This window comes from Eupeodes corollae, chromosome 3 (assembly GCF_945859685.1).
Source record: "Eupeodes corollae chromosome 3, idEupCoro1.1, whole genome shotgun sequence".
NCBI classification, from domain to species: Eukaryota; Metazoa; Arthropoda; class Insecta; order Diptera; family Syrphidae; genus Eupeodes; species Eupeodes corollae.
In genome coordinates, this window is record NC_079149.1 from 108,821,326 (window position 1) to 108,954,680 (window position 133,355).

The 133,355-nt window shown below is 33.7% G+C and overlaps 5 protein-coding genes across 8 annotated transcripts; 4 read left to right on the forward strand and 1 right to left on the reverse strand.

Annotated features, from left to right (window-relative positions):
- The first annotated feature begins 911 nt into the window (after positions 1–911).
- On the forward strand, positions 912–51,996 carry LOC129949159 (plasmanylethanolamine desaturase). The gene is made up of 6 exons (XM_056060436.1): positions 912–2,285; positions 44,246–44,405; positions 50,195–50,406; positions 50,472–50,690; positions 50,755–50,924; positions 50,994–51,996. The coding sequence occupies exons 1-6, from the start codon at positions 2,166–2,168 to the stop codon at positions 51,082–51,084; spliced, it is 972 nt and encodes a 323-aa protein (XP_055916411.1). The 5' UTR covers positions 912–2,165; the 3' UTR covers positions 51,085–51,996.
- Positions 37,158–39,589, forward strand: LOC129949158 (uncharacterized). The gene is made up of 2 exons (XM_056060435.1): positions 37,158–38,885; positions 38,989–39,589. The coding sequence occupies exons 1-2, from the start codon at positions 37,557–37,559 to the stop codon at positions 39,469–39,471; spliced, it is 1,812 nt and encodes a 603-aa protein (XP_055916410.1). The 5' UTR covers positions 37,158–37,556; the 3' UTR covers positions 39,472–39,589.
- Positions 51,997–58,055: 6,059 nt separating the features above from the next.
- LOC129950731 (uncharacterized) lies at positions 58,056–59,015 on the reverse strand. The gene has a single exon (XM_056062654.1). The coding sequence runs from the start codon at positions 59,013–59,015 to the stop codon at positions 58,056–58,058; it is 960 nt and encodes a 319-aa protein (XP_055918629.1).
- A 3,005-nt stretch (positions 59,016–62,020) lies between these two features.
- Positions 62,021–87,198, forward strand: LOC129951239 (gustatory and pheromone receptor 39a-like). Of its 2 annotated transcripts, none has more exons than XM_056063313.1 (4): positions 62,021–62,843; positions 86,115–86,177; positions 86,245–86,334; positions 86,412–87,198. In XM_056063313.1, exons 1-4 carry the CDS (start codon positions 62,376–62,378, stop codon positions 86,517–86,519), a joined length of 729 nt encoding a protein of 242 aa, XP_055919288.1. In that variant the 5' UTR covers positions 62,021–62,375; the 3' UTR covers positions 86,520–87,198. The 2 variants fall into 2 exon arrangements, with proteins under 2 accessions (XP_055919288.1, XP_055919287.1); XM_056063312.1 differs by lacking the exon at positions 62,021–62,843 and adding an exon at positions 63,466–64,443.
- Positions 87,199–93,918: 6,720 nt separating this feature from the next.
- LOC129951269 (gustatory and pheromone receptor 39a-like) lies at positions 93,919–109,240 on the forward strand. 3 transcript variants are annotated; one of them, XM_056063352.1, is made up of 4 exons: positions 93,919–94,792; positions 108,632–108,694; positions 108,759–108,848; positions 108,922–109,240. In XM_056063352.1, exons 1-4 carry the CDS (start codon positions 94,322–94,324, stop codon positions 109,060–109,062), a joined length of 765 nt encoding a protein of 254 aa, XP_055919327.1. In that variant the 5' UTR covers positions 93,919–94,321; the 3' UTR covers positions 109,063–109,240. The 3 variants fall into 3 exon arrangements, 2 of the variants coding, with proteins under 2 accessions (XP_055919327.1, XP_055919326.1); XM_056063351.1 differs by lacking the exon at positions 93,919–94,792 and adding an exon at positions 103,482–104,413; XR_008782165.1 differs by lacking the exon at positions 93,919–94,792 and adding an exon at positions 108,212–108,330.
- Positions 109,241–133,355: the final 24,115 nt, after the last annotated feature.

Genomic DNA, 133,355 nt, shown 5'->3' on the forward strand with positions numbered 1-133,355 from the left:
CCAATTCCTGCCATCATATTACTTCTAACAAAATAAGATACAAGATACATGTTCTACTGACTTACTTGAAATTCCATTTTGTATCAACTCAAAAAATAAACTAGCTAAGGGTTGTTTCATTTTGGCCACACTGACACTACATTTGCCTGCTTCATTTATAGAGTTTTGTTGGTTTGCTATTTATCCGTCGTCGTCGTCGTAGCGTCGCGTCGTCGTCGTCGTCATTTTCATTCTTCAGTTTAACGCGTGGTGCTTCGCTTGTGCTTCTGCTTGGGCCGGCTATTGCTTAGCTTTTTAGTGTTGGCTCTTCGTTCTTTCTGAGGAGAGTCAGAGTATCTGAGTCGTCCGAGTGTAGACGTAGAGCTGGTGTAAGTCATATCGAGAAGACAGCGAGCAACAGCACCAAGCGACCAGAGTATAGTGTAGTGCCAGTAGTGGCAGTACGTTAGCCCCGCCGCGGTTCTGCGGATGTCAAAAGAAGCAATCTAATTTATTTTTAAATAAAATATACAAGAAAAAAAAAACGCTAATGAATTAAATAAATTAAAATTTAATAATATCACAAAAACAAAACAAAACTAAAATTAATTAATTTTTTCTTTTTCGTCACTGCATAAGTCGCGTATATGTATGTAACTAATTTATTGCTATTCAAGTATGATTATGCGGAGTTTTTGATTTTTGAATTTATACATATCGTTATTTTATATGAATAATTGTTGCACTCGTAATTTATAGATAAACTAAGTACTCGATGATGTAAATGTTTGTAATTTGTGAAAAAGATACAAAAATAAGAAAATAAAATTCAATTCAATATAAAATTTTTAATTGATTAATTGCATTGATGAGCACTTCTCTTGGCTCTCAAACCCTTCTCCTTATTGCATTCCATATTTGGGAGGAATGATGATCATGATGAGTGACAAGTGATAAAGCAAGTGAAGTAAAGTGAAGTGAAGTAACATATCGCATCATAGCCCAACAAAGTGTATAATTGTAATAACCGAAGGGAAATTCTTCCCCACTATCCCCCGAATATATAATTTTATAATTGTATTGCAAGTGTGACTAAGAAGAAGCTATATCATCAGCATCAGACGTCGACGTCGTTGGAGGTCGGCGGCGGATATTATCCGTTCTGTTGTCTTATGTTCGGAAGTTCGAATTCTCATCACATTTTTCATACCGAAAAAATAAAATAAAACCTACCCCACTTCCTCCCACCCTCTGACTGAAAAAATAAAACTGAATAAAAACTTAAAAAAAAAAAACAAAACTTGCGCGCATAGATAGTTCTTTCATTCAGAGTTTTTTGAAATTTGTATGTTTAAATATCGATTTTATTCCGCTTGAGACAAATACAGCTGAGTGATTAATTTCAAATGACGCTACACTGAAAAGCTCGTTTTTAGGTTAGCCGCTCTTTGCTTTGCGCCCCACGAATATTAACTTTGGGGTAGTTCAGAAGAAGTTCAATTCAAATATCGTTGTGCTGTTCTGTGCGCTGTGCTGTGCATACTATCTACCCTATCTATACCTCTGCTAAGCAGGGTTTAACACCCTTAGTCCCCATCAAAAAATATATAGTGGCCGTGTCTTCTTCGACGAGGACTTCGTGTTGCTGCTACTTGCTGTGGATTATTGTGTTATATCGCCTCATAGTGCTGTCATCCCTTAAGGATAAAGGTTTATGTGTGGAGTTTTTTTTTGCGCTGGTTGCTTTTTGAACCTTCGAGGAACTTGCTGTGTATAAATTAGTAAGCCGAGTATCGGTCGGTCGGTTGTTGTTTTTTTTCGTTTTGTTCATGCATAATACAAAAGACTACGACGACGGTAGCCACTTTGCTAATAAAGGCCGAGGAAAGAGCAGCAGCAACCCCTTTTGTAAATATAATTAGTTCACATTCTGAGAAGAAAAACATAAAATAAAATAAAATATGCGTGTGACATTTTTGATGTAGAACGACATCATTTTGTATTTGTCGCAGCAATCGTTGTTTATAAATCTAATATTGTGTCGGTAAATGAATTTGAACTAAACTGTTAATTGGAGACACGATTTTCAATTGTTTTTTTTTCTTTTTTTCTGTGGAAAGTTCTTTATTTATTGTGAGAAAGTTGTATTTTTTTTTTAATAAAAAAAATATCAAAAAAAGAAGAACATGGATATAGTATCGCATTGTACTATGAAACACGAGAATATGGGAAAACCAATTAATAATAAAATCCTATGTCAGACATCAGGACCGGCTATTAAAATTTCAACAACATTTTTAACAACTGTAAGTGGAAATTTATGTTTATATTTATTTATATGTCGATTTATGTTTAAATGCAAAAAACCTTGAGGTCTCAGGGTATTTTTGTTTACTTCAATTGTGTATTTCCTTTTTTATGTTTATAATTTTATTTATTTTTGCGAATGTGTTGACACATTATTGTCACAGAGTATATCTTTCATTTATATGACTATTTGATTAAGATAATGTGTTTTATTCTATATGTATGTATGTATGTTTGTATGTAAATATGTATATGAGTTCGTCAAATAGAAACTTTGATTGAAGAAATGATTAGCAAATGATAAATGCCAAATGGTTCTTAATTTGCATTTGAGTATGGTTTAGTTAGGTTTTTATAGGTATAGATAGTTTATTTTCAATAAAGGTAAACATACATAGATACTTAAAGACTGAATCATTGGTTATTACCAGTTCCTAGTTATATAGAAGTTGCAATTACTATTACATTTTGTTGACACAATATATTTGCATAGATTTATTTTTGGTAAAAAAGTACGTATACGCCTAAGTGACCGTTTAATATTTATATCCGCAGTTATTTTCTAGTTTGTAAACAAAAACTTCCAAAACTTTAGAATGTTATATTTAAACATATGTACTATTTGACAAATTCGCACATTTTTTGCTTAGTTCGTCGAAATCGAATTTGTTTCATGGCAGTTGATGAATTCATACAAATAAAAAGAGGCTTCGATTTCATTCACACTGACAACTTCCCATCCCGTCTGTCGATTTGTTTTGATTAAAGCTTTAACAAAATATTCATAGCAATATTTTGCACGAGGTAAATGAAGTCAAAATCTTTCTTTGTTCTCTAAATATAGGGTTATTTCTTAAAAGCCAAAGTTTTTGAAAAAAAAAACACATAAAATTCAGAAAAATGCATAAAATCTTTGTTTGAGTCGATAGTACGGTCCATACAAAACCGTTTTTTTTGGCATTCTATCAAAAGTACAGTAAAAATTTCCCAAGAAAACTCATCGGCAGTAGCCAAATGTTTGCATTTAAAAATTGGTACAACTGGTAAAAGACCTTTCAGAATAATAATAAAAAAAAAAACACAAATAGCAGAATGTTTTGTGAAAATCAAAAGTAAAAATTAACTCTAGCAAAAAAAAAAATAACTAAAACTAATAAAATGGACAATTTTCAAGAAGAAATGGTAAAAAAACATCTGGAAATTGAGATTCTAGAAAAAAAAGTTCATTTAACAACTGCAGCTTTGACATTAAATACGAACTTTAAGAAGGAGGTTTGTTCGTAGACTACTACATTAACGTGTGGTATAGAAGCTAGCTTGAAGCTCGTCTTAATTCTTTATATAACTGAATTGAATTAAAATGGGTTTGATTTGACTCGATTTCGTTCGGGGATCGGAGTTGATTCAGAATTTGTGAAGAAAAACCTGTGTGGAGGAGTTGGTTTTACAGATGCATTATGGTCTGTCTATTTGCATGCTTGTGTACAAAAAATATAGTTTTCTTTTTATCTTATAAAAAAAATCCACATGGTGCTGAACTATTCAGTTCTTCATTGTTTAACACATATCAAACTATCTCGCTTGAACTTTGTAAGAAACATCAAAACGCCATTTGCATTTTAGAAAGTGCTGTCAAACTTAATCATTTTTAAATCGTCTTTTAAGGTGGAAACACCAAAAAATGTATTCAATCTAAACTGAGATAAACCTTTAATGGAAATAAAGCAAAACTTAATTATCTTTTCTTTTGTTTTCACTTGCAAAATAAACCCAGTTAGTCCATTTTCATTAACAAAAATAAATAATATCAACATTAAGAAATTGATTTCTTTTCTCCAATGGAAACACATGATTCCAAATACACACCTACTTAACGAACACAGACATCGAGATACGAATGCAATATCAATCGTACCAACATTTGAGTACAAAAATACGTAAGATCCATTCGAGACTCGTATGAATGTCAAAAAACCCATCCGTAGTAAGATTTTACTATAACTTTTATCGGTAGTATTTCTACTATACTATTGATAGATTTTTCAACAAAACACGGGTAATTTAATGTTTGAAGCTTATTTCATGAAAATTTTGACCTTGACTGCTCCTAAAATGATCCATCCGCTTAGTCTAATTTTGGCATACTCTCTCCAACATTTCAGCCAGTATGTCACGAATAAATGCTTCAATATTGTTTTCCAAGGCGTCAGTTGACATAGCATAGCCCTACAAAAAATAGGCCGAAGGCATTAAATCGCACGATCTAGGCGGCCAATTGACCTGTCCCAAACGTGAAGTAAAATTTGTACCGAACTCACCTCTCAATAAGTCCATTGTTGCGCGTGCTGTGTAGCATGTGGCACCGACTTGTTGAAACCACATGTCATGCAAGTCAAGCTCTTGCATTTTGGGCAAAAAAAAGTGGATATCATCCAACGGTAGTGTTCACCATTCACAGTTATTATAGCTAAAAAATCACCCTATACTTGAGTTCTTGACTCGAAAACCATTTCCAGTTTATTGTTATTGCTGTAGGTTTTCGTATTTTGTTAAAAAAAAAAGTTTTCACTTGAATTTCTTCTAGAAATCAACACAAAATGTCCAAAAATATTTTGCATATGATGAAACAGTTTAATTTCAAAATCTATTTTTGTTGACAAGATTTTTAGTCGAAAACCAATTTCTAAACATTTTTGTACCATTTTTTTAAAGTTTAAATTTCTTTTATACTTAAATACAAATGCAGATTGTATTTTTCTACGAAAACTTAGCACAGAATGAAATGATTTTGAAGTTAATACCTTCATTTATTCACGAGCTATTGAGAATCGACATCAATTCTTACCAATTTTGTAGAACTTAGTTTTCATAAAAATCTGACTTTCGGATTTCTCTAAATATTTATAATGAAAGCTAAACACAATATTTTCTATAAGATGAAATTTGAAGCCAATATCTTAAATTTTTAGAAATATCATCATCATTTATTACCAACTTTTAGTAATGTGTTATTTTAGGTTTAGGAGAAACTCCTTGTTCGATTTTTCTCAAAATTTAACTGGATGTTGAAAAAAATAACGTTAGTTTAGAGTCTTTTCTGCATTGTTATGTTTATAACTAAATAAATTTGAAGTCGATATCTCTACTGGCTCTTAAGATGTGGAAGACTAAAAAAGCTTCCCAAACGTACGGACCTACATCTCTCTAATAATCTTTTATTTGGCTCTAGGAATCTTGAAACGTCGAGAAATGTTTAAATTTTCAATTCGGAAAATCGGAACGATTACAATAACTACGTTTGGAAAGTTAATAAAGAACTCAAATATCTCATGAACAAATAATTCTTTAATTGTAATTAAAATTTTACATATATGAACAAATAACACGTTTCATTTTTAAATCAAAAAAAATGTTAATAATAATTATTGTATGGTTTTCATATCCTTTACAAAAAGGAAAGATTATTAATATCCAGAAACTTCTATTTATGAAACATAAAAACTTGGTTTGAATTCTTTTCCATTTTTCATTGCTAAGTTATTTTTTTTGTTAATACATTTAGGCAAAATACTTATTTACTTAAGGTGGCGCTACAGTCCGGGGGGACCTGGGATTCTACCAACATGCGTGTCCAGCCAGCTCGGTCCCTAGCTAGCTGTCTCTAGTTTCGAACGCCAAGGGTCTTCACCCACCTGCTGGCGCCACCTGAGTCGCGGTCTTCCTCTACTGCACCGTTGCTCTGGATTGGATTCGAAGACCTTGCGGACTGGAGCGTTGATGTCCATTCACTCTACATGACCTTACCATCTAAGCCTTTGGACTTTAATTCTGTTAACTAGGTCAGTGTCGCTGTACAGCCCCTACAGTTCGTCGTTATATCTCCACTTTCCATCTATGAATACCGGACTAAAAACCCACCGAAGAATTTTTATCTCGAAGCATCCTAACACGCTCTCATCTTTCTTTGACAGGTTCCAAGCCTTAGAGCCATAAATGAGAATCGGGATGATGAGTGTCTTATAGACGGTGATTTTAGATGCTCGAGAGGACGGTAGTACTCAATTGCCTTCTAAGTTCCAAGGTCATGGAAACGCTAATTAATTATCAGCTCAAGAAATATCTCGAAGATCGAAAGCTTCTTAATGACCGACACTACGGCTTTCGTAGCAATAGGTCCACTGGTGATCTCGTGGTTCATCTCACCGAACAGTGGAACTAATCTTTACATAGTTTTAGAGAAAGTAAGATTTTTGCACTTGATATTTCAAAAGCACTTGATAGGGTCTGCCATCAGGCTCTCTTATCGGAAATGCGTGCTTTCGGTTTTCATGAATCCCTGTTTCATTGGATTAGTAATTACCTTTCGAATCGTTCAATACAAGTTGTATTAGATGGATTCAAGTCTGAAAACCACAAAATAAATGCTGGTGTGGTCCAGGGCTCTGTTCTTTCTCCAACACTCTTTCTCATTTTTATTAATGATCTCCTGTCTGCAACAACTAATCCAATACATTGTTTCGCTGACGATAGTACTCTCAGCTTTTCATATTCGTTTTCAGATTCACACCCCTCTTCTTCGGATGTGGAACTGCAACGACAAAATATGATTAGCTCATTTAATTCCGACCTAAACAGCATTGTACAATGGGGAATAAGAAACCGCGTGGAATTTAATGCTTCGAAAACGCAATGCTGTCTTGAACCGTTAAAGCGAAGTATACCCCCCTTGCCATTATCCATAAATGGCACTTGCATCGAGGAAACTGAACATCTCTATATTCTCGGTATGTGTATCACTCACCACCTTTTGTGGAACGATCACATACGCGATGTCGCCAAAAATGCCGCAAGATATTTGGGTTTTCTAAGGCGATGCAAGAAGTTTTTCTCCCCCTCTGATCTGGCTGTTATTTACAAGACTTATATACGTCCAAAGCTTGAGTATAACTCCCATCTTTGGGCTGGTGCTCCCGCAACTTACTTAAGCCTATTGGATAGTATTGAACGTAGACCATTTAGATTGATTGGTGATATTACCATCATAAGTTGATTTACTTCGCTTCAATATCGTCGAAATGCTTCTTGGTCACCCTCTTTTACCGTTATTTAAATGGTTTATGCTCTAGAGAAATAGCCAGTTGCATTCCTCCCCTTAAACAGTTCAACCGTAATACTCGCGCTTCTAGGAATGCTCATCAATATACCCTCGAGCCCAACTTCGGTCGTACTGTCAAGTACAGAGATTCGTTCTTAAGTCGTACTATGCGAATGTGGAATGCCTTGCCACACTCTGTCTTTCCCAGCTATTGCAATATTCAGGAATTCAAAACCAATGGTCACCGACACCTCCTTTCAACCCCTCTCTCCCCTTCCTAGTGCTCACACTGTGTCTACATAATAAGGGTAGTTATCTCTTTGAGTGTGCGCTTATTATAAAAAAAAGTCCAAAGAAGCAGCGATTTGCAAGAGTTATTCTTCGTTTGATTTCAGCGACTGTGTTGTTGTCTATGTTTATGCAAAATACCAGTTTAAATTAAGATGGGAGATAGGTCTTACCGCATAATACCATAAACCATAGACGCTTAAAAATTAAATAAAGAGCAGAAATTTCATATACAATATTACAAAACAATTTATACATTTGTACAATGTACACATTACCATAACTCCACATATATCGCCATTAATAATTCTTTATTGTGAGTTGAAATTGTCGCTAGAACAATTTAAATTTATTCGTATAACTTCTCCAAAAAAAAGCAACAAATGTTGGAACCTGTCGGACAGAAAAGTTGTGGAGCAGTACATCTTATCTATTTATTTATTTAATATCAAATAGAGCTTAAAATCTCAAATAAACTAACGAAATTTTTAAAATATACATTGAATCATAATAAAATTAAAGCTATATACAAAAACAATACAATTATTTAATTTGTTAAAAAATAAAAGTTTAACATATTTTTGAATGAGTTTCTACCCAAATGAAAATTTAAATCAATATTATTCGAAACATTATTAATCTCCCTTACGCTGCGGGTTATGGGAACATTAAACGCATAATTTACTCTATGAACGTTTTCCCGGAATAAGGTTCGAATTAGTTCTCTAGAAGGAGCGTATAGATCAATTAGCGATAATAAATAAGGACATTCAAAAAAGACCAAACGAATTACGAAAAATAAAACCCAACATAGTGTTGGCTTTGTTCACCATGAATTCTGTATGATGAACAAAGTTTAGCTTGTGATCAAAAATTACTCCAAGGTCTTTTTTTAATAGAAACTCTATCAAGGACATAATTTTGCATATTGTAATCGTACACGATAGGTATGTTTATGGCTAATTTGTTGATATTGTACCAGTTGATAAGATTCTTTACATCATTTTTAGAAGCGTATAGTCTGTTAAATTTTGCAAACGTCTAACATTTTTAATTTTTATTAAACCGGATCCTGAAAACGAAATGGGAAGAAGGGTGGGATGGTGTGTTTGACGTTCATAAGATTATCATAATGTTATGGATCCACTGGAAATAAAAATATTTGTGCCGAAATCAATAAATAAGTTACATAGCCACAATACAAAATGATTTCCCAGGAAAAGGATTTTGTTGAACTAAACAGTAAAACAAAAACCAACATGACTTAACATTTAATTGTAATGAAACCCCTCTATAATTATCTCTTAATATCATCTTAATTGTATTAAAGGACCCCTCTACTTAAACATGAACGAGTGGAGCCCATTCAAAAATCTGAAGCATACTTTTCAACAGATCGAAATCCCCTTTTTATAATTAAAACACTAGTCAACTTCTTCAACACTTTATTTTAAGTATGCACTGTTGTTTCTCATAATTTTTATTAAATATTTTGCAAAATGGGGAACATTCCCCCATTTGATATTCCTTTCTAAAATATCATACAAATAATGTAAACTTAACAGAAAAGTACAACCAATTAGAACGGCCATATTGTTTTGTGACATCTGTCAATACTTTTGTTTATTATTCAGTTGCTTATGCCAAATCATCATGGCAAGTTACACGATTGAACATCACGATCAAGTGATAAAATTTTATTATCAAATTGGGTGTTCGTTAACGCAAACGTTGTGCGCATTGCGCCTATTTTGCGGTAGACGTGGTGGCGCTTCACAGTCGACTTTTCAACGTTTGGTGGCCAATTTTGAGACGACCGGTTCAGTTAACAATCAGCTAACACCGGCATGTACAAGAAATGCAAAATCGGCGGAGAACATCAACGCGGTCGGTGGAAGGTTACAGCAGAACCGGAGGCACTCTAATCCCCGCCGTGCACAAAAACTCGGTCTTTTGCAGACATCAACTTTGCGAATTTTGCTTCTGCACTTGGGACTACATCCTAACTGACTCAGGAAATAAAAGTTCATGACCACAGACAACGCCGTTTGATCGTTGGCTAGGCTTCGAATCATTTGGAAGAGGACCCCAATTTTGGCCGAAAAATCATTTTGGGACCAACCCACGCGAGGTGGTGGGGTTTTTAGTATTAAAAAATGTCCATTAAAAAAAGTTTTTCTTGGAAAATTTAAATTCCATTTGATTTCTCAAAAAAACATTAATTTTTTTCAATATATTTATATTTATAAAATTTGTCAGTTTTGGCTAAAACAATTTATTTTGCACTTATTTAGAGATAATATACGTTTTACATTTTAATTTCGTACAAAAATAACGACCAATGGATGAAAAAAATTATTGAAATCGGTTGATTACTTCCTGAGAAAACTTAAAAAATAAGGGGTTTATGATGGGTACCCTTCTGAAGCCAAATGAAAAAATAACATTTTATATAAAATTTGAAAAAAAATCTATCAATTCGTTTTTGAAAAATTCGAATTTTCAATTTTTGACCAAAAAAATTGTGTTAGAACTGCTGTTATTTTTAGTCTTAAAAAATGAAATGAAAAAAACGCTTAACGCAAATCGGCTTAAAACTTTTATTATCTAATTAGAAGTCAACTGACCCAATGGTTTGGGCTGTAGGAGCGAGGACAGATAGACAAATGTAATAAGGGGGACCCAATTTTTTACGCTCTACCAGCGTAATGTCATGTTGTTTGATTAAAATATCGATTTGGACATTTTTTACGAATGCAATACAAGTAAAGTAGTACCCGTGGCATGATGGTTAGTGCGTTGGACTGTCATGCAAGGGGTCTTGGGTTCAATCCCTGCCTGTGCCACCTTAATTTAAAAAAAATTAATTTTCGCGGGTACTGCCTCTTGCGAGGAACTGACAATTCCTTCAAGAGTAATTCTTGTCATGAAAAAGTGCTTTCTCAAACTAGCCGTTTGGATTCGGCATAAAATTGTAGGTCCCCTCCATTCCTGACAACATTACTCGCACACAGGAATGGTTGAGAGTTGTAAGTCACTAGGCCCTGGTTCACAACGGACTGTTGCGCCACCCCATTTGATTTGATTTGAATACAAGTAAAAAGGAGTTGCCTTGAACTTTTGGAACTGGTCAATAGAAAGCCAGCTCTCTTTGACGTAACGCGGAAGTTTGACCAGTTTCTTAGATATGTGGGTTTTAATCTGGTAATATTTTTTTCAAAGTCGGTGTTTTCGACTTGGATGTGACCCACACTGATAGCTTCCCATTCCGTCTGAATATCGAAAACAATTACAACAATTTACCAAATTTGTTCGTACTATTTCTTATAGATTTTATTTTTTTATGAAAAAAAACGGACTTGGATTTTTATAAAAAAATTACTAAATATCGAAAACAATATTTTCTGTGAAATAAAAAGTTTGAAGACAATATTTTTAATTTTTGAAAAGCTATTTGAGTCGAAAATCAAATTTTACCAACTTTTGTTAAATTTTCTTTTAAGTTTTAATTTTTTGTAAGAAAAACTACCAATTCGTTTTTTCTCAAAATTTTACTTATTGTTGACAACAATATTTAAAAAAAAATAAAAGTAGTTTAAAACCAATGTTTAAAAGTTTTGAAAAGTTATTCGAGTCGAAAATCAGTCCTTGCTAACTTTTATTAATTTTTTTAGTTTTTTTTCTGTAAAAAAAAATGATTTTTCTCAAAATGTAACTGAATGTTGACAACAATATTTAAAAAAAATAAAATTACTTTAAAGCCAATGTCTTATAGTTTAGAAAAGTTATTTGAGTCGATATTCAATTTTTACCAACTTTAGGTTTTTAGTCTTTATAAAAAAAACTGTCAATTTGATTTTTCTCAAAATTTTATCAGTTATTAAAAACGTTATTCTTCGTTGCACAAAATTGTTTAGGAGATGAAATCATTTTTCATTCGTAAAATTTTCCAGGTAATACATATTTTTTTTCCAGTTTTTTTTTGCTTTATTAAAAAAATTGTTAATTGGATTCTTTTCCAAAAATATATTTGTTTGGTATCACCTTACAATGCATAATATAAAATCTAATTCAAGTCTCTAGCGTTATTGGTACGTGAAATATTTAGGGTTCACCAAAATATTCACCTTTTTTTAAACTGCTATGGTGAAAAAACCGGCCACGCAATTTTCCTGAGAGCCCTTTTTGAATCTTTCTGCCTTTTTATCTGTATAACAAAATGTACAAGTAGTTGAAGTCCATATCTCTTCTGGTTCTTAAGCTATGGACGACGAAAAAAAAATTCGCTAACGTACGGACGTACGTTTCCGAAAATCATTTATTTTGACTCTAGGGACCTTAAAACGATGACAAATGTCAAAATTTTCAACTCGACAAATCGGACCCTTTACAATAACTTCCTATGGGAAGTTTGATTCACATGGCAGATCGCGCACTAAGTCAAATATTCAGTCGATATAATTCGCCCAACAGATTCTGGCTTGTGTCGTCGACTTCGGGCTCATGACCTACAAAATCGTGAGAATTAACACAACAGTACAGTTTTTTGTGGAGATATTTGAAGTTGCTTGTCTAAACAGAAAAGCCCGAGACGATTGACCCCTTGGAAGAGAATGTTGAGAGCGTTATTGCTGACATACGGTCCAAAAAATGGATTAAAACCCAATGGCAAACCCTTTGTAATAAAGCTCAATTTTTGTATTTCTCCTTAAAAACCACATATCTAAAAACACCCTTTTGAAATACAATAGAGCTTCGATCAATTAGATAATAGGGCCATTCCTTAACATGTGCAAAAGAGCCAATGTTTGCGTTGGCCGGGTGGGAAGTAAAACCGTGTGCCACCCCTTACGAACAAAATTTCGAACTTACGAAATGTGGCGCCAGAAACTTGACTCAAAAATTAACATCTCGCGGTATGATCGGACCACCCTTTACCAATCCAAAACCGCTCTTTTCATTTTTAAATTTAACATCTTTCTATGAACTGCACTTTGAATAGAAATTTTAATTTTCTTGAACAAATCTCCCAAAGCCTTTGTTCCTCAAATATACTTTACTTGTTTACTTACTTTGAAGAAAAATCTTTTTAAATCTTAAATCAATATCATTCTAATAAATTCCTCTCAATCTTCTTTGGAGAAGCAATCATTGATTGACCTATATTAAAAACGTTTTTCTTTTCTTTTTGGATTTTTGCATACCTTCAAAGCTACAACTCAAAGCGATATCAAATCGCTCCTCTATATAAATTTATTATAAAGTTTGTTTAATCGATCATTTTATTTTTTTTTCTCCAAATTTAATTTAATTTTAAAATCCATAACCTTTAGACTTTCATTTTATTATTCCTTTTTAAATATATATTTATAGTTTATTCATTGCAAATAAATATACATATGTGTGTATAATGTATATGCTCATGATTGTACTTATTCTCGTTTTTAAGAAATAATTGCCGGTTTTTATTTTGCATGGAATTTTAACACAAACAAAATTTAATGCACGATGCCGCCCCACAGCCGCCATCTGACTTCATATAAATTCTATGAATGTTTGAAGTTATGTGTATTCATATTAGAGGCAAATGCTTTGACCCAATTGGCTTTTAAATTGAAGCGTGGGCACGAATCATCACATGCAACAATAGCCCCCTACACGACAGAAACAAAACTAAAATTAAAAAAAGAAACACGAAAGAAACCCTTGAAAAAGGACTGATTCTAGTATTTTATCTTGATTTGATTAGCGCAAAGATTGTCGGTTAAAGGAAGCCTTCAAGAAGAAGGAGGTGTGATGGTGGTTATGGTGAGGACGTCAACATAGATTCTTCTTCCAACGGACGACGACGATGAGTGAAAGTTACAAGTTTACTCGTTGAGTTTTTGTTTATAGTTATTTTGTTTTTGCATAAACGTCAAACTTGAAAGGAAAATAAAATATCCCTTGACTTAGCAAAATTGGACCCTTACCTACATACGTTATATTTTAATAAATGAAGTGATTTGTATGTTATGTGTTAGCTTGAGGCCGAAGCTGAGGCTGAAGGGACTAATACTTCAGTTTATGCTTAATTACTGCGACAGTCACGCAATTTTATTTCAGCCTCTAGCCAACTATAGAACTACAGTATTTAAAACCTCTCACCTAAAAAGAAGTTACGATACGATGAATCACAAATAATGGAATTGCCTTCGGTATGCAAATTTTAGGCGCATGACTGTGCTAGTGCCAAAAATAGGTATTTTTATGTGTTGCTCTATCGTGTATGCGAACGGACTTACTATACCCGATATAACTGAACTGAACTGCGAAGCTATACACTTAACTATGATGTGCTGGTGCATGGTTTGGATTTTGATCAAATTAAAACGAATTATACCCCAAATTGGGCCAAGCTATAGTCAGTCTAGTTGTTGTAAGTCCGTTTATTGAACTTTGAAATTAATGTCAGTATAGTTTTTTGTTTTTCAGTTTCTGGATTTAGACCAATAAACCGATAAAAGATAATGTGTCTATCATTTCTTTGTTACCTTAGTGAAAGTAAAAACATGGAACTTTCAAATTATTAGAAAATGATCCTTTGGGGTTGTTCCGTCTACTATTATTTTATAGTAACACAGCTCTATGGTTTAAATTAGTTTTAAGCAATCTGTAAGATTGAGAATCGATAGATGAATGAATAAATAAATAAAAAGGGGCACACTATTTACATATACATTTAATCAAAAAGGCTTTTGCTTTTTCAGACAAAATGTCCTTAGAAAAATTACAAATTATGGCCAAAATCGATGATTAAACATCAAATATGCTAATTTGAACTTCTCCAAAACTTAACCAACAGGTACCGATTTGTGTGACCTGAAAATTGTGGACATTTTAATAAGCAGTAAAATATATTTAGCCGAGAGTCTAACCAATAAAATATTTATGCGATTATGTATGTACTCGTATATTTCACGAAAGAGACTCCCATTCAAGTCCTCCATGCAAACAAAAACAAATTACAGCGATTTTGTATAAACTAACGAAAGATTTAAATTTTGCCGCCATTTATTCAGTAATGGCTGAAACACAAACACGTTCGAGGTTGCTTTGAATGACACTTCCAATATGGCATTTCTAAAATGGCACTTCTGTCATTAGCAGCTGTTATTTTTCCTCAAAATAAAAAAAAAACGAAAAAATTAAATTTATCGCGGAAGTAGTTTACACAACCTATAACATTTTGTTTGTTAACTTTTTTACAGCTGTTGAACAGTCAGATAAAGCAAATGTTCAGCAATTTCGAACTAGAGCTTCTGTTTGGAATCACATTACATAACATTACGTTATTTCCTTACGATTATTGTGAAATAAAACGTGAGGTCGAAGCTTCATTGTGATATCATGCATTGAATTCATATGGCTGAACTCGTAAACGTCAGGCGAAGCTGAAGATGAAGCGTGTTTGTGTTTCAGTCATAATGTTGACAGCTGACAGTTTAGTCTAAAGCCTAATACGCTGCTGATGCGAAACGAAAATTCCCATACAAAAATGACATGACGAAATCATAAACGAAAAATTTCGCTGTGCTTTTCGTTTTTCAGTACGCTGCTGAACGACGAAATGTAACATTTTAGTAGGTAGCTGTACTACATTTATTAGTACAATTCTCCACTCTTTTCGTTCTCAATTTAATTGCCCGGTATATTAATTGCTTGCGAAATTTTGACGTTTGATTTTTGTATTGAAAAAAAAATTGTTTACTCGTGACTTTCGGTGTTTTGACTTTGATTTATCTTTGATTTATAATAAAATTCTGAATCGGAAACTCAGGATGTTATTCGTGATGTCGAGAAGTGATGAAGACGAGCAGTGAACTTCTACTTCCAAAAAATAAGCCGAAGAAAAAAAAAACTGGCTTCGTTGGTCGAAGTTATTTGGAAGTTGGAGCATACCCTGCACAAAAAAAATTCAGCTGTTGTAAGCCTCTGGAGTAATATAGCTGCAGAAATGAAAAAAACGTACTTAATGCTCAACAAAATGATAACAAATAGAATTCTTTTCCGGTTTTGTTTACCAGCAGCTGAATGTCAGAACTTGTCAATTGTTTTTGACAGCTGATAGAACTCTCCACAAATATTTTTCCGCTGTGGTTTCCGTTTTCATTTTGCTCTGCACTTGGAGACCACCGAAAAAAGTCGTTTCACTTTAGCTGCCTACTATACATAAGTTAAAATTTAACGTTACTGGGTGAGCACAATGGCTGCGTTGTATATCTCACTTAATAAAATTGCTAAGTCTGAAGCATTGCAAAATAGGCATTCCGAGAAAATATTTTGTTTCACCTGTGGAACAGGATGAGGTTCTTCAACTTCAGAATGCTGGACACTAGACTGGAGGCAAATTGATCGTCTCCAAAACGAGAACAAAATAAGTCAATTTTGAAGTTTAAAAAAAGCAGATCATAATTACCTTCGGAGGCAAATAGCTTCTTCATTGTCTATTACGTACAGAACATCCTCAAATACAACTTCAACAATATTTTGTATCTTTTTGTTTACCAACCAATACAAAAAGCTGAAATTAATTTTCAAGTTCGAGGCAACGGCTTAGTCACTTATAAAGTACGGTTCCCATCGAACACCGAAGTCAGCATCAGTGCGCGCTGTTAGTACACAGATCCGGGACCGTCTCGAAACCTACCGCGTGCTCTTGTTGTGTGTTCTTTCTGTCCGTTGTTCCTTCTCTTCTGTCCTTCTGTCTTGTATTAATGTATTGTGCTGTTTTCACTTTATATAGTTTCAAGTTTCTTGAAATTCAACCATGTGTTGAATCAGCCTTGATACCCCAGACATTTTTGGATACCTTTGGATTCCTTTTTTGACATCACAGCTGTTATTGATCAGCTGTTATTTTACACGTAAAACACTAACAAAAAAGGTATCCGGATATTCTATCTGTCTGAGATTGAACGCAGCCAATGGATACGTAGCTTCAACAAGAATATCTGTCAAAATTTTCAATCCATTTCATAAAAAATATGGTTGGAACAGTGGTTTAATTTTTTCAACTGAAAAGACAAAGAGCCGATGGAGACGTCAAATAGACTGTCCATCCAAAAAGAAGTCGTTTAAATGTCAATATTAAAGCAGTGCGTACGAGTGTCTGTTATTTATTCAAAAAAAAATGTCTATAGGTTTGCCCAGGTGCACCACTGTAAACATTGTTTTAGGAATAAACAGAAAAATTGAAAATTTTAAGTTTCTCGAAGCTTCAAAGTCCCTAGATTCTAGATTATTGATTTTAAGAGAGATGTCTGCGTGTTTGTGTGTATACGTTTGTTCGAATTTGTATGCCGTACATTCTAAATAAAAATAAATTGGGTGGCGCAACAGTCCGTTGAGAACTAGGGCCTAGTGTCAGGAATGTAGGGGACCTACAGTTTATATGCCGAAACCGAACGGCTAATTTGAGAAAGCACTTTTTCAAGACAAGTGTTACTCTTGGAGAATTTGTCAATTCCTCGCAAGAGCCAGTGCCCGTGAAAAGACTTTATATGGCACAGGCAAGGATCAGACCCAAGATCTCTGGCATGACAGTCCAACGCATTAACCATCATGCCACGGATAGTACTACTCTTGTTACAAAAAAAAAATATAAAAACCTTAAGAAAAAACTAATGACAATTGGCACACATTTATTTTAGACGCAAATGTCTTGAAATCAAAGAGATATATTAAATTCAAACTTATTTTTTTTTCACACAAATATATCATTTGATTAATGGCGGCAATGGGAAGTTATTTGTGTGAGCCACACCCCAGTCTTTTTAATTAATATTAATTTAATTATACAAATATTTTCATTCAAAATGCCCGCCCTAATCTTCAATGTCAGCCCTTAAACGTTGTGGCCATTGACCTTTAGTGGCACGCACTGTTTCTATTGATACTTTTGATACTAGGTTGGGTCTATTTAAAGAATTCCATTGAGAAGTCTTTTTCGATTTTTACTACAGAAACTTATTTAAAAGATTCTTGGCTTTATTTGCTTCTTGTAGAAGAATCGATATATCTACAAACTCTATACTTTTTATATATCTGGTACACCTTTGTCAACCCTTTCCAATTTGTTTCCAAAATTTAATTCAAACCATTACAGAAGCGTGGTGCTGGCTACGTTTGACCTATAAAACAACAGTTCTAGTTTTATATGATGATGTCGTATATGTATAGTTTCCCTTGGTATAAACACCTTCAACGATGAAAATCTTTTCACTTAAAAAAAATTACTCATGCTTATTTCTAGCGTAAAAGTCCTTTGCATCTTTCCACCATATCTTTACGCAGTCTTGGTGTTATCAAATAATCTGTAAATAATTGTTTAGATGCTCCCTAATCAGGACACAAATGAATCTGGTGAGTATATCAAATTCTCTGGATGATATCCTCCTCTTTCGAAAAGATTAAAGTAGTATTGTTTCCGTAATTCTTAAAGAAGCGTTTGTGGCTGAAACACAAACACACTTCAGCTTCGGCTTCGCCTGACGTTTACGAGTTCAGTCATATGAATTCTACCTCACATTTAATTTGACAATCGTAAGGAAATAACGTAATGTTCCGTAATGTGACTGCAAACGAAAGCTGACAACTCAACAGCACTAAAAAAGTCAACAAACAAAATACATTTGCTTTTGGAGGGATGGTTCTGATAACGTAGGCCTCGAACGAGTTACGGGTAATCGTAGGCCAACGTCACGAAAATGATGATATGCTTGTCGACTTCTGCAACGCTCGTCAACTTGTGATTGGGGGTTCTTTATTTCCGCACAAGACCTGCCACAAAATTACCTGGGAATCTCCTGATAGTCGAACCAAAAATCAAATCGATCACTTTATTATACAGTAGAAATGGAGGAAGTCACTGTGCGATGTTCGTAACGGAAGAAAGGCTGATGCAGGTAGTGAACATCACTTGCTACTGGGTTTGCTTTGCTTACGAACAGCTGCTGTACAGCGTCGCTCAGAGGGTACCAAGATTCAACACAAGAGTTCTAAATGACCCTAACGTACGTCGTAATTTCGTCACCACACTCGGCGACAAAGCATCGAACATTCAAAATGCTGGCTTATCGGTAAATGCTCTGGGGGCCAAATTAAGAGCGCTTACATGGAAGCTGGAACTGAAACTATACACAGACAGACAAGAGCTAGAGATTCCTGAATATCCCAAGACAAAATCACATATCGAAGAACACTTAAAATTAGAATCAATTCAGAAAGTGATGCTCAGCGGAAATTGATTCTACGAAACGAGTATAGAGCACCTCATAAGACAGTGCAACGGGGTGTGAGACGTGACAAGGTTGGCCAAACTTGCGGAAAATGCGGAACATTCTGCATAAAGAGGCGACTCCAGAGAGCTGTATAAAAACACTAAGGACATTGTCGGACAGCGTAGTAGCACTAACAGCAACCATCCCGTGTTAGATTTGAACGGCAACCATTCAGTGACGATAGAAGATCAGCTAAAAAGATGGAAGGAGCACTTTGCATGCGCAAATCTTCTAGGGGTATTGATACCAGTCTCCCAACAAGTGCAGAGATAAGTAATGCGATACATCTTCTAAAGAAAAACAAAGCAGCTAGACTTGATGGTATTTTGTCTGGGAGAGTGAAACTTACCCAAGGGACTGGAAGGATGAAGTTATTGTAAAGTTATTGCAAAACAAATAACTGGCGCGGTATCACAGTTCTGTTCGTTGTTCCGAAGTTAATGGCAACAATTATTCTCGAGAGGATGAAGTCTAGGATCGAGTCTACCCTTAATAGACATCAAGCGGGGTTTCGCAGTGGCCGATCGTGCGTCGAAAACATCAACATCTTGTGAATCATACTCGAACAATCATCCGAGTACCAATCACCGCTGTACTTTATGTTTCTAGATTTTGAGAAGGATTTTTTTTTGGGTCAATCGTGAATTCATCTGAAGATCGCTTATTGCGCGAGGAATCCCTGAGAAAATTTTCGCTGTTATTAAAGAATCGTACAAGAACGCAAGGTGTTTTGTGTTGCACAATGGACAGCTTTCCGACTCCTTCGATGTGCGTTAAGGAGTGAGACAAGCAGGTGTCTTGTCACCAATTCTGTTTTTGCTGGCGATTGAAGATTTGATGACTGCCACGGTCGGTACAAATGAAAGACACGGTATCCAATGGAGTCTGTTTGACAAGCGTAGCCACGTAGATTATGCTGACGATATAACATGTCTCATGGCAAACAAGACAGCAGGCTTAAATGAGATGTTTTATTCACTGCAATTAAATCGAGAAGTGGCTGGCTTAATAATTGACTCAAATAAGACCAAAGTAATGACCACGTGCCAAAGCACACAAGTTATTCTAAGGCAGGGGACCATAGAAGAGGTCGAGCAGTTTATTTATCTGAGAAGTTTTATAGCTCTCGATGGCGGTGTTAACAGTAGAATAAATAAAGCCCGTAGTGCATTCGGAATCCTTTCTCTTGTGTGGAACTCTAGCAATATATCGCTACGCACCAAGTTGAAACTCTCCGAATCCAACGTCAAATCGCTACTGTTATATGCTTCTGAAAAATGGAAATGCTCTGCCAACATCTCTGAAGATACGGTGCTCGCAAACCATTTCTAACGTTGAGCTGTGAAATAGGACCGGACAGACAAAATTGGACGTATATATCATGCAACGGAAATAGCGTTGGAGAAAACCTGACGACATTATAGCAAAACAATCCGTCCAATGGAATCTCCAGGGTAATAGACGCGTTAGAAGACCAAAGACAACTTGGAAGTCATCAGTTTTTAAGGAGGCTCGATCTCTAGGTATTCAATCATGGCCACAGCTGAGGTCAGTCGCGGTGAATCGGGATAGGTGAAAGGATCTTGTTGTCGCCCTATGCTCAAGGAGGAGCGCTGCTGTACTTGCAACCGGACATCATATATTTTGGAGAGATTCGATAACGAACGATACATTTATTTTTTTTTCGATTGGAAGTGTTATTCAAAGCAACCTCGAAGCAGGCCCAAAGTAACGCAGACGAAGCCGAAGCTTAAGCGTGTTTGTGTTTCAGCCATTAATGCGGGCAATAACGCGTGAACGACTACTTTTAGGGCTGACATCTACTCTTGGGATATAGTGAACCCTTGGCGTAGAAACCGATACTTATGCTAATTATTGCGGGTTTTGAATTAAGAAAATTACGCAAGAACGGAAACGGTGTGAAATACTTTTTCTCAGAAATATGTATGACCAAAAATGCGTATGGCAAGTTTTGCAGTAGGTGGTGGAGAAATCGAATAAAGTAGTGTTCCCGTCCCTACATCAAAACCATTGGGTCGATTGACTTTAATATTAAGGTTTTTAAACAATTCGCGTTACGTGTTTTTTATTTTTCAGACTTTTATTCTTAAAAAATGTATAATTATAATTTATTATAAAATAACACAGCCTTAAAATTTAAACTAAAAATCAGCTTTTTCGCGCGCATGTTATCACAAAATTGCATGATAACTTTCGTGATAAAATGTTATTTATTTTTTTGATTTAATAATATTTCTCTGATTACATTTATTATTATATTATATTATCTTTATATAGTTTGTACCCTGTACTTTTGTAGTGTGTACCTATCATGGTTTGTAATTTTTTTTATTAAGGATGACTTTGCAAATAATGTCAACTTATAAGTCTGAAATATGTGAACTGTGTCTACATCGTATTCATCATGTGAATATTTCTTTAAGCTATGAGTTCGAAAATATGAAGTTCCAAGGTTTTCAAGAAATTAATATCAGATAAGATATTACGTTTTGGATTCTAATGATTCATGGACGTAATGTAAAATTCGAACAAATCGAAATATTGTTAGTAAGCTTTTTTTTTATTACAACTTATGTATGTACAAATGTACCAAAGTATCTAAGAATTGTTTAAAGTGTGAATTTAGATAGAAAAGTTAATTTTGATTAATTTGGTGATTGTAATTTATGTTTCAGTTTCTTTCTACCAATCATGAAGGTATTTTGTTTTTATTCTTTTCGCAACTTTAAAAAATGTTTACATTCATGTGAATATCGAAATAATTGAAGTGCTGTTAGCAGCGATTGACTCTTAGCCGATGACGAATATGTCAATATTGTGTTCTGTGTTTTGTCGTCAGTTTTATAAAATCGAACAAATCTGTAAAGACATTTTTAACTTCTGACACTTGATTTTGAATTTTCACAAGCTGTGCAGTAAAATTCTTAAGTGATGTGTGTTTGGTGTAAAAGTTGATGCCACTTTGGAAATATTATGTAATTGGCCAGTTTATAAATATGTGTTTATAAGAGTTCTGAGAATTTTCTCAGGCAAAATGACAGAGCAGGTGAATATGAGATCTCAGAGTAATAAACTGAATGTTGTTTATTATGACAGTTCTTCATAAATATTGAACAATCTTCTCAACTTAGTTCTATGACTCCTTTATTTAATCAGTTTGTATAAGGAAAATAATTCATATTCTTGTTTTATGTTCAAAGGAATAAAAGTGCTCTTCTCAATGTAATAGAAATAAGTTTGAATTTAGTGAAACAACATTCTTTAATTAAAACAGAACATGAAGAGTTGAAAAATTGCAATTAAATTAACAAAATTACATTTGTCATTATTATATTATGGCTTTCTTCGTAAGAACAAATATTTCCGAGGCTTATGAAACACAATGTTGTTCAAGTGGCGTATTTTGCTATTCGAACTTTGCAGGATCCAAAGTGGCTTGAATCGTTTCCAAATTCTTGAAAAAGCATTTGTTCCTCACAGTTCTCCACAAAAAGAAAGGTCAAAGAACACAAATAGCAGTTCCAAAACAGCCATTTGACATTGATAAGACGCCTGATAACATAATGGCTGAAACACAAACACGCTCGAGCTTCGGCTTCGCCTGACGTTTACGAGCTCAGCCATAGGTATTCAATGCATGCTATCACAATTAAGCTCGAATTGACCTTTAATTTGACAATCGTTAGAAAATAACGTAATTTTACGTTATGTGACTCTAAGCGGAAGCTCTAGTTCAAATTTACTTTTGTTTGACAGTTCAACAGTTGTAAGAAAGTCAACAAACAAAATACATTTGCTTTTGGAGGGATTCCCATTGGTTACTTAGACTGTGTAAGCTACTTCCGCGAAAAATTTAATTTTTTCAATTTCAAAGTCATTTATTTTTTTCATTTTGAGAAAAAATAACAGCTGCTAATGACAGAAGTGCCATTTTAGAAATGTCACATTGGAAGTGTCATTCAAAGCAACATTGAAACAGGCCCATCGTTACGCAGAAGAAGCCAAAGCCGAAGCTGAAGCGAATTTGTGTTTCAATTTTATGTAGGTGTTTACCGATCACAAAGTTGGTAGATGTGTTTTTCTAAAGTACTTCAATTTGCAAATCTGTAAAGACATACAATTTTCAATCATTTAAAATTGTTGCACTCCTCAAATGAAGGGTATTTTTAGACGTGTGGTGGCCGCCGCGCCGCCGCTGGCTCCAATAAATTCTAGCCTAGAGGCCCAATTTTTTACAGAATTGGCGAACTTTGAGGCCGTATGTTTGGCCGTATCACCACAGACGAATCTGACAAACGTAGACAAGTGATTTAACATAACCACACAAAAAATATATTCCAGGGGTGTTATATCGCATGATCTTGGAGGACACGCCCGCCACAGGCCCATCTTGCGAGATAATGCGCTCAACAAAAGTGTACCTCAATATATTGATTGTTTCGTTGGCTGTATGAAACCGGACCATTATTTTGGTAATAAATTTGCATGATTTGCAAATGTTAAGCATATACACCAAGTGACAGCTGTCAAAAACACTACTACAAAAAAAGTATTGCCAGACTGAAAATCACAGTTTTAAAAAAGACTATAAGTACATACTTCATATAAACATAAGAATATGTAAATCAATAAGAAATCAACTTCCAACAATATCTTCTTGACTATATTACATGTTCCTATTCCTACGAAAAAACAAATAACTCAAAATCGTAAACAAAGATAAGTCTGACCATAAATGTACTCGTTTGTATGTATTAATTGCTGTTGATTGTTGAACAATACTTTGCATTGAACTTATATCAATATTTGCTTTTTATGATATCAAGATATTGACTATTTTGTAATCGCAAAGGTGTACCCATGCACGTCTTTTAGGTCATAATTTACTTAAAAGCTTTTAAAAGCCACCAACAATATTCAATAAGCTAAAGTTATTCACCTCTATTCATTTGTTATCACTCACTACTCATACAGTGCAACACATTTGATTAGTTTCGGTTTTCTTTATCCTTTTGCAGTTTTGTAAAAAAAAAAACTTTTATAAAAATCCCTATAGGGACCATAATTCACATTAGAAGAACCAATGACCAAAAAATTAATAAATAATGGCTGAAACACAAACACGCTTTAGCTTCGGCTTCGCCTGACGTTTACGAGTTCAGCCGTAGGAATTCAATGCATGCTATCACAATGAAGCTTCGACCTCACGTTTAGTTTGACAATCGTAAGGAAAAGAACGTAATGTAACGTAATGTGACTCCAAACGGAAACTCTAGTTCAATTATCTGAAAATTTGCTTTGGCTGACAGCTTAACAGCTGTAAAAAAATGTCAACAAACGAAATATTTGCTCTTTGGAGGGATGAAATAATAGAAATGTCATTCAAAGCAACCTCGAAGCAGGCCTAATATAACGCAGACGAAGCCGAAGCCGAAGCTGAAGCGTGTATGTGTTTCAGCCATAAATGTGATTTTAAACAATTTATAAATCTAAATGCAAAAGCTTTTGTAAAATAAAAGATATTTATGAACACCAATCGTTCGTCGCGAATTGCAATCTGATTGTAACGAACTGTCAAACTCAGTTCGTGTTCCACATACGATCCACATTTCAACGAAAAAAACTGTTTGTGCGTGTCTAAACCTAAACATTTCTTTATAATCCTTGTTGTGCATCTGTAATGACAAATAAAAACATTTGAAACAAATGTCAAAATTTACGAATATTCGTTCATGTGAATAGTCCTTTAAGAATATTGCCCGTGTTAATATTCAGCCATTAAGCTGTCACAGAGAAAAATCATACTAACGGAATCGTCCGTCAAAAGCAAGACAACTTTTATGTATCTGAAAAGGGAATAATAAAACTAAAGACATATGGATTTCTAAAGATTTTTGATGAGCTTTGATTTGAATTTTTTGAATTATGAGCTTTTGATTTATATCTTTCAGATCCAATTTTACACTGTGAACTTAAGTTGAACGAAGTAAATAAATGCAAACGTTGATGTCTTATCGTTTCTTCTTTCTTTACTGAAAAACGTTAATTGGTAATAATTTTGCATTGATTTATTTTAAAATTTGACAAAATGTGGTTTAACTCAAAACTTAAAGAAAATACATAACTTCTTCTTTCGAATTCAATGAATGTTTGTAACCAGCTGCACCGGACTGTTGGCTTGATAGTGTAAACAACTTAAAATTAGCATACATATTGGTTCACAGATATTTGTGTTAATTGATGAAGATTGAAAATTATTTGTTTTTGTAATAAATTGTAATAAACTGCGATGATGATGATTTCGAATTTACATGTATGTATTTATAATCGTTTAATTTGGATTAATTCACTTTATTAAAATGGACTATTCTCACATTGTTATAGGTTAACTTGATCATATGATAATATTTTGATTAAACTTAAATGAATAAATATTTTATTTAAACTGAGTGAGAATATCAACTTTAGTTCAATTAAAAAAGTTTTAAGAGAATAAAATAAAATGTAAAAAAAATATGCGTAGGCAAAGAATCGAATAAAAATAGAACAATTTTGACGTCATCGCATTTCCGACGTTGATTGGTTCTTAATTAGGAAAAGTGACACCATCATACAAATTAATACAATTTTTTAGATGAACATTTAAAACTTCTATCATGATATTTTAGCATGATATAGTTAAAGAAATCAACATAATAATTGACTTAATAAATACATACATATGCACATTTATTCGAGATCATTTTATTTGATTTAAAGGTCATAGAACAAATCAAATATGTAAGTATGTAGATGAGAAATAAAATTGATTATTCAAAGTTTATTGAAAAAATTCAATCAAGCTTCATTAGAATGACACCTGGTTTCTCAGTTATTCATATCGTAAGTTCTAAACTCCTGGATTCGGTCGGTCCAGCAGTGGCTTTAATTACCGCTTACGATATTATATGTCAAAAAGATCAACAACCGCATTTGTAAAACACAATTTAGCTTTAAGGCTAAGCCACAACCACGTCTAATGTTCGTTGGGCTTTTCCTCTCACCGACTCGACTTAACGATATTATACGATATCATGTAACTTTAAAAATGGAGCATTAAAAAAAGCTTACTTAATGTACTTATTATTATTATTATTTTATTTGGTAATAAATTAAAAAAACAGAACGGAAGACAAACAAAATTGCAATGACATTGCAGCTTTCAGCTGTCAAAGTGCTGTCAAAATGCTTCATAAGAGATCCCATTTTTTTATATTCAATAGGCATTTTCTTTTTTAGTTTAGAGTAGAGCCTAAATTGTGTTTCTTTCTCATTCAATAGGCGTTTTTCGTTTGTAGTTCAGAGCAGAGCCTGAACTGTCAAACAAAGAATTGGATTTCTTTTCCACCTTTGAACGTTCAGAGCTTCAAATTTGTGTTTCTATTTTTGTTCTGATCGTGTTTAGAACGTGTTATATGGCTCAGGACAAAATAAATAAGAAAATTGAGTTGAATGGTGAACATATCCATTTGACAGGTTAAATTGAAGAAAAAAAGTCAGACAATAAAAATGTCCCAAGAAAATAGCCGGGCTAGTGCTGAAGGTACGTTTATATAAGAAATAACAAATAAAATATAATATTCGAACATGTTGTTTAAAAGTTCTGTCCGAAAACCTTGGAACAACATCCTCAGCATATTTTTCATTTTTAACAATATGTACAGTTTCAAAATCTTCATCCTAACTTTCTTCAAAAAAAGAAAAAAAACAAACCTAGTGCTTGTTTGATTATGATTAGTTTTTACATTTTTATTGAAGCTTAAGACAAATAAATTGAAATGTCAAATAGTGACAGCTAAAGTGTTCAGGTGTGTTTTAAAAATAGTTCTGAACGTCAGAACACGCTTTTTTCAGAGGACTCTGTTCAGAGCTCTATTCTGAGTTAAAAAAGAAAAACGCCTAATATGTCAAAGTCGGAGCGACCGAAAGCGTGATTGTGGTTTAGGTAATGGAATCATCAATTAAGAGTTCATGCGTGATTCAATCGTGCAAATTATTTTCATTTTAAATGTTAATGACCAGTGAAATCAGTATATATCCACTGTAAACTAGTCTTTAAGCCTTCAGTTAGTTTCTTTCTTTTTTGTTTTTTTAATTTGTGTGTCGTAAAAGGGCAATTCATAATCAAATAAATTAACATATTCATAAAGCCATGATAAACATTTCCTGCACTCTAATAAATATTGAAAGGGAGGGAAATTCTTTGTGGCTTCACTTCTCGAACTCGTGGCCATCAAGTAATATGCTTTGCATGCATCCATCAAGACTGAAAAGATATTTTCTTAAGAGGCTTCAATAAAGAGTTCATTCGATAAAACTAAAAATGTCAGTTCAATTATTAAAAAGTAGCCGTTGACAAATATTAGAGTAAAGTGCCTTCCACATGAGAGCGAACAACAAATTAACGAATGGACGAACAAACGTGATTTTACACATTTCAAAAAGTCAATTTCAATTAAAAACTCATTTAATTTATAAAAAACCAATTGACACTTATGTAAGGATAATAAAATTTGCATTTTGTTCTCTAAAACAAGACAATTTTATAAAAACAATTTGGTAGTAACGAATTGCAGTGTGGTTGTTACGAACTGTCAAACTCTATTCGCGTTCCACATACCATCCACACTGCAACGAATAAATTGTTCGAGCTCAACTTAACCTCAAAATTATACCACTCTTGACTTGTTTGTTGAAAAGGGTTATTATAAATTGACAATTCATCGCTGTCAGTAAATAAATAAATAAGAAATAAAAAAATAATAAATAATAAAATAAAGTTCATGTGAAAGAAAAGTCAAAATATGCGAACATCCACAGTTGGCAGTTCGCAGTTCGTAGCTCATGTGCAAGATGCTTAAGTTAGTTTTTAGAAAAAAAACTCTGGGAGGAAATTGATCTTTTACAAACAACAAAATTTTGTATGATTTTTAAATATTGTCTTGTGTGCCCTGTGTGAGCAAATTAACTCATAGGACTTATTTCCAAAGATCAAAAACAAAAAAATTTTTCATTCGAACTGTCAACGAAAACTATAATATTGAATCTTTATGTGACGCGGTCTCCTTGTAAACATCAACAAACAGCTAATTTAGATTATGATGAGATACTAATGTGACATAAACCGAAAAACAAAAAAAATATGAAATGTTTGTTTATGGAATCAAACTAGATGATGAGCAAGCGTTTGTTTTTATTTCAAGGTCAAATGTCCAAATCATAATTCAATTCTTACACTGAATGATGAGTGAGTATGTCCTATTTAATGTGAGTTCAAGTTCATATAAGTATGAATCACTTTTTTATTTCATTCAAATCTGTACGAAAGTTGAGTGTCAATAGAATCAGTTAGATATTGACTTAAAAAATCGATAAACCCTGCCACACACAATTTCGTTTTTCTTGCTCTTTAACCGAAAGTTTAAGCATTGGTTTCGTGGAAACAGTATTTGTAAATTTCGATTCCGAAAATTGTGCCTTATTTTTTTTAAAGTTTAATTTGAATGTCATTTTAATGTGGTTTCCATTGGTAAAACAAATCAATTTATTTTGTATTTAAATCTGTCAAAATGGTGATTTCCCTTTTGTCACATTTCATTGGTAAAAATAAATCCATTTATTTTTGATTTCAACTTAAATTTTAGATCTAAATTCACCAATTCTGTGAGGTGAATAATGTGGGTTTTGGTGATTTTCTTTTTTAGTTTTTGATTTGGTGAATTATGAAAACATAGTCATGCCGATAACAGATTTCAACGACATTTTCATTATGACAGAAATGTAAAAATTGACATTTGTCTCTCCCCGCAGTCTACTTATCGGATTCTGTAATAGACGGGAATATTCATTCGTGTTTTGGTATTGTATTTTATTGAATCGGAAAAAAAGAAGCAAGTTCGTACAATACAGTCGTGAGTCGTGCCCCTGAGCACAGTAAATTATGTCTTAATTATGCTAATGGATATATTGTAGACACACAACTGACACTGTACAAAAAGAAAGAAAAGTTCTTTCTTTGATGATAAATGAGGTGGCTATTGACTGTTAATGTTGTTTAACAATTTGTTTCAAATATGATATTTTACGTTTTCTTTTGTTGGTATATGAAAATAAAAATAAGTATTATTCAGTATTATTTTTTATTGATATTACATCAGTTTCAGGGTGGCATAAAGATGAAATAAGTAAAGACATTTATTAGGTTAACTTTTTACGAAAGAGGTTAACTATTAGGAAATATTCGATTTTTTTTTGTTTTAAATGTCAAAGTTCCGCGTTATTAAAATGACACACTCTCTCAACATATTCAAGTGTCAGAATCCGAATTATAAAAATGGATTATGGAAATCATGAACGATTTAAGGTTGAGCAAAGTTTAAAATTGTAAAAATAAATTCGGCATATCTAAACTGCAAAACTGTAAATTATAACAGCAAAATGTTGTCCATTTTGTTCAAAAGATGACAGCTTCAAAAATGACATCTGCCCAAATAGTGGAATATTTAAAATGAAACTTCGTATTAAAGAAGAACCCCTTAAAACCAAACTACAACCTTACAATAGGAAAAATTTGACTCCGCTTCAGATCGTAATTATCGTAAGCCCGACCGCACGCTCGAATAGATCGACTTTCTATTTAGAGGGCGCTTTGACAGCTGTCAACTGTGTTATCATTGCAATTTTGTTTGTTTTATTTGAGAATCTATGTGTGTAGCTGCAGTGTTGTCTCTTCTGTTGTTATATTATAAAAAAAAAATCAACAAAAATGTAAGTTAACTTTCTTCTAAACGTCCGTTGCTTAAAGGTTCTTAAGTCTCAAATTTATTATTTATTGAATTCGTTAAACAAACTAACGTTAGAACTTAAGACTTATATTACATTTATTCTGAGATTAATAGATTTACAATGCCTTAAGCTGAACTGAAGTATTGAAATTTTTACTTTTAAAATCATCGCTTACAGAATATACCAAAAAGTAATACTTGTTGTAAACTGAAATCAATTGGTTGAGGGGACTATTTTTACCATAGTTCGATGTGCTTGATATAGAACGTAAAGGAACTTGTCTTCTAATACTTGAATGGTTATAAATAAAGTTTAATTGTTCCAAAATTGATGGTGATATGACTAACCCATTGATCAATTATAATAAAGCATAGCTGAATGCACTCTCTGTGTTTAGAAAGCAATGGAAGATTTATGAGCGTGAGCCTATGATTGTAGGGTGGAAGTTCGAGCCTATTGGACCATTGAAAGAAACGGAGGCAGAAGCGCATGAATCTTCTTTGTACTCCTTCTATTCTGTTTATATGGACTGAAGAAAAGGGAGCCAATATTATGCAGCCATATTCCAAGTTTAAGAATACGAGTATAAGGGTCGCAAAAATCATGTGAAAACCGTTTGATTAATCCGAGTGTTTTATTTGTTTTTTTAATAATATAGTCATAGTTATTTTTAAAAGTTAATTTTAATTTAAGAACAATACCTAGGTCAGAGAACTAAGAGAGTTTAGTCAAATAAGAAGAGAATTGCTTTTTTAAAGTCAAAACATTTTGTTTGCGTGTAAAACACATTGATTTACATTTGTCTACATTTAGTAAAAGCTTATTTATGAAACACCATTCGCGAAAACTATTTAGATCATCTTGTAGGAGTAAACAGTCGTCAAGTGAGTCGATACGTTTGAAAATTTTAATGTCATCAGCGTAAATTAAAACAGATGAGTGTTTTATTATAGAAGGTATATCGCTAACGTACAAAATAAACAGTAAAGGTCCTAAGTGGCCACCTTGTGGTACGCCAGAGTTGGTATAAAAATATGATGACAGCTCATTCCTAAAAACTACACTGTATGATCTATTATATAAGTACGACGAAACCCAACTAACAAATTTATCGTTAAAGCCTTGGGATTTAAGTTTGGAAGTTAATGTTTTATGGCAAAATTTATCAAAGGCCTTACTGAAGTCTGTGAAGACACAACTTTCAGGAAAAATTAAAGATCTAAGCGATTCATCAAAAAAGAATATGAAGAGGATAGAATAAATAGGATGCGCATTTTTACGAACGATTTCATCTTCAGCGATCCAAAGAATAATTGAAATCAAATGAGGGAAATTTTGTGTGAGGGCCAATGACGCGTTTGACAGGAGCATCTTTGAAAAAATTTGGAAACATATTTGAAATTTTTTCAGAGTCATGTCTAAGTTCGTTGTTGAAAAACATGCAGTTTGGATATCCGTCAGTATTTCTCTTACTATTAACATATCTCCAAAAGTTTTTTGAGTCGGTTTCAGTACTTAAGATAAAGTCATTATAAAGAATATCTGAATAGTCAATAAACATATTTTTTAGCTCATTGTATATTACCAAGTCATTATCAGCTTTTGTTTTATTATATTTAATCCAGGCCTTGTTTTTTTTACTTTTTAAGTTTTTAAGCAAGAGTCAAAAAATGGAGGAGATTTAGAAATATTGCGTGGTTTTCGCAATGGTGTTGTCTCATAAAAAAAGTTAAAGAGAACACAGTAGAATTTATAGCACATGGCATTAATGTCACAATTCTCAAACAAATGATTCCAGTTAACATTACATAACAGGTTGGAAAGTTCATTAAGTCTGCATTTTTTAAAGTTAAATTTAAGATTTTCTTTGGAGCAATGATTAACATTACATACATTTAAATTAAAAGATAGGTCTAATGCTGGGTGATGTCGGTCTTCTTCGACAAGTAGGGTATTGGCTGAATTTACAGAAATATCTGCATTGAGTTTGTTCGAGAAGAATATAAGGTCCAATATTTTGTTGAAGTTTTTGGCACTCCCATTAAATTGGCTTAGTCCACATGAGGAAAGACTGTCAATTGTCAAGAACTCATTGGTAGAGGACAAATTAATAGGAGATAGATAGTTCTCATGTCTGTTTAGTCCGAATCAAGTTTGGAAGATTGAAGTCTCCTAAGACTAGTAGCTCATCTTGTGGCTCAATTTGATCGTTTATTTTGTGTATGCAATTAATAAAGTTTTCATAAACGTTGTTAGGAGAGTTTGGAGGTATATATGTGAGTGGCGATAATGTATAGCAGTCCTGTCACAGTTTTAACTTTTATGCAAATCATTTCTACATCAGATTGATGAAAGCCGTCAACCAAAGTGCCTATCAAGGAATTTCTTACGGCAAGCCAAATTCCACCTCCTACAGTGCTGATGTTATTTAAGCAGTGTCTATAACGTCTGTACACTTGATTATTCGAAACGAAGAGTTCCGTATCCAAAAATGTTTTTATTTAGCCAAGTTTCAGTCAAAATGATTATATCGTGTGGTAGAATGGTTATATTTTTGTAGACCTTATTGATCTTTGTCCGTAGTCCGTTGACATTTTGATAATAGATTAGAATTTTTTGAAGCTGCTTCTTTGATAATGTGGCATTGTCTGGATATTCTTGTGCTGATTTCCTTATTTTCAAATTCGTGGGCTATTTTACCACTAGGCCACATAGAAAGGGAGTTGAGAAGTCCAAAGATAGAGTCGGGCATTCTTAGTTTGAAAGATGCATATTTCGAATAGTTGCGGTGGATCAATTTCTCTACTTTCATGGTGGTCGAGAAACCAAACTTTTTTTGAATATAATTCTTAATGTCAAGAGCATTAGTTGAAGGGTCGAGTTTTGATATGAATAAAGTAAGGTGACCTTCGAATAGACAAAAGTATGAGGCAATCTAAAATGTTACCTCAGGCTTTGACTCCGCTTCAAATCGTAAATATCGTAAGAGAAGCCCTACCGTAACGCTCGAATGGATCTGTTTTCTATTTAGTTGGCGCTTTGACAGCTGTCAACTGTGTTATCATTGCAATTTTGTTTGTTTTATTTTAGAATCTGTGTGAAGCAGCAGTGTCGTCTCTTCTGTTGTTATATTTATATATAAAAAATAAATAAATCAACAAAAATGTAAGTAAACTTTCTTCTCAACGCCCGTTGCTTAAAGGTTCTTAAGTGGATAAGCATTAAAAATGTTTCTTTCTTGAAATATGTGCAGTTTGTTTCTACATTTTAGAAAATCGAGACCAGTAGAATTTTATTTTACTTAGCAACCCTTTTTTGTAATTAAAGTGATTGAAAAACATAAGTTTTCTGACTTGTATAAGTTCTATATAGAAGATAAGCCAATTTAAATAAATGATAAGACTTTATTACATGTTATAATGTATTCGAAAAGGGGGCATTTCGTATATAATTTGTGTGAATAAATACAAATGTCGTGGAATCAATTTAATCAATAATATAGATAATAATTAAAAAACGTACATTTGAGTAACATACGTATATTTTCTCATAGCAATCATTCAATATTGAAGTTAGATCGTAAAAAATTGTTTTATTTTTGAGATAAGTAGACATTTTAAATACATGTAATAAGTAATTACAAAAATTATAACTTTGAACTTTTTTAATACAAAATAATACATATGTACGCTCATTAAATATTGATTGAGAAGGTATTAAAAACTATTGATTTTCACACTCAATACCTAGGAAATACTTTCATATACATGATAATCTCTCATTGCCGTAACTTCAAGTGATGGTGAAATATGAAATTTGATTTTTTTAAATTCCATTCCTGGCTGAAAGTTGATAATTCAGAACTACATTTTGGCTACGAATATTTACAAACTTAACTACTATGGGATAACAATTTTATTCGCTTTCAAAAATCTTCATGTTTAATCTTATATTGGGAAAAGTAGTTTTAAAATCTTTCACATAGGAGCCAGTTATAGCTATCATTGGTTTTCATCATTGAAAACAAACATTTTAATTTTTTTGACAGGTCGTTTATAGCTTTCCTTAAAAATGTCTGTCATTGAAAAAAATTTCCTGATTGAAATCCACTGACAAATTTTTAGTGACAGAAATCTGTCATTGGAATTGCGTGAAATTGGAACACAAATCAGTGGAACGAATCTTTTCACTTTTAAACAAAAAAGTATCAGCTGTTCAGGAAAATGAATTTCCGACCGGAAAATTAAAAAATACAGTGTTAGAGAAAAATAAATTTGCTATTACACTTTTTTTCTCAAAAACATTCTTTGCGTGATTTCCGATCGATCGGTATACAATTTTTATTTCCAATCAAAGGGAAACACCGTCTGGGTCTATTTCAATGATATCTATAACTGGCGCCATAGTCCCTACCAGGGTTGTTGCGGATGTACAAATTCTGACATCCGTGGAAGCGGATGCGGATTTTTTGAGAATCATATCCGCGGATGAGGATGCGGATTTTAGAATTTGTTAAATAGAAACAATTTTAAGTCCGTAAATAAGGGAACATTTTATTGATTATCTTTGCGTTTAATAATTAAATTAAATTTATTAAGCCTTCTCAGACTGCAATCTGTTTCTTAGTGGATCGTATATTAATCCAGCTCCACTAAATAGTTGTTCGCTGGGAACACTGGCTGTTGGAGGTGATAAATACCTTAGTGCAACTTTGGAGAGCCTTTTAAAGTCTGTTTGATGGACTTTCCACCAATCAAGTGGATTATTATCCAATTCTAGTCTTTTTTTATTTCGGTAACATGCTAACTCCGTTAGGGTTATCAGATTCTCCTTCCCTTCGTCTTCAGTTGATGAATGTAGCATCATTGCCATATCGCTTCTGAAGCAAGCCTTGTAACTTAAACCGGACGTTCCTGGTTCCGAATGTAAAGTCTCATCCATTTTCTTCTTTTTTGTGTTGTTTCCATTTGTTTCCTACGTTGGAGAACTGGTGCTTAATGGATCATTTATCATCTTTAGAATTACATTGCTGCTCATTTTGCGAGTAGCTTCTTCAAAAGGTTTGAGTAGTTCAAGGCAGCTTTCAATTATTTTCCACTCTTCTGGCAAAATTGATTCAATATTGTTGTCATTGGCATAAAGACTTAATGCATCTTTTATCTTGAAAAAAAGCGTTAAAAACATCTGCATCCGCAACAAACTCCGCATCAGATTATGCGGATACGGATGCGGATACGGATGTTGGAAACATTGCGGATAATCCGCATTTGCGGATGCGGATGCGAATATTCGCAACATCCCTAGTCCCTACATATATTGAACATTTCAAATGTGCTACTTCTGAGTGTTTTGACGGTCCCTGTTGAGAATTTTTCGCTTCATTTTAAAGAGTAAAAACACATGGCATACTGGACGTATAGGTGTTTTATTATCTTAACTTTTCTTAAGTTGTCTGTGGAGTTGTAAGTCATTAACTTTTGTAGCTGTAGTCCAAAGCTAATTAGTTATAGTTTGCAGTAACTGCCAATTACTTTCTTGCAACCAGCCCAAATGATTTTTACTAGACTAATTTTATGTGACTGGTACTTAATGTTTTGGCAAAAATTCGATTTTTTTCAAAAACGAACCAATAGATTATTGATAAACTTTCTATTAAAATTTTTACTTAGCTTGGCTTCTTTCAATGAAAAAATTTGTTTGTATTGCTTCTTAAGGGGTTACCCTCCAATTATACCTTATTTTGTTTGTTAAGAACTAATCAAATAATTTCAATAATTTCCCTGCATAAGCTCATAAACTGTTTTAGAGATATTTGATGATCATAAATATTTTTTCTATAAAAACTGCATGCTTAAAATATTTTTAAACTAAAATTTGAACATTTCGTATACCAATTTAATACAAAAAAGGAGTCTGGGATGCGACCCACACTGATAACTTCCCATCCCGTCTGTCGATTTGTCTTGCTTAAAAGTTTCTCTGTATGTACTCGTATCAATTTTTACTATTTGAGTGCTATTTTTTGTAGATTTTATATTTTATGAAAAAAGGGACTGTTGGATTTTTATATAAAAATTACTGAATATCGAAAACAATATTTTCTGTAAAATAAAATAAGTTTGGAGCATTTATTTCAAATTTTTGAAAAGCTATTTGAGTCAAAAGCAAATTTTTACCAATTTTTGTAAACAATTCGAACAATTTTCGAGGTGACGGTGAAAAAAATGTCGCGAAGGTACGGATGTACGAACATACGTACACACAGACATCCTTCTAAAAATCTTTTATTTCGACTCTAGGGACCTTGATGGCTGAATCACAAACACGCTTTAGGTTCGGCTTCACCTGACGTTTACGAGTTCAGCCATAGGAATTCAATGCATGCTATCACGTTTCGTTTGACAATCGTAAGGAAAAGAACGTAATGTTACGTAATGTGACTCCAAACGGAAGCTCTAGTTCAATTATTTGAACATTTGCTTGGTCTGACAGTTCATCAGCTATAAAAAAATGTCAACAAACAAAATATTTGCTCTTTGGAGGGATTAAATAATAGAAATGTCATTCAAAGAAACCTCGAAGCAGGCCTAACCTAACGCAGACGAAGCCGAAGCTGAAGCGTGTATGTGTTTCAGCCATAATGGAGCTTTGACCTCACGTTTCGTTTGACAATCGTATGGAAAAGAACGTAATACAACGTAATGTGACTCCAAAAGGAAGCTCTACTCCAATTATCTAAAAAATTGCGCTGTCTGACAACTCAACAGTTGCAAAAAAATGTCAACAAACAAAATATTTGCTCTCTGGAAGGATGAAATAATAGAAATATTCAAAGCAGGCCCACCGTAACGCAGATGAAGCCGAAGCTGAAGCGTATTTGTGATTCAGCCATGAACCGTCGAAAAATGTCAAAAGTTTCAATTCGACAAATCGGACCCATTACAATAACTTCCTATGGGAAGTTAATAAAATAAATACAAAACATAGAAAACTAAAAAAAAACTTCATTAATTGTTTCGTCGTAAATATGAACAAGAATGAGTAAAAAAAGAAATGTATATAAAAAGATTTCATTTAAAAGAATAAATAATGCTTTACAAAAAAAAGTCAGTCACAATCCCAAGGCGAAATAACGTCTCTGATGGCTGGCTACATCAGAGATCAAATAAAACAACAACACAAAAGATTCCAATGAAAATGAACGAGTAGGTTAGGTGAGGTACCTGAACTCTGTCACTACAAAACGTCAAACGAATAAAACCAAAAGAAATCAATTTTCAAGTAACCACCAAATTTCCTTTTATCAATGTTTTCTTTCTACTTATTCATAGATTCTATTCGTAACGTCAAGTCGTGCACAGTGTATTCTTATTCGTTCGCATTAGCATTCGCTCCCACAGAAACAGAATTGTGAATGTGAGCGAACATTCAATCGATACGCGATAAAGTAGACATGCATTGTTGACTCAATGGTCTCGTTCTCTCAACTTGCATTTGAATGTGTTTAAAAAAATTCCTCAAATCAACCATTTCATTCACTCTGCATAAATTCTCGTCTGCATTGAAATGAGCGAGCAATAATTTTTCCATTCTTGTTCGTTATTTTAGTGTAAGTTCAGTTGTCGACTTTGACTGACGTCGACGTAGACGACGACGCGACGCGTCTGATTGCGAATACAATATACATCCAACCATTTTAAGATTTAATTAATAACAAATCAATGGCGGATCCCGATTATTTATCAAAAGCCACTAAACGAAAACGCTTCCATTACGCAAAATACGTTAATTACGATAAAGAGCGAAACATATCGGAATGCTTGGTGTGCCGCAAACAATTGAAATCTCTGTCCACGGGCAACATAAAGCGTCACTACCTGAAGCTGCACGACAGAAATCTCGATACAGATGCCGACAGCAGAATCCGGTCGTTTCCCCTTCGAAAATTTTGCAAATTCAAACCGAGCATGGGCATGAATAAGAGTGAATTCTTAACGTGCTGTGTTGGGTTGGTTGCTGTGAGAAATATTCCCATTTCATTGTTCGACGATGAGGATTATTTTAAGAAATTGTTTGCGCCATTCGAGGAGGAATTCAAGATGACGTTGAGTTCGAAGAATATCAGGGGCTATTTGAATGGGGCTGTGAGTGAGTTGAGGAGCATTATATCGGATGAGATACGAGCGAAGTTGGTTTGTTTAAAATTTGAAGTTGTCACTCGTGGGGAGAGGGGTTTTCTGGTTATGAACATTCAATACATTGAGGATTTCAAAATAGTTGTTCAGACAATTGGTGTGGTGGAAATGGTTAAGAATCAGGAGACAGATATGCAACATATCTTGAGGAATATGAACGAATGTGGTTTGGATGATTCGTTTATTTATTCAAGCTGTTCGGATACATGCACTAACCTCTATATCCCCGAGTTGAAGGGCGATGACAGTGCCAAGAACGACAGAGAGTGGAACGTGGAATATGAGAAGATGCATTCGAATATAACGGATATTGTGAAGTGTCCTTCGCAGACTCTTCATGTGGCAGCAAGAACTGTGATCGCAGATCTGGGAGATAAAATAGATAAATGTCGAAGAAGTGTGCTAAGCTTGCAGTCGATTTCTTCTCCAAACGTCGAAGATCTTCAAATGCCAGTTCTTGATATATCCACACGATGGTTGTCAACATTCAATATGATTGAATCGTTGTCTAAAATGAAGAAATTCATTGATGGTCTGGAACAATCGTTCGAAATTGATTGGACGTTTGTAGGGAAGTTTGCGGCAGCATTTAAGCCTTTAGTGGAATGTTTGGAGAAGCTCCATGAGGTGAACTATATTGTGGGTGACTTCTATCGTGATTGTCTTTGCTGTGAAATAGAGTTGGAAGAACTGGGTGGAACCAATATGTACGCCAATCTATTACTCAAAGAATTGAAGGCTGGAAAGGCAAAACTTTTGGAGAATGGAGCTTTTCTTGCGGCCTTATACCTTGACCAAAGGTTCAATTTCATAAAGACACCTTTTTTGACCGAGGAACAGCAACATTTTGCTTTGGTGAGTTACAATTGTTCAAAGGAATTTTATTCATTCGAATGAATTCTTTTGCGAGTGGAACTTTTAAGAGCGATATCTTTAATGAAGAAAATCTTTATTTCAGGAACACCTTATGACAACAGTTTTGAATCTCAAACGACCCACGGTCAAAGATGAATATTCCAGCGATGAAGGTGAACGTTCAATGGATGTCACAATTGACAATGATCCATTCGTCAAACTCGAAGAGCGAACAAAATCAATGATTGGCTCCTTAACACCATCAAAAGGCAAAACTATCAAAGAGAAATTAGATTGTTTGCGATTTGGGGAAAGACTTTCGTTCCATGTTGATATTTTAAATCATTGGAAATGTTTGACTTATGAAGATTTTGAAATGAAACAATTGATAGAAGTTGTATTGGCGTGTCCTTGTACACAATCATCCATGGAAATGACAATGAAAGAATTTTCAAATGTTTTACTAAATGCAGATGCAAATGTTTTATCGAATAAATCATTAACAAATATTTTAATGTCAAGACTTAATGCAAATATTTTGAATTTTATCAATTTGGATACAAAAAATGATGATATTAGTGGGTAAGGGGGGAAAAAGGGATGACATGTATTGATTAAATGTATTTTATTGTGTGTATTAAAATATCATACAATTTATTTGGTATTATTATCAAACAAAATAAAACAACATTTTGTAAAATTTGGGTCTTTTTATTCGTTACTTTCAGTCTTTAAGAGCTTTTTACTACCTGAAGTAAACCTGTAGTTCGCCATGAAAAAAATGCAACAGTGGTATAAGTACGCTATAGTATTTTGTGTCCTTTAAAATACAGTTTTGATAATTAAAAACAAAAGCAAACAATGTTTTTTGAGAATTGAAAATATTATGTTATAAGTTTTTGAGGGATTTTAAACGTGGGGGTTGCAAGAAGAAATCACACTCATATTATTTATTGTTATAGTCAGGAATACAGCTTTATTTAAAAATGATTTCAGGCAAGTGGCTTCCACGACTGAATCGAATAAATTCGGGATTATCTGCGTAGACAAACGACTTAACATCACCCTAGAAAAAATAGTAAAGCAATGCTAGATCACACCATCTTTGAGGTGTGTATTTAGTAGTAAATTTGCACGATTTTCAAACGTTGTTTAGACAACATACAGTGGTGGACACGAATTTAGCACATTGAAAAGAGTACAAGTGTTTTTCTACTTTCAATTCCTTATTACTTGCAAGTAACGGCTCATTTTTATGTTGTTACTATTGGTAATAAAAATGTGTAAATAATTGAAAAGTAAAATACCGTTTTGGAAAAAATGAAGATTGTTTGTGTATTGCGTTGTTTTTAGCTGGATATAAATTTAGCCCGTTTTTCAATCAAAGAGTGTATTTTTAATGTTTGTGTTTTTTTAAAGAAAATAATAATTTTTGAGGTAATTAAATATTCCTGTAATAATCTTTATTAAAAAAAATTAAGAAAAATGAATTATTCATGGCAAAAGGAAAATGATGCTCAAGGGAAAAAAGAAGTCTGATCTTGAAAAAGAAGTCAAAAGGGCGGACGGTAACAGAAATTTCTTAAGTTGTTAGAATGCTCCAGGAAGCTGGTTTATAATACCCTTCTTCATTTCAAAAAGTGATTAAAAACGTTAAACAAAACCCCGGCCCAGAAAGACAACTACAAATAAATATAGAATTATTTATAGGTTATCGACCAAAGACCCGTTTAAGACCTCCAGTGCCATTCGAACGAACTATGGAGTTAATATTTAAACAAGGACCATAAAACGCTGATTAAATGAAAACAATCTACATGGGTGCTTTGCTCGGAGAAAACCGCTTGTATAAAAAAAAATCTAAAATCTAGGATACAGTTTACCAAAGCTCACCTAGGCAAACCAATTAGTTTTTGGAAAAACGTCTTCTGGAGCGATGAATCCAAATTCTGCCAGTTCGGATCGGATGGGAAAAAATATGTATGGCGTTCAAAAACAGGGAATATGATCCAAGGTTCATCATTAAGACGGTAAAACACGGTGGAGGCAACGTTGGCGCCATCGTAAAAATTGACGCCAAAATGGACCAGAACGTGTACAGAGATATCCTGTTGGATCATATGATACCCTACGCAGAAGACAATATGCCGTTATTATGGCGCTTCATGCACAACAACGACCCTTAACGCACTTCAAAGTTAGTAAAGTGTGCCTTAGAGATGACTAAAATCGACGTTTTGAAATGGCCAGCACAATCACCCGATCTTTACCCCATCATGAATTTGTGGATTGATGTTGAACATCACATTGAGTAAAAAAATCAAACAATTTAACACAATTGTGACAAGAGATTCAAAATGCTTGGTATGCAATTTCAAAGTCACGATGTGAGGCTTGGGTTGAAAGTTTGCCAAGAAGAATTGCTTCTGTACTCCAAAATAAAGGTTTCCCTACCAAATACTAAGATAAAGTTAGAATTGATAACGGTAAGTACAATTTTGTCAAGAAACTGTTGAATGTGCTAAATTCGTGTACAGGTGAAAAATTGATGTTTCTACATTCTATACATTTTTCTTCTTACAGATGTTAAACTTATTTGATTAAGTACTTTGAAAACATGGTTCTATGTGTATGTAATGTAAATAAAATATAACTAATTTCATAACAAGAAAACAAATAAAAAATTAAATGGTTTTTATTTTCTTTAACAAGTGTGCTAAATTCTTGTCCACCACTGTATGTAAGGGACTTGAAAGTAAGGCATGCCTAAAATATCTGCAAAAAATTGCCTTCCAAATATGGCAACTTTATTCGAAAGTTGACAGGAAAATTGGACAGGAAAAATCTCCTTTAAGTCAAGCCTACTTATGTCACAATGGCAGTTTATCATGATTTTTTCATTCAACTGAAAGCCAAACTTTATTACTCTATGATTTATTTATTTTCTGCACAGTTTCATTTAAGGCTTTGCGTACAAAGATTCATTTTTAAATTCAAAAAGAAAGAAGTGATATTTATTTACAATACAAGTCGTGATGGTCTTGTACCATGACTAAGGAGTGCTTATATCACAGAGTCCCTTGTAGCGAGTTCAAGAAAATTTTGTTACGCTACGAATACTAATACATTAACATCATTAAGCCCCGAACGAAATCAAAAAATCATTGCCACAGAAATACTAATTTCGGAGTGTCAAAATCAGTTGATTTGCGTCAAAATAAGAAAAATAAATAAAAGCTCGTTTTTCATCTTTCGATTTAGTTCTATTTGTTTTTGTCTTTAAAAATGGATAATATTGCCGTTGCAATCTTTGCAATAAATGAAGAAATACACGAAGACGTTGAACACGAAAAATGCAGCGCAAAACTTTAAGGGATGCTTTTAACCAATTGGATCTTGATGACACAGTGTCTGATAACATCGAAACATCGGAGAGTTGATTCTCTTCACAATTCACAACCTTAATGGCTGAAACACAACCGCGCTTCAGCTTCGGCTTCGCATGACGTTTACAAGTTCAGCCATAGGAATTCAATGCATGCTATCACAATGGAGCTTCGACCACGTTTCGTTTGACAATCATAAAGAAAAGAACGTAATGTCACGTAATGTGACTCCAAACGGAAGCTCTAGTTCAAATTTGCTGAACATTTGCTTTGTCTGACAGCTCAACAGCTGTAAAAAAATGTCAACAAACAAAATATTTGCTCTTTGGAGGGATGAAATAATAGAAATGTCATTCAAAGCAACCTCGAAGCAAGGCCACCGTAACGCAGACGAAGCCGAAGCTGAAGCGTGTTTGTGATTCAGCCATAAGGTTCATTAGATTCTGAAAGCTCGGAAGAATTTTCGAATCCAAAAGATTGTGTATCTTTTATTCTTCTGGTCGAAGTTTCAAGGCCAGTCAGTATTATGGCACCTTCTTCGGGGCTGCTAAAAGAATGTATTCTATTTCCTCCGCCACCTATAGCTTTGCATTCTTTTTTGTTCTTAACCATTTTTCTCTTGATGTATGCTTTCCAATCTAACCACACCTAAGAATGGAATTAAATTATAAAAAAGTTTGGACTTTAAAAGTTAACTTTTCTTCATCTAGAGTTGTCCTTAGAAGATGGGCCTAGGCTATTTAACTCTGTTTTTACTGCTTCCCAAAAAAGAATTCACTTCCTCCTTAGGGATTTTCGAAAATAAAGCCTTGGGAACTGAATTTTATTTGTGATAACTTTATTTGCCCTACACAAAAAATAAAATAAAAAGTATAAGTAAACACTTTCACATTAAAACAATAGTAACACAATATTTTATTTTTATTTAATTTATCTTCGAACGCTTAATATTTTTTTTTCGTTTTCATTTGAACTCCGATCAAAATAACTGTTTTTAGAAAATACTGTCAAACTTCCTATTAATTCGGGGCTAGTGATACCACTTTTCACGAACTCCGAATTTCGTAGCAAATGATACTTTTTTTTCGGGGCTCGTACTACTAGTTTTTTACGACGGGGCCTGTGTTAAGGCTGAATAATGTTTTTTGTAGTAAAACAAACTGGTTGTCTTGGTCAAATCTCACGTTCAAAGAATGCAGTTGACTGCAAGTGAAGTCTCTTATAATTTTTGAACCAGCCCAATAACAAACCTAGTTGAGCAAAAATCAAGTGACAGCTGTTAAAAAGACCAATTCCGAAAAAAGTATAAAAGCAGAAAAAACATTATTTAATTTCTAACCGCCTGTTTTTACTTGTACGATGTATCTTATCTGACGTTTGAAACGGGAAATTATGAATTTTTGCCCCACCAAAAGCTATTGGAACTGCTTTTGTTTGTCATTGGATCAGAGTAACTTCGTGTGGCTTGGTAGTGAATCTGCTAAAAAATCTGTTTTGACATATCTAGATCAAAAATTAATTGATTTATTTTGCAAATAGAAAACTCCATTATTGATTTAAACATATGTAACAATCGTATTTCTGTTTCTTCTTGCCATGTGTAATAAATTTATCGGCTAGAAAAATTATAATGCTTAACTAAGCTTTGTTTCCATTCTCGATGAATTTTTTTGATCCAATAGTAATAGAATAATAGGTTCTCTCGCTGCAATGAAATTTGACAGGTTATTTCTTGTCAGGTGCGCAAAAAACTATATTTATTTTTAATTACACTGTAATCATAAGAAAATTAATGTGCAAGACCCTTGCAAATTTAAAAATTGCACTGTATTAAGATTCCAAAATAAAATTAAAAATCATAAGATTTTGAACAAAACGAGTCTTGATTTATCAAACCTTTTGAAATTATCGAACTATCGACAAAAATAATACAGATTGTTATTTAACTATTTCTCATAATTTTTTTATTTTAAGAATCCCATAAAATCGGATCAAGAAATATTGGAAAATTCTATGCTCGAAGATGATCCAAATGGAAATTCAACACACGAACAAACATTTAGTGAAAAAAAATCACCAAGATGGGGACCACAGCACAAAGGGGCACAAGAATTGGCCAATCTTTATAGTCCAGGTATAACATTATTTCTTTTTTAATTTAATCATAAATCAACAATTTTTTATTTATAAATCAATTTCGATCAAGAGTTTGACATTGACAGTATTCAAATAGTATTCAGCTACAGCTTTTTGACGTTTCATCATTTTATCTCGCTTACTCACTTAATTGTTTCTTTCTTCCCATCAATTGAGGGAGCAAGATAAAATAATTAGACGATCAAATGTATCGTTAAAATTTTGTCAGTTTGTCAGACGATTGATCTCGCATTGTTGAATGGACGAACAAGTAGTGACCCGGATGGACATTTAACATACGTAATAAATTACTGTCTCGTACGTGGAAAATGGCTGGAGGTCGTAGAAGATTTGAAAATCGATGAGCTGGTCTATTCAGAACACTTACCTCTTCTCGTTACTTGTATATGGCGTACAGACGAATCATCCAGCAATAACGCAGACATGAAATTGTTGCAAAAACTTAAGTGGAAAAATTCGCATTTAAATCAATACAAAAATAAGCTAGACAGTTTGGTGGCCTCCGTCTCTAAGAACGAGATTAACCCAATCCGGAACACAGACATCTTGGTTTCGTGCATAAACCAGGCAGCTCAGCCATTCCAATTTGCTCAAAATCAGAAATGGAAAGATCGATGGTTTGACAGAGAATGCGAAGCTGCAAGGAAAAAATCTTTTGGATATCTAAAACTGCTAAGTGCAACAAACTCTAACCTTGCAAAAAGCTTGTGCCGAGAAGCTAATAAAGCCTTCAAAATCACATGCAAAGCAAATACTCTCTGGAGCTAATGCGCAAATTATCAAAAGTAAATGTCAGCACCTCGCTCTCTCAATAGTATACTCTTCATCCAAAACATAAAAATTGATATAAACATCCTAGCACAACATTTTGAAAACTTGTTGGGCAAACCAACAAACCCCAACCAGTTGATGCTTCACGCTTCGCCACATTTGGAAAATGAAAGCTTGGACCATGTCTTCATCGTACAAGAAGTCCTGGATGTGATACACAGGTGTAAACGCAACAAAGCTTCATGTGAAGACCGTGTACCGTATGAGTTTCTCAAAAACGCGTCGTTAAACTTTATTGAAAAAAAAGGAGAAGTACCAGAAAGTTCTACCAAAAATATTATACTTTCCATATTTAAAAAAGGTGATAATAACGATCCAAGCAATTATCGGGGCATATCATTTCTGAACACCATAATGAAAATATTCACTGACGTCATTCTAGACAGACTCACAGCCTGGGTAAAAAGAAAATACTTTTGAGTGAGTTGACAACATCTTTTCACTAACGTGCATAGGTACTCGTAGATCTTATCTGGATTAAGGAACGAAATTATATGCTTTCTTTATTGATTTCAAAGCAGCTTTCGATTCGATCAACAGGGATGCATTTTTCTACAAGCTCAGTTGCCTGGGAATAGCCACAAAAATGTTGAAAATAATAAAATGCCTGTACGGAAACAATAAAACGGCAATTTGGGACGGAAACGAAGGATCGCCGTGGTTTCAAACGACATCGGGGGTTAAGGAAGGCTGAATCTTAAGCCCGCTTTTGTTTTCTATCTTCCTAGATGATTTGACATGAGCTCTGCCAGGTGGAATTAATTTTGCTGGTGTCGACATCAAAGCGTTGATGTATGGAGACGATATCGTCATTTTCTCATATCGTCGTCTCTGGAGCCCACCGGTAATACAAATAAATCAAAAATCATGGTCTTTAGAAATGGTACAGGCAGATTCGCAAGAAATGAAAAGTGGATATGGGAAAATATGAACTTGGAGGTGGTTAAGGAGTATAAGTATCTTGGAGTTACTATAACACCAAAGCTTTCATTCAACCAACATCTCAATGCAAAACTAACAGAATCGAAAAAGCTATCAATTGCAATTGGAAGAGGGTCCTCATAAGATGAGATCGATAATGTGCTACGCTGCCCAGGTGTGGGGATTTCTTCAATATGACCAAGTAGAAAAGCTTCTGAGATACTTCATCAAAAAAATATTGTGGCTTCCAGAAAACACCCCTAACTACATGCTACATCTGGAGACTAGACTTTCTCCGCTGTTCATCCTTACACTAAAAATGCATTTTAGCTACATTTTGAAAGTAATGGCTCTGCTAAGTCAGGATCCAGGATCATTGCACGGCATCTTCTTAACCGAAAATCGCAGTTTTGTAGATTGTGGTTGCTCTTAGAGCAGTCACATAATATTGAATTGCTAAAAAGTGGGACCGATACTTGGAACTGTAGCTTCGATACACTGCTTGCAAGGATTGAAGAAGGCAATGTCTGTAAGTTCACCGAGATGGCAGAAGGAAGCAACACGCGAAGTATGTACAATAGGGTGGATCGATTTTTTTTTTATTTTCGAGTTCGGCCATTGATAGAAAGTTGTTACCATCAAAACCAAACAAAATGACATAATTAAACTTTTCGAAAAAAAAATTTTATACCACCCCAAGCCTCCTGAAAATTTGAAAATAAAACTTTTTTGGACTTTTAAATTTTATGTGAAGGAATAAAGGAAAACATTTATTTCATTTTATATTCATGTTTAAATACGCTTTAAAGAACAAAAAAAAACAAGATTCTTATTTAAATTTTTTCTTTCAAAATCGTGTTTGAATATTTTGGTCATAAACAAAGGATTTAAAATAAGGATTAAGCAATTTTATAATTTTTTTTTAATTAAAAACAGGCATTATTCTGCGGGATTCGAGTGCAGTTCTGATGAACCCATCTCTTCTGATTGCACCGTATACTGCAGCTGGGGCCTCTGTAACAATTTTGATACACCTTTCCGTAGCTTGAGTGTGACAGGGAAATTCCTTCAGAATAGGCAACATATTTTTCAGTAGTGGTGGCTCGGTAACGTTCAACTCCTTCCAAGCAATGATGTCAATGTAGTCCTTTGAATTGAACGTAAATTCCGAAACTTTAAATATTCTTGAACCAGAATATAAAGCATCTCTGCATTTCAAAATCCTTCGCAAGGCTAACACGTTAATTGATTTCCTTTCGTCTGCCAACATCGTAAGAAGAATGTTTTCATGATGTCCAAAAAGCCATTCCTTTGAATTACAGGATCTATCACAGCTTTCAAGTGTTCCGGCATATATCTCGACAGAATTATAGTTTTATGCAAGTGTTTTGATTAATAGATGCAACTTGGCTATGCTTTAATGGAAAATCACATCGGAGTATACACTTTCAAAATAAAATTAACAAGGTGTAACATTTTTTTTTTAGACGGAGAATCTGTCGATACATACAACCTCAGAATTCTATTTGCAGTGGTAAGCCATCTGGAATGAACAATTTTTCCGGGGTTGTTTTTGGAAAGACTTTCCCTGCAATGACCAGAATTAATAGAGGCACAAATCTGAAACATGTACGATTGATCGGTGTTCAGATCTTTAGCATTTGATATATTTGGTAAGGTACAGATTATTGATTTAAAGACTACCAAAGGCAAAATCTCACAATCTTTTAGATCTTTTCCGTTGGTCCTATAAAGCTTCGTGGGCCAGTCGTAGCACCGTCAAGGTGCTCAAATAAGTGTCGCAATAATAGTTCATTAGCGTGTAGTTGAAAGATGAACCATTGCAATGGCCTCTGTAATTGTTGTTCCAGGCATCTTATTACACCTCCTTTAAATTCTGTATTGACAGCGATTCCATCACATCCAACTTCAACTAATTTGTTCAAGTCCGTACCCTTATTATTTAAGAAGTCTTTTATTTCATGACTTATGGTAAATGCTTTTCCATTTGATAAGGAAATGTGTCCCATATATTCTGAGGTTGGCTCTTTGACCAGACTTATATGCTTCTCGGAAAGCATTTTTCGTTTGGAAGAATCAGTCATGGAAAGTGTTTTGTCCTTTCGTCCATCAAAGTACACTCCAAATAATTCTTTTATTAACAGAGGCTTCTTGGCTAGAATACCCCTTTCTTTCTTACGGACTCGCCTTATTTTGTTTCGGTCTACTACATTGTCTGTGTCTTCTTTCGTAATAAGACCAACGTCTTGAAGTGTTGCAGAAACCATTGCTGCTGCAGCTCTGTCTGAAATACCGTATCTATCAACAGCATGTGCGACAGTAGACATCGATGACTTCAAAAGTTTCTTTGGTCCTGCCGAAGATGTTGACGGCTCCATTTCTGATGAAATCTCTTCTTGCATTTGATATTTTGATTCCTCTTCAGAAGTAAACTCGTTTTCAGAAAGCTGGGAATTTATCGACGTATGAGATTCAGGTTCATGGAGATTTGTTTGGTTTCTACTCTCATAATTTCTTTTTCGGGTCAATTTCTTCGTGTTCTTAATTGAAGTTTTAACATCTATGCTCCCAATGCCCATTTTACGCCTGGTTCGTTGGCCTATCAAAAAAGGTCTCTCCTATATTGGTACTTTTAGCTGTTTTTCACATTTACATACTATTAAATCATCACACTTACAAGCAGCTATATCGAATAAAGATTTTGCATCGTCCCTAAAAACCTGAATGCGCTTCTGATATGAATCCAAAGTTTTTCTTGATTTATAAGGCTTAGATAAATTCTTGTAACTTTCGTGGTACTGCTTTATCTTCCTTATAACTGAACGGTGTTCGATAGCAGGGATCGAAGCTGTCTGCCAGAGCTTTAATAATTTTTCGGAGATCTCCTCACAAGTGTTGGTAGCCAAATTTTTAAATTGATTGTGTTTATTGCGATTTACCCACAAGTAACATCGTATAATATCTTCTTTAGTCGGCAAGACATTAGATCTAAAATCTTGTCCATTACCAAAAACCGGACATAATAAATCACTACGGAGAGTAGACAAAGACATTTTCTTAAATTAAAACAAAAGCACAACACAATACAACAAATTTGAAAGGAATGAAGCATAATATGTTTGACTATTTTAAACGGGAAAATGCATTGCTACTGCGTTTTATTTGAATTTTTTTAAACGGTTTAGCCCCAGTGGAGTGATAGTTTGTAACGCAAAATATTGATAGGGTTGCTTGTTATAGGATTCAAATAAAAAAATATTAAGCCGAAAAAGACACATTTTCTCAAATTTTTTTTTTAAATATTGTCTGTTTAAATTTCAAGTGTCTTGGGGCAGTACTAAAAATGGTTCAATTTGAAAAATATTTTGGATTTGGTAATTGTATACATGGATAAAACTTTTGGACCGCGGCCGATTTCTTTTTGACGATTTTTTTTTCATATCGAATCGATCCACCCTAATGTACAAGGGTCTGCAGCACAACCTCCACGCCAGCAACTATCTTGGAGACAATCTCTGCTATCTTTAAAACGAGGGGAGAGTTACTACATCTGAATTACCGACCATATTGTGCAGATGATACTGCACTTCCTAGCAATGTGCCCTATTCGTGCTGCAATCAGAAGAGGACATTGGGGAAAATCGTCTTAACTTTAGATGAAGCCAAATGAATCCTGAATGGACAGGAGTAGAACGTGTTGAGCAGTAACGTCAAAACAGCGCTAAAATATCGATAACAAATCCTGAACGAAGCCTTCTGAACGCACCTGAGATCCACCCTACAAAACGAACCTGAACAAAATGAATCTTGATACAAATTTGTTTAGTCAATTAACTTAATACAACTTGAAAATATTAACAATATTGCACTTGTTTAGATTGTACTCTTTCTTCTCGCTGATGGTAAAAGCCAATGCTACAACTGTGAAATTAAAACAAAAATAATGAACAATTAATCTTATAAAAAAAATCACATTTTTTTCTACTACTACAGGAAAACGTGCTCAGGAACTTATCTGTGTCTACACCTGCATCACATTGATGATAATCAACTTAATCCTGATCATCAAACATTTTCGTATTGATCGTATCAGCGTAGCATGTGTATCTGCATTCTTTGGCATATTGACAGCTGACTTTGGTTCCGGTCTAGTTCATTGGGCTGCTGATACATGGGGCAGTGTTGAGCTTCCAATAATTGGAAGGGTAAAATTAATTTCTTATACCAAAGAGATTTTCCTTTTAATGATTACATTTTTTATTTTTTTTAGAATTTCCTTCGACCATTTCGGGAGCATCATATTGATCCGACATCAATAACCAGACATGATTTTATAGAAACAAATGGTGATAATTTTATGCTAAGCATTCCAATACTAGCTACCTTGGCCTATAACTTTATGACAAAGTCACCTCAGGACATACAAATGGACTTTGGATGGAGTTCCTATTTGTTTTTGTGTTCAATATTTGTTGCTTTAACAAATCAGGTAAAATAATAAATTAAATAATAACTTAAACAAAAAACATTGAATTGTATTTTTTTAAAAAAAGATACACAAATGGTCACATACGTATTGGGGTCTGCCTAAATGGGTTCAGTTCCTGCAGAACCATCACATTGTTCTGCCAAGAAAACATCATCGCATCCATCATGTTGCTCCTCATGAAACATACTTCTGTATAACAACTGGTTGGCTAAATTGGCCCTTAGAGAAGTTAAAGTGAGTTTCCTTTTTCTTAAAAAGTTCAAAGTTTAAACATTTAATAATATTTATGATGTTTTTTTTAAGGTTTTGGCCAGCAATGGAAGGTTTAATAGAATGTCTAACTGGATGCAAGCCTCGTGATGACGACTTGAAATGGGCCAAGAAAAGTGCATAGCAGCAACTAAAATCCATTATTCATCAAATGATGCGATTTTTATAAGCAATTTAATATTAAATCAAAGTTAAAATAAATTATTTTACACCAAAGCAAAACAAATCAAACTGAAAAAAATATTCACCTAAACCAGCACATGTTCACAATAAATAAATTTTGAAATATTTAAAACACAAATCAAATCTCAAAACGCAACGCAATAAATCAAAAATCATTTTAGAAAAGAGCTTTGAATTTTTGACACTTCTCTTTTAATTCAAAACAACGAAATTTTTATATTGAACCAATTTTCTTTAAAATCAGACTTTTTCTATGCAGAAAAAAATTGTTAAAACGAACAAATTTTTTAAATTATATAAAAAGGATATAAGACTTTGCGATAAAAATATAAATAAAAACAAAAAAACATTTTCAATTGCCTTACACAAAACCAAGAGCTGAGATTTTATATTTATGTAGTCATTTAAAAAATTAAAATTAAAAAAAAGAAACTAGTATATTTTTTAGTATTTCAAATTCATGTAAACTTATAAATAAATAAAATATCACTGAAAACACTTGCTACGTGCATAATAACAAAAGCAATATATTTAATAATATATTATTTGCTATTTCGTCCAAATCATCCGTTTTGTTTTTGCTCTTTTTTTTCCTTCGGTGTATTTCCTTAAATAAGTTAAGTTTACTTATACTCGTATGTTTTCAGTGTCTATACATTTTAAAATCATACATTAAAGCACGTTCCATTGTTTTGTAAATTATTATTTTAAAATTGCATTGTATACACCTTTATTTTAGAATAAAATACATAATGGTACATTAACAGTATGTTGCCTATTCGGAAATATTATAATAGAAAGCAAAATTATTTTTGAAATATAATTGTATGAATTTTTAAGAATTATTATAGAATTTCGTATTTTATTTATTTTGTTGGAACATATCTTAAATTTCTGGACTATTTACACCGTTTAAAGTTGAGTTTTTAACTTTATCATACGTACATATCTACAGAAATAGAATATTGAAATAAAAATTCAATGTTTCGAAAGGTAAGATAAATGTAATGGGGTTTTCCTTGGTGAAAAATAAATCAATTTGTTTTTGATCTAGATCTGCCAAAAGACAGATTTCCACTATTTTGTGTTTTGATTTAAGATCAAATCTTCAGATCTGAATTTTTCTGCAGTTTATCTCTTTTGGAAAATTGACAGCTCTATCGCAATTGTTAACAACAATTTTAAATTTGGTAGAAGTTCCACAAAATGACATTCGTTTCCTAAAAACTTCACTGAGTGGGAACTAAGTTCCTCAGTGGAGTAAGTTACCGGGGAAATTGTTAACACGTAGAGGAAATGTTACACTAACACAATTATAAAAAAAAGAGGCTGGGATGCGACCCACACTGATAACTTACCATCCCGTCTGTCGATTTGTCTTGCTTAAAAGTTTGTCTATAAGCACTCGTATCAATTTTTACCAAATTTGCGTACTATTTTTTGTAGATTTTATTTTTTATGAAGAAGCGGACTGTTTTTATATAAAAATTACTGAATATCGAAAACAATATTTTCTGTGAAATAAAATTAGTTTGGAGCCAATATTTTTAATTTTTGAAATGCTATTTGAATCAAAAGTAAATTTTTACCAAGTTTTAGTATTGTTTTTTTTTTAGAGTTTTATTTTTTTGTAAAAAAACTGTCAATTCAATTTTTTCAAAATTTTATCGAATGTTGAAAACAATATTACTTATAAGTTAAAATTAGTTTGAAGCCAATATTTCAAATTTTTGAAAAATCGAAAAACAATTTTAACCAACTTTTGTTAAATTTTTTTTAAGTTTACAATTTTTTGCACAACAACTGTCAATTCGATTTTTTCAAAATTTTACTGAATGTTAACAACAATATTTTTTGAAAGATAAAAGTAGTTTAAAGCCAATATCTACGATTTTTTTAAAAAGATATTTGAGTCGCAAATCAATGTTTACCAACTTTTGTTGAATTTGCTTTTAAGTTTTAAATTTTTGTACGAAAACTGTCAATTCGATTTCTCTCAAAATTTGTCCTAATGTTGAAAACAATATTTATTATAAGTAAAAGTTAGTTGAAAGTTATTATCTCAAACTTTTTAAAAGATATTTGAGTCGAAAATCATTTTTTACCAACTTTTGTTAATTTTTTGTTCGGTTTTTAATTTTTTGTAAGAAAAACTGTCAATCCGATTTTTTCAAAATTTTACTGAATGTTGACAACAAAATTTTTTGAAAGATAAAACAAATTAAAGCCAATATCTCAAAGTTTTGAAAAGATATTTGAGTCGAAAATCAATTTTTACCAACTTTTATTAATTTTTGTAGGTTTTTATTTCTTGTAAAAAAACTGTCAATTCGATTTTTCTCAACATTTTTCAGAATGTTTGAAGCCTAAGTTTTAGGGTTTTGAAAAGATATTTGAATCGATATTCATGTTCTACCAACTTTGAGTAATGCTTTTTTTAGATTTTTATTTTTTATAAAAAAACTGTCAATTCGATTTTTCTTAAAATTTTTTCAGATGTCAAAAACATTATTCTTCGTTGCACAAAATTGTTTTGGAGATGAAATCATATTTTAGTCGTAAAATTTTGGAGGTGACAAATTTTTTTTCAGTTATTTTGATTTATAAATAAAAACCGTTAAATTGATTTTTTCAAAAAATATATTAATGTGATATCACGTTACAATATATTATATAAAATTTAATTCAAGTCTCTAGCTATTTTGGTTTGTAAGATATTTAGGGTTAACCAAAATTTTCACCTTTTTTTCAAACTGCTATGGTAAAAAAACCACCTACGCAATTTTCTTGAGAGCCCTATCTGCATCTTTCTGCCTTATTATCTGTATAACAAAATCTATTTGAATTCGATATCTCTTCTGGTTCTTGAGCTATGGACGACGGAAAAAACGTCGCGAACGTACGTACATACGCACTCACAGACATCTTTCTAAAAATATTTTGTTAAGACTCTAGGGGCCTTGAAACGTCGAGAAATGTCAAAATTTTCAATTTGACAAATCGGCCCCATTACAGTAACTTCCTATGGAAAGTTAAAAAGAGGCTGGGATGTGACCATACTGATAACTTCCCATCCTTTAAGTCAATTTGTCTTGCTTAAAAGTTTGTAGGTTTTCGTGTTGAATTATTCTTAAAAATTTTTAAATTACCAGCAATATTTTTTGTACATAAAGGAATAGTTTAGTTTAAAAGTCTAGTTTTGTTTAATAGATTTTTAGTCGAAAGGAAATGTTTACCAACTTTAGCAGCATTTCTTAAATTTTACAAATTGGATGGATGAAATTAATTTGAGAGATATCAAGAACTGAACATCAATTTTTACCAAATTTTATTTTTTTCTGAAAAAAAACGGACTGTTTGATTAATGGATTAAAAAAAGACTACTAAACGTCGAAAGAAATATTTTCTGTGAAATTGAATAAATTTGAAGACAATGGGGCATATTCATAGAAATATTATTGAACGTTGTTAGTTGTTTTTTTTTTCTATTTGAATGACAGCTCAAAATAACGAGTTTGAAAATATAACAGTATCTTTTTCCTTTGGCCTGTCATTTAAAGTATAATTGTAGTAGAATACAACCTTAAACTGGGGTTTTACTAAAACACATAAGGAAAATTGACTATGAATAAGAGCTGTGTTTATTTAATCAACAAGCCTTAAACTTTAGATCAAGAAATCACGACTTTAGTAATTCTCTATGAATACGCCCCAATATTTTTAATTTTTGAAAAGCAATTTGAGTCGAAAGTAAACTTTACTAAGTTTTAGTATTGTTTTTTTGTTAGGTTTCAATTTTTTGTAAAAAAAACTGTCAATTAGATTTTCCTCAAAATTTGACTGAATGTTGACAACAATATTTTTTAAGATTAAAGCCAATATCTTAATTTTTTGAAAAGATATTTGAGTCGAAAATCAATTTTTACCAACTTTTATTAATTTTTTTGTAAAAAATACTGTCAATTCGATTTTTCTCAACATTTTGCAGAATGTTGAAAACAATATTTCTTATAAGCAAAAATAAGTTTGAAGCCTTAATCTCAATTTTTTAAAAAGATATTTGAGCCGAAATTCTATTTTTACCACCTTTGAGCAATGTTTTTTTAGGTTTTTATTTTTTATAAAAAAAAACTGTCTATTAGATCTTTTCAAAATTGTAACAGATGTCAAAAACATTATTCTTCGTTGCACAAAATTGTTTTGAAGATGAAATCATATTTTAGTTGTAAAATTTTCGAGGTGTCAAATTTTTTTTAGTTTTTTTGATTTATAAAAAACCGTTAGTTGATTTTTTTTTAAATAAACATGTTTGGTATCACGTTACAATATATTATATACAATTTAATTCAATTTTCTAGCGTCATTGGTTCGTGAGATATTAAGGGTTAGACAAATTTTTTTTTAAACTGCTGTGGTAAAATAACAACACACGTAATTTTCTTAAGAGCCCTTTCTTCTGGTTGTTGAGCTATGGACAACAAAAAAAACATAGTGAACGTACGGACCTTGACGTAGGGACCTCGAAACGTCGAGAAACGTCAAAATTTTCAATTTGACAAATCAGACCCATTAAAATAACTTTCTATGGGAAGTTGACAGTTCCAATTGTGCTTCCTTTGCTAGTTAAAAATAAAATGTTGGAAGAAATCTAAATTAAAAATCAGAAACAATGTTTGAATATTCAAGTTTTTGAATTTTTAGAGTCAAGAGGGTTATGACAGTTGTTGTCATAAAAAAGAACGACCTTCGTTTTAAAAGTTATAAAGTTAAATTGTTTCTGAATACAATATTTTTTATTTTTATTTTATTTTTATTTTAATATGTAGCTAACAGTTCAAAAAACCAATTACAAGCTACAGTCAACATTAGATTAATAATATAACATAATTCTATCTGTTTAAATTATAATTTAAATTCATGACAAAAATCTGAAAAATATCAAAAACAAAAAAAAGCAAAAAAAATGTTTAAAGTTAAAAATTAAAAAAAAATTCATCAAAAGTAAAAGCAAAGTTTAGGTAGTAAAGTAAAGAAGAAAGGCAAAGGCAAACTAGAATTAATAAGATGGTTATGACTTCATGAGGAAGAGTGCGAAGAAACAACTCTCAATAACAGTAATTTAACATTTCTTTCACTGAGAATGTGAAAAAGAAACAAGATTAGACACCGTCGATCGACCTCGCACAAAACCGTGCTGGCCATCGCTTAAATATGGAAGGATGTCAGGTATTATTGAGGTGTACACACACTTTTCAAAAATTAAGGACATGGCGTTCAAAATTGATACTGGACGGTAATTCTTAACATCAGAAGGATTCCCATTTTTTAGAATCGGAGTAACAAATGAATGTTTAAGACATGATGGAAATGTTTTGTCACGCAAAGATTTGTTGAATAGCATACATAAAGGTACAACAATAGATTCTTGACAGTTTTTATAAAATAAGTTTGGAACACCATCAGGACCTGCATTTTTTGTTGTATCAAGACTATTCAAAACACAAGCCACGCTACCTGTTGTCATCATAGGAACAAGTATATCTGTTAAATGTAGATTTGAATTGTTATTCAAGCTTCTGATAGATAATGCATTTGTATGGCTGTAGTTAAGTTGAAAATGCGAAGAAAAAGCTTCTGTTATACTTTGATTTGTGGAATGAATTTCATCATCGAGAGTCATTGTGTTGGGAATCTTATTGGATTTCCGTAGCTCCTTAGAGTATGACCAAAAGAACTTGACATTTGTTTTAATATTATTTTCAACTTCCTTTAGATACTGAGCATAACATTCATTGATCTGCTTTTTGACTACCGTACGCAAATACTTAAAAGTAATTACATCATCTGGCCTGTTAAATTTTCTTACCTTACGCAGCATTTTGTTTTTTTCTTTTATTGAATTGATAAGGTTGATAGAATACCATTTGGGATAATTTGCATTGCGCACTTTTTTAAGTGGCACATATAAATTAATTCCATTAAGTATGACATTAAAAAAACTTTGGAATGCTAAGTCTGTGCCTAAAGTATTGAGATAAGACAAGTTCACATCCATTAAGAATAAATTTAAACTTTGAAAATTAGCCCTATGAAAATTTCTTTGTTGAATAACAGATTCTGACAAAAATCTTTCCACATGAAATTTACATGTTATTAACAGTGGTGGGTGATATGTGTCAATTTTGGAAAGAACTTCATTTGTTGCAGAGACCGTAATGTTTGGAGAGCGCATTGTTGAAAAAACCAAGTCAAGTAAATTGTCATCGCAATTTCTAATTGGGTTATATTGTGAGAAATTGCAAAAGGATGTAGACATCAATAGCGATTTGGCTTTGCGAGACGTATAGTAACTTGGTATTAAGCTTTTAGAGATTGAATCGAAAGTCCATATGATAGTCCGGACATTAAAGTCACCTTAATAGATTACTTCTGCATTATTTGAAAGCGATAGAAAAACTGAACAAAGATTATTGCAAAATTGATCATATACATCAGCAGTAGTTTGAGGTCTAATATAGTTGCAACAAATAAAAATTTTTCTCATGTTAGTTGGATTTGTTAAACATATCCATAAATCCTCAAAACATGTCTCCAATTTTGAAAATCTAATCGCTGGTATATGATTTTTTACGGCAATCAAACAACCACCTCCCCCGCATGACTCAAATATTTCATTATTTCTATCTTTCCGGAATACATTATAGTTCAAAGGAAACGCTTCATTAGATTGAATACAATCATTAAAATTAGTTTCGCTAAAACATATGACATCAAAATCATTACATAATATTGCTTTCTTGATATCGTGTAATTTGGTTACAGCTCTATTAATGTTTTGGTAGTAAATATTTAAATTATTCATTATATGTTTATCTATGTTATTGTGATTTGTAATTGCTTGTTTTTAAAGTTTTACTCTATCAAAGGAAAATCAGTAAGTGATGAAAGTTTAAAAGTTTTGCTCTCGTCATCCTTCCTCATGAAAATATTGCCATTTTTTTTCCATAAATACTTAAAATTGTGCTCAATCTTGTGTGCCTTTGCTTTCTTGTACAAAATAAGATCTGAAATAGGAATGTATTCATTGATATAAATAAGTTGATCATTAATTGAATTAGATATAGAAAATGAAAGAGAATTTTGATTTTGTGATACATTAATACGGTGTAGTTTAGCTGCAGTCAAGAATCGTTTGCAAACGTGAGTGTTCTTCATTTCAATCAGTAACGGTCCCGGTTTAGCTGTTTTGCTAGGAAGCCGTCTTATATCAACGACGTCATCATCTTTTAATGGAACATTGGACAGAACTGCTTGAACCTGCGTAAAGACAGCTCTTAAGTCGATGTTCGGTTTATGATTTGGAATATTATATATCATAATTTGCTTCTGAGCTTCTTTTTGCTCCAGCTGGTGTATGCGTTGATGTTGCGAGACGATTTGATGCTTAAGCTGTGTATTTTCAGACTCGAGGTCATCGATTCTCTTCTTGTTGTCTGAAATTGCGGTAGCCATGCTCTCGATCTCTGAGAGTTGTTTGCTCACTTTACAAACTGAGTTCGTGAACGCCAATTGAGTGGCCTTGATTTTTTCGAGCTCCATGTGTATTTTTTTAATTGATTGATGAAAATCAATATCTGATTCGGAGTCTGTTTCCCCCATATTTAAGCTGGTGTTATTGAGGTTATGAGTTGTTAATTGAATGCGACAAGATTCGCACTTCCATACTGATATTTCACCAGATGCTAGTTTATGGAATAGCTCCTTATCTATTTTACCACACTTGGCATGGAAATGTTTATCACAGCCATAGCACAAAATTCCTGGATAATTTCTTGACACATTTTGCTTACAAGATATGCATTTAGCCACCATGATCACAATCACGTGAATTTGCAAATGTTTGTAACTAATTCTTTTTACGAGTATATTCACAGAATTATATTAATGTTTATAAACCAATGAAAGTATTACTTTTATCACAATTAGTAAATAAATGTTTTTTAATATTTTGCGTTTATTTTATTGTTTAAAATAATTTTTATCAAGAGCTTTGTTAAAATGCGTGTTCTCAGTTTGACAGATAGACTTAAAAAAAAAAAAAATCAAAATCAAAATAGATGAATACTCTAAGACAGTATTAATTTTAGATTTGTTTTGAGGAGATTTATAGTTTGACATCCCTTTTATCTCGTTTCCAAAAATGCACTCAAATCTTTTATTTAAAAATCTGGTTAGCATGCAATCACTATTTTTACAAGATAATCGAATCGATTGAGGTTTTATTTCGATTTGACACAAAATTCATTATGGCAACAAAATAGAGTCAAACATCCAACTAACTGGTGTTAGTTAATTAGGTGTTTAAATTTGGAGTTGGTCTTTTTGACAGCTGTCACTTCATTTAAACTCAATTTTGTTTACCATTCCATAACGAATAGAATTTTTTCTGAATTGCGTGTTTGCCAGCGGTGCAAATTTATTACCAAAATAATGTTTCGACTGCTTCCAATTCTTAGTTCAAAAAGATTATCATAAACATTACCACATTCAATCTAAACAATTTTTGAACAATTGTTCACGAATTAGTAAACTCCTTCTTGTTCAATTGTTAACTATTTGGGCAGTTTATGTTTCAAAGATCTCAGAAATTTCCGTGTTCTCAGAAATATAGCAACATTTCTCATACAAATTTCTCACTTTCATTGTCAAAAGTCTGAGAACAACATTTTATTATTATTATATTTCAAGAATTCTCTATCGCAAATTTCCAAGAATATGAAAAGAAATGAAAAGCTAGCGATTTCTGTTCATATTTAATTCTCTTTTTCTGTCAATCTACCTGAAATTTTTTAGAAATCTTAAAAATATAAACTATCGAATTTTTCTTGTCATATTATTTTTCATACTTCAAAAGTCATTGGGAAGGTTCAGACGACAAAAGTCACTTGAAAGTTAGGCAAGTTTCTAGTATCTGATTGGCCAGCTGTCAAAAAATTACCTTTAAATTAAGGCAACTTTAATGGAAATTTGACTGGAAAGTTAGTCAAGAAAAATGACAGTTGATAATGTTTTTTCATTCAACTGAAAGCTGAACTTTATTACTCTATGATTTATTTATTTTTTTCACAACTTTATTTTATGCTTTCTGTAAAAGGGTTCCTTGTCAATTTGGAAAAGAAATAAGTAATATTTCAAACAATACAAAATATCAAATTGTGATGGACTTGTGGCTTGCCTGTGGATTGTTTTGTAAAAAGTAATTATTTTGGTACTTTTTGCACTATGAACCTAAAGTAGAGGTTCGCGAAGTCAAGTTCTGAATTTAAAATGCATGACACTTAAAAAACTAACTATTTGCCTTGATCAAAATTGACGTTCAAAGAATTAAGTTCACTCCAAATGAAGTCCCTTATGTTGCTTGAACCTGCCCACTACGAATCAAGCGCATTATTAAGGAACGACTATTGTTAGATATTCTTGATCTGTCAAACTCAAATAAGAAAAGTGTAAGTATAGTGTGTTTTTTCGGAAATTTGAATAAAAACAAATTATAAAAATTTGCTTCTTAGTTCATTGTTTTTTACTAAGCCAAACAAAAAATCCTTGTTTGTAAACAAATTTTTCACTTTGACAGTTAAACATTTTCTACTCATCCTCTCAAGCTGAGTTGTGGATTTGTTAGTATTTGACATTTCAACAATGATTTAAAAAACGATAAGATAACGTAACCGTAACAATAATATCGTTTAGAAACGACAACAGTTTACCACTGTTAACAACAATTACATTAGTTACATTAAAAAAATCATTGAGGGATTAAGGTAACGAATTAACTGTCAAACTGACCTGAGATATTTGTGTAAAGAATACATAGTATTATCATCATGGAACAATATTTGTTTACCTTCGCCATACTCGCAATGTGAAGTTGGAGTTTTTAAATACAAGGGTTAAGGCAAAAAAATCTGCATGAGCTAATGCCACCATAGCTTCTAGGTGTCGCACGCGTAGGGCCACCCAACGTGTTGAAAGTGTCAGAAATAAAGAATAGGCTTAGGTGACGTAAGGGACCTTATACGCAGTAAATTATGTTCTTTAAAAGCAAACTAGGTGTGTATCCAATTAATCTAGCTGATTACAGAATTTAGCGAATGAATTCTGAATCGATTTGGAGTGAGTTTTTGACTCTCTACGGATTTTATAATCGGTGTGAATAAATCAAAGAGTAATAAAGTTCTGCTTTAAGTTTAAGACAAACATATATCTGATCAGCTGATATTTTGACACTTGATGGTAAGAGAGTTATTTCTTGAATAAATTTCTAGTCAACTATCGAATAAAGTACCTTTAGTTGGAAAGGAAATTTTTTATACCTCACCAATCCTGACTGGAAACTTTTCTTACCTTTAACTCCCATATGTCGTCTGAACATGCCTTAGCCTAATGTCAATTCAAGTGACCCCGAGCTATCAGTTAATAAAATTAAAGAAATATTGAAATGCAAGAGGTAATGGATCCATAATTTTTTTTGCTAAACATTATATTATGGAGATTTTAGCTTTAATTTATGTCAGTTGTCTACAATGATTTCTATGCAAGAAAATTTGAATTATTAACAAAGCTATTAATTTAACTTGATTGGTGTACACTTTATTTCGATGACCAACAAAAAGAATAAATCAATTAAATTAATTGAATTTGGTTATAATATTGGCGTTTGTGTATCCAATAAAATTTTCATTAAAAGAACTTTCCTATAATCTTATTAAAATGTTAGTTCTTCGAGGATTGCTTCTGCAAATCAAGTGCCTGGAATTTTCCGGATTTCTACCATTCTCCTACAGAAATGACAGTTTTAATTTATCCAAAGTATTCCCAACGAAAATTCAGCGTATTCTAATTCAATTGGTTTTTGTTTTATCAAATACAGTTCTGATAACCAGTACCATTTTTTGTGCAGTTCAACCTGCCAGTTTCGAAATATATGGTTATAATTACACTAATTACGCATCCGATTATATCAATTTTCTTCTAACTGGTTGCATCCATTTAACGGTGAATGTGTACTTATTTTTCGGTAAGGACTTCAATCTGACCATAGTTGACAAGATATTGAGCTTGAAAATCCGATATTCTTCAACAAATGGATATAGTGCTTCAAAGGATCCAACCTTGCACGTTTTCGTACGCAACATTCTTCTCTACATAATTTGTATTTCAAATAATTTTACAATGTGCTGTTTTGTGGGAGCAGGATCTAAGACATTACTAATTTTGAGATCAGTGATTTACATTTTTGAAGTTTATTACGATGGAGTTATTTCTACATTTTATCGGTCGCTGGTTTATGTTATGGAAGAAATAGTCATCACAATCAATGAAAGAATTGAAAATGTTTTGAATTCAAATTATGAATTATTTGATTTATGTTCTGTGCAAAAATTGTTGAAGGATCGCCAAGAAATAGTTCGTTTGTGTGAAAAAGATTTAAGTGGGTTTTATGGTGTTGCTATAATTTTATTAATGGTGCCAACACTACTGCATGCAGCAACCGGACCTTTTTATATGATAACTTCTTGGGATAATTTAGATTGGAATTTCCGTAATGCTATGTTAGTTATTATAAATGGATCTTTTATTTGGATAGCGCCTTCACTTGTCTTTCCTATAATGATATTTAAACAGAATCTGGAAAAAGAGGTAAGTAGTAATAGTAAAATATTTTGTTCATAGAGGTCGTTGGTATTGAATATTGAAGTTTTTAGTCTGTCATTTCGCTGTCATTTTTTGTATGGAGTAAGTCAAGCAATATGTTAATGTAGTTAATGAACTAATACCTCGTTAATTCTGATAAAAGCGTCAGTCAGCGTATAATCAACGTTGAGTGGACTACTTCCACTTTCAAAAATCTTAGAAATATAAACTGGCTTATTCAGTTTATATTCCCAAGATTTCTGAGAATTTTCTCAGGTGGATTGCCAGAGTAGGAGAATAAAACATTAACACAATCCATTGTTCATTCTCACCTAACAAACAGTTTTTTATTTTTGTTCTAAAATTTCTGACAGCAAAAGTGAGGAATTGAGTTTTTATTGAAAACGGATATCTCTGATATCGTTGCAATCTAAACTGACCGAATTTCTCGAGGCTTTATTTACTGTCAGAGATTATGCAAGTACACATTTCAAATTCACAGCAACATGAATAGTAGAGTAGACAATAGACATCCGACACAGATGTCAACGAGTCATCAAAACGAACAATATCACAAGAATATTTAATCAATCTATTACAATTAATTTAATTACATTGGATTAGATGTACAACCAGTTAATTTTCACTATAAAGTAACTTGAATGATGAAGTGTCAAAATTATTTAAAATGTTACCCTGTAAAGGATTAATTCTACAAATCAAGCGTTTGGAATATTCGGGATTTTTACCTACAAATAAAACTCGACAAAATCCCTCCAAAGAATTGCAATCGGAAAAACGTCGAATTATTATTGCTCTAGTTTTTATATTTACAAATGGACTTTTGACAGCCTCTACCATAATATGTGCTATAAAACCTATCACTTATGAATCATATGGAAACAACTACACTAGTTTTGCATTCGATTACCTAATTTTCCTTTCAACTGGATTAGTCCATATTGCGATAAATATGTTTTTGTTTTTTAATAAAAACTTCAATCTGACTATTGTTGAAAAAGTTTTATGTTGGAAAAGAAAATATCCTCTGAAACACAAAGTGAATGATTCAACTGTGAATTTGTTTTTGCTTAATATAGTCATCTTAATTATTTGTTATTCAAACATCATCGTATTGGTTTGGTACACGGATGATGACGTTTCCGCAATATCGATATCATCGAGATGTGTCGTTTATGTGGCGGAAGTATATTACGATGGATTGATTTCTACGTTTTATCGGTCGCTTGTTTGTGTTATCGAAGATATATTCACTTCCATGAATGAACGAATTGAATTCATTTTGAATTCAAATAATGAATTATTTGATATAGTTGTTATTCGGGAAATTCTTCAAGATCGACAAGAAATAGTTCGTTTGTGTGAGAAAGATTTAAGTGGTTTTTATGGCGTTCCTATAATTTTATTAGCGATACCAACATTATTGCATGCAGCAAATGAACCATTTTATATAATGACAGCTTGGGATAAGTCAAATTATAGTTTAGATAGATCTTTTGTAGTTTTAGTAAATGCATGCATAATTTGGGGAATACCCTGGTATGTTTGTTTTGTAATGCTGTATAACCAAAATGCTGAAGAAGAGGTATGTAAGTGTTTTTTATAGTAAACATTTTATTTTCTGCTCTGCAAAATTAAATATTTCTACATTTATCAATAAAATAATAACGAAAAAGCTGGAATTCAAATATAATTTATGTGGATAAGCGAAAGTTGTGGGTCAATAATAATTACATCCCAAAAAAGTATCGGGTACCTTTGCAAATATTCTGCTATAACTTCTAATTCTAAACTATTACACAGTTTGAAAGGTGCCAATACTTCGTAGTGTCAGTTGTTTTGACATTTTCGTTCCGATTCAGCTCAACGTATGTATGATAATAAATTGGCCAGTTCAAATGTGTAAGATTTCAGAGAATTTTCTCGAACGGATTAACAGAATGTAATATCAACATAATTTACTATTTATTTTCACCAAGCAATCAAATAAGTTATGCTTTTCATTGGGTTATTAACTTCCCATAAGAAGTTATTGTTAGGGGTCCGATTTGTCAAATTGAAAATTTTGACATTTCTCGACGTTTCAAGGTCCCTAGAGTCGAAATAAAAGATATTTAGAAAGATATCTGTGCGTGCGTGTGTACGTACGTTCGTACGTTCTTACATTCGCGACGTTTTTTTCGTTGTCCATAGCTCAAGAACCAGAAGAGATATCGATTTCAAATACATTTTGTTATACAGATAATAAGGCAGAAAGATGCAGAAAGGGCGGTTTTTTTTACCATAGCAGTTTAAAAAAAGGTGAACATTTAGATGAACCCTAAATATCTTACGAACCAAAACCGCTTAACGACTTTAAATTTTATATAATATATTGGTGCATGCTCCTAACCAACTTATCTCCAGCTGCTTCAAAGAGCTCAGCATTCAAGCCATCCGCTCCAGCTGCTTTATTAGACTTCAGCTTAGATATGGCAATCTTTACTTCGTTTAAATTGGGAGGCCGGGATTGTTGGCTATCGTCTTTTATGATAAATGGATCATTCTGCCTGACAACGGAATTCGGTTCGTCGTCGCTGGTTATGCAGTCTGCAGAAGTTGTCCTTCCATATCCTCAGCATTGACTGCGGTTCCACTATGATGTTTGCACTTTCGTCTTTGCAGCCTTCGGTTCTAGGTTTATGTACCTGTGAATTTCGTTTCACCTGTTCATAAAACTTTTGAACTTCATTCCTGCTTTTAAACTTCTCAACATCTTCGACCGCAAGCTTCTCTTGCCCTCTCTTTTTCCTTCTGAGAAGTAGTTGTTCCTCTCGCCTCTTCTGCTCATAGAGCTCATGAGGAGCTCTCGTCCTTTTATGCAGCGCGGATTTGCGTTCCTGTTGTTTGGCTGCATTTGCCTGCCGACATTCCTCATCAAACCAGGGGTTCCTTGTTGGTGGCTGCTTGAAACCCAGCACATCAGAGGCGGCTTCTCTGATTGCATCTTGTCATCATCGATACATTGTTTGGCGGCAGAGAACTTCGAGAGAGGTTAATTGTAACTCAGTCGGAAAAGGTTTTGGCGATCTCTGTCGATTGTAGCCATTCGACGTTGTGTCCTCTCCCAGCACCTCCCTGTTTTGCCTTCGGTCTGGAAACCCGAAGTGCTAACTTGACTAAAACGAGGTAGTGGTCCGAGTCGATGTTAGCTCCACGGATAGTTCGGACTATCTTAATAACGTAGCTAGGACACTGATCATATGTTCTGTCTAGGTGCTCGAAGAACATATCTTTGGTTGTCATCTATCTCTTTTGTGGGGGCGTGCGCGCATATCAAGCTAATGTTACCGAATTTAGCCTCGATGCGTATGGTTATAAGGCGCTCATTAATGCACCCATAGCTCAATCATTCTTGCCTAAGTCTGGCTCCAATAACAAAGCCGCATCCAAATAAGTGCTGTTGGTTTTCGCGGTAGCATTCACCTTAGTAAATATAGCAGTTTTTCATCCTCTTTTTGCCTGGCCCAACCCATCGTTTTTCTTGGATGTCTGCTTGATAGCAGTCTAGGGCCTCCGCTAATTCTTCGTCCGCTTGTGGCCTGTTAAGGGATCTAACATTCCAAGTGCATATCCGTAGTTCGTTGACCTTAATTCGTTTGCGTAGGTTGTCAACAGTAAATCCGTCCGTATCCGACGCTTGTTGGTGCTTCGCAACTATGTTTTTACGTGGCTAGGCAGTCACCCCGACGGCACAACCCCCAACCTGGAGGGCCAGATCCTTAGTATAACTCTAAGGACGGGGAGCCGGAAAAAAACCGCGCCTAATGGACCTGGGCTCTGAATAATTCGTAGATGTCCTATTAAGTGTTCACTAAGTAGTTCAACCTTACTGAAACTGTAGACGCCACCATTGCTTCCATCTCGGGAATTCATCCGCAGCCGTTTGGATTAGGTGAGGTGCTTAGTGGAAACACCTCTCCCCCACTCTCTCGTTTGCATCTGCTAAAATTTTGAGAAAAATCTAATTGAAAGTTTTTTTTACAAAATATTTATTTCACAGAAAATATTGTTTTCGATATTCAGTAGTTTTTTTTTATAAAAATCGTCTGTTTTTTCCTTAAAAAATATAATCTTAAAGAAATAGTACGCAAATTTGGTAAAAATTGATGTTCGGTTCTTGATATCTCTCAAAATAATTTCAAGCAATTTGTAAAAAATTAAGAAATGCTACTAAAATTGGTAACAACATTTTTTGGCTAAAATCTATTTAACAAAATTATATTTTCAAACTAAACTACATCTTTATATGAAAAATTTTGTTGGTAATATTAAATTTTTTAAAAATATTTAGACTAACAGCTTTTTAAACCTAACACTTCTTTGAAGAAAACTAAATACAAACTTTTAAGCAATACAAATAGACAGACGGGATGGGAAATTATCAGTCGCATCCCAGCCTCTTTTTTTTTTAATTGAGTAATATAGAATTTTTGAAAAATCGAATCATAAAAATTCTGTTCTCAGATTTCTAACAGTGAAATTGAGAAGTTTGAGAAAATTTGTTTATATTTCTGTGGCATAATCAGAATATGGATTTTGTAACGTAATAGTAATGGTAACGTAAGCACTGACAGAAACTGTTTGAATTCGTTTCTTTAAACAACCCTTTTCATGCTATTCATTTTGACGTTTCGTGTCTACAGAAACAAAATAAAACAACACTGATTTCTTGTCATTTTTGTATTGCATTTTTGATTCGTGATGTTAAGCTGCCGAAGTATAAGCAATCACTTAAAACATGCATTTTAAGGAAAAAGTTAACAGCAAAGGTGTTGCACGTATACTGAACGAAATTAATGCCTTATTTTCCTATAAATTATGTATGAAATTATAGAAATGTCATTGATTGATACACAATCGAGGAATCAATAGCGGCTGGACTACCAACGTTTTTTCTATTACTGATTCGTGTAGCCCCAGGATTAATTAAGCACTTTCAATTTACATTTATATAATTATTAATATCATACGAGCATAGGAAGATTATAACATAACTGGAAAATTATGGGAAATACTAAGTTGTCATTTGTCAATGCGCAATCAAACAAACAGAATCAACAAGAATAATTAATCAATTTCTTCCAATAAAATTAATTAAATTTAATGCCATACATGTGAAGCTATGTATAATAATACATATATAAATGTCTAGTAAAATCCTTGTAACTTACTGGGATGAGTGCTAAAAGTTAAAACAAAAATAGTAAAAATGTTAATTTTTCAAGGATTACTACTTCAAATCAAGTTTTTGGAATGTTTCGGATTTCTACCGTGCTCCTACAGAAATAACCAAAAACATCTTTCCAAAGGGTTTCAATCAAAAAGTCAGCGCATTGCAATACCTTTAGTTTTCATCTTGTCAAATGGACTTTTATTAGCCAGTACTATTGTGTGTGCTGTTCAGCCTGCCAGCTTCGAAGCTTATGGTTATAATTTAACTAGTTTCGTATCCGATTATATAGTATTTATTTTAACTGGTGTTATCCATATTACTGTAAATATATATTTGTTTCTTGGTAAAAATCTCAACTTGATAATGATTGACAACATTTTGTGCTTGAAAATAAAATATCCTTCCATAAACAACAAAGTGAACGAATCAAAGGATTCAACGGTGAACTTATTTGTGTTCAATATATTTGTCTTTATTATTTCTGTTTCGAATATTTTATTGGTGGTTTCGTTGATGGGAGAAGGATCTAAAATACTGATATTCACGAGATGTGTGATTTATATATTTGAAGTTTATTATGATGGATTGATTTCTACGTTTTATCGATCACTTGTTTGTGTTATTGAGGAAATAATCAGTTCCATTAATGAACGAATTGAAAATGTTTTGAATTCAAATTTTGATTTATTAGATGAAGTTTCAATTCAGGAAATGCTTAAAGATCGCCAAGAACTATTTAATTTATGTGAGAAAGATTTAAGTGATTTTTATGGTATTCCCATTATTTTTTTAATGATACCAACATTAGTGCATGCTGCAAATGGGCCATTTTCTATAATAGCTTCTTGGAATATGATAACGTGGACTGTCTTTAATGGTGTTTTATTTGTTTTGAATGCATGCTTGATTTGGGCAGCACCTTGGTTTGTGTTTCCTGTAATGCTGTTTTCCCAGAATCTAGAACACGAGGTAAGTGTTTTTTTTTGTTGGGTGTTTGATTATTAAAAATTATAGGAAGAGTTCTATAAAATTATAGGAATATACGAAATACAGATACGATAAGGTAATAAAGATTCAATCACAAAAAAGTAGCAGATAACAGTTCACATATTCTCCTATAATTATATATCAATTTTGTTCATTGCGCGTTCAACGATGTATAACAATTATATTTTCACTTCTATTCACCCCAGGCTAAACGTCAGGCTGGGCCTCAACAAGGGGAGTCATTCTGCAATTTTCAAAACGATAATCGTCAAAACGATTATCATTGACGATTTCGTCAATAATTTGCTTCACGTAACTTTGGCACTATTGTCTCGTCTATCGTTTTCAGTATAAGCTAACTGAAATGTCAAAATTAACTTAACGAAAGACAACGCTTGTTTGAAAACTTGAAAATGTTATTAAACTTGGTTTTTGTCTATGGGAAGTTGTGAAAATTTGCAACTAATTGCTTTTTACCAAACTTACCAACTATTTTGTGGTGTTTATTGTTATTTTTACTGCTACCGTTTTTATTTTTTGCTGCCGACGATGTTACTATAATTTATTTAAGTCTGATATTATTTTGACGATTATGGTCTTAAATGAAGTGAGACTATCGTCAAAACGCTATCGTTTGACGATAATCGTTTCACGGAATGACCCCCAAGCTTTTTTTAAAACGAAACTAAGAACATCTATCATTATAAAATTTGATAAAATAAACCATATACAAAATAACAATTTCTAAAAGTTTCTCCATATTTCCGTTAAACCTACAGAAGGATTATAGAGAAGGGAATCGATGATATCAACTTGAAGTTGGCTACTTGTGGACCGATCTTGATTACATTGAACTCTTTTTAGGGGATTCATTTTGACATTTCATTATTTAACTCCTTCTTCGTACTATTACAAAAAAAAACATCTAAATGTCCGTCTTACTTTTTGATCTCTTTTTCGCCATCAAATGAAAGCGAAGCAAAATAAGGAGACCTCAAAATGAGTTGCCATAAACAAAGAAAAATGATGAGACGTCAAAATGAGTCGAATCAACTAATCGCATCACCTGGGAAGTTATAGGAGATATATAAGGAGTGCTCGGTTTACAAACAAAATCATAGAAATCGAAGCTTTATAAATTTTACAAAAAATGATAAAATTTAACTCTACTGTGGTTTAAAGGGTTGATAAAAGTCAATTAAATTTCTGATTTATCCAATTTAATCGAAGGTTAAATTGCTGTCAAAAAGGTATTGAAAGTTTACAAAACTAATTTGAACCAAAGTTATAGAGCCTTATTGTTAAGTATATAAGAGAAAGTTCAGAAATCATTAAAGTAACAACTATAAATATGAATTATGCATAATAAGCATTACGAACAGGGCTAGTGTTGAAGTACCATAAATTTAAAATTTTGAGTAATCGAAAGTAATCAAGTAGAATGCAATCGAAGAGATACTTTTGTTGATGTTTCAAAATAAAAGTAATTGAATAAAAAAAAATAAAATAAAATAAAATAAAATATAATCTAAGTATAAAAGTTATGTTGCAAGTTAACTTTAAAAAATTGAGAATGCAAGTTTTTAAAGGTATACTGCTTCAAATTAAGTGTCTACAACATTCAGGACTCCTGCCGTCCTCCTTCACTATTACTAAAAGAAATCTTTCCAAAGTGTTCGAAACAAAAATTCAGCGCATTGTAAACCGATTAGTTTTTATCTTGTCAAATGGGATTTTGACAGCCAGTACTATTGTTTGTGCTGTCAAGCCTATGAGTTATGAATCGTATGAAAAGGATTTAATTTGTAGCTTTGCATCGGATTATCTCACATTTCTATTAAATACATAGTTATATATTACGATGAATTTATTTATGCTTTTTTGAAAAGATCTCAACTCGACCTCGGTGGAGAAGGTTTTGTATTTGAAAACAAAATATCCTCTGAATGACTCGAAGGATTTTACAAAAAATTGTTTGTGTTTTATATTTGTAGCTTAATTTATTTGTTTTCAGAATATTACTTTGGTACTCATGTTAATTTATATCAATTTTTAAAATGGGCGCTTCAATCCATGATAGATAGATGCTTTTTGACATTGACATTTCTAGTTAATTATTTATGGAAACAGAACTTCTTTAATAAACTCTATACTATTCTGTGACCAGACCATACTTAAAATAATTATGAAATAAAAGAAAAAAACATTAAATTAAATTCCAAATGACAAAAGGTACGATGAGACAGTCAATGCGTTGCCTCTCAGACATTTATGCCTAAATAACAAACACGGTTCGGCTTCGGCTTCGTCTGCGCTACGGTGGGCCTGCTTCGAGGTTGCTTTGAATGACATTTCTATTATTTCATCCCTCCAAAGAGCAAATATTTTGTTTGTTGACATTTGTTTCCAGCTGTTGAGCTGTCAGACAAAGCATATGTTCAGATAATTGAACTAGATCTTCCGTTTGGATTCACATTACGTTTTTTTCCTTACGATTGTCAATCGGAACTTGAGGTCGAAGCTCCATTGTGATAGCATGCATTGAACTCCTATTGCTGAACTCGTAAACGTCAGGTGAAGCGTGTTTGTGATTCAGCCATTACGTTTTTGGGATGATCGATCATTTTGGGTATTCAAAATCCTCCATTGGATTTTAGGTCAAGCGCTTTTCAACGGAATGCGAAAAAAGAGTAGTGCAAATGAACGTTACAGAGATTAAGCCCATGTTTGACTCAGATTGACGTTAATTTTTTTTGGAGGCTTCGCCTGACGTTTACGAATTCAGCCATAGGAATTCAATGCATGCTATTACAATAAAGCTTTGACCTCACGTTTCATTTGACAACCGTAAGTAAATAACGTAATGTAACTTAATGTGACTCTAAACGGAAGGTCTAGTTCAAATTTGCTAAACATTTACTTTGTCTGACAGGTCAACAATTGTTAAAAAGTCAATAAACAAATAAAATTGCTTTTGGAGGGATTCCCTTTGGTTATTATAGTCTGTGTAAGCTACTTCCGCTATAAATTTAATTTTTTCGATTTCAAAATTCATATTTGTTTTTATTTTGAGAAAAAATAACAGCTGCTTATGACAGAAGTGCCATTTAAGAAATGTCATATTGGAAGTGTCATTCAATGTGTCCTCGAAGCAGGCCCAACGTAAGGCAAACGAAGCCGAAGCTGAAGCGTGTTTGTGTTTCAGCCATAAAGTATTTTTCACGTTTGATCAATTAGAATCAATGTTAAGACCATAAGCTCACTCTAAAATATGTAATGTTCTTTTTTGATGTTTATTGGTTTAAAATTCCTTTGAATTTTCCTACATAGCCTAAAAATAAATTTGGTTTCCATACACTTTACTTTGTCAAATCGTGTGATCGTCAATATTTTGTGAGTCGACGCGTTGACAGAAATAACTAGACGTTACGTTGCGTTAGATACGTGTCAACGCATTTTGGGGCAGTTTTGACCGGAGAGTGTTATTCATGTGGTAAACTTAATAAATTGGGTAGAGCGACAGCCCATTGAGAACTAGGGCCCTTTACGCGTACGTGAATTGACTGTTATAACCGTCGTCCGTTCGGTTTGCTTCACATTTTTGTGTGGAAGACAATTTTTGCCAAAAAACCGTTCCAGTTTTCTTCTTTCTGAGAAAATTTCTTTCTCACTCTTCAAAATTTCACAGAACATTAACATCTGTCAAACAATCTTGTGAACTAACCTAATTTTAACACAGTTTGTCCCAACAAACAGTGGGTTCGTTCTGACATTAATTTAGGCTTGTTCAACACTTGAATTAAGCGAGTTTGTTCCTTTCTTACATACAGATTTAACAAGAATTTCGTTAAAAGAAAAAAAAAAGTTTACCACTCAGTATAAAGGTTATATAAAGCACAATTGGTTACCGCAGCAGGTATGAAATAAAAAATTAATTCAACAATATGTCAACCACCTGTAAACTATGTAAGTATATCAATAAGGGTAATTAGGTTACTTTTCTAAATATATACAAACCAAACCACTTAAATTTAATTAATTAGATATGTCTGTAATAATTGATTAACTAAGCAAAAAGTTATGACCAAGTTCAGTTGAATCTATTTTCCCAACCCTGACGAGAAAAGGACAATGTTTTTCATTGATCTGAGCTTACTCATTCAATTTAAGTGCCTCAAATACTCGGGTTTTCTACTTTTTTCTCCCAAAAAACATCGTAAAAAAGTTCAGTCTTGCATTGTATTAGCAGTCTTTTACACATCCAATATTGTGCTATTTTTCAGTACCTTTATTTTGTGTTTCCTGATACCCTATGACATTGAGGAATTAAATTACAATAAAACTGGTGTTTTCTTTGAATATTTATTTTACTTTGCAGCAGGGTTTTCACAATTAACTATTAATCTATTGATATTTTGGGGTAAAAATTACAATTTGTGTATTATTGAAAGTGTCTTACGTTTGAGAAATAAATATTGTTCTGTTTCGAGTTCGAAAAATCAAACATTCAATTTACTTAAAGGAAATCTTATTGTGTCTGTTTTGTGTTTCTTGAACACAATAATCGTTTATAGTTTTGTTCTGAAATGGAATCTGTTTTATTCCTTACAATTTTTTATTTATACATTTCAACTCCTTTTCACTGGAATTATTTTCACTTTTTACATGTCCCTTATTTCAATAACTAAACAAATCCTAACTACTATTAATGAACAAATTCAAAAAAGTGTTATTGGCAATTCGAAAACATCTTCGAGTGTGTATTTCTTAAGAGAACTCCTTGCAGATCGACAAGAAATGATTCAATTATGTGAACGAGACCTAAGCTATTTTTATGGTATTCCCATAATTTTAATGATGATACCTGCAATATTAAATGCACCAACTGGACCATTTTACATTGAAACAGCTTGGGATATATTGGATTGGAATCTTCAAAATGCCATTTTAATTATTGTTAATGCATCTGTCATATGGATAATTCCGTCAATTTATTATCCTGCATTGATATTTTGCCAGAATGTAACGGAAGAGGTGAGTGGATTAGTAATAAGAATAAGAGTTTTTGTTTTGGCAAATGTCATTTGAAGTTACGAATAAATAAACGTCAAATTGAAATAGTCAATGGTGTATGGGGATTCTTACCTTATGGAAAATGTCAAAGAATGTTGTAAAATATCGAGTCTGATATTTAACACATGTCATCAAGTCATAGGATGTGAACCCATAAGTAAGAACACGCAGATAACAGATGACATTTTCCTAAACGCGACCAATGGCAAAATGGAATCATTCACCGCAGTATTTAATGTTCGCCTACACTTCCTTGATAGTGAAATTAAAGTGTGTGGTTCAAGTATACACTATAAGGAAAACGTTGACTGGATTTGTATTTAATTTAAAGTTAACGGCAGTGAAATAAGTAAAAATGTCACAGCGGGTCAATGGTCAAACGGTCCTTTCAAGCAAAACGTTTTTCATAAATTATTCTGTTTTGTATAATTTACATGCGTTCTTTATTCATAACCTATCTTCTTGTTGTAAAGAAATCTTTTGTCAATTAGGTTAATTAATTAATTATCTAAAGTGTTTGTCCATATTTCCCAACAAATGTTGGCCATTCAAATTAATATAAAATTTTTGTCACTGTTCAGTGAGAATAAACACATGTAAAAGTTGTTGTTTTATTAATTCACCGTTAAAACTACTGACATTAAGAAAGCAAAACTCTATTGATTGCAGACTGCCAAATATTTTGTTCTTAAAGTGTAATTATGTTCATTCGAAAAGGGTTAAGGTATCAAATAACCTGCCTTGAACTTATTGGATTTCTACCAGCGTTTCAAAGAAAAGATAGCATCAATTCACAAACTAAAGCATTTCATTGGATTTCCTTAATTGTTTCAGTCCTGTCAAACTGTGCGGTTTTTTTTACTTTCATTGTGTGTGTCTTCTTTTGCAACTGGCATGAAGAGTATGACTACTATAAAAATTGGTTTGATGATTATAAATATAATTTGACAGGAGTAATCTATGAATTCTATGTTTTTACATTCATCGCATTTCTACAAATAACCGTGAACCTTTTCCTTTACTTTGGCAGAACTCATAACTTAAAACTGATCAGAAGTGTCATTCGCATGGAAAACAAATACTTGAGAACAACAGAAACATATTCGAATGATAAAACTTTAATTCTTTTTAAAGTGTTTGTGATAACTTTTATTATTTGTCTTATAAATACTCCTCTTGTTGTAACAGTGATGTCAAATTGGAAACGTTTAACTGATTGCTGTCAGGCTATGACTTATATAATGCAAACATTTTATAACGGATTACTTGTGACATTTTATTCCACCATAGCTGTCATTTGTCGCGAAATAATTGTTGAAATAAATAGAAAAATAGAAAGTGCTGTTGTTGTGAATACAAGTATACGATCGACTTTGATGTCGGAAAAAATTATTTGTGATGTCGAAAAGCTGCTAAAAGATAGAAATGAAATAATTTATACATGCGAACTTAATATTAGCTTGTTGTATGGTATTCCATTGCTGTCAGTTTTGCTGCTTGCCTTACTTATTTTACCAGCTGGACCGTTCTTTTTGATAGCCGATTTGGGAATAACACCAAGAAACGTATGGAATACTTTATGGCTTGTTGTCAATACGTGTATTGTATGGATATCTCCATCGATTGTGTTTCCTATAATGATTTTTTATCACGATATATCGAAAGAGGTAAGAATATTAATTGAATTAAAATAATACAATTACCACTTTGACAGAGTCCGTGTATATAAAGCATGCTTTGAACAAAGTGTGTTCTAAGCCTTACGAATTATTTTTGCAATGCAACTGAACACTTAGCTGTCATTTTCACAGTTATCAATTATAAATTTATTTGTCGTTTTCTTCTTCAGAAACAAAAAACTAAATTCATAACTTAAAAAAAACTAACTTTAAACAAACAAATACTTTTAGAGGTAAGAAAGGAACATTGTAATAGTTCAGGCTTTAATCTGAACTTAAAAAGTTTCTAATGTATCAGAGGTAGAAAATGTCAAATGGTTAATTCGAGAACTTGCGTGACCTTTACATTTGTAAATGCATGATTCTTATGAAGTTCCAATTGATTGCAAATGTAAATGTTTACAAATACTTTTAATTTGCGCTCCGCGAACAACAACTATATTTTTAAACAGTTCTTCTACCCAATTGACATAAACAAACAACATTCAACTGTCATTGTGATGGACAATAATAAACACTATAAAAAATAGTCAAACTTGAGACTGCAGCAATAAATAAAAATGCAATTTAATGAAAACCTCAATCGCAGTTTGAATTCATTCGTGTGTAATAACTATTCAAGTATAATGTCGATTAGAAAGGGTTTTAAAATTCAACTCATAACTTTAAGATATTTGGGACTATTTCCTGTCACTTATGACAAAAGCAATATTTTCGTTAAATCAGATCATTGGACATATTTTATTCTATTCATTGCTTCAAACCTCGTAGTTGCTTGGGCTACCGTTTCATATTTATGGAATATTCAAACGTCAAATAATAGTTTTATAGATATGGAAATGATTTACGAAGTAATTCCACTAGTAATAGCTGGAAGTACTCATATTATAACAAACGCATACATTTATTTCGAAAAGAATCGTAATTGGAAAATTGTCAGTAATATTTTGCGATTGGAGCAGAAATATAAAAATGATTCGAATGACACTAACGACATAACCATACACATTCTCAAAGTTTACATAATTGTGTTAATATTTGTTATTTTGGATACAATATTGTTTTCTATAATCTTTAATCGTCAACGTCATACAATTTATTCTCATGAAACTATAATAAATGTTGGTCAAACTATATTCAGTGGTTTGATAGGAACATTTTACGCATCTCTTGTTGCAATTATAAATGAAATCCTGATTTCTATAAACACAAAAATTCAAAATGTTGTCAATCGGATTGAAAAGCCATCATTAAAATACCGAAATCAAATTGCAGAAATGTTAAATGATCGAAATGATATTCAAAAAATGTGTAAAGATGATATTTGTCAATTGTATGGATTTTTGATATTATTAATTTTAATATCTGCCTTGTTTAATGTTCCATCGGGTCTTTATTATGTCATTTCATTTAATAACCATCAGGGCATAGGTTTTGACAGAATTTTATGCATTGTTTTGAGTGATCTTGTCATGTGGATGATTCCGACATATGTTTTTTTCAAGTTGATATTGAATGAGGACTTAACGAAAGAGGTGAGTTTATTTGTTTTATTGACATTTTGATCTTAAGTACAATTCACATGAGCACGACCAACGACCAACGAATGAACGAATATTCGTCGACTTTGACATTTCATTCACATGAGAGTTTTTAATTCGTCGCGAATGAAGTTTGACTTTGACCACAGCCGAACACCATTCACGTTAAGTACGCGCCATTGTTTTATTCCTTGCGAGTGTGGATAATGTGGAACGCAAATAAAGTTTGACAATTCGTATCAACTACAATTTTTTTCGTGACGAATAAATTTGTTTTCTTAAATTTATTAATATATGATATGGAAAAGTATAAGTATGCATCATAAATCAAATAGAAATTATATTGCTATCGTTTTTTTAAGAATTTGTGTGGAAATATTATGTCTTCCAACGTATATAAACACACATCTGGTAATTCGTTCGTGGTTCGTTGGTCGCGCTCATGTGAATACTGCTTTAAAGTGAATTTACATGTATCTGCATGTGCATAATGCAGAAATACCAGTGGTAACTCTTTTTACTTCCTATAAAATACTATAATTTTTGACAGTACAGTGTTGCAGCAAGTCGTACTTTGCATGAACCTCACAATTAAAAATAAATTTAAATGAAATTCTTTAAAAAAATGTTTTAACAAAATGTAAAGCATGAAGCATAGTAACAAAATTAAAAACTTAAAGAGGAAATGACAAACTTTAGTTACACTGGCAAAATTATGGCAACACTGATGCAGTCGAAGATGCTATAATAAAGATGAACATGGTCGTCTTCACTATAATCTCCATCCGCTTCCTCTGTGTCTGCTTCGAATTGCAGATACATGTAAATCCACCCTTAAGGTTGTTCAATTTGACATTGATGGCATGAAAGTTCCTCTCGATGACATTTAGAAATTTTGTACTCAAAGGACGATGTTCACATTATATTTTTTTAGAGGCCACGTATTTTAATGATCCATCATTTTATCTCACTCGCATTCATTTGAAAAAGCGTTCTGCTTTACTTTGTTTGCTCTTTTTAACCATCAAGTGCGAGCAGAATTAAATAATGAGACGCCAATATACAAATTATGTTTCCTTATAAAGAGTTCTTAGTGTTAGTATTAGCTGTCAAAATGTCATTTGGAAGACAACGTTCATGCTGTCTTTAAGTGCTGTGTTACAAGATAAATAAAACATATATTTTTCAAGAACGTTTTTTTTTTGGTTTGTAAAAATATTAACCAACTTTAATTAATTTTAGTTTCTGCATTATTTATGTTTTCCTTACTCTGCTCATTTAGTTTTCAAAAGAATAATATTTTCATTTTGACCAATACCCATTTACTTAACAACCCTTGAAGCATACAATTTCATCCTATGCTTCTTTTACAAAGGGTAAGGGAATTCGATAATTGTAATGTACAAAAAGTCAGTTCAAATCAACATGTCCTTATTGAAAGACTTTTTGTTATATCTTCGATTGGCTAAGTACTTTGGCATTCTTACAATAACCTATGATCGAAAACTATCAGACCTGGTTAAGACAAAGTTTGATTACTTCTATGAAATAATTATCAATCTTATTTTATTCACGGCAATAACGTTTTCTGCAATAGGCTTTTTTGTCAATTCTGAGTATAAAATGTACGGTGACAATGAAACCGCTGAAACAACTGGTCACATGCAACTTTTAGTCGGCCCTACAATAAGAATCATAATGATCCTCTGGATGCATTTCAACCGCAAAGCTAACCTTAAGATTGTGAGACAAGTTTTGTTTCATTTAAAGAACGATGCAATTCTTCAATTAAATATACTTTCCATAAACTATCGAGTTGGTGTGGTGCTGTTGATTTTTACAGTTCTAAACATTTTGGTGGTTTACACTTTTAATTTACATTGGATATCAACTTTGGCCAACTTTTGCTCTTATATACAATCGTGTTACATTTTAGCGTTTTTAATGTTTTACTCGTGTCTCGTTGTTTTGATCGATCGTTCGTTAGAAATGTGCAATGAAGAATTATGATTTTGGACGAGTAAAATTCACAAGAATTTGAACAAGTACCGAATAAAAGAATGCCTTCGCAAAAGATCTGTTTTGATTATTCTATGTACGGAGGATTTGAATTTAGTTTACGGGGTATCGTTCTTATGCGTTACGGCTGAATTGTTCATTATGATGCCAGCCATTCCACTTACAGTGTCTCAATTAATTTCGGATATAAAAATGGAAGAAATAATTTCAATAATAACGATTATGTACTCAGTTTTGTATCCAATCGTTTCGTTGAGTATCTTTTTGTGTATGGCCATGGTAGCAAATACTATAGAGGCAAAGGTAAGAATATATAATTTAATAATATAAAATAAGAAATACATAAATACATAAAATCAAAGAGAATAACTCAAAGAAACGAGTATCCACTTCTTTTTTATTTTAACGATACAGCCAGAGCTTTTCAATTAAAACTTAATTTTAGTTTGAACAATTAACACAATACTTGGATTTCGAGTGAGAAGTTTGAAATACAGGCAAAAAAATAAAGTAAAACGTATTGATTCGTTTAAGAAATGATGAGGAGGTATTAGTTATACTAGATAAAGTGATAAAACTTCAAGAGAGTCCATTTGATTACTTCACTTTTTGACATTATAGTTAACTTTTTATTTAAATCTGGAAGTCTTTATTGGATTCCTCTGGAAGTGGGTTCTATGGGTAAAATAAATCAATCTGTTTTTTATCTGCATTTGTCAAAACAGAAATTTAACCTGTTTTTGCATTCCATGGGGCAAAATAAATTGATTTATTTTTGCTTTAAGAACAAATCTGCAGATCTGCACTAATACTAATACTATTTTCAGCTGCCAGCTTAACAAAAGAATTTAATATGAAATATAGTATATTAACAAATAAATTTAAACAAAATTTGGCAGCAAATTTAAAAAAAATTGGTACATTCATCAACTTTATCTGAAAATAAATCAAGTGGTAAAGATTGGATTTAATAAAAATTCTATTTCAAAAGGAAAGCAAAAACCGTGTTTCAGTCTTTGTAAAAGATATTATAAATAAATATTTCGAAAAAAAAGATAAGTGATAAACAATACAACTATCTTTATAATAATTTATTTTTTAATACATTGTATTTCTATTAAAAAATGTTAAGCTAGATTGTCAATGATTGTCAATGAGTTCGGTAGAAGCATTGACAATCACATGAAGTTAAACTTATGCAATAACAAAAAAAAAATATCCAATCGTGTTCCATGCGCCACGAGAAAAAATCAATTTTTGTCGGAAATCTGAATTTACCCATGGAAATCTCAATTAGAGACAAGATTACAGATCCCATTCCGAGAATTAAAATATATCAGAAGAGTTCATATATGTATTTAAACGTTTACCTTAAAATTTGTCATTCATTCATACTTTAAACTTCAATATGATATTCAATACAAAAAAAATGTTTAAAAGATCATGAATCAAAGAGAAATCCAAGATTTTCAAATTAAAACAGACAAATGACATTTAAAAGACATTCACAAATGTAAGGACATTTTAAAGCATTTATAAGTTTTCAAACAAATTTTAACGTTTATTGTAATGAATGACAATATGTCATTCATAAAAAATGACATTTTCATCATTGTTAAAAAAATACTTATAATAATTTTAACATGAAGAGCACGAATTCATTAATACGGTACCATATGTCAAAGAATAAGTGTTACATACTGCCGAATCGACAAACGTTTTATAGAAAAATGCTCATGACAATTGCAAAAATTAAACGGCGGTAAATTAAAAAAAAATGCGCGAGTAGGTCTCACGAATTTTCTTATATATTATATATCCAAATAATATTTTTAAAAATATTTGCTATTTTTCAAGAAATTTATCTAAATATCATTGATGGCTGAATCACAAACACGTTTCAGCTTCCATTGCATGCTATCACAATGGAGCTTCGACCTCACGTTTTGTTTGACAATCGTAAGGAAAAGAACGTAATGTGACTCCAAACGGAAGCTCTAGTTCAATTATCTGAACATTTGCTTTGTCTGACAGCTCAACAGCTGTAAGAAAATGTCAACAAACTAAATATTTGCTCTTTGGAGGAATGAAATAATAGAAATGTCATTCAAAGCAACCTCGAAGCAAGTCCACCGTAACGCAGACGAAACCGAAGCGTGTTTGTTTTTTTTTATAATAAGCACGTTTTTTTTTTATAATAAGCACACACTTAAGGTGATATTACTACCTTATTATGCAGACAATGTGTTAGCACTAGGAGAGGGAGAGAGGGGTTGAAAGGAGGAATCGGTGCACATTGTTTTTGAATTCATGAATATTGTAATGGCTGGGAAAGACAGAGTGTGGCAAGGCATTCCACATTCACGTAGTACGGCTAAGGAACGAATCTCTGTACTTGACGGTATGACCGAATTTGGGCTCGAGGGTATACTGATGAGCATTCCTAGAAGCGCGATTGAACTGTCCAAGAGGAGGAATAAAGCTGGCTCTTTCACTAGAACATAAACCGTTAGAATAACGGCAAAAGAGGGTGAGACAGGAAACTTTATGACGATGTTCGAGCAACGTAAATGATCGTATTATGGTACAATCAATCTAAATGGTCTCCGTCCAATACTATTCAAAAGGATTAAGTAAGTTGCAAGAGCACGAGCCCAGACATGGGAGTTATACTCAAAAAAAATCAAATGGGGTGGCGCAACAGTCCGTTGTGAACCAGGGCCTAGTGACTTACAACTCTCAACCATTCCTGTGTGCGAGTACTGTTGTCAGGAATGGAAGGGACCTACAATCTTAGGCCGAATCCGAACGGCTAGTTTGAGAAAGCACTTTTTCATGACAAGAATTACTCTTGAAGGAATTGTCAATTCCTCGCAAGAGGCAAACCCGCGCAAATTAATTTTTTTTTAAATTAAGGTGGCACAGGCAGGGATTGAACCCAAGACCCCTTGCATGACAGTCCAACCCACTAACCATCATGCCACGGGTACTACGGGAGTTATACTCAAGACTTGGAAATAACAGCCAGATCATAGGGGACATCGCGTATGTCAGGTAACCACAATAGGTGGTTGGTGATACGCATACCGAGAATATCGAGATGTTCAGTCTCCTCGATGCAATCGCCATTCATAGTTAATGGCAAGGGGACAGCATTGTGTTTTCGAAGCATCAAATTCCACGCGGTTTTTCAATCCCCATTGTAGAATGTTGTTTAGGTCGGAATTTGATGAACTTATTATATTTTGGCGTTGCGGTTCCACATCCGAAGTATAAGGATGAGAATCTTAAAACGAATATGAAAAGCTGAGAGTACTGTCATCAGCGAAACAATTTAGTGGGTTAGAAGTTGCAGATAGGAGATCATTAATAAATATGAGAAAGAGTGTTGGAGAAAGAACAGAGCCCTGGGGCACACCAGCATTTGTTTTGTGGTTTTCAAACTTGAACCCATCCAATAACATTTGTATTGAACGATCCAAAAGGTAATTACAAATCCAATGAATCAGGGATTCGTGAAAACCGTAAGCATGCATTTTCGATAAAAGAGCCTGATGACAAACCTTATCAAATGCTTTTGATATATCAAGTGCAATAATTTTACTTTCTCCAAAACGATGTAAAGATTTGCCCCACTTAACAAGTACTGGGACCGCAAGATCTGGTAAGTTAATCCCAGTGACCCTAGAATGTTCCCTAAAATCAACAAGATATTCAGGAAAAAGAACGATAATGACTTTTCGTGTCTGAAACTCCAAAGAACTGAAGAAAACAGAGACGTACTCAGGACAGCGCAAATAAATCCAGAAGAAGCCATCTTTGACGATGACTTTTATATAATTGAAAATCCGAAGGAAAAAGTGTAGGCGGTGGGAGCTGCCTTCCAACAAGTGTACAAGGTGAATGTTAGCATTCGCCCCTAACAACGACCTAGAGAACAGATCCCTACTTAATCACTGTTACCTTCGAAATGGTATGACACATTGGTGATCTGAGTTTCATGCGGTTTAATGACGATTCCTTGGAAAATGCCATAATCGCCGAGCAAACGGGGCAAGTCCCTTGTTAGTGGCGAGAGTTGAGCTTCAGCCTTTGATACCGAATGGTTTAGAGGGTATTAACCTAAAACTGAGCAGGCTTGGCATAAGCAAGTCATTGTTGTATATACTTTATGATATACTTAACGGTAGAAAGTTTGTTGTCAAAAGTGGCAATGTAATTTCTACCACAATATTCTCAATTATTTACACCTTATTCTCTTCAGCATTTACACCAGCGATCAGATAGGTAGTCTTACGCCTACGATCTAATTACGTACAGAACGGTTCGAAAGGTTGAGGTTATTAGAATTCTCTTGCAGCGTGATTTCGACAAGATTCAGCGATATTGCAACGACTGGACACTGAAAATAAATGTTCAGAATTCGGAGATAATTCTGTTCCGAAAAGTTGGCTAGGGTCACGAGGGATACGAGCAAGAATTGACGCAAGATGGTCATCGTTGATCTTCACGGGCAGCGATTACCGAGCAAAAGTGTAGTGAAGTACCTCGGTTTCTGGTTAAATCAGTATTTATATTTTGACATACATAGAAATGCTGCTCTGACCAGGGCCAGAGGATCCTTCGCTCTGACGAAACGGCTGTTTTACAGAAGTCGGCTTGACCCCAGAGTGAAGGTAATTTGCTACATGGCCCTCATACGGCAGATGGTCGTTTATGGTGGTCCTGTGTGGTTCAACGTGGCCCCTTCCCAGATGAAGAAATTTCGGGTGTTTACGACGCTGTACCGGCTTATATCGAACAGCCGAATATTTTTAGGTGCATTACTATTCCAACGAGGTCCTATACAACGGGGCTCGAATCAACAGAATTGACAATTTCGTGATAAAACTCGTTCGGGGTCACATTGCAAGAGCTATGTATTCGACCAACAATTTAATTTTCGGGGCGTTCTATCCGAACGACGAGTATTTTGAGAGTGCACGCTTGAGCGGCTTCATTGCACTAGGGGCTTTCCTCTTTTTAGATAGATGCGGTCTGATACAGGATAGATTGGCAGTTCCGCTAATCTACCACGTCAGACGACGAACCGTGGATAGGCGACTCCTGTACAATCGGGACGTCATGACACAAGGCGGAGCAGAGCTCCTTCGGTTCAGTATGGCTGTATCCGAACGGGACCGAACTAATAGGGTGAAGCAGGAGAACCAGTTTTGGTGGCTTCAATCGGTACTTGATAGTGGGTGGTCGGGATGGGGTTTTAAGCCTTGGCCGGCTTACATACTTGTTTAATAGTATTAGGTTTTAGTTTTAAGTAGAATATACAAGGTGGTACAAAAAAAATTATTACAAAAAAAAAAGAACGGTGCGTAGGATTATCATGCCGGAGGTCCTGGGATCAATTCCTGCATCTGCCACCAAAAGTTTTTTTTGTAATGAATTGACAAAATTTAGTTTTTCATAAATGGTATTGCATTAACTTACACACACAATGTGCACTTCTATTATTCAATTACCATTAAGCTGACATAGAAATTAAGCTCTTCTTCATGAGAATAACCAAGCCATTAACTTATTAAAAATTTCAATAACCATCTACTATTCCACCATAATTAATTATGCAAATTATTATTGACCGAAAGGATGAAAAGAAACAAAGCTATAGTTCGAAAGAAGATGTCTATTGAAAACGACTTTAAGAACTTTTTACGTTTGGCTAAAGTTTACGGAATCTTGTGCACAACTTTCGACTCCAAATCTTCTCGACTTATAGTTTCGAAATTCGATAGAGTTCTCCAATTAATAATCCCAATCCTCGTTTGTATATTTACCATCAGTCATTTGAATTTCTTGTATAACATCGTCTTAGAAGGTCTATTGAAGCACGATGTCATAAGCGATAGAACTTTAAAAATACAACTTGTAGCTGATTGTTGTGCGAAAATTGTTTTTGTTAATTGGATTTTTTGGACGAGCGAAACAAATCTAAAAACTGTTCGTCACATTTTTAAAGTCTCAACCGAAACCAAGTACTTTCCAAGGCGATTTTCGTTAGGCTTCAAATCCTGCGTTTCGATAGTATTAGTGATGTTTATTAATTATTGTACGATTGATTTTTTTACAACTCTTGATTGGCAATGGTTCAAAATGGCCTTTTTCGTCTTTGTACCTCACAGTTATGTATTCGTTTATGTATTGTTTTATGCGTTTGCAATAAGTTCAATTAAGAGTTGTTTGGAAATTTGTAATAATGAACTCGAGAAAAATCGAATTGAAAGCAGTCGAACTAAAATAGAATCGATTCTAGAGAAAATTTCAGCCCTTAAGAATTTATGCAAGATCGAATTAAGCTGGAGTTATGGTTTCGGAATGGTGCTTGTTTCCGTGCAATTACTTATAACGGTTCCAAGTATTCCAATTATGATGAACGCTATTATTTCCGGATATGCAGTCGGCAATGTCAAGGAGTTAATTAAATTAATTTGCTCAGTAATTTGTGGCTGTTTTCCGGCAGTAGTTTTTTATTCATTAGCTATGATATCAACAAGTGGCTTGAATGAGGAGGTAAATTAAATCTGATTTTTTCCTTTTTTGCTCAATATGGGGTAAATGTTGAAATAGTGGATCAACTAAGGTTTTAATATCTAAGTATATAAACTCAATTTCAACTCATATACAAACTTTGAACCAATGTTGAACTTGAAATAATTTGATGAATATACATAACCTTATTCATTTTCAGGCTAACAAAACAGCAAGAATTTTATCCAGAATATCGAGGCGTGGAAATGGAATGGAAAAAATGGTATTTTCTTTGTTTTTATTGCTAAGGTCGAAATTGGTACTAAATTTACATTTTAATTTAAATGAAGGTTGACAAATTTTTGATTAAAAATATGCAGCAGAAACCGATCTTAACAGCTTATGGATTTTTCCCTCTTAACAAACGGACACTTTTTAAGGTTTAATCGAAAGTTTTTATTTTTAGTTAAATTTAAAAAAAAACTAATCAAATGTATTTTATTTTTCTGTATATCAGATATTTGCTGCAATATTCACGTACATGGTGATTTTAATTCAATTTAAGGATATGGAAAATACTAGCAAACTTCTAGCAGAAACAAAAACATCAACTGAAGTTTCTTAATTTTAATGGGTTTCATTGTTAAAAAACAGAAATTTGTTTTTATTTTTAAGTTTTTATGAATTTAGGGCTCTAATTTAAAACTTCATACGTTTGCACAATATTGAACCCGATGTCAAAATTCTGAAAAAAAGCTGACTTTTTTGACGTGTGGTTATCATTTTTTGGAGTTGGTCTTTTTGACATGTGTCACTTTATATTTTTATGCTGAATTTAATTTTCGCGTTTTACGTTTTCAAATCGTGCAAATAATGGTCGGGTTTAATTAATTGACGGCAATGTTTGGTGAGCGCATTTTTAACGCGTTTGTGGTGAACTAAAAGATGAACAATGGCTGAATCACAAACACGCTTAAGCTTCGGCTTCACCTGACGTTTACGAGTTCAGCCATATTAATTCAATGCTTGCTATCATAATGGAGCTTCGGTCTCACGTTCCGTTTGACAATCGTAAGGAAAAGAACGTAATGTGACTCCAAACGGAAGTTCTAGTTCAATTATCTGAACATTTGCTTTGTCTGAGAGCTCAACAGCTGTAAAAAATGTCAACAAATAAAATATTTGCTCTTTGGAGGAATGAAATAATAGAAATGTCATTCAAAGCAACCTCAAACAGTCCCACCGTAACGCAGACGAAGTCGAAGCTGAAGCGTGTTTGTGATTCAGCAATAAGTTCTAGATAATTTTTCTTGAATAAATACACCCTTTGAATGAATTTTTGTTTAAGTTAATTTTTGTTAAGTTCAAGAATTATATTATTAAAAATACGTCCATATGTATTATTCATAAATGTAAGAAGGCAAACAGAAATATTTTTTGTATGATATAGAGAAAAAACACTCTAAGAAAATTTGTATAAGAAAAAAAAAATGTAAATAAAAAGCAATTATACAATTTTGTGCAAAAAATAAAATTTTCGTAAAGTTTTAGTTCTTCTTTCGTTTGTTTCAGAGTAAAATATTCAAAAACAAAACTTTGAAGAATCACGAAGTCATTTAAATGGGGTAAGTATTATTTTAAGCAATCAAAAATGTCTAAAGAAGTTAAACTTAATTTTTGCTACTGCCAATTATACAAGTGTTTTTTTGGCATTCTATATAAGTATAGAAGAAAATTGCCAAGAAAACCCATCGGCAGTAGCCAGATTTTTGTAACTAAAAATTGGTACAACTGAAAGAATACCTGTAAGAATAATAATAAAAAAATAACAAAAATAGAAGAAAGTTTTGTAAAAGCCAAAAATTAACTTCAGCAAAAAAACTTAAAAAAACTAATAAATCTTCTTGTGCGGTTAAAACACCGAAAAGATTAATTTAATCTAAACTGAGCTAAGCCCTTGGTGGAAACATAGCAATACTTAATAATCATTTCTACTGTTATCTGTTGCAAAATAAGCCCAGTTAGTCCATTTTCATTAACAAAACTAAATAATATCAACAATAACAGATTGATTTTCTTGCCCAATGGAAAACACATGATTCCAAATGCATAACTATTCAACGAACACAGCCAACATTTTAGAACGAAATCACATTACGTCTATTGGAGACTCAAATAAATGTCAAAATACCCATCCGCAGTAAGATTCTACTTTCACTTTTATCGGTAGTATTCATACTGCGGATATTGTTTTTGTTATTAGTGTAAAATCCTACTATACTATTGATAGATTTTCCAACAAACACGTGTTTTATTGCTGCTGCTTCTAATTACGTCGCTATATGTTACTTTCACTTGATAAACTCAACTTTAAATACGTTACACTTAAGCTATTCCACTGGTGTCATTTTCAGGATGAAAGTTGTTTAATGGAAAGTAGCCGTTCACAGCCTTAAACATATTTGCAAACCGTGTTTTGATTATGTCAAAGTTAAAAATGTTAACGCTCCATCAAATGGATTGTCATAGAAATCAAAATATTTTGCTAGTTTGGAGAGTGAATTGATGATATGAAAGCAACCTTATCAAACCTTGTGAAGTCTAAAGGAAGATTTTTAAAAACAAATATACTTATCAGCAAAGCGGTACTATTTAAATATTTTTTAACATAAATCAAGTTTTTGTACAGTCTACCAAAAAAAGAGCGTTTAGCTCGAGCTTACGATACTAACGATTAATAGCGAGCACATAACTCGAGGTAACATTTCAGATTGCTTCAAAACAGTCCATTATTTTTTATTTAATATATCAAAATCATAGACAAATATTTTGACAGCTAGATTTTATTGTCAACTTTGAAAACTGCTTAAACATAATAATGGAAGCACTGGAAATCCTTTTCTCTTTAAAAAATTGCGAAATTGTGGTTTGACAAAATGGTACCATGAAGCGAATGCTCTTTACAAAGATGAACATACGTCACAAAATGAAAATCGAATATGAAAACAAGCAAGCACTTTCCCTAGGTCAAACCAAAAACTCGAAAAAATTCTGGAAGATAGAGAAATTACGGAATTACTCAAAAATTGGCACAGGGTTATCTACAGAAAGTCTGGCTGAACACTTAACAGGACTTATAGGCAATAACCCAAGCCAATATTACTGCTAAGCGGAACCTTATGTTCTTGATGAATCGTAGATGGTGAGATAGCAATAGAAGAAATAAAAGCTGTACTGGAAAAAGCGAAAAATGGTGAAGGTGGGATTCCGTATGAGTTCTATATAAATTCTCCGCACACACGCATAAATAAAACTAAATCTTTTCAAATGCTGAACAATACACAAAAAGGGTCCCCTAGACATCGCTTAAGATTATCGTTTTTGAATGTGTTAACAAAAATATTCTGCGGTATACCAAAGGGTGTCCCAAAATTAACGATTTTAATTTGCCGCCATTTGTGCAGTGAAGTGTTGGCAGCCCTGAAAAAAAGCAATTTGACAGCTAACAGTATAGGGTTATTAAAAATGGAGCGTTACACGATAGAACAACGCGTCTTCATTATTAAAGAATATTTCAAAAATAGTGAAAGCTTGGACACTGATTTTTCGAGCAAAATCATCTTAAGCGATGAAGCACCTTTTCATCTTGATGGATTTGTCAATCGCCAAAATTGCCGCATTTGGGGTTCGGAGAACCCACATGTGATTGTCGAAAAACAAATGCATCCACAACGCGTGCCTGTATGGTGTGGATTTTGGGCTGGAGGCATAATTGGGCCATATTTTTCGCGACATGATTAACAGTTTCAACAAGACGGTGCCACATGTCATACAGCCCGTGAAACAATTCAATTACTGCATGAGACATTTCCAGGTCGTGTACTCTCTCGTTTCGGTGATCAAAATTGGCCTCCTAGATCGTGTGATCTAACACCATTAGACTTCTTTTTATGGAGTTATTTGAAATCACAAGTCTATGTCAACAAGCCCACAACCACCCGTGCATTAAGGGAGGAGATTCAACGCTGCATCAACGAAATTCAACCACATTTATGCAGAATGGTCATGGAAAATTTCAACAAAAGAGTGCGCATGTGCATGCAAAGCCGTGGAGGCCATTTGTCCGACGTGTTATTCCATACATAACCCTATCCTATGTACTTTACGAGTCAATAAAAATATAACTATCAAAAGACTAAAAACGGCGTTTTCTATCTAATTCAAATCTTGCGCTAATTTTGGGACACCTTTTAGTAGAAAAATGGGTCGAAAGGTAAAACATTCTGTCGGATCTCCAAGCCGGATTTAGAAAAAACTTTTCAACAATAGACCAGATCTTCACTCTTTCATCAATCATAAAAGCAATGTACAATGGAACTAATGCAGCAGTCTGGGATGGGAAGATATTTTCAGAATGGTTCAAAACAAGTACCGGAGTAAAACAAGGTTGTCCACACATTGCCTTGTTGTTTTCGCTGTTCATAAATGACATAGAGGAAGCCTTACCTGGAGGAATACGAATATCTGATTCTGTTATAAATGTGGGGTGCAGATGAATATGAAGTTATAGACAAATTTCTAAGGAATTTTTCGAGAAAACTCTTCAACTTAATTCACAACACTCGTACACAAATTTATGCAATTTATTTGGAAACCGGATTAACGAAACTTCTCACGAGTACACTCAAGACGCAGGCTGATTACATTATTAAAACTTGTGCCTATCAGGAGAATAGACTGTCGAAAAAAATGCTTTTGTACGAACGGAGGAATAAAGATTGGTGGATGAAAAAATGGCAAGATATCGGTAATACTTGTGGAGAGATATTGTATCTAGATTTCAACAATTTAAACAACTTAAAGGAGCAACTTTACAGGATTATACAGAGGAATGAAGACATAGTTCGCGAATCCTTTTTTAATAATGCTCTCGAATCAGATAGTAGAGTGCTATACTCTCAGCTCAACTATAACCTAAACCAACGAAACTACTTCCATGATGGACTTAGCTACGAGGACATTTCTTTCATTTTTAAAGCAGGATGAGACACTCACGAATTTAAGTTGCATAAACAACGTAAAGCATGACATTTCTGGTACAATATCCATATTAATGTAGACTTATCATAAAATAAACTGAATATTCCTAGAGGATTGCTGCTTCAGGTTAAGTGTCTCAGACATTTGGGTGTGTTCCCGATTGAAATCCAAGTGAACTGAAATTAATTTCGAAATCATCTTAAAAATACTTATGTGGGCTGGCCTTAGCCACATCTTGCTTCTTATTAGTATTATTATTTGCTTGCTTGTTTTGCATTTTCGACTCATTTTTGGATGTGTCACCGAAACATTACAATAAAACCGGTACAACATACAAATTCACTGTCACCGAAATTGCTGGCTTCTGTCAAATTGCCGCTAATATGTGTTCCTATTTTGGCAGTGTTCATAGTTTTCAAATAATAGTAAATGTCATTAAGCTTCAAAATGCAGAACTGACAGTGGCATAGCATTGCATCTCTCTCTTTTGTATTTCGGAATTTGTGTGGTATGCACATTCATTATGTATTATTTACGATGTTCATCTAGTGCTCTTATGTCAAGATATTACATATTCCATACAAATGATATTCAGTGGGCATTATGCAATTTATTTAAAATCGTTAGTTGTGAATCTGAATATAATAATGAAGTGCATCAATGATAAAATAAATGAACATTTTTTGACAGTTCAATGTGACTTTAATGGGAAGTGTCTTCTCAAACAGATACTCAGTGACAGTGACAGAAGTGCAATTATAAAATTATATGATTTAGATATAAATGAGTTTTATAGCATGCCCTTAATTTGTTTTTTAACATGTGTTCTTACTAATGGACCCGATGGACCTCATAATGGGATGTCTGTTTTAGAATTGAGTGAACTTATGGACAATCTAGAGGTCTTCTTGTTTATTATAAGTACACATTTTTGCTGCAATGTTTACCTACATGGTAATTCTTATCCAATTTAAAGATATGGAAAATATAAACAGGAAATTAGCCAGTTCCATTAATTTGACTACAATTACAACGTTGTCATTTTATTCTTCAGCTATTGAAAAATAATGTAATAAAAGAAACAAACGATGCAATTAAACCTCATTAATATTACTTCTATCTACAAAATTGCATCTCTTTCGCAATATAGAAGTCCTTTCAAATTACTTTAGTGCATTGCAGAATGTCTATCCCGACGGACTTACTTAAATTGCTTACCTTTGCCAAATTCATTGGAGTCCTTCCAGCTACCTATGACAAACATTCTGCCCAACTTATTTCTGGAAAATTTGATAGAACTATTTCAGTCGTAGTAACTTGTGTCATTTGCTTAGGATCCATATTGACATTTATTTGTTTTTTTAGTGTTTTACAATACTTGGATAATCAATATGGACGAAGCCAAATCAATACAAAAATAATGACATTTCAAATTGTCTTTTGTTGTTTACTTAAAATGACAGCCATGCTTTGGTTGTATTCGTATGGACAACAAACTGTCAACATTTTTAACGAAATCTTAAGAATTTTGGTATTTTCGAAAATGTGTCCGAAAAGAAAAATAATTCGAAAAACATTTCGAATTATAATTATTATGACAGCATTTCAGGTATTAAATGCTTCTTTGGGTTTCTTCATTCGGCCACTATTAATGATTTCGTATATTGGAACATTTACTTGATTAATGCTATCAATTCAAACTACCTATACAAATTTATTTTTAAACTTTAATACCTGTTTGGTAATTGTAATTCGAATAATCTTCGAAACTTTCAATTCGGAATTGGAGAGTTTTCTTGGATTAGAAGGAGTTAACAACCAGCAAGATCTCCATCGAATTGAAGGAATATTAAGGGAACGTAATAATTTGATAAAATTATGCATTAATAATATTAATATTGTAATTGGTGTGGCTATGTTTGTTTTAACAATTCATAACTTAATTATTATGATAGTTATTCCGTTTCTATTATTAACGGTATTTATCACCATAAAAGCGCAAGGTGTATTTAAATTAGTAATTTTCTTGAATGTTACTTTTAGTTTAAGTTTGCCAACGTTTATTTTCTTTTGCATAAACCTTATGGTAAATAACATTGATGAAGAGGTGAGTTGTTTAAAAATCTTCAGAAAATTATTTTTTGTTCACTTTCACTTTAAATTCATATATTTTTTACTTTAAACTTTAATTTGAAGGCTAAAAAAACAGCGATTATATTTTCAAGGATATCACAAAGGGAACCTGTTCTTAGAAATATGGTAATATAGTAAATACAAGTTTAATAATTATTTGTTATTTAATTTTAAATAATATTATTTATTTTTTAGATAGACAAATTTGTGTTGAAAAATCTAAAAACAAAACCACTTTTGACAGCCTACGGATTTTTTCCACTCAATAGATCAACACTCTTTCATGTGTGTATTTTTCTTATTTTAATTTTCTACTTAAAATTAAACTTTGTTCCCATTCTTATCTTTTATTTTAAGATATTTGCTGAAGTTGTTTCGTATGTTGTTATACTAATTCAGTTTAAGAACTTAGAACATCCGAAAGATTAATCGTTGCAAGAAAGAAGAATCTTGCCTATGTTAGAAGAAATTAAAGCTAACTGTCAAAAAATATAAACGTCAGACTTTATTATTTCTATATGTCAAATTAAATCCAAATTATTCTATTGGATTGAGAACAAAAGTGAATTATCTGCATGTAAAACTCTCTTTGAGGTGTCTACAACCAACGAGATATAAAGTGGCTAGTTTAAACATTAAAGAAAACGATAATGATATTACTTTCTTTTGCTTATGCACATTCTCTTATTAAATATTAATGAAATGCATGAATGTCCTTTTTGTATTGTTAAGTTAATTTCTTGCCTTATTATTAAGTAAATACTTTCAAGTCAATCATTCGAAAAAGTCATGTATATTCATCGTTCGCTTCTTCTTCAAGTAAAGTGTCTAAGCTTTTTGGGATTGCTTCCAGTTTCTAAAAATAACTATTTCATCTCGATTCTGACATCGGTTTTGTTTTGTTCTATTAACTTTGTTTTATTTTATTCAGCCGTTAGCATTTCAGCTCTGCCATTTTGGCTTCAAAGTGACGGTTCGGATAAACCTATTTATGTTAAAAATTACAATAAAACCGGAACAACATATGAATCGTGTACGAGTATTTTTGCTGCTCTAAGTCAAATAATTTCAAATATAATTTTTTTCTCGGGTCGAGAAATACATTTAAAAATTGTCAAATGTTTTATACGTTTGGAAAATAAGTACGTTCAAGATACCGTCGAACAAATCCAAATTGAAGGAATTATTTTTAAACTGTTTGTTTGCTTTATCGCGGTGAATGGTATTTTTTTAATTACTATAATCTCTCTGTACATGCAAACGTCAGATTCCGAATTTGCTTATTATGCTACAGCGACAATATACTTCCTACAATTCATCTACTTTGGCATTATTTCGGTTGTTTATACGTCACTCAATGTTATTGCCAATAGAACATTGGCATGTATTAACAATTACATCAAACAGATAACCAATACTATTAATCATGAATTGTATGTTTGTATGATTAAAAGTGAAATCAAACAGGCCTTAGCCGATCGAATGGAAATAATTTGTTTGTGTCAGTTTGACATAAGTTATTTGTTTGGCATTCCTATGGTTTTTGTTGTGACATCTTTTTTATTGAATGCGCCGTGTGGACCGTTTTTTGTGATTTCATTGTGGAACTTTACCCCGTTAAGGATCATAGATATTGCATTGCTGATTTTTCAAGGGTGTGTTGGATGGATATTACCACCTTTGACCTTTTGCTTGATGATTTTTAATCGGGATGTCGCGAAGGAGGTAAGTGTCAAAAACTTAACTGTGACTAAAAATCCAAACCCCATGTACAGAATCCAATCTTGTGGAGTATATTTCTAATAAGACTTTTATTAATATAGTTTTTTAGTAACAATAATAACACACAACTTATTTAAGAAGTTTGCTTTATTAAATTATTGTTTTAACACAGAATTTCGAACAACTAAAGTATTAAAGCTAAATTCTTGGTCTTGTTAGAGAGAAAGAGTAAAATATAAATGAATAGAAAGAGCCAATTGTATGATTGTGGAAACGTTAAGTGCAATCAATATTTTTCATCCTGGGCATGTTTAATCAGCTGAGTCTATCTTCTTGTTCGTTCCACAAGATGACTCTTCAAGCCTGATTCCAATCTATTTTCACAAAAAATAAGACAAAAATGCAATCGACAAATGTGGAAACTGAGTGCCATTATTTTTTCCTCATCATGGATTAGCCGTGTATATAAGAAATGATGTTGCATACCAACTTCAGCCACAATATGGTTTTTGCTCTAACACAAACTTTAACTTCATGTCGTTAAAATTCACGGTAAATAAGCACATCATCCACGCATGATTTTTATATCGAAGTCCAAATCTGGGCAGAAATTAAATTCAACTTTTAACGAATTTGATTCTCTGTCTGACTCCATTCAAAGAATTGTTGCCCATTATCTTCACACTGAAATCGTAATTGTTGATATCTTCGCTGAGTTAAATCAATTAACTCAGTTTGTCGATGAGCCGACTCGAATCCCTGACGTTGCAGGTCAATCCGCCAACGCCCTTGACTTGTTTCTTACCTCTGACCCTAATAAATATACAATCAGTATATTACCGCCTCTAGGCACATCAGACCGTTGTATCATATCTGAAAAATTCTCATGTCTAAAAAACCCAGTTAAAGAAAAAACTGGGACAGTCTGAATGAATTCTTCAGGAACTTTAACTGGTCACTATGCTTCCTCGATAGTGACGTCGATTCCAGCGCAGATATGGTTACAAATTTAATTCTTTGTGGAATGAGAAATTTTATCCCGAATAGGGTGATATCTATCAAACCCAAAGAGAACTCATGGTTTGATTCGAGCTGTAAAGAGGTTATTAGGTTCAGAGATATAAGTTTCCGTTGTTATAAAGGAAACCCGACTGAGGAAAACCATAATAAGTTCAAACAAGCTAGAAAGACCTGTAATGGTCATATTGGACGAACCAGATGTTTGCATGATCAGCAATTAAGGCATAAAATACTACAATGTCCCAAAGGTAGTAAAAACGTCTGGTCATTTGTAAAAAGAACGTACGAAACACCACGTCATTGCTTGCAGCAATGTTTGCCGGTCATCCAACGCTACAGCAAAGTGCCATGAGTCTTCCTGTTCTTGAGAGCGTAAACGATTCTATGGGAAGAATCTTCTTTCGCACTCGTGCAGTTGCAAGAGTACTGAAAGACCTGGACAAATCCGCTGGCCCGGACAGTATTTCCCCAATTGTTCTAAAAAGGTGTACTTCATCGCTGGCAAAACCACTGCGTAAATTTTTCCATCTTTCTTACTCTATAGGTCTCTTTCCGAGCGGATAGAAAACATTATTTGTCCAGCCTGTCTCTAAAAAAAGGCGAATCTTCCTCCCCCTCAAACTATCGTGCAGTTGCACTCAAGTCTCTTCTTTCTAAGGTCATGGAAACGCTGATTAATTACCAGCTCAAGAAATATCTCGAAGAACGGAAGCTTCTTAATGACCGACAGTATAGCAATAGGTGCACTGGTGATCTCATGGTTTATCTCACCGTATAGTGGAAAAAATCTTTACATCGTTTTAGAGAAAGTAAGATTATTGCACTTGATATTTCAAAAGCATTTGATAGAGTTTGGCACCAAGCTCTCTTATCAAAAATGCGTGCTTTTGGTATTGATGAATCTCTTATCTTCTTTGGATTAGACATTGACTTTCTAAGCGTTCAATACAAGTTGTATTGAATGGTTTCAAGTCTGAAATTCATAAAATAAATGCTGGTGTCCCCCAGGGCTCCGTTTTGTCTCCGAATCTCTTCCTTATATTCATAAATGGTCTTATGTATGCTACTTCTAATTAATCTGTTTCGCTGACGACAGTACCCTCAGCTTCTCATACTCGTTTCTAGATTCACATCCTTGTCCTTCGGATGTGGAACTTAAACGACCGACAGCGTATGATAAGCTCATTAAATTCTGATCTTGACAGCATTGTCCATGGTGAATCAAAAACTGTGTAGAATTTAATGCTTCGAAAACTGAATGCTGTCTCCTTTTTTTAAAGCGTAACACACCACCGATGCCACTATCTATGAGTGGCACTTGCATCCAGCTTTAAGGGAATGATCATATATTTAATATTGCCAAAAATGCTGCAAGGTGCTTAGGATTTCTTCGACGACGGTGCAAGAAATTGTTCACCCCTTCTTTTTAACCACTCATCGAGAATTTGGAATGCTTTAGCCAACTCTCTTTTTCCCTCGCTTTTTGATGTGTAGAACTTTAAGACCAATGTTCACCGGTAACTCCTTTTAAATCCTTCCCTATTTTCCTAATGCTCGCACTGTGTTTAAATATGAACATTTACAGCATACTAATAACCCCTTGAGTGCCTGTAAATTATAAAAAAAAACAATATTGTTTTTTGTTAAGAAAAAATCAAACCAAATGAAGCATAAATCAAGTGACAGCTGTCATAAAGACCAACTTCTAAAGGGTGTTTGGATGAAAGATTGCAAACCACATGTCTAAAAACCGCCCGTAAAATGGAAACCTAAGGCCAAGTTTATGCAATTGGATGATCTTCCAATATTGGCAGATTTTTCGCAAATTATTTTAACCAATTTTCTATCAACCATGAAAAATTGTCAATTTACCGTCCGAAAATTTTCCATTAAAAATCTATGTATCTGTTAGCTTGAAACCGATAGAAAGTGCAGATTTTTTAAAATTAAATTTTGTTTTCAGTTGTAAAATAAGAATTTTTGTTTTCACAAAATTTGGAGTTCACGTTAACGAATTAAATAGAAGATCACGAATATTAAGTGATGCCAACGTTAGAATATTTTTTTTGCGATCACTTTGACAAGATGGAAAATTAAAGGTGGTCACAGATGATGTTCAAAAATTTGACAATCACCAATCATAATATATTCAACTGATTCCACCCAGTATTGGCTGAAACAGGGAGTGATCACAGTTTTATGACGAATCAGGACTAATGAAAAGAATAAGTATTGTTGCATTTTTCAATTTGTCACGAGATGAATGAAGGTGTAAACAAAATTGTATGGGTGTAAAACCAGGCCACTAAGAAATACCTCAAGACAGGGGTGCTACAGCCTACAGCCCACCATGCTATAATTGATATCTTGGTTCTTTCTTTAAGTTCTGATCCACTTGACTTTTAATATGTCAATTATTGACATTTCTAACTTCTGGAAGAGATAGTATCAAACAGATACTTTTGTTGAAGAATATTTAATTCAATTGATTCTTCAATAAACTCACTGCTGTCCATAAATTGCATTCAGCTCTATCATCAATTTTTTTTAAACATTCATTCACTATTTACATTTCCATTAAATTAATTAATTAAATAAAATATAGTGGCAAAAATAAACAAATAACATAGACAACTTACTAAAATTCAGTTCAAATCAATATGCCCTTCAAGCAGGACTTCTTAAAGTGCCTTAAGTTAGCTAAATTATTTTGTGTTCTTTCTGCAACACATACAAATGTTCGAAACACTACGCAACTCACTATCACAAAAGCCGATATTATTCGAGTGAAAGCCGCCTTCTTTGTAGTTTTGTCTTCACAACTTCTCACATCGGTTCTGTTCTATAGACTGACATTACAGGATCATTTTGGAAAGGACGAAACAGGAGATAAGACTGTGAGAATTCAATGGATAGTTGGATCGCTGTCTAGAATTACACTTTTAACCTCAATATTTCTTACCCGCAAAAGATGTTTTAAAATCGTTCGAATCCTATTCGAATTTATTAACTTACCTATAAACAAGACGTTCGAAAGTAAAATCCTTCAAAAATATTACCGAATATCTGTGGTATTGATAATTTTAGTGTCCTTGAATATTTGGTCTATGCTAATGACTCGAACGCTTGATGGATATTTATTAGCTATAGTTGTGGTAACTCAATTTTATCTCAGTGTCTATTTGACAGCGTTTCAAAGCTTGTTTATGTGTATCGTGATTTCATTTAGTGTCATATTGAAAATTCTTAACAAGGAATTAAGTTCCTTAAAAGACAGTTGCTGCAGTTGTGAAGAAGAAACGAAAGACAAACAGAACCGGGCAATGGAAATTCTTAGGAAGAGAGAATATTTTATAAATGTGTGCAAATGTGATGCGAATGCAGTTTTTGGAATGCATGTGATTTGTTTGACAGTTCAAATGTTTCTATCGATGACAACACTTCCGATATTAATTCATGAACTGTTGCTGGAGTGGAAAGTACATGTTTTGGTAAAAGCTTGTGCGTCTGTCAATGTGGCTTTTTGTTCAATTGGTGGATTTATAGGAGCATATAGTTTGCCGTTTATAGTAAACGACCTGGAGAGTGAAGTAAGTAAAGGACTGTTTACATGAGAGCTACCGAAACAATTTACAAACCTAAATTTTGTCCAAATTGTACACAAAAAGGTAAAATTATAGCTTTAGTTAACCTTATAAGTTATAAAGTTAAATTTTTTAAAAGACATTTAAGAAAACAAGTTGTTCGTCGCGCATTGCAATCTGATTGTAATGAACTGTCAAACACAGTTCGCGTTCCACAATGGATCCACATTTCAACGCGCGCTTCTTAACCTACAAAATTCTAGTCTTTAAGCACCATTCACATGAGCACGAATAACGAATGAACGAATTTTCATCGATCTTGACACATCTTTCACATGAGAGTGAAAGAAACATCATAATAGACGAATATTAATTTGGTCGTTGGTCGCTCTTTTGTGAATAGTTCTTACAGATTGTGATTTACGAAAGATGTTATACTGAACTTACAGAAATATAGAGAGAATCGTATAATTGATTAAGGATTTTTATGAGAAGCATTTGAAAAACTTAGACACCATAAAGATGGAAGCCATTTTGATTTTTTTTTAAGTACAGGTTGACCATAAGTTGGAAACTTCTACCGAATCGACACTTTGAAGGCATTTAATGTTGGCTTGTGAAAACCACATCTTCATCATTGTTGTCTTTATCGGTTCTAACGTTTGCTGTATAGGTTGTGGCACCAACTTGTTGAAAATACATGTCATCCAAGTCTCCCATCTTCCAATTCGCGTCAAATATAATCTGTAATCATAATCATTGATTTGGCCAATAACGGCTCCATTTTTTGTGGGTGTAGTTTTGATTCCGAAGAATTAGCTGAAGATCTAGAAGAGGATCGAAAACTGCGATTTTTAAAGGTGAATGCTACCGCGAAAACCAACAGCACTTATTTGGATGCGGCTTTGGAGCCAGACTTAGGCAAGAAGTATTGAGCTATGGATGCATTAATGAGCGCCTTATGGCCATACGCGTCGAGGCTAAATTCGGCAACATTAGCTTGATATGCGCGCCCGCCCCCACAGAAGAGATAGATGACAACACCAAAGATATGTTCTTCGAGCTCTTTAACAAAACATATGATTAGTGTCCTAGCTACGATATTAAAATTGTCCTAGGCGATTTTAATGCCAAGCTAGGAAAGGAAGACATCTTTGGTGGAATAATCGAGAAAAACAGCCTGCACTATAACACTTCCAACAACAGATTCAGTCTCATAGATTTTGCTGCGGGGCGAAACATCGTGGTAGATAGTACGTGTTTTCCACACCTCAATATGCACAAAGGAATTTGGAGTTCTCCAGATCAATCTACAGTCAATCAGATTCTCCATATTACAAATAGACGCCAGACACGCTTCCAGCATCATGGATGTCCGAGGAGCTAACATCGACTCTGACCACTACCTCGTTGTAGCCAAGGTAACACTTCAGGTTTCCAGACCAAAGGCAAAACAGGGAGGTGCTGGGAAAAGGTACAACGTCGAACGGCTCAAATCGCAATAGATCGCCAATCTTTTTTCGACCGAGTTACAAGTAACCTTTCTCGAAGTTCTCTGCCGTCAACACAATGTATCGAAAACTAGTGGCAAAATTGACAAGTAGCAATGTGCTGGATTTCAAGCAGCCACCAACAAGGAACCCCTGCTTTGATAAGGAATGTCGGCAGGCAAATGCCTCCAAACAACAGGCACCAAAAGCGACGCTGCATAAAAGAACGAGAGCTGCTCATAAGCTCTATGAACTGAAGAGGCGAGAGGAACACCGGCTTCTCAGAAGGAAAAAGAGAGGATAGGAGAATCGTGCGGTCGAAGATGTTGACAGGTTTAAAATCAGGAATGAAGTTCGAAAGTTTTATGAACAGGTGAAACGAAATTCACAGGTACATAAACCTAGAACTGAAGGCTGCAAAGACGAAAGTGGAAACATCATAGTGGAACCGCAGTGAATGCTGAGGATATGGAAGGATCACATCGGTAGACTGTATAACGGCGACGAGGAACCGAATTCCGCTGTTAAGCAGGATGATCCATTCAACTTAGACGAAAGCCAACAATCCCGTCCCCCCGACTTAGACGAAGTAAAGATTTCCATATCTAAGCTGAAGTTTAATAAAGCCGCTTAAGCGGATGGCATGAATGCCGAGCTGTTTAAAGCAAGCTGGAGATAAGTTGGTTGGGAGCATGCACCAACTTATCTGTAAGATATGGTCAGAAGAAAGCATGCCCGATGAATGGAACCTCAGTATTGTTTGCCCCATCCTGGAAAAAAGGCGACCCCCTAAACTGCACCAACTATAGATTAATCAGTCTACTTAACATCGCCTATAAAATCTTCTCTGTCATAATATTTGAACGTCTAAAGTTCATCGTCAACAACCTGATAGGTCGTTATCAGTGTGGTTTTAAACCAGGAAAGCCCACAGTCTTCGATCAAATATTCAGATAACGGCAGATCCTGGGAAAACCCAAGAACATCAAGTGGCCGCATGTGACAGCATATACAGGGACGAGCTGTATAAAGCCATGTCTAGTTTTGGCATCCCTGCCTTACTGCTAGATAAAGGTTGGAAACAACTTAACAGAACCTTTCGATGTCAAAAAAGGTTTTAGACAACGCGATGCGCTGTCATGCGATTTTTTTAATATCGTGCTAGAAAGAATAGTGCAGAGCTCACACGTCAACACTAGAGGCACTATATTTCAAAATTCTGTCCAATTACTAGCATATGCTGATTACATTGACATAATCGGAAGAACTCAGCGTGATGATTTGTGAGTATTGAGGCAGAGGCGGCAAAAATATTTTTAACGGTTAATGAGGGCAAAACAAAGTACATGCTGTCATCAAGAAAGGACATACAACAACGACGTCTTGGTCAAAACGTCACCATCGACAGACGTAACTTTGAGGTAGTCAAGGACTTCGTCTACCTAGGCTCCGCTGTAATAGCAGAAAACAACACCAGCGTTGAGATCAAACGCAGAATAACTCTTGCTAACCGCTGTTTCTTTGGGCTAAGAAAGCAATTGAGTGGTAGAGTCCTCTCTTGAGGGACCAAAGTGTGGGTATATAAGACTCTTATCATCCCCGTCCTGCTATAGGATGCAGAAGCATTGACTATGACAAAAGCGGTTGAAAGCATTTTAGATCGGTTCGAGAGAAAAGTTGTTCGTGTGATCTACGGTCCCATATGCATCGAAGGGGAGTGGAGGAGAAGATGGAACGACGAGCTGTACCGGCTGTAAAGCGACGTAGACTTAGCCAGAAGGGTATAAGTCAAACAACTAAGATGGCTGGGTGACGTAGAGCGCATGGAAATCAATGATCCGGCCCGGAAAGTCCTCGAATCCACACCCTCAGGACTGCGGAGTAGAGGAAGACCGCGGATCAGGTGACCTCACCCAACTTGTAGCGCGAAACTGGAGACATCTAGCTAGGGACCGGGCTAGATGGAGAAGTTTGTTGGGTGAGTTCACACAGGACTGTAGCGTCACTGTAAGTTAGTAAGTAAGTTTTGATTCATGAAGCAATTGTGGATTTTCAAGCGACCAATACGGCATATTTTGCTTATCGTTGATCCCATTGAGCCAAAAAAAACTTCGTCACTTGCGTCATTGCGTTTACCGACTCAAAATATCAGTAGAAACATTTATTTTTTGCAGACGTAGTTCGTTCGTGAGCTTTATCATAAAAATGTTGAGTTTGTTGAATAAATTGACATTGACAGTTGGAAGATTAATGAAAGGTGGCGTTCGAAAATTAAGTGCAAAGTTGTCAAGTCACTCTCGAGAAATCTTTTACTTACGAATAGCAAAATAATATTTGACAGTTAAAAGCTTAATAATTCAACTCCATCCTTACAAATCTAACAAAAATTACTTTAATTTGATGATTATAGTCCATAACAATTTTGTGTAATTATCGTTCAATTAAATAATTATTAGGTAAATACATAATCCAACAATTATTTTATAATTAGAGAGAGTTTAACAAAATTATTGGCTTTAGTGTTTTCGAGTGTTTTCTATTATTGCGGTTTAGTAAATCGTAAATCGTTATAAAATTTAACCAATAAAACTAAGTTCCACTTAACATGTAAAATGAACATTCCACGAGGATTGTTGCTTCAGATAAAATGTCTGAAGATTTTGGGTCTGTTCCCAGTTGAATTCGATGGAAGTGAATTGAATTTAATTTGTAAATCACCTCAACGACACGCATGCGGACTAGCCTTAGCCACCTCGTGCTTCGTAATGCTGTTCGCGACCTTGTTTTGCCTTTTCGATTCAATTTACAATACAGCACCATCGCATTACAATAAAACCGGTATGACATTCGAACTAATTGCAACTCAAATTGCCGGCTTCTGTCAAATCACCGTTAATTTGTGTTTATATTTCGGCAGTGTTCATAGTTTTCGAATAATAGTAAATGTCATAAAGTTCGAAAATAAGTACATTTGGAAGAAAACTGACAATGACATAACGTTGTGTCTCTTTCGTTGGTATTTGGGAATTTGTGTCTTATGCGCATTGAATATGATTTATTTGTACATAATTGTTGGAAATTGGCGTCTAATGTTGTTTTTTCAAGCCATGACATATTTACTACAGATGATATTTAGTGGACTTATTGCAGTTTATTATACATCATTGGTTGTGATTTTGAATAGAATAATGGAATGTATCAATGCACAAATAACTAGAAATATTTTAATGGTACAGTGTAATTCTAATGGGAGATGTCTCCTCAAACAGGTACTTAATGATAGAAGTGAAATTATAAAATTATGTGAATCGGATATAAGTGAGTTTTATGGTGTTCCCGTGATATGTATTTTGGCATGTGTAGTTATAAACGCACCAGTGGGCCCTTATTTTGGACTGTCTCTCTTGGAAGTGAGTGACGTTATGGATTTTCATAAGGTCTTATTGTTTTTTATAAGCACGAATTTCATATGGTTCTTTCAATTTATGTTTATTGCTGTGATGATTTTGTATTTGGATGTCAATAAAGTGGTATGTTAATGTGTGTAATATCAAAATATATTATTTAAAAGTTCCATACAATTGATAGAGATTTTAAGAATCTTAGATTCTCAATTTATAGATAAGTTTGCGAATGTGTCCCTTCAATAAATAAATCTTTATAATTTTCAAACTTTATAACCTTAAAAATTTTCCTCAACTATTCTGGTTTATAACGAAGAGCGTTCAATGAGTATTCATACAGAAGATCCCAACCTAGTTCTCCATTCTAGATGTTGATCGTTTCTTCTAAACCAAGATACCCAAAATAGCGCTTAGGAACTTCTTGAGTATTGGACAAACTCTCAGGAAATGAAATACATCTTCGCGTTCTTAGCGCTTTCGGAACTCCTTGAGTATTGAACAAAATCCCAGGAAATGAAATATATATTCGCGTTCTTTGCGATTGCATAAATCGCACAATATTGGCAATTCTGGATGGTGAGGAATGTACTTCAAATTCACTTCTTACTTTGAGTAACAAGCTGATTTTTTGTGAACCGTTTTTGGCAAAGAAGTAGTAGATGCTTCAGCTTCACTCATATACTTATCGTTCATCATGTTGCCGACTTTTTTCAGAAAGTCATCAAAATTCGAATTGCTTATTTGCGAAAACCTCCTTTTTTGCCGATGTTTTTTAGGGCGCTGCATTCTTGATAATGCTCGTTAGAATGTTCATGTCTTGATTTTAAGTAATTTAAGTTTCGAGCTGTCTGTTTAGGTTTCTTTGGAATAGCTCTCTATATAGCTGTCTTTCCATTGAAGCTTTGAAAGAAAAGTAAGGGCAGGTCCAGTTATCTCCATACGAAATGTTTTCATTTTAAAGGATACCTCTAGCGGCATGTAATTCGAAAATGTATTTACTCCTACTCTAAAATGTTCAAAAAAGAGGAACCAATCTCCAGACAGAAAATAATAATCGATCACTCAACCAGCGGTTCCGCGGATGAAAGTGAGTTCACCATTGCGATCACCTTAACAGCTTCCATTTAGAACTCGACAGTTCACAGCATCTGCCAACTCAAGCATTTTGGTCCTTTTGAATCGCACACCTTGTTCTTTGATGAACGGTCGCAACGAATATGGGTTCTGTCTGCTCAGCTATTAAAATTATTTGTACACCACTACTTCCTCAACCAAATATGTTACTTTTAACAGATGGTATGGATTCAATTTCGTAGCTCATAAAAATATTCTTAAAACTAGTTTCATCAAAATCAATAATATGGGTTTCTAATAATATAAATATGTACATCAAATTGGTTAATATAATTAAAAACTCAGTAAATAAACTTTTGTTTTTAAGCCTGGCGACATTATAGCTTATGATTTTAAAGCGGTATTCACATAAGCGCGACAAACGAACAACGAATGAATTACAAAATGTGAGTTTATATACGTTTGAAGACATATTTCCACCCAAATTCTTAACAAAACGATGAGAATATAGTTTCTATTTTATTTATGATACATACTTTTACTTTTTTTTATTCGTCGCGAAAAAAATTGTTGTTCATACGAACTGTCAAACTTTATCCGCGTAACACAGTATCCCCACTCGCAACGAATATAATAATCGTGCGTACTTAACCTAAAGCCTAGTACATACTTGTGAACCATCTCGTGAACCCATACAAATTTCAGTTTTTCGTTCACCCGTGAACTTGCTCGTGAAGCTTAGTGGAGAACAAAGTGGAGAGTTTTCGTTCACGGGCAATTCACGTGCAAAATGTACGGGAACTGTTGGTGAAGCTTTGACATTTGGTTTCCGCATTTTAAAGTTTGTGGCTGCTTGCGCGTTGTTCTAAAAAAAAAGTTAAAATGGTGTCATATGAAATAGAATACCTATTTGAAGATTCAACTGATGAAGTTGACGATGTTGGCCTCTCAAAAACAGCAAAAAAAAATGTCAAATGTTCACAACGTGTACTCACAAGTGTGTACCAGTGAGCAATGTCAAAAGTTCACTTTCTCCACTGGCGAACGTTCACTTCACGAGGAAGTATGTACTAGGCTTAAAAATATAATTCTTGTTTTGGTTCATTCGCGACGAACTAAAAACTCTCATTTAAAAGAAATGTCAAAATCGATGAATATTCGTTGGTCGTTGGTCGTGCTCATGTGAATAGTGCTTAAGTGCTGAAACATTAATGGCTGAATCACAAACACGCTTCAGCTTCGGCTTCGCCTGACGTTTACGAGTTCAGCCATAGGAATTCAATGCTTGCTATCACAATGAAGCTTCGACCTCACGTTTTGTTTGACAATCGTAAGGAAAAGAACGTAATGTAACGCAATGTGACTCCAAACGGAAGCTCTAGTTCAATTATCTGAACATTTGCTTTGTCTGACAGCTCATCAGCTGTAAAAAATGTCAACAAACAAAATATTTGCTCTTTGGAGGGATGAAATAATAGAAATGTCATTCAAAGCAACCTCGAAGCAGGCCTAACGTAACGCAGATGAAGCCGAAGCTGAAGCGTGTATGTGTTTCAGCCATAAAGTTCGCCTGGCAGACGGATTCTTTTCAGTTAGATGAAGTATTGTGTGAAAATCTACTTACAATTTGTACATCGGTTCTAGGTTCCATTGTGGTTGCACCTCTTGCATTTTGCAGTTTGACGTTTCTACCAGTGGCTGACATTGACACTTCATTATTGTTGTTTATATTTTCAGATTCCAATTTATTTAATAATTTTTTTAAAGAATGAGGAATCTCCCTAATGTAGTGTTTTATTACAGCCAAACTGTCTTTATTGCTCCCATTATTGAGCCCAAGCGATTCATCCCATGTAAAAACAGCGTCTTCCACATGCAGCCTATCGTCTTTTCGAAGATTTTCATTCTAGGTTTTGACTAGCGGAGTACCTTCATTATGGATACCATCTTACTTTTTCTTTGGGGCATTACGTGTTAAATCTTTGTTGATACTTATTTTTGTTAATTTAAGTTTCTTCGCGTTTGGTAAAACATTTAAAGCTATTGCTCAGGACTTCAATTTCAGAGTTGTTTTCATTTCCGTCGAGTAGTCCAGCGCATACGGTTTTGGCCTTTTGAACTGGGTCGATGTGAAGATCAATGTGCAAATGTACTACAACATTGTCTTCGATGCTTTTTTGCATAAGTCAATCAATTTGTGTCTCGAGTATCTTATCCCGACTTTCCAGGAAGACAACTTTTGCAGATAACTCGTCTTGTTTTGTTTTTAGGGCAAACAAGTCGGCATAGAGCAATTGAAAGTCGGCTTTCGAAATAAGTTCTCAGACAATTTTAAATTGTTTTCCGCTGGGATTTCCTTCATTTGGTCTACACTGATTCCAGACATTTCCACTAGAACTTTAGATGGACCTCTTTTTGGATTATTAAAATGAACAGGGCAAGTTTTGTCACGTCCTCTTTTGTTCATAAGTAGGTTTATATTTGGCGGATCTTTAAATTTTGATTTTAGTGTCTTAAATGCTATGACTTACAGATATTTCAATCCGCAGACGTAAATATTGTGTTTTTTTAGGTTTTCACGAGCACTTTTTAAATTTCTTTTTGAAAAATATCGATTTTTTCTTACGTTTTCCAAATAGGGTAGTTTTTTTATTGACGTATCCAATTTAATTAAAATTTTCTTATGAAAATTGAAATCAGCGGTAGTCTTGTTTTGAAAGCGTTATTCAGGTGACAGTCTATATTCATTGAAATGTCAAAGCAAAGCGTTGCCAACTTTAAGTTATGTACCTCTAAAAAACACTTGTTGAATATACATATTATCAGAAAAACTCTATTAACAATTATTTTGTTTAGTAGTTTGACACAAATTAATATTTAACTAACCAATTAATTTACAAAAAGTAGAACACCGAAATCTAAATTATCAGATTTAATTATCATCAAATTAAGGAGCTGAAAATTTAAAGGTCGGTAAATGTTGATTTACTACAATTCCAATAAAAAATTGATCCTTTTCTGTGAATGAAATAAGATTATAAGCAAAGTGACTTATTTCACTTAATATTGTTGGTGTTTCTGTCAAATATTCATCAAACTGACAGATAATAATTGTATGGGTTTAGGTGCAATGTTAAAAGTGATACAAATGTTAATTTTGGATTTGCTCAAGTATTAAGTCATTTATAGTCTTATCTTGTGTTCGTACAAAATAATTCAATTTTACCCAAGTTTAAGACTTAAAACAGCAAAACTTCTAATTTATTCCAGGCAAATGAAACAACACGGATTCTATCAAGAATATCACGAAGAGGCAATGGAATTGAAAAAATGGTAGAATATATATTATTTTTTGTTTTTAAATAAAAAAATAAGAACAAATAATTTTTCGTTAAAGGTTGACAAATTTCTTATGAAGAATATGCAACAAAAACCAATTTTAACGGCATATGGATTTTTTCCACTCAATAAAACCACATTATTCAAGGTATACGAAAATCATTTCCTACATGTTAATATTTTCTATGTTTCCGAAAATTTTCAAAATATTATAATTTCAGATTTTTGCTGCAATTTTTACTTACATGGTTATACTTATCCAATTTAAAGATATGGAAAATACAAACAAGAAATTATCAACTTCCACTGATTTGACAACAATAACAACCATGTCATCCTATTCTTCAGTTATAGAAAAATAAATGAAATTTAAATTTTGATCTACAACAACAAAAAAAAACATTAAAAAAGGAAAATTTATGATATGAACCAATATTAAATAAAATGTATTCTTTAAGTATCAGTAATAAGAAATTTCAGATAGATGTCAGATGAAAGATAAAATGTGACTTAAAGTGTTATAAAACTTATAAAAAGCTTTAAAACAGGCATTATACATAAATAAATTAGGTGGTGCAACAGTCCATGAAGAACCAGAGCCTAGTGACTTAAAACTCTCAACTATTCGTGTGTGCCAGTACTGTTGTCAGGGATGGAAGGGATCTACAGTTTTTAGCGGAATCCGAAGGGCAAATTTGAGAAAGCATTTTTCATGACAAGAGTTATTCTTGCCACGGGTACCGAGGCAATGTTTAAAGCTTACTTAAACTACCTATTCTACCTATAAACTACTTAAAACTAGAACAACCACAGCAGCTTATCTAACTATCTAACATTGGTTGTTTTTCATATTTTCTTGTCTTGTCTTCTTTTTGTATGTTTTTTAAATTTTTTTTTTAAACTAAACCCTAAAACTATAAAACAAGTATGTAAGCCGGCCAAGGCTTAAAACCCAATCCCAACTACCCACTATCAAGAGCCGATTGGAGCCACCAAAACTAGTTCTCCTACTTCACTCTATCAGTTCGGTCCCGTTCGGATACAGCCTTGTGCCATGATGTCCCGATTGTATCTACAGGAGCCGCCTATTCCACGGTTCGTCGTCTGAGGTGGTAGATTAGCGGAACTGCCAATTTATCCTGTATCAGACCGCATCTATCTATAAAGAGGAATGCCTCTGGTGGAATGAAGCCGCTCAAGCGTTCGCTTTCTAAATACTCTTCGTTCGGATAGAACGCCCCGAAAATCAAATTTTTGATCGAAGACATAGCTCTTGGAATGTGACCTCAAACGAGTTTTACCACGAAATTGTCAGTTCTGTTGATTCGAACCCCGTTGTATAGGACCTCGCTGGAATAGTAATGCATATTGATATAAGCCGGTACAGCGTCGTAAACACTGCCTTTCGAACACCCGAAACTTCTCCATCTGGGAAGGGGCAACGTTGAACCACACAAGACAACCATAAACGATCATCGGCCGTATGAGGGCCATGTGGCAAATTACCTTCACTCTGGGGTCAAGCCGACTGCTGCAAAACAGCCGTTTCGTCAGAGCGAAGGCTCCTCTTATCTAACCAGATACGAGGTACTTCACTACACTTTTGCTCGCTAATGGCTGCCCGTGAAGATCAACGATGACCATCTTGCTCCAATTCCTGCACGTATCCCTCGTGTCATTGGCCAACGGAATCCGGAACAGAATTGTCTCCGACTTCTGGGCATTTTTTTTCCAGTTTCTAGTCGTCGCAATATTGCTAAATCTTGTAGAAATCACGCTGCAAGAGAATTCTAATAACCTCAACCTTTCGGGCCGTTCTGTACGCAATTAGATCGTGGGCGTACGCAATTGCCTTTGTAACACTACCTATCAGTTCGCTGGTATAAATGCTGAAGAGAATCGGCGAATTCACCGCTCCCTGTTGAAGACCAATTGAGAATGGTGTGGTAGAAGTTACTTTTGCCAACAAACTTTCTACCGTTTAGCATATCATAAAGACTTGCTTATGCCAAGCCTGCTCAGTTTATGGTAAAGACCTTCTAAACAATACGGTGTCCAACGCCTTTTCCAAGTCAACCAAAACAGCACCTATGCATTGTTGTTTTTATTTATTCCATTGGATATCAGAAACGAGTTTAGACGCAGAATGGATTGTGTCATGACCCGCTTTGAACCCGAACTTTTTATCCGGAATTATTTTGGTGTCCGCAGTCCACTTAGCCAGAGCCCTTTTGATAATCTTTTTGAAAACTTTTCTGATGCTCGGACGAAGACTTATTGACCGAAGATTTGACGGGTTGGAGTCGTACTTTCCCTTTTTCGGGAGAGGATGAATGAACCACAGCGGTCTTCCAATGCACTGGATAATATGCATTATTCAGTGCATTGTTGAACAGTGTGGTGTAGATGTCAATTGCTTCCATCGGTAAATGTCTTAGTACAACGTTGTATATACCATCGACACCTGCTGACTTTTTGTTTTTTATTGAGTTGAAGATAAGCTGAAGCTCAACCTACATCACCTCCACTTTTTCCTTCGGATTTTCAATTATATAAAAGTAATCGTCAAAGATGGCTCCTTCTTGGTACGTCCCTGTTCTCTTCAGTTCTTTGGAGTTTCAGACACAGAAGGTCATTATCGTTCTTTTTCCTGAATATCTTGTTGATTTTAGGGAACATACTAGGGTCAGTGGAATTAACTGACCGGATCTTGCGGTCCCAGTACTTGTTAATTGATTACCTGAAGTTCTCCTTAATCAATAGATTGACATTTTTTATTGACGAATTTAGTGTCCTTACCTCCAAGTCGTGTGGGCCTTTAAGTCGTCTGTACAAGTTTTTGAGTATTCTCAGTAATCCACTTTTGTGCCTTCGTAGTGCGTCAATAGTCGTCCCGTTCTTTGAACTTTGGTATTGTCAGTTCCATCGTCCGTTCATACGATATTTTGGATAGTGTCATAACTCATGATAAAGTTAAAACCGTACTAGTGAAATTGAAGGACGGAAAAGCTTCAGGACCAGATGGTTTACCACTGGAATTCTTTAAGTATCGAACAGAAAGGCTAACTTTAAATTTAACATCGGCTTTCAATACAATATTGGATAAAAATTCCTTAATTTTTCCCATACACAAGAAAGGCAACATTGATGATCCATTAAACTACCGTCGGATATCCTTTCTCAACGCCGCATACAAGATATTCGCAACATTATTAAATAACCGATTGAACCGTTGGATTCATGATAATAAGTTGCTTGGAGAATTTCAGACAGGTTTTAGAATTGGCTACTCGACTATCGACAATATTTTTGTACTGCAAAGTATAGCGCCAACCTAATTTGAACAAAAAAAGAAGCTGTATACGTATTTTTGTCAATTTCAAGACTGCTTTTGATACTGTTGAACGCCGATCACTATTCTTCAAGCTTTACAATTATGGGATGTCAGATAAATTTGGGCAGTGGTACGGAATGGGGCCGAAAAGTCGGAGTGTTTCGAATCGAAGATGGGAGCCAAGCAAGGTTGGAATTAAAGCCCAAATGTTTTTGCCTTGTTCATAGAGGACCTGATTGATTCTCTTCCTGGTGGAATTGAAATATCGAGGATACTCATTAAAGCCTTGTTTTTAACAGATGACGTCATATTGTTTATTTACTCGTCGCCCGGAACCCTACAGTTGATGATTAACCGACTAAATGTGTATTGTCGGTTATGAAAACTGAAAGTTAATTTGAGCAAATCCAAGGTAATTATATTTCGGAATGGTTCTGGTAGAACAGCCAGGAATGAGAAATGGCACTATGACAGAGAACCAATCGAGATTGTTAAATCCTACAAATACCTAGGATTTACCATAACCAGCAATCTTAATATGGAAACACATCTTAAAGAAAAGCTGATTAAATCTAAAAGTGCAATATCTGCAACATGGAAGAAATGCTTCTCAAACCAGTCAATATTACATAGTGTTAAATATAAGGTTTTTGTTGCAGTGGCAGAATCTATTATGATGTATGCAGCACAGGTATGGGGAGGGGAGACGTTTGAAACTGTGGAAAAACTTCAGAGGTTCTTCATTAAAAGATGCTTTCGTTTACCGAAAAACACCCCAAACTATATGATCTCAATTGAGACAGGATTACCACCGCTCTTCATCAAAACTTTTAATGTGCCAGATGAAAGACTCCCAAATATTCTGTCATTGAAAACAATTGAGAGAAAAATCTGTGGTATAAGAAGCTAGAAGACCTTGCTGCTTAATGTAGAACAGACTTTCGAATAGTAGATGAAAATGGTAATTACTGCGGTCACGACCTCAGGAATCGTATTGCAAATTTAGATGTAAAACTGAGAGCCGACGCTATTAATGAAGCTACGTGTTACGTTACTACTTTCGAAACGAGAACAACCAGGAGCTCATATCGGCAATTTTCAAAATGAGAGGTGAATTGATAAGCCTTAATTATATACCACATCGAGAGGATCTGCCTATCTACTGCAGCCTTTGTAACTTAAGAGTAAGGTAAGATGTAATCCATTTCATAGGAAAGTGTCCAATTTTATGTGGAATACAGTCACCGACTATACTTCGAGCCGTCAACATCGTTTTCGATTGTGTTTCCTCTGCTCTCCCGAAGTTTGTTATTTATCCTCTCCCGCGCTTTTCTCTTTACTTTTCCTATTCGCCTTATTCCCTTCTCCCATTAAACAAGTGAGTGACAAACTAGAGTATATTGTGCGTAACCTATATAATATGGCCTCAGGGCCAAGTGTGCTGGAGGGTAACCGGTTCGCTGAGCTTAATCAGCTTACCAGCCCTCTTAAAAAAAGACAAAAAAAATCAATAAACCCAAGTTCAGTTCTCAGTTTTGACATCCCATCCCATTCTAACTCCAAAAACCCCAAATTTATAATAATAACCCCAACAGATCCCAAACAACCACTAACATCTGTTAGTGTCTTCCTTTTAAAAAAAGCTATTGACGCCATAAGCACATCTTACGAGTATATCACTCAGCTTCGTGATGGCAACCTGCTTATACTCGTAAAATCCCAACAAGTTGCTAACCTTTTCCTTTCAAAAAAAAACCTATCAAACCTATGCCCAGTTTCTATTTCCCTGCATAGTCATTTAAATTCTTCCAAAGGCACTGTTTTCGCACCCTGCCTAAATAATTTGCCCGAAAAAGAAATCGTTGAAGAGATGAGTGACCAAGGCGTCACAGAAGTCTATAAATTTAAAAAAACTGAAAAAAGAATAATTGAAGGCAAAGAACAAAATGTCGAAATTCCCTCTGGGCTAGTGCTCTTCACTTTTGATCTCTTCCGTCCCCCTACATCTCTTGATGTAGGCTGGTACAAACTCAAAGTGGAAGAATACTTCCCAAACCCTATGCGATGCAAAAAATGCCAGCTCCTAGGTCACACGATGAAAAGGTGCACTCGTACTGCGACATGCGTCACTTGTAACCTCCCACCTCACCCTTCAGAAAATTGCACACGCACTTTTTGTGCTAACTGTGCAGATAACCACCCAGCATCATCAAAAAATTGCCAACGATTCATCCAAGCAAAAGAAATTCTCAAAATAAAGACATTAAAAAAATGCAGCTTGGCTGAAGCGAAACAAATCTACGATAAACAGAATCCAACTCCCTCGCCTGCCTTATTATACTCCTCCATAACAGCTAACGGAACACAACCGATCCCATCAAGCTCATCAAACCTATCTCCCTCAACATCCTCCCTTGCCCCTACTCAAACAAAATCAATAAATACCAAACAAGAAAAAAGAGATAAATCCTCTCTTCTAAATAAATCAATAAATAAAACAGAAAAACCAAGTGAAATCCCTCCCACATCTTCGGAATATAATTCTAAGCATACCACAAAACCAACCTCAAGCATACCATCTTCTCTCCCTACTCCGTCATTACCATCTAGATCGAAAACATTATCAAATGATAACTCTGGGTTATCAGTCACACAAAGCACTTCCAAAAATACCGACTCACTCATTTCAAATCTAAACTCCCACTCAAATGTAAATAATGCTTCAGACATCTTCTCAATAAATAGTGTAGAAACAAACACACTCTCTTCAAACTTTAATTCACACTCAAACCTATCCTCACAACTCAACTTACCAAACTCAATTAAACTTCCAAACAACACTTCAAACCAACAATTAATCACAAACAAAACAATGCACTCAACTGAAACAGCTTCACCGATGTCCATCGATCACATCAGTCAGCATTACGACAAAATTTCAGAAAATGACGACGATGATGATGGAGACATCTAAACATAATATTGTTACCAAAAAACACGACTCTGTCGTTCGGAGGTCGAAACACTCAGACTCCACTAGGAGTCTGAGTGGTTCGACTTCGGAGCGACGGAGTCAACAAAGTAAACAGAATAATATATACACTTATGACTTTTCACAGTATAACTCCTCTTATACTGTACAAAAGTCCTCTGCCACTAAAAATTCCATCCTTAAGATTCTCCAGTGGAATCTTAATGGATATCTTAATAACTATCATGAGCTAGAGCTCTTAATAAAAGAACATAGACCTCATATAATTTCCCTTCAGGAAACCCATGTCTTAGACAGCACAAATATTAAATATCCAAAGCAATACGCAACATATTTTCATAATTTTAGAACAAACACAACAGCCAAACAAGGTGTAGGACTTATGATCCATAAATCTGTGCCACACAAAACACAAATTATACCATCAAATATCTCTTCAATAGCCGTTGAAATTGATCTCGATATAAAATTAACAGTATTATCCCTCTATATCCATCCCACCCAACCTTTCTCATCTTCAAACTTAGAAGATATTCTAAAATTTGTAAAATCTCCTGTACTGCTCACTGGTGATTTCAATTCCTGGAATCCTCTCTGGGGCTCACCTGTTGCAAATGCAAGAGGCAAGATTGTTGAAAACTTTTTAACAAATTCAAATTTATCTCTACTAAACGATGGTAGCCCAACACACCTATCCACTCATAACACGCTTACACACGTAGATCTCACATTTACATCTCCACAAATATTACCTAGCATTGCCTGGCACAGACTTGACTTTCTCCACGGAAGCGACCATTTTCCTATAATATCCGTCATTAAACTTAAACGTCATAGCAACTACTCTAACCCAACCCCAAAATTCCTAACTGACCTCGCCGACTGGAATCTCTTCCAAACTAAAACAATAGAATTCCTCAGCAACAAACCACTATCCACAAATATCAACCAAGAAGCAGCAAATATAAGCAAAAGCTTTCGTTATGCAGCCAATTTATCTATTCCACAAACAAAATACAAACCAATAAAAAACATAGTTCCTTGGTGGAATTCTGAGATTGCCATCCTTCGCGAAAAGAAACAGCACCTATGGAAAATTTTAAAAAAATACCCGAACGATACAAATCTTATTAATTACCGAAAAGCAAATGCTATTTTTCGAAGAAATGTCAAAGTTTCTAAAATCGAGAGCTTTCAAAAGTTCACTGCAAATCTCAATCCCAACATGACTAGTAAAAAGATCTGGGCAGATGTCAAGTGCCTGACAGGTAACTACATGCCTCAGTCTATACAAATGATACATACTGATTCCGAATCGCTAACGGATTCAAAACAAATTGCCGAACATTTCGCCAAACACTGGTCCACGTACTCGAATGACTTAAACTTTTCTTCCCAATTCTGTGAGGCAAAACTTGTAGCGTTAAATCACGTCGTCCCAACTCATAGTCTATCTCCATCCGCAAAATACCTTGATTTACCATTTAACTTTCTTGAACTTGTAAGCAGTCTAGACTCAGTAAAGGGTAAAACCCCTGGCTCCGACCGAATATCATACCCGATGATCAAAAATGCCCCTCCCCAAGTAAAAAAACGCATTTTGCGACTTTTTAACAATATTTTCGAACAAGGCATAGTGCCCCAGGCATGGAAAACTGCAATTAATATCCCAATTCCAAAACCCAACAAACTGGCAACAGATATCAATGGTTACAGGCCAATTTCACTGTTATCTTGCACTAGCAAACTTTTAGAAAAAATGGTATCTAAAAGACTACTTTGGTTTATTGAAAAGCACAACCTCATTAACCTAAACCAGGTTGCCTTCAAACACGGCCGTAGTACGATAGATTCGCTTCTCCACATAGACGAGCTTGTATCCTCAGCACTCTCATGTAAGAACCATATTTCAATTGTGTCAATTGACTTTGAGAAAGCGTTTGAACGCATTGGAATCCATGTCGTTCTAAATAAATTAATAAAATGGAAGATTGGCCAAAAAATGTATAATTTTGTAAAGTCGTTTCTTACAAATCGATTTTTTAAATCGAAGGTTAATAACTCCTTTTCTAAGCTACATAATCTTCAAAATGGTATACCACAAGGATCTCCCCTTTCTGTAGTCCTTTTTGTGGTTGCATATAATGACATAAGTGAAATAATTTCAGAATACAAAAACATCGATCATTCATTATACGCAGACGATTTGTACCTTATATCAAAATGCAACAATATGATACGTACAGAAAATTTATTTAAAGAAGTTATTACCTGTATAAATAATTGGTGTACCCAATCGGGGGCAATGCTATCCCTAAACAAAAACAAACACCTCCATATTTGCAGGAAATTAAATTGTGCTAACTTTGACATAAATATTGATAATATTCGTATACCCACTGTAAATAATTTAAGTATTTTAGGAATTTTATTTGATAGCAAATTTAACTTTAAGAATCATTGTATGGAATTGAAAAAGAAATTAGCTTCTAGACTTAACGTAATAAAATACTTATCATCACAGAATAGTTTTGTTCATACTAACACCTTAACTAACATAACGAAAATGATTTTTTGCTCTAAAGTTGACTACGGACTAACCATTTACGGAAAATGTGCCAAATCTAATTTGAAAACACTAAATCCATTCTACCACGCAGCTATAAGAGCAAGCCTTAAATGCTTCCGTACCACTCCAATCAAGAATATGATGACAGAAGGCGGATTTCACTCCATCGAAGAACGTAATGAGATTTTGACATCCAGGCTTTTCCCGAAAATTTACGAATCTTACTCCTCTCCAATTCACAAAGACGCAGATAAGATCTTGAGACTTAAGAAGACACCCAAACAACCCTCAACTCTTTACAAAGCTCTAACTTTCGGGAAAGACGTCATTGAAATCAACCCCGTTGTTAAAAGCATAAGTATCGAAAAACACCCTCCTTGGGCGCTTCCTATGGATTCTATTAACACCAGTTTGTCAAATTACCCGAAGAATACCACACCTAATATAATATATACACAACTATTCCTTGATCTCCTGGACAGATATTCCAATCATCTTTGGAATATACTTTACACCGACGGCTCCAAAAACAGTGAGGGAACCGGATTTGCAGTTGTTGACAAAGATAGCCAGATTGTTTCTGGTGAGAAGCTTCCATCATACTTTTCAATATTCTCAACAGAAGCCTTAGCTATACTCAAAGCTACTAAACTTGCAATTTCATCGAAAAAGAAAACCGTAATCTTTACAGATAGTCTTTCTACGCTAACCGCTATAAAAAATATTAAACACCGCTCACCATATATTAACAAAATTCGTGATAACATTATATCCCAAGGAGCAAAATTACAACTTATTTGGATCCCGGGACATGCCGGGATTAAAGGTAACGAAGCAGCAGACCGTCTAGCGAAATCCATCTCCATATGTCCCAATACAAATATAAGCCAACAACGTCCTCTCAAAAAAGACCTAATGAAAATTATAGACACACATTGGCGCCATAAGAAAAAACAGGACTGGAACGCTTACATCCACCACTATGCCACAATTAACCCAGAAGGTATTCCTGCGTTGTATCCTTCTAATACAACGGCAAAAATGAACAAGTGCTTCCTGCGCTTGAGACTTGGACACACCTGGTTAACGAACAGCTACTTACTGAAAAACGAACCTCCTCCCACTTGCCACATTTGTCAATCAAACAGCATTATTTCAATAAATCATTTAACTTCCGAATGTACTAAAATTAAACACATTTTTGAAAAATTATACAATAAGACATTTACTAACCTACTTTCAATCCCATCAGAGGATAATATAAAAAATGTATTTAAAGTATTGCAAGATCTCAAACTCGATACATGTATATAATATAAACTATGTTATGCCTTACTAATGGGGGAGCGATCGGGAGTTGCAGGAGCGAGCGCTTAGTGGCGCTCCCCTTGGTACCCCCGATCGCTCCCCCTGCCTTAAGATTTTAAGCCTATATTATTATAATCATTTATTTTCAAGGATAATTGTTAAGATCCCAGCCTAAAGCCATAGAGCTAGTGCTGTTAGCTTTTAAGATTAATCTGTACATTTATGTTTTGGATTAATAAATAATAATAATAATAATATGTGGAATACGCAGAAATTTGCTCGGCAGCAATGTAAAATCACCAGAAGAAATAGTCACCCTCCTCAACTGTCAAGGAAACGTAAATTAATTATTTAATTATTTTCGATGTGCAATGTCTTACCGCAATCAAATTATAAACGAATCATTTTAAAACAGTAATTTATTTAATTTATATTCTAAATGCTACTTCGAAAAAAAAACTTCAATTAGATAAACGTTGTTAATTTTCAAACAGAAGTCAATCGGAGGACGGCATAGCCAAGCCTTAACGATTTTACTAAATTATTTTTGTAACCAATGTACATATGTACATATGTATGTATATAAACGAATATTAATAAATCGAATTATCTATCTATCTATCTAAAAATTTCGTAATACAGAAGTCCTTTCAAATAATATCTTCAGTATACTGCAAAATGTCATTCCCGCCGGGCTTTCTTGAATTTCTTAGTTTTGTCAAATTCATTGGTATCCTTCCAGCTTCTTTTGACAATCATTCTTCTCAGCTTATTCCGAGAAAATTTGATAAAACTATTTCCGTCGTAGTTACTTGTGTCATTTGTCTTGGATCAATGACGTCATTTATAACTTTTATTCGTGTTCTACAATATCTGGATGATCAATATGGACACAGCCAAATCAATTTAAAAACAATGACACTTCAAATTTTCTTTTGTTGTTTAATAAAAATGGCAGCCATACTTTGGATATATTCGCATGGACAACAAACTGTCAAAATTTTTAACGAAATCTTAAGAATTCTTGAATTTTCGAAAATCTGTCCGAAAAGAAAGATAATTCGGAAAACATTTCGAATATTAATTATTTTAACATTACTCGAGGCATCTAATGCTTTATTGGGCTTTTTAATTCAGATATCATCAATGGTGTCGCATATTGGATCATTAACTTGGCTTTTGCTATCAATTCAAGTAATTTATATAAACGTATTTTTGAATTTTAATACTTGTTTGGTAATTATAATTCGAACAATCTTCGAAACAATCAACTCAGAGTTGGAGAGCTTTCTTAAAACTGGAGTCAATCGCAAGCAAGATCTCTATCGCATTGAAGGAATTTTAAGAGAACATAATAAATTGATAGAATTGTGCATTAATAATATCAGTAAAGTAATTGGTGTTGTGATGTTTGTTTTGACAATTCATAACTTAATTATTATGATAGTTATTCCGTTCATATTAATTACGGTATTCTTTAGTATAGAAGTGCAAGGAGCAATGAAAGTAGCAATATTTTTGAATATTACTTTCAGCTTAACTTTGCCAACTATTATTTTTTATTGCATGGGGCTTATGGTTAATTACATTGATGTAGAGGTAATTGTTATTTAATGTTCAAAATGGAACTTGGAATTTCAGAAGTTTCACTATAATTCTCCAATTTTACTTTAACTTTATTTTTAAGGCTCGAAAAACAACTATTATATTTTCAAGGATGTCACAAAGGAAGACTGTTCTCAGAAATATGGTTACTTGTATTGTATTGTAAATTTACTTATAATTAATAATATTAATTATTTTAGGTTGACAAATTCGCGTTAAAAAATGTGAAACCAAAACCACTTTTGACTGCTTACGGATTTTTTTCACTCAAGAGATCAACACTCTTTCATGTGAGTATTTTTCAAATTTTAATTTCTTACTAATATTGAACTTTACTCCTTTTCTTTCCTTGTTTCTTTTTTTTCTTTTCTTTTCTTTTTTTTCCTTACACATACATATAAAGATATTTGCTGAAGTTGTGTCGTTCATCGTTATACTTATTCAGTTCAAGGACTTGGAACAAACAAAACGATCTAATCTTGAAAATTAGAACTAATAAATGACGCTCAATAAAACTCCTCCTTATGTCCATTAAAGTTTCCTTAAAAATATACTTATTTTTCTTATCGAAACGAAGTTACCTTAAAATTTCGAACGCACCAAATTATTCGAATTGGAAAACTGTCATTGTTATGTCAAGTTAAGTCAAGTTTGTGTTTCTTGAGAATTCGAATCATAAAACTTCTGTTCTCAGATTTTTGACACTAGAAGTGATTTATATGATCTTTATATGCTTATATTTCTGAGAATACGGATAACTCTTTGAAATATAAACAGGCCAAATGAACATACGCTTCCAGCATCATGGATGTCCGAACTTTCTGAGGAGCTAACATTGACTTGGACCAACACTTCATTGTAGCCAATGTAGCACTTCATGTTTACAGACCCAATGCAAAACAGGGAGGTGCTGGGAGAAGGTACAACGTCGAACGGCTACAATCGCAAAAGATAGCCAAATATTTTCCGACCGAGTTACAAGTAAACTCTCTTGAAGTTCTCTGCCGCCAACACAATGTATCGAAAACCAGTGGCAACATTACCAAGATGCAATCAGAGAAGCCACCTCTGATGTGCTGGGTTTCAAGCAGCCACCAACAAGGAACCCCTGGTTTGATGAGGAATGTCGGCAGGCAAATGCAGCTAAACAACAGGCAAGCAAAGCGCCGCTACATAAAAGGACAAGAGCTGCTCATGAGCTCTATGAGCAAAAGAGGCGAGAAGAACGCAGACTTCTCAGAAGGAAAAAGATAGGGCATGAGAAGCGTTCAGTTGAAGATGTTGAGAGGAAAGCAGAAATGAAGTTCGAAAGTTTTATGAACAGGTGAAACGAAATTCACAGGTACATAAACCTAGAACCGAAGGCTGCAAAGACGAAAGTGGAAACATCATAGTGGAACGGCAGTCAATGCTGAGCATATGGAGGGACCACTTCTGCAGACTGTCAACAATCCCGTCCTCCCGACTGAGACGAAGTAAAGATTGCCATATTTAAGCTGAAGTCCAATAAAGTCGCTGGAGCAAATGGCTTGAATGCCTAGCTCTTTAAAGCAGCTGGAGATTTGGTTAGGAGTATGCACCAACTTATCTGTAAGACATGCCCGATGAATGGAACCTCAGTAGTGTTTGCCCGATCCTGAAAAAAGGAGACCCTCTAAACTGCACCAACTATAGAGGAATCAGTCTACTTATATAAAATCTTCTCTGCCTATAAAATCTTCTCTGCCGTAATATGTGAACGTCTAAAGCCCATCGTCAACAGCCTGATAGGTCGTTATCAGTGTGGTTTTAGACCATTAAAGCCCACAGTCTTCGATCAAATATTAACATTACGGCAGATCCTGGAAAAAAACCAAGAACGCCAAATTTACACCCACCATCTTTTCATCGATTTCAAGGCCGCACATGACAGCATTTACAGGGACGAGCTGTATAGAGCCATGTCTAGTTTGGCATCCCTGCCAAACTCGTCCTTTTGTGCAGGATGACCATGGATGAAGGTTGGAAACAACAGGTGATGCGCTGTCATGTGATTTTTTAACATCGTTCTTGAAAGAATAGTGCAGAACTTACAAGTCAACACTAGAGGCATTGTCTTTCAAAAGTCTGTCCAATTACTAGCATATGCTGATGACATTGACATAATCGGAAGAACTCAGCGTGATGACAATGTTTTTGTGAGTATTGAGAGGCGGCAAAAATGGGTTTCACAGTTAATGACGGCAAAACAAAGTACATGCTGTCGTCAAGAAAGGACATACAACAACGACGTCTTGGTGAAAACGTCACCATCGACAAACGTACCTTTAAGGTAGTCAAGGACTTCGTCTACCTAGGCTCCGCTGTAAGCGCAGAAAGCAACACCAGCGCTGAGATCAAAAGCAGAATAACTCATGCTAACCGCTGTTTCTTTGGGCTATGAAAGCAATTGAGTGGTAAAGTCCTCTTTTGAGGGAGCAAAGTGTCGGTATATAAGACCCTTATCATCCACGTACTGCTAAACGGTACAGAAGCATGGACTATGAAAAAAGCGGATGAAAGCACCTTTTGTCGGTTAGAGAGAAAAGTTCTTCGTGTGATCTAAGGTCCCGTATGCATCGAAGGGGAGTAGAGGAGAAGATGGAACAACCAGTTGTAAGTGCTGTACAGCGACGTAGACTTAGCCTGAAGGGTAAAAGTACAACGACTAAGATGGCTGGGTCACCTAGAGCGCATGGAAACCAATGCTCCGGCCCGGAAGGTCTTCGAATCCACACCTACTGGACAGGTGGCACGCAGAAGTGGAAAGTGACCTCACCCAACTTGGTGCGCGAAACTGGAGAAATTCTAGCTAGGGACCGAGCTAGATGGAGAAGTTTGTTGTGTGACGCCCTAGTTCACACAGGACTGTAGCGTCACTTTAAGTTATTAAGTAAGTGCAGTTTCCATTGAACGAAACAACAAATTTATATATTTTGTGAACACTGGCTCTCTTAATTATATTGGAAAAAGTTGTGACAATTGTACAAAATCGTTTATATATATATGTATATATGTATATATATGTTTATTTGAATCATCACCAATTAATTTTTTTTTCAAGTATTTCTTCAAAAAACATAGACAAAATTTTGACAGCTACTAAAGTATCGTTAACAAGAGAGAACACCAAAAGATTGGCAATTTAATCAAAACCAATCAAAACCGCTAAAACATAGCAAATGTCACTAAATCACAGTCTAATATAAAAGACATCATCTCAATTAAACCGTCTTTTCGTTAAATATTCCGAAAAAACGGTCTCCAAGAAATCTAATCCATATTTAAGCTTGTGTCAGATTTGTATATCATTTGTAAATTCAATTATGTGATTGCATAAGTACTTTTTTGAACATATTATACATTATGTCTCGCTTTCACCTTCGAAATTCTCACTTTACATTATTCAGAAGACTTTTTTGACAGATGTCTCTTCCTCGGTTTTCAGATAGAAAAAATATAACTGCTGTAATTGGGAATAGGTTTGTTTACAATTTCTGTAGAGTGGTAAGGCAGTTAATCATTGGTAAATAATTTAATTTCTTAATTGAAATAAATATTAACAGCGTGTGTCAAAGACCTACATACATATGTAAAAGTATAATTTGATTGTCAAGAAAACACATGACTCACTTTGTTTCTTTGAAATTTCTTAGTTAAAAATGATAATTCGAAAAGGTTTACTCGTTCAGCTAAAGTTAATGAATTTTATTGGATTTCTACCCGTAACGTGCAACTATCGACTTGAATCACAACCGAAAAACCTTAAATACTATGCAAGCTTAGTTGTGTTTTCAACAACAAACGGTTCCTTATTGTTGTGCATATTTTTACTAATAACAAATCCTTTGTTTTGGACAAATGTGACAGCTGATGAAAGCCACACCAGAATTGTACATAAATTCTATTCGAATATTATAATGGCCCTATCACAGTTTACTGCCAATCTTTGCCTCTATTTCGGCAGACACCTAAACGTCAGAATTATCAAAACTGTAGTATTTTTTGATAATAAATATAAAACCAACATACAAAATGATAAGGCATTATATTTGTTTGCGTTTTTTTTGACAGTGTTTCTATTTTGTAATATTTGCGTTTCGTATACATTTTCAAAAACTTATATTTGGAATTGGACTGCAATCTATCCACTTGCAATTTTTGTGTTACAATTGTTTTTCAGCGGATTCATTGCTACGTTTTATGCATCACTTGTTGTGATAAATATTGATATTTTGACTTCCATCAATCACAAAATTAGTTGTTCTTTGTGTGACAACAAAGCTTACATTTTGAAAAGTGAAATTAATGAATTATTAGTGGATCGGGCTAAATTGATAAAAATGTCGGAAAAAAGTGTAAGTTCGTTGTACGGTGTGACATTAATGTTGATTTTGAGTGCGGTATTGTTTAGTGCTCCGGCAGGACTATTTCACACTATTTTAAAATGGGATTCCGGAAACAAGGAACATAGTGGATTTTTTTATGCTTTTAAGGGTTTTGTTTCATCGTTACCTGTTATAGTTTTTCCATGGATTATATTCAATAGAGATCTTAAAGAAGTAGTAAGAAGTTTTTATTTATAAATTTTAATCTTTGGAAAAATAAAGCCTTATGCAAAACAATGATTTAACGTGTACAAAAAAATATATTCATTCCTGCAATAAGATTGATTTTGACAATTTTGGTCTTCGCAAAAGTTGATTTCTTTTATTTGAATCGCAATCAAGTTTAAAGATCTGAACTTTTCGTTAAAACTACATTTTTTGATTTAATATCTGTTATTTTGGAGAGATTGGTATTTTCCGACACAAATTTGACGAAAAATTGGTTAAATCGACGTTTTGATCGAAATCTTTTATTTTGCAAGCTATTTATTAAAAAAAAATGACAGCTGTCAATAGAACAGAATTTTCACTTTCAGTATAATAATTTGTTTTTTGAAGACATTTTAAACACAATTTTTTTCAATGGAAGAATTGCAAACTACGTCAGTAAAATTGGAACTAATAGATCATTTTATTCACTTATTCATACAAAAAAAATTGATTTACTTCACCAATGGAAAATACCACAAATATAAAACTGTGTTCATAATTCCACAAAACAATTAGTTACTTAATTTTTTGATATAAAATTGTAGGCCACGCCTTGACATTATTAAACATTACCTAAGTTAATTCTCCTCTCTATTTAAATATTCCTTTCATAATGAATGTTCAATAATTCCTCCTACAACTAACAACACAAATTATATTCACGATAATTCTGATGAACAAAATGTGTTAGCTGATTAAACGATGACTTAATAATAGTGCAGGTAATTGAGGGCTGTAATTATCGAGAGCTCGTTAAGATTCTGAGGATGGTGATTTCTTAAGGCTTATTGATTTAAGTTTTCGAACAAATTATTTGTTTGGAATTCTATTGAGAGTATAGTTTCCACTCTTTTTGTCAACATTTCCACAAAGATTAGAAATCGACCTATTTAAACTATTAATCATTTTTAGTCAATATCAAAATGTCCTTAAAAGAAGACTTCTTAAAGTACATTTGCTTTGCTAAGTTTTTCGGTATAGTATCTTTGTCCTACGACTCAAATTCCTCACAATTAGTGGTTACAAAGCTCGATAGAATTCGCGAAAAACTAGTTGATCTTTTTATCTTTGGCACCGATATGCTTGCAGCGCTATCATTTTTTAGACAACTCCTCAATGACCAATATGGAAACGATGAAACCGATAAAAAAGTGGTTAAGTTTCAAATAATTATCGGTTCGGTTGCAAGAATTTCAATGATTATTTCCATATACGCCAATCGCCAGAAGAATGTTAAGATTGTCAAAACGATATTTGACTTTATTGTTGTGTCGTCTAAGATCAAAAACTATCACAATCCCAACCTACGTAATGGTTATTTCATATCAGTTTTCATGATATTTCTGATCACTTTAAATGTTTGGTCAATTCTTATGTCCAGATCATTGAATATATTTCTTCTACTAGTTATGGCAATATGTTCAATGTTTCCAAATGCATTCGTATTTGGATATCAAACATTGTTCACTTGTTTGGTAATCTCAATTCGAGACATTTTGGAAGTACTCAATATCGAATTGGAGACTATGACGAAATGTGGAATTTTGGAAAAACAACAAATTATTGATATTATTCGACGAAGATCCGATATGATTGCAATTACTGTTGAAGCTATAAATCGTGTCTATGGAATTGCAATTACAATGATTGGTGTTCAACTAAGTTTGTTTATTATATCGGTACCAGTATTGATAGAGGAATCGATATCAAAATGGAGACTTTCATTGATAAGTCAAATTTTGATAATTTCGAACGTGATTTTGTGTGGTATTGCGCCGATACTAATTTTGTACAGTTTGCCGCTATTGTTTAATAATTTGGAAAATGAAGTAAGTTTTTTTTTTAAATAAACTCTCTTTGAATTATCTATACTTGTTTTAACCATTTAATCTTTCGACAAGCAGTGAAAATTTGGAGATATTAGTTTAGGAATCATTTACACGCCTCAATCTCGTTTGATGCATTGAAATAAAGCTGAGTAAAATAAGAACAACTTTAAAGAATTGTTGAAAAGTTTTATTAGTAATAAGATCAAAAGTGCAAATTTGGCCAACTCTTGGAAATGGACAATTTTTTAAACTTTTCCTTAGTTTGCCGGATTTTATTTCACTGCACATTGTAGGACATCCCAGGGACATTGAAAAAACTAGTAAAAGTGATATAAGTGCTTTAAAATGAAGCACGAAGTGATTTTAAAGCAAACAAGATTCTAGTATTGAAATTCCAAAATTGAGTGTTAGTTTTTCTATGTATAGTAAGTTTGATTTCTTTACGGACAAAATGATAAAATGGTGCCAAACAATGAGTTAAATAATGGTATTAAGTTTAGCTGTCATTAGACTTCATCTTCTGCCTCCGGTTTAATGTTAAAGTTTACTTGAATCGGTTAAAAACGACCTTTAATGCCATACAAAATAAATTCATTCACACTAAATAACTGAAGCTTCAGCTTTTACTGCCCGTTCAACAGCTTGAGTGTGACAAGGAAGGAGCATCCAATCTAAATTTCCATCTTCTTTTTGTTCAACAAACATTCTGAGATTTTCTTCGGTTCTAGATTTTAATATCGTTGGCCTAGTAATTTTCTTTTGCCAACTCAAAAGATCGTAATATGTTAAAGCATTGAAATTTACCTTCGGGAGTTGGAACATGCCCAATTTTTTTGAAGTTGTTGATCTAGCTTTTAAAATTCGACGAGCAGCTAAAATACCAATATGGGGTTGGGGATCTGTGATCATTGCAAGCAATACGTTTTCCAGATGTGCGAAAAAGCTGTTCCTTTGAAAAACTTTGTCGATAACAGCTTTTAAATTTATTAGCAGATATCTGGTTTGCTCGATGAGCTTGAACAAGTGTCTAGATCCATCTTACAACTGGGTTGAGTTTGAATAGAAAACAATACCGAAAAGTAAACCTTGACGATGTACGTTGCAGGGGTTATAAGATTTGCAGAAGCAGACTCTGTTGAAACATAAAACAGAAGAATTCTGTTGGCACGAGACATTTTGCCTGTTGATATGTTTGGTAAATCAGTAGGAATTATGCCGGATGAAACTGCTTCATTTATTCTGTACAAGTATTATTGGTCTTTGCTAATATCATCACCAGAAAGTGCAGGTAAGTTCGTCGGAAAAGGTTGGAACTGAGTTAATGGTAGTTTTTAACCTTTTTCGAGTTCTTTGCCAATAACTATTAAAAAGGTCTGTGGCCCAGAAGTACTGCCAGATGCCTAAATGGTAGCTCATTCATACGCAATAAACAAATGATCTACTGCAATGGCCTATTTAATCTGTTTTGCGACATCTGTATAATTCCGCCGTTCTTACCAACATTCACATTTGTGCCATCACATCCAATTGCAATTAATTTATCCAATTATATCCACTTTGCAGTGCCTGAAGCAGTTGCAATGTAGCCTAAAAACTTCGCGTCAGGATCTTTCATCAGTGAAATGTGTTCCTCAAGTATGCGTTGTCTGTATTTTTTGCCATCTTTTTCAGATAAAGTAAAGTATGGTCCTTTCTTCCATCAAAGTTCAATGCGGGAATCAGTGAAACAGTTTGTTGTGAAATCACATTTGGCCTGGTTGTTAGTCTTTCTCGACGCAGCTTATTTTTGTCTATTATTTTGTCGGTCGAAGTGCTGAGGCACCGGGGAGCAGCCCACGCCCTGTGTGACACTCCAAATCTATCGTATGTTGTATGTCGATATCACGTTTTCTTTAAGCCTGGACAAGACTTAATTTATCGCCGCCTGGAACACGCTCAATGATTGGGAAGGCGGAGTGAGAGACTTAATTTCAGTCATTCAGAGTACACACCTCCACCAACCCCTTCTTTTGTTTTTGACCCATCTGTATGAAAATGGATTGACTCATGTTCCAAGAATGTCCAAGAATGTTTGTTTCACTCTTTCCTGTACGTTGCGTTTCCAATTTAGTTTTTTATCGAAGACAAACCTAGGTATTTAGCCTCGTCTGAGAATTTTAATTGGGTTCCTTTAATATAGGGAGGGTTGACAAATGGAATTTTGTATCACCTCGAAAAAAAGACCAAATCGATTCTGTGTGGGTTAACACACAGTCCACACCGATTAGCCCAAAGTATTAGTCTGTGTAAGGCTTTTTGTAAGAGTTCTCTTAGGATGTTAAGATGCTTTCCTGAAACTGCTATAGCAACGTCGCGTCGTCTGCATAGGCTATCGCTCTGAAACCCTCCGCATCCAGACTAGTTAGGAGAACACCACCTTGCGGTGTCCCTCTACGAATTGTCTGCCAGAAGAGTTGACCAGTTTTGGGTTAATTATTCTGCTGTAAGCGTTAAATGAATTAACTCCCGAAGCGAACTCTCTACATTTAGAGATGTTAATGCAGATGTGTCCACGTTATTGGAAGCACCTTCGATGTCACGGAAAGCAATCATGGTGAACTCTTTATGATGGATGGAATATTCGACGGTGAGTACTAAAGTGTGTGACGTTGTTTCCACCGATTTTCCTTTACAGTGGCCATGTTGAGACGAAGACAGAAGTCTTGTATCAATACTTGCCCGTAAATGGATATCAATCAATCATTCCAAGGTCTTAAGAAGGAATGATGTTAGATTTATAGGTGGTAGATCTTTAGGATTGACTTGCGAGCATTTACCTGCTTTGGATATAAAAACAACTCTAACTTCTTTCCATGCCAAGGGGACATGGACCAGGTAAAGACACTTGGTAAAAATTGACACAAGGATTGGTGCAATTATGTCAGAAGTCTTTTGTATAGCTCGGCTAGTATTATTCCATCTGGTCCTGCAGGTTTAAATAGTTTGAAGCTGTTGAGAGCCCATTGTAGCTTGCCCCTTGTGATCAGATCTTGTGGGTATGTTGTTGGACTTGAACGTATATAACTGTTGCAAGTTTCGGTAAGAGAACTACCAGGAAAATGAGTGTCCAAGAGTATGTTCAGCGATTCATTACCTGAATTTGTCCAGCAGCCGTCTGCATTTTTCAAGCAGCTTGGCATCGCTCGACTACTTGAAAGAATTTTCCATAACCTAGAGGCTTCAGAAGTTTCTTCTATTGTGCCACAGAAGGATCGCCGAGAAGATCGCTTATATTTCTTTAGTGCCTTATTGTAAATTCTTAGGGATTCTTTGTAAGAGTTCCAGTGAGAGGCTATTTTTGGCTCGGTTAAAGAGTTTCCTGCATTTTTTCCTGAGCGAGTCAAGCTCTGGAGCCTACCATTATGGTTTCATCTTTCCTCTTATGTGTATAAGTGAATAAGCAATTTCCAGCGATCTGTTCATGGCTCAGGTGAGGTCATTGACTTTGTTGTTAAGTTCATAAGCGTTAGAGGAAGGGCTAGATAGTCCAGGTTCTAGTAAACTCTGTAACGAGTTCCTATATGAAGTTTGCCGATAACTTCGAAAAAATTTAAATCTACTCATCTCGATACTTTTCACGATGAATTTACCAATTATAACAACCCTACAAAATAGAAAATGTCAGTTAATCACTGTCCAATATAAAAGACATCACATCAATTGAAACGTCATTCTTTGGTAAGTATTCCGAAAAAACTGTACTTTTTTGAATATATGTACAAGTCCTACTTCCTACTTCCACCTTCAAAATTCTCATTTTATACTATTCAGAAGAATTATCAGATGTCAACAACTGTCAGCTTTTAAACGGTAGACATGTTGTTCTCGGTTTTCAGAAAACAAAATATAATTTATGCAATTGGAAATAGGCTTGATTGTAATTTCTGTAGGGTGTTAAGGCAATTATTCATTGTTAAATAATTTAATTTCCTAATTGAATTTAATATTAAGCGCATGTGCCAAGTACATAACAAAACTATAATTTGATTATCAAGCAAACACATGACCCACATAACTCTGGCCCTTTGAAACTTCTTAGTTAAAAATGATAATTCGTAAAGGTTTACTCGTTCAGCTAAAGTTATTGAATTTTATTGGACTTCTACCCGTAACGTGCAACTATCGACTTGAATCACAACCGAAAAACCTTAAATACTATGCAAGCTTAGTGGTGTTTTCAACAACAAACGGTTCCTTATTATTGTGTATATTTTTACTAATAACAGATCCTTTTTATTGGACAGATGTGACAGCTGATGAAAGTCACACCAGAATTGTACACAAATTCTATTCGGGTATTATAATGGGCCTATCGCAATTCACTGCCAATCTTTGTCTCTATTTCGGCAGACACCTAAACGTCAGAATTATTAAAAGTGTGGTATTTTTTGATAATAAATATAAAACTAGCATTCAAAATGAATGACAGTTCTTCTATTTTGTAATATAACATTTTCGTATGTATTTTCAAAAACTCATACTTGGCATCGGACTACAATCTATCCACTTGTAATTTTTGTGTTACAAATGTTTTTCAGTTCCTTGATTGCGACATTTTATGCATCTATTGCGGTAGTAATTATTGATATTATGACTTCTATCAATCACAAAATCAGTTGTTTTTTGTGTGACAACAAAGGTAACTTTTTGAAAAGTGAAATGAATGAATTACTTGTGGATCGGGCCGAATTGATAAAAATGTCAGAAAAAAGTGTAAGTTCGTTGTATGGTGTGACATTAATGTTGATTTTGAGTGCGGTATTGTTTAGTGCTCCGGCAGGACTATTCCACACTATTTTAAAATGGGATTCCGGAAACAAGGAACATAGTGGATTTTTTTATGCTTTTAAGGGTTTTGTTTCATCGTTACCTGTTATAGTTTTTCCATGGATTATATTCCATGAAGATCTGAAAGAAGTAGTAAGTTTTTATTTATAAATTTTAAGCCTGAAAAAATTTAGTCTTATGCAAAACAATAATTTTAATCCTTACTTTCTGGACAATTTTCTTCTTTACATCTTAAATTTTCGCTAGAACTAAATTTTTTGACCTATTTTTCGACACGCATTAATTTCATTTTTTAAAAAGAATCAACATTTCGATCGAAATCTAAATTTTGCAAACCATTTATTAAAAAAGGTGGAACAGAATTTTAATTTTCAATATAATAATATGTTTTTTTGAAAACATTTTTAACATATTTTTTTTTAAACGGAAGAATTGTAAACTTCATCAATATAATTGGAATTCATAGATCATTTGATTTATTTATTTATAACAATTGGATTGATTGACCAATCAAAAATACCACACATTTCTGTGCCCATTATTTTGTGTTCGTTTAAATTCATCTTTTTAGAAAACGATAAAACAAAACAGAAAACAATTAGTGTGACACTGGTTTACTTTTTAATATAAAATTGTACGCCACGACTTGGCATTATTAAACATTATCTTAGTTAATTCTCTTTTCGATTCTCGAAATATATGACATTAAAAATGTCAAATACACACACGATTACCTCAATCTATGCACGCCGTTTAAAGTCTCTTCCCTATTTAAAAAAAATAGTGTTTTTATAAGATTTTAATTTTTACAAACGAACTAAAATAAACAAATCAGACACCTCAGTCATTAAACTGACAGATGAAAATTGAACGTAAACAGGCCTTTTGGAAACTTTGAAAATGTCTAAATCCAATAAATGAACACAATAATCCGATTTCCAAATCTGTCAAACCGACAACCAACATTTTGTATAACTAACAGATAAATGATTTTAGTTAACAAAAATTAAATACAGAATTACGGATAAAGTTAGCAACGTGTTTTCAAAATGCCTCACAAATTCCTAATAAATCCGTACCAGGAGTTTTAGGCTTTCCAATTAAAAAGGTTGTTACTGGGCAGTTTATGTCTATTTATAAGATCTCTGAAAATTTTACAAAGTTCACTATTTTCTCACCTAGCATTCAAATTAGCTTTGCATTTTTATTTATCCTTTTCGATTTGTGCGATAGAGATTAAGAATTCTTGAATCGAACCATAAAAACTCTGTTCTTTTCTTAATTTTAAAAATATAAACTGGCCCAATGTGTTATTGCTTTTTAAATAAATTATTAAAGAACTAATGTAAGAAGAGCACAGCACAGATTACAGAAACAAAACTTAACAGAAATGTCTTAAGAGGGTTTTCCAATAAGAAATTACATTTTGATATTAAAAATAAGTATTAAAACCCATTCTTTAACGTTGTTTCACGGAAAAAACTCACAGGATGTGACTGCCTCTTCAAGATGTGGCTGACTCTTCAAAAATAAACACAAACACGCTTCAGCTTGGGCTTCAACTGCGTTACGTTG

Bases quoted from the DNA above. Each gene is read 5' to 3' on its own strand.
- LOC129949159 (XM_056060436.1), top strand. From the start codon at position 2,166: ATGGATATAGTATCGCATTGTACTATGAAACACGAGAATATGGGAAAA. The intron at 2,286-44,245 runs GTAAGTGGAAAT...TTTTATTTTAAG, and splicing joins CAACAACATTTTTAACAACT to AATCCCATAAAATCGGATCA. The intron at 50,925-50,993 runs GTGAGTTTCCTT...GTTTTTTTTAAG, and splicing joins TGGCCCTTAGAGAAGTTAAA to GTTTTGGCCAGCAATGGAAG.
- LOC129949158 (XM_056060435.1), top strand. From the start codon at position 37,557: ATGGCGGATCCCGATTATTTATCAAAAGCCACTAAACGAAAACGCTTC. The intron at 38,886-38,988 runs GTGAGTTACAAT...TCTTTATTTCAG, and splicing joins AACAGCAACATTTTGCTTTG to GAACACCTTATGACAACAGT.
- LOC129950731 (XM_056062654.1), bottom strand. From the start codon at position 59,015: ATGGTGGCTAAATGCATATCTTGTAAGCAAAATGTGTCAAGAAATTAT.
- LOC129951239 (XM_056063312.1), top strand. From the start codon at position 63,526: ATGTTACCCTGTAAAGGATTAATTCTACAAATCAAGCGTTTGGAATAT. The intron at 64,444-86,114 runs GTATGTAAGTGT...ATTCATTTTCAG, and splicing joins ACCAAAATGCTGAAGAAGAG to GCTAACAAAACAGCAAGAAT. The intron at 86,335-86,411 runs GTTTAATCGAAA...TCTGTATATCAG, and splicing joins ACAAACGGACACTTTTTAAG to ATATTTGCTGCAATATTCAC.
- LOC129951269 (XM_056063351.1), top strand. From the start codon at position 103,496: ATGAACATTCCACGAGGATTGTTGCTTCAGATAAAATGTCTGAAGATT. The intron at 104,414-108,631 runs GTATGTTAATGT...AATTTATTCCAG, and splicing joins ATTTGGATGTCAATAAAGTG to GCAAATGAAACAACACGGAT. The intron at 108,695-108,758 runs GTAGAATATATA...TTTTCGTTAAAG, and splicing joins GCAATGGAATTGAAAAAATG to GTTGACAAATTTCTTATGAA.